The sequence below is a fragment of the Ranitomeya imitator genome, chromosome 1 (genome assembly GCF_032444005.1).
Source record: "Ranitomeya imitator isolate aRanImi1 chromosome 1, aRanImi1.pri, whole genome shotgun sequence".
NCBI lineage: Eukaryota > Metazoa > Chordata > Amphibia > Anura > Dendrobatidae > Ranitomeya > Ranitomeya imitator.
Window position 1 is genome coordinate 22,757,741 of NC_091282.1, and position 144,179 is coordinate 22,901,919.

Consider the following 144,179-nt stretch of genomic DNA (forward strand, 5'->3'; position numbering starts at 1 on the left):
GTAATTTTGACCAGGGGTGCACAATTTTTGCTGGCCACTGTAGTTCTGTTGCTCTCCAATTTGATTTTCTGTGTAGAACTTTAGTTCTCAGAACGCCTGACATATAGGGGGCCTGGCTTGCTAAGGGACTGGGAGCAGACCTGTGTCACAGGAGCTCCTGCTAAATCCCTTATTATAAGCGGCAATTTGCTTACTTTTTGGGAAGAAACTGCCCAATTCTCTATTTAAAGTGCCTAAAGGTACCTTCACACATAACGATATTGTTAACGATATCGTTGCTATTTGTGACGTAGCAACGATATCGTTAATGAAATCGTTATGTGTGACAGCGACCAACGATCAGGCCCCTGCTGGGAGATTGTTGGTCGCTGAATAAAGTCCAGAACTTTATTTCGTCGCTGGATCTCCCTGGAGACATCGCTGGATCGGCGTGTGTGACACCGATCCAGCGATGTCTTCACTGGTAACCAGGGTAAACATCGGGTAACTAAGCACAGGGCCGCGCTTAGTAACCCGATGTTTACCCTGGTTACCATGCTATAAGTAAAGAAAAACAAACACTAGATACTTACCTACAGCCGTCTGTCCTCCAGCGCTGCGCTCTGCACTCCTCCTGTACTGGCTGTGAGCCGGAAAGCAGAGCGGTGACGTCACTGCTCTGCTTTCCGGCTCACAGACAGTACAGGAGGAGAGCAGAGAAGCAGAGCGCAGCGCTGGAGGACAGACGGCGGTAGGTAAGTATGTAGTGTTTGTTTTTTTTACTTTTAGGATGGTAACCAGGGTAAACATCGGGTTACTAAGCGCGGCCCTGCGCTTAGTTACCCGATGTTTACCCTGGTTACCGGCATCGTTGGTCGCTGGAGAGCGGTCTGTGTGACCGCTCTCCAGCGACCAAACAGCGACGCTGCAGCGATCCGGATCGTTGTCGGTATCACTGCAGCGTCGCTTAATGTGAAGGGGCCTTAAGATTGGATTACTAGATGGAAAAATCGACTTTTGAGAAGGCACAGGCAACTTCAAGACATATGAACCCCAGCCGAGACCATGCTGCAGGCCTGTACACGAAGAGGCTGCACTCGTTGGTGCCATCAAGCCCCAGACCTATGTCATCTACTAGAGCAGGGGTCCCCAACTCCAGTCCTCAAGGCCCACCACCATGTCATGTTGTCAGGATTTCCTTAGTCTTGCCCAGGTAATAATTGCATCACCTGTGCAATGCAAAGGAAATCCTGAAAACATGACCTGTTGGTGGGCCTTGAGGACTGGAGTTGGGGACCCCTGTACTAGAGGACCCCTGGATAAGCTCCTGTCCTCAGCGTCCCTCGTGCTGAAGCCTGCAGGTCCCTACATAGCAGGTTCACGGACCGCTGCTAAATCCGGAGGTAGGCCCAAAGCCACGGCCTTGCCTGAGCTGGCAGGGCCGGGAAGAAGGAGAGACGCCGAAGCCCCGCCCATAACGTGCGGCAGCCCTGTTTCCAAATGGAGTAACCCAGACCCAGCTGCAGGAGAGACACCGGGTAAGCCATCAACACAAGCGGCCTCAGCCAGGAAGTCCCGGGTGCTCTCTGCTGCTGGCACGCAATCCGGAACCGCCGCCGGGAATAGACCCAGAGCCGCGACTTCGCTGGGAAGCAGAGGAGACGCCAAAGCCCCGCCCAAAGCTCCGCCCACGACGCTTACCCAATCCGGAGCTGCGGCCCGGGAATGGATCTCAAGCCGCGGTCTCGCCCGGACAGGCGAAGCAGAAGGAGCGCTGGAGCTCCGCCCACTGCCACGCCCACGGCTCGCAGCGGCATGGCTGCTAGAAACAAGGACGCTGACCCAGCTGCTGGAGAAATAGCAGGTGAGACTCTTCCACGGGCGGCTCCCGCTCAGCAATCTCTGGGTCCACCTGACCAAGCCCCTCAGACCGTCGCACCACCTAAGAATAAAGCGGTAGCTCTGTATTCACCGGCAGGGAAGGGGAGCAGGAGGGAGGATGAAACCCCGCCCTCGACCCCGCCCTCGACATCTAACAGTGGCTCTGCAGCAAGGGGCAACGCAAGACAGGCTGCTAGCCGCACGCTAAACTACAATGCTCCCTCTTCCATGCCCCAGCCCAGGCAGCAGATAACAGAGAGGCACAGGGCTGAGTCTATTAGAAGCATAGTCCCAAGCTCCGTTAATGCAAGCACTGATATTAAGAGGCACCATGAAACAGCAATCTGACACTGAGGACGCAGACTCCAGAGAGGCTATAGAGGAATCCCAGTGTTCTGCAGCTTTTCTAAACTTTCCACTGTCACAAATGACCCAGCAAACACAACTTGTCTCACCACCGACCTCGGACGACACTCCACTAATAAACCGCCACTCACAAGTGGCACCATTGAGGAAACCCAGTGACTGTCCCACTCCACTATAAAAACAACACGCTCTTTCTCCAATGCAGAGGAGATGAGAGCTATAGGAAGACATCCCACTGTATTATTTATAGACCACTTAATGAAAGATTTCTGTGTCCGTATCAACAAAACAATGAAGGAGCAATTTCTAATACAAGATAAAACCTTACTCTCATTTAATCCGCCAAGCACTGGGTCACCTTGTGCGGAGACCGCATCAGAGTCATATATTAAGGAAGCGTTGTCATCCATTGCGGAAAGCCTGGAGTCCTCCTCGTCCTTACCTTCCTCTAGATCTTCCCGCTGCGATCATTCTTCACCAACTCATGATTCAGGCGAGTTTTCTGTGCACTCTTCTTCAGACAGTAGTATGGAGGACTTTTCCTCTGGGTGCTGTGACTCTCCCCAGTCGGATTTTCTACCAACCCCTTCTGTGACCTCAGCCCTACTACAAAATCTGCAAAGAGACATAAACTCACTCAAATGTAACTTGGCGACTCTCGAGGATCATAGACGTAGATGCAACGTGAAGATTAGGGGCGTCCCGGAATTCGTTAAACCCCCTCAATTGAAAAATTACGTTCACAAAATGATCTCTAAATTCTTTCCTGACCTCAACGATCCCAATATTATAGAAAGAGTCTACAGAATTAAAAGACCCGTGTACCTCCCATCAGATGTGCCAAGAGACATTATTGTCTCCTTTTTTCCAGCCTGGGTTAGGGGTAAATTGTTTGACCTCTCCTCAGAAAAAAGTTTTCTACTCTCCTCATATGGCCACCTAACATTCTTCAGAGACTTGTCTAGGGACACCTTGAAAAAGCGACGGGATTTTTCATCTATCACACGGGAGCTACGGAGGTCCCATTTTGCGTATTCATGGTCGCCCTCCTCCACTATTTTGGTGAAATTCCTGTCTGGAACTGAACATATCACAACTCCGGAGGAGGGTATGATCTTTCTGCAGCGACATGGTCTGAATCCTCCTTGAGCCTCCACTGGTCCAACTTGACTCATAGTCCTGTTCCATATATAAACTCATCTACCATTAATACGCTTATAAGTCACAATTATTTTTCTTCCCAACATTTAGCTTTGAAACTGAGCCAGTCTTTTTTGCCCACATTGTTACGGGATCATCAGGAGATATTCCCGTACACGACAAGCTACTATCTACCATGTATCAAGCTTAGAGTTCATGACGGGCACTCATATTCATATTCTACTACTTACTGGTTTCTAATTGTTACTTAGTGACTCTATGCAAAGCTCTATGTCACTATGTCACTTTTATAGCCTACCTACAAACGTTTAGTTTAGTCAGCGAATTTATACATAGCACTACTTATATCAGTTTTAGAGTTTATTGCGTCATGTTTTACGACAATACTAGATGTTTATTTAGCGACCTCCTAAAAACTTTACTTAAGCTATCTTCATTATTCACTACGTTACGTTATGCTACTTAATTTTAACCTATTGTGCTATACTAACCGACTACTTGATTGATTGCCTGTCTCCCCTATTGCTATAGGGGTTTATTTTTCCCTACCCTCATATCCCACCCTTCCTTTCCATCCCTTCCTAACTTATCCTTCCTTGTTAAAAATTAAAATTCCCAATAAAAATTATTGGAAAAGAACGCCTGACATGAATTATACAGGACATGCTGTCACTTGCAGTTCTACAACAGAAGCAGTACAGAGTTAGTTGGGCTGTCCTGACCAAAGAAAACTCCACATTACCAGTTATGTCCTCCCTCTCCTTGTTGTGAGCTCTAATGTTGCATGTCTAGCAGGTTTATGATTAACTCCTTTAAAGCTAGACAATTGTAGGACTGAAGGAGAAAGTGTTAGAGCCCCCCGATCTGCTCCACAGTCGCCTCTTCAGATCAGGGTCGGTTCGTGCACAGACCCACATTTTAGTATCGGGACAATATGGCTCCGAGGAAAGGCCCTTGGGCAACTTTACAAAGCGATACAATGTAACAACGGAAAAAATCATTGTTTCTCGGTAGGTCAAAAAGTGCCGGTCTCTTGGAGTACGGTCATCACATCTGCCGGCTCGTCTGCACCTCTGTTATCAATCTAACATATTCTATCTCTATTACAGATCAATATAATAACTGTAACATGTTTTCTATACATTCAGTTCATACATCTTCCTCTTTGTGACTCTGATTGCTTTGTCTCTCAACTCTCATCCCTGTATGTGGTATTATTCGGTGACTGTGGTCCTGTCATGGTGTGGTTGTATTTGTCCCTTGTATGTGGTAATATTTGGTCTCTATGTGGTCTGGTCATGGTGTGGTGGTATTTCTTCCCTGTATGTGGTGGTATTGATCTTGGTATGGTGGATTGTGTTGTGTATGGCGGTCATTTGTTCTCTCTGATATTAATTAAGAGAAGATTCTTTATTTCCATTAGAGATTAAATGCTTAGTGCACACAGGATAAGCGATAACGTATTGATTGGTGGGGGTCTGACTACTTGGACCCAATCCGCAGAATGTGGAACTTTTTTCCCCATTAGTATGGAGTGGCATGTACAACTCAATCACTGATTCATTCATTGCCTCAGCGGCTGCACTTGTTTTTTTTCTGGAAGCCCCAAAGAGGCTGAATGGAGTTGCGGTCAGAAATCCCACCTGCAGCTCCATTTTAAAATGGGATAAGTGTCCTATCAACGATAAAACTTCCTCATTCTTCCGATCGGTGTAGTTCCTAATGGTCGGACCTAAGCAATCACCTATCCTATGGAGCCCATGGATGGGTGATTACTTGTTTTAATCAAAGAATCCCATTAATGTAAACTACCGTAATTATACATTCTAGTTATTGGGGGTGCACAGTAGATGTGCAGGAACCGCCTGTGTTTTACAGCCAATGCTCCACTATAATGGGGATAACGACTGACAGATATTTGCACATAGCTGTAGGGTGGGCTCCAAGAGTCCATTCCCCTAGTGGGCCCCAGACACCTCAGTCCGACCCTGCTACACATCCTCCAACACAGCAGAGTCCTTTAGACACTGAGCAGAGAAACCTGGAGCTCCGCCCCTGATCATGTGACTCCTCACATGTGACTGATCACATGACTATGATGTCACACAGGTCCTGTCTGGCTTCTGCACACGACCGGGCCGCTCTGCAGGTGGAGGTATGTGTGTGTTGTGTCTCCTCACCCTGATCTACAGGGAGTCGCCCTATTTATAGCTACATGACACCGCACTGTATATGGAGGAGAGAGAGTGACAGACCCCGCACTACACATGGGGAGAGAGAGTGACAGACCCCGCACTACACATGGGGAGAGAGAGTGACAGACCCCGCACTACACATGGGGAGAGAGAGTGACAGACCCTGCACTACACATGGGGAGAGAGAGTGACAGACCCCGCACTACACATGGAGGAGAGAGAGTGACAGACCCTGCACTACACATGGAGGAGAGAGTGACAGACCCCGCACTACACATGGGGAGAGAGAGTGACAGACCCTGCACTACACATGGGGGAGAGAGAGTGACAGACCCCGCACTACACATGAAGGAGAGAGAGTGACAGACCCCGCACTACACATGGGGGAGAGAGAGTGACAGACCCCGCACTACACATGGAGGAGAGAGAGTGACAGACCCCGCACTACACATGGAGGAGAGAGAGTGACAGACCCTGCACTACACATGGAGGAGAGAGAGTGACAGACCCCGCACTACACATGGAGGAGAGAGAGTGACAGACCCTGCACTACACATGGAGGAGAGAGTGACAGACCCCGCACTACACATGAAGGAGAGAGAGTGACAGACCCTGCACTACACATGGAGGAGAGAGTGACAGACCCCGCACTACACATGGAGGAGAGAGAGAGACAGACCCCGCACTACACATGGGGGAGAGAGAGTGACAGACCCTGCACTACACATGGGGGAGAGAGAGTGACAGACCCTGCACTACACATGGGGGAGAGAGTGACAGATCCTGCACTACACATGGGGAGAGAGAGTGACAGACCCCGCACTACACATGGGGAGAGAAAGTGACAGACCCCGCACTACACATGGGGGAGAGAGTGACAGACCCCGCACTACACATGGGGAGAGAGAGTGACAGACCCCGCACTACACATGGGGAGAGAGAGTGACAGACCCTGCACTACACATGGAGGAGAGAGAGTGACAGACCCTGCACTACACATGGAGGAGAGAGTGACAGACCCCGCACTACACATGGGGAGAGAGAGTGACAGACCCTGCACTACACATGGAGGAGAGAGAGTGACAGACCCCGCACTACACATGAAGGAGAGAGAGTGACAGACCCCGCACTACACATGGGGGAGAGAGAGTGACAGACCCCGCACTACACATGGAGGAGAGAGAGTGACAGACCCCGCACTACACATGGAGGAGAGAGAGTGACAGACCCTGCACTACACATGGAGGAGAGAGAGTGACAGACCCCGCACTACACATGGAGGAGAGAGAGTGACAGACCCTGCACTACACATGGAGGAGAGAGTGACAGACCCCGCACTACACATGAAGGAGAGAGAGTGACAGACCCTGCACTACACATGGAGGAGAGAGTGACAGACCCCGCACTACACATGGAGGAGAGAGAGAGACAGACCCCGCACTACACATGGGGGAGAGAGAGTGACAGACCCTGCACTACACATGGGGGAGAGAGAGTGACAGACCCTGCACTACACATGGAGGAGAGAGAGTGACAGACCCCGCACTACACATGGAGGAGAGAGAGAGACAGACCCTGCACTACACATGGAGGAGAGAGAGTGACAGACCCTGCACTACACATGGAGGAGAGAGAGTGACAGACCCTGCACTACACATGGAGGAGAGAGAGTGACAGACCCTGCACTACACATGGAGGAGAGAGAGTGACAGACCCCGCACTACACATGGAGGAGAGAGAGAGACAGACCCTGCACTACACATGGGGGAGAGAGAGTGACAGACCCTGCACTACACATGGAGGAGAGAGAGTGACAGACCCCGCACTACACATGGGGGAGAGAGAGTGACAGACCCTGCACTACACATGGAGGAGAGAGAGTGACAGACCCCGCACTACACATGGAGGAGAGAGAGTGACAGACCCTGCACTGTATATGGGGGAGAGAGCGACAGACCCTGCACTACACATGGGGAGAGAGAGTGACAGACCCTGCACTACACATGGAGGAGAGAGAGTGACAGACCCCGCACTACACATGGGGGAGAGAGTGACAGACCCCGCACTACACATGGGGAGAGAGAGTGACAGACCCCGCACTACACATGGAGGAGAGAGTGACAGACCCCGCACTACACATGGAGGAGAGAGTGACAGACCCTGCACTACACATGGGGAGAGAGAGTGACAGACCCCGCACTACACATGGGGAGAGAGAGTGACAGACCCCGCACTACACATGGAGGAGAGAGAGTGACAGACCCTGCACTACACATGGGGAGAGAGAGTGACAGACCCCGCACTACACATGGAGGAGAGAGAGTGACAGACCCCGCACTACACATGGAGGAGAGAGAGTGACAGACCCCGCACTACACATGGGGAGAGAGAGTGACAGACCCCGCACTACACATGGGGAGAGAGAGTGACAGACCCTGCACTACACATGGAGGAGAGAGAGTGACAGACCCTGCACTACACATGGGGAGAGAGAGTGACAGACCCCGCACTACACATGGAGGAGAGAGAGTGACAGACCCCGCACTACACATGGGGAGAGAGAGTGACAGACCCTGCACTACACATGGAGGACAGAGAGTGACAGACCCTGCACTACACATGGAGGAAAGAGAGTGACAGACCCTGCACTACACATGGGGAGAGAGAGTGACAGACCCTGCACTACACATGGAGGAGAGAGAGTGACAGACCCTGCACTACACATGGAGGAGAGAGAGTGACAGACCCCGCACTACACATGGGGGAGAGAGAGTGACAGACCCTGCACTACACATGGGGGAGAGAGAGTGACAGACCCTGCACTACACATGGAGGAGAGAGTGACAGACCCTGCACTACACATGGAGGAGAGAGAGTGACAGACCCTGCACTACACATGGAGGAGAGAGAGTGACAGACCCCGCACTACACATGGGGGAGAGAGAGTGACAGACCCTGCACTACACATGGGGGAGAGAGAGTGACAGACCCTGCACTGTATATGGGGGAGAGAGCGACAGACCCTGCACTACACATGGGGGAGAGAGAGCGACAGACCCTGCACTACACATGGAGGAGAGAGAGTGACAGACCCCGCACTACACATGGGGGAGAGAGAGTGACAGATCCTGCACTACACATGGAGGAGAGAGAGTGACAGACCCCGCACTACACATGGAGGAGAGAGAGCGACAGACCCTGCACTACACATGGGGGAGAGAGAGCGACAGACCCTGCACTACACATGGAGGAGAGAGAGTGACAGACCCCGCACTACACATGGAGGAGAGAGAGTGACAGACCCTGCACTACACATGGAGGAGAGAGAGTGACAGACCCTGCACTACACATGGAGGAGAGAGAGCGACAGACCCTGCACTACACATGGGGGAGAGAGAGTGACAGACCCTGCATTACACATGGAGGAGAGAGAGTGACAGACCCTGCACTACACATGGAGGAGAGAGTGACAGACCCTGCACTACACATGGAGGAGAGAGAGTGACAGACCCTGCACTACACATGGAGGAGAGAGAGCGACAGACCCTGCACTACACATGGAGGAGAGAGAGTGACAGACCCTGCACTACACATGGGGGAGAGAGAGTGACAGACCCCGCACTACACATGGGGGAGAGAGAGCGACAGACCCTGCACTACACATGGGGGAGAGAGAGCGACAGACCCTGCACTATTCATGGAGGAGAGAGAGTGACAGACCCTGCACTACACATGGAGGAGAGAGAGCGACAGACCCTGCACTACACATGGGGGAGAGAGAGCGACAGACCCTGCACTACACATGGAGGAGAGAGAGTGACAGACCCTGCACTACACATGGGGGAGAGAGAGCGACAGACCCTGCACTACACATGGAGGAGAGAGAGTGACAGACCCCGCACTACACATGGGGGAGAGAGAGTGACAGACCCCGCACTACACATGGGGAGAGAGAGTGACAGACCCTGCACTACACATGGAGGAGAGAGAGTGACAGACTCTGCACTACACATGGAGGAGAGAGAGTGACAGACCCTGCACTACACATGGAGGAGAGAGAGTGACAGACCCCGCACTACACATGGAGGAGAGAGAGTGACAGACCCTGCACTACACATGGAGGAGAGAGAGTGACAGACCCTGCACTACACATGGAGGAGAGAGAGTGACAAACCCTGCACTACACATGGAGGAGAGAGAGTGACAGACCCCGCACTACACATGGAGGAGAGAGAGTGACAGACCCCGCACTACACATGGAGGAGAGAGAGTGACAAACCCTGCACTACACATGGAGGAGAGAGAGTGACAGACCCCGCACTACACATGGAGGAGAGAGTGACAGACCCTGCACTACACATGGGGGAGAGAGAGTGACAGACCCCGCACTACACATGGAGGAGAGAGAGCGACAGACCCTGCACTACACATGGAGGAGAGAGAGTGACAGACCCCGCACTACACATGGGGAGAGAGAGTGACAGACCCTGCACTACACATGGAGGAGAGAGAGTGACAGACTCTGCACTACACATGGAGGAGAGAGAGTGACAGACCCTGCACTACACATGGAGGAGAGAGAGTGACAGACCCCGCACTACACATGGAGGAGAGAGAGTGACAGACCCTGCACTACACATGGAGGAGAGAGAGTGACAGACCCTGCACTACACATGGAGGAGAGAGAGTGACAAACCCTGCACTACACATGGAGGAGAGAGAGTGACAGACCCCGCACTACACATGGAGGAGAGAGAGTGACAGACCCTGCACTACACATGGAGGAGAGAGAGTGACAAACCCTGCACTACACATGGAGGAGAGAGAGTGACAGACCCCGCACTACACATGGAGGAGAGAGAGTGACAGACCCTGCACTACACATGGAGGAGAGAGAGTGACAGACCCCGCACTACACATGGGGAGAGAGAGTGACAGACCCTGCACTACACATGGAGGAGAGAGAGTGACAGACTCTGCACTACACATGGAGGAGAGAGAGTGACAAACCCCGCACTACACATGGAGGAGAGAGAGTGACAGACCCCGCACTACACATGGAGGAGAGAGAGTGACAGACCCCGCACTACACATGGGGAGAGAGAGTGACAGACCCTGCACTACACATGGAGGAGAGAGAGTGACAGACTCTGCACTACACATGGAGGAGAGAGAGTGACAGACCCCGCACTACACATGGAGGAGAGAGAGTGACAGACCCTGCACTACACATGGAGGAGAGAGAGTGACAGACCCCGCACTACACATGGAGGAGAGAGTGACAGACCCCGCACTACACATGGGGAGAGAGAGTGACAGACCCTGCACTACACATGGAGGAGAGAGAGTGACAGACCCTGCACTACACATGGAGGAGAGAGAGTGACAGACTCTGCACTACACATGGAGGAGAGAGAGTGACAGACCCCGCACTACACATGGGGGAGAGAGAGTGACAGACCCTGCACTACACATGGAGGAGAGAGAGTGACAGACCCCGCACTACACATGGAGGAGAGAGAGTGACAGACCCCGCACTACACATGGGGGAGAGAGAGTGACAGACCCTGCACTACACATGGAGGAGAGAGAGTGACAGACCCCGCACTACACATGGAGGAGAGAGAGTGACAGACCCCGCACTACACATGGGGGAGAGAGAGTGACAGACCCTGCACTACACATGGAGGAGAGAGAGTGACAGACCCTGCACTACACATGGGGAGAGAGAGTGACAGACCCTGCACTACACATGGAGGAGAGAGTGAGTGACAGACCCTGCACTACACATGGAGGAGAGAGAGTGACAGACCCCGCACTACACATGGAGGAGAGAGAGTGACAGACCCCGCACTACACATGGGGAGAGAGAGTGACAGACCCCGCACTACACATGGGGAGAGAGTGACAGACCCTGCACTACACATGGGGGAGAGAGAGTGACAGACCCTGCACTACACATGGAGGAGAGAGAGTGACAGACCCCGCACTACACATGGGGAGAGAGAGTGACAGACCCCGCACTACACATGGGGAGAGAGTGACAGACCCTGCACTACACATGGAGGAGAGAGAGTGACAGACCCTGCACTACACATGGGGAGAGAGAGTGACAGACCCCGCACTACACATGGAGGAGAGAGAGTGACAGACCCTGCACTACACATGGAGGAGAGAGAGTGACAGACCCTGCACTACACATGGGGGAGAGAGAGTGACAGACCCTGCACTACACATGGAGGAGAGAGAGTGACAGACCCCGCACTACACATGGGGAGAGAGAGTGACAGACCCTGCACTACACATGGAGGAGAGAGAGTGACAGACCCTGCACTACACATGGGGGAGAGAGAGTGACAGACCCTGCACTACACATGGGGAGAGAGAGTGACAGACCCTGCACTACACATGGAGGAGAGAGAGTGACAGACCCCGCACTACACATGGAGGAGAGAGAGTGACAGACCCTGCACTACACATGGAGGAGAGAGAGTGACAGACCCTGCACTACACATGGGGGAGAGAGTGACAGACCCTGCACTACACATGGAGGAGAGAGAGTGACAGACCCTGCACTACACATGGGGGAGAGAGTGACAGACCCTGCACTACACATGGGGGAGAGAGAGTGACAGACCCCGCACTACACATGGGGGAGAGAGTGACAGACCCCGCACTACACATGGAGGAGAGAGTGACAGACCCCGCACTACACATGGGGGAGAGAGAGTGACAGACCCCGCACTACACATGGGGAGAGAGAGTGACAGACCCCGCACTACACATGGAGGAGAGAGAGTGACAGACCCTGCACTACACATGGAGGAGAGAGAGTGACAGACCCCGCACTACACATGGAGGAGAGAGAGTGACAGACCCTGCACTACACATGGGGGAGAGAGAGTGACAGACCCCGCACTACACATGGGGGAGAGAGAGTGACAGACCCTGCACTACACATGGAGGAGAGAGAGTGACAGACCCCGCACTACACATGGAGGAGAGAGAGTGACAGACCCTGCACTACACATGGAGGAGAGAGAGTGACAGACCCCGCACTACACATGGAGGAGAGAGAGTGACAGACCCCGCACTACACATGGAGGAGAGAGAGTGACAGACCCTGCACTACACATGGGGGAGAGAGAGTGACAGACCCTGCACTACACATGGAGGAGAGAGAGTGACAGACCCTGCACTACACATGGGGGAGAGAGAGTGACAGACCCTGCACTACACATGGAGGAGAGAGTGAGTGACAGACCCCGCACTACACATGGAGGAGAGAGAGTGACAGACCCCGCACTACACATGGAGGAGAGAGAGTGACAGACCCCGCACTACACATGGAGGAGAGAGAGTGACAGACCCCGCACTACACATGGAGGAGAGAGAGTGGCAGACCCTGCACTACACATGGAGGAGAGAGAGTGACAGACCCCGCACTACACATGGGGGAGAGAGAGTGACAGACCCCGCACTACACATGGGGGAGAGAGAGTGACAGACCCCGCACTACACATGGGGGAGAGAGAGTGACAGACCCCGCACTACACATGGGGGAGAGAGTGACAGACCCCGCACTACACATGGAGGAGAGAGTGACAGACCCCGCACTACACATGGGGGAGAGAGAGTGACAGACCCCGCACTACACATGGAGGAGAGAGAGTGACAGACCCCGCACTACACATGGAGGAGAGAGAGTGACAGACCCTGCACTACACATGGAGGAGAGAGAGTGACAGACCCTGCACTACACATGGAGGAGAGAGAGTGACAGACCCTGCACTACACATGGAGGAGAGAGAGTGACAGACCCTGCACTACACATGGAGGAGAGAGAGTGACAGACCCTGCACTACACATGGGGGAGAGAGAGTGACAGACCCTGCACTACACATGGGGGAGAGAGAGTGACAGACCCCGCACTACACATGGAGGAGAGAGTGACAGACCCCGCACTACACATGGGGGAGAGAGAGTGACAGACCCCGCACTACACATGGAGGAGAGAGAGTGACAGACCCCGCACTACACATGGGGGAGAGAGAGTGACAGACCCCGCACTACACATGGAGGAGAGAGAGTGACAGACCCCGCACTACACATGGAGGAGAGAGTGACAGACCCCGCACTACACATGGAGGAGAGAGAGTGACAGACCCCGCACTACACATGGGGGAGAGAGAGTGACAGACCCTGCACTACACATGGAGGAGAGAGAGTGACAGACCCCGCACTACACATGGAGGAGAGAGAGTGACAGATCCCGCACTACACATGGAGGAGAGAGTGACAGACCCTGCACTACACATGGAGGAGAGAGAGTGACAGACCCCGCACTACACATGGAGGAGAGTGACAGACCCTGCACTACACATGGAGGAGAGAGAGTGACAGACCCTGCACTACACATGGAGGAGAGAGAGTGACAGACCCCGCACTACACATGGGGGGGAGAGAGTGACAGACCCTGCACTACACATGGAGGAGAGAGAGTGACAGACCCCGCACTACACATGGAGGAGAGAGAGTGACAGACCCTGCACTACACATGGAGGAGAGAGAGTGACAGACCCCGCACTACACATGGAGGAGAGAGTGACAGACCCTGCACTACACATGGGGGAGAGAGAGTGACAGACCCTGCACTACACATGGAGGAGAGAGAGTGACAGACCCTGCACTACACATGGGGGAGAGAGAGTGACAGACCCTGCACTACACATGGAGGAGAGAGAGTGACAGACCCTGCACTACACATGGAGGAGAGAGAGTGACAGACCCTGCACTACACATGGAGGAGAGAGTGACAGACCCTGCACTATACATGGGGGAGAGAGTGACAGACCCCGCACTACACATGGAGGAGAGAGAGTGACAGACCCTGCACTACACATGGAGGAGAGAGAGTGACAGACCCCGCACTACACATGGAGGAGAGTGACAGACCCCGCACTACACATGGAGGAGAGAGAGTGACAGACCCTGCACTACACATGGAGGAGAGAGAGTGACAGACCCCGCACTACACATGGAGGAGAGTGACAGACCCTGCACTACACATGGAGGAGAGAGAGTGACAGACCCTGCACTACACATGGAGGAGAGAGAGTGACAGACCCTGCACTACACATGGAGGAGAGAGAGTGACAGACCCCGCACTACACATGGAGGAGAGAGAGTGACAGACCCCGCACTACACATGGGGGAGAGAGAGTGACAGACCCCGCACTACACATGGATGAGAGAGAGTGACAGACCCCGCACTACACATGGAGGAGAGAGAGTGACAGACCCTGCACTACACATGGAGGAGAGAGAGTGACAGACCCCGCACTACACATGGAGGAGAGAGAGTGACAGACCCCGCACTACACATGGGGGAGAGAGAGTGACAGACCCCGCACTACACATGGAGGAGAGAGAGTGACAGACCCCGCACTACACATGGAGGAGAGAGAGTGACAGACCCTGCACTACACATGGAGGAGAGAGTGACAGACCCCGCACTACACATGGGGGAGAGAGTGACAGACCCTGCACTACACATGGGGGGGAGAGAGTGACAGACCCTGCACTACACATGGAGGAGAGAGAGTGACAGACCCTGCACTACACATGGAGGAGAGAGAGTGACAGACCCCGCACTACACATGGAGGAGAGAGTGACAGACCCCGCACTACACATGGGGGAGAGAGTGACAGACCCTGCACTACACATGGGGGGGAGAGAGTGACAGACCCTGCACTACACATGGAGGAGAGAGAGTGACAGACCCCGCACTACACATGGAGGAGAGAGAGTGACAGACCCCGCACTACACATGGGGGAGAGAGAGTGACAGACCCCGCACTACACATGGAGGAGAGAGAGTGACAGACCCCGCACTACACATGGAGGAGAGAGAGTGACAGACCCCGCACTACACATGGGGGAGAGAGAGCGACAGACCCCGCACTACACATGGAGGAGAGAGAGCGACAGACCCTGCACTACACATGGGGGAGAGAGAGCGACAGACCCTGCACTACACATGGAGGAGAGAGAGTGACAGACCCTGCACTACACATGGGGGAGAGAGAGTGACAGACCCTGCACTACACATGGAGGAGAGAGAGTGACAGACCCCGCACTACACATGGAGGAGAGAGAGTGACAGACCCCGCACTACACATGGAGGAGAGAGTGACAGACCCCGCACTACACATGGAGGAGAGAGAGTGACAGACCCCGCACTACACATGGAGGAGAGAGTGACAGACCCCGCACTACACATGGAGGAGAGAGTGACAGACCCCGCACTACACATGGGGGAGAGAGAGTGACAGACCCTGCACTACACAAGGAGGAGAGAGAGTGACAGACCCTGCACTACACATGGGGGAGAGAGAGTGACAGACCCTGCACTACACATGGGGGAGAGAGAGTGACAGACCCTGCACTACACATGGAGGAGAGAGAGTGACAGACCCTGCACTACACATGGGGGAGAGAGAGTGACAGACCCTGCACTACACATGGAGGAGAGAGAGTGACAGACCCTGCACTACACATGGAGGAGAGAGAGTGACAGACCCTGCACTACACATGGGGGAGAGAGAGTGACAGACCCCGCACTACACATGGGGGAGAGAGAGAGACAGACCCCGCACTACACATGGAGGAGAGAGAGTGACAGACCCTGCACTACACATGGAGGAGAGAGAGTGACAGACCCCGCACTACACATGGGGGAGAGAGAGTGACAGACCCCGCACTACACATGGGGGAGAGAGAGAGACAGACCCCGCACTACACATGGGGGAGAGAGAGAGACAGACCCCGCACTACACATGGAGGAGAGAGAGTGACAGACCCTGCACTACACATGGAGGAGAGAGTGACAGACCCTGCACTACACATGGAGGAGAGAGAGTGACAGACCCCGCACTACACATGGAGGAGAGAGAGCGACAGATCCTGCACTACACATGGAGGAGAGAGAGCGACAGACCCCGCACTACACATGGAGGAGAGAGAGTGACAGACCCTGCACTACACATGGAGGAGAGAGAGTGACAGACCCTGCACTACACATGGAGGAGAGAGAGTGACAGACCCCGCACTACACATGGAGGAGAGAGAGCGACAGATCCTGCACTACACATGGAGGAGAGAGAGTGACAGACCCTGCACTACACATGGAGGAGAGAGAGTGACAGACCCTGCACTACACATGGAGGAGAGAGAGTGACAGACCCTGCACTACACATGGAGGAGAGAGAGTGACAGACCCTGCACTACACATGGAGGAGAGAGAGCGACAGACCCTGCACTACACATGGGGGAGAGAGAGCGACAGACCCTGCACTACACAAGGGGGAGAGAGAGCGACAGACCCTGCACTACACAAGGGGGAGAGAGAGCGACAGACCCTGCACTACACAAGGGGGAGAGAGAGCGACAGACCCTGCACTACACATGGAGGAGAGAGTGACAGACCCTGCACTACACATGGAGGAGAGAGAGTGACAGACCCTGCACTACACATGGAGGAGAGAGAGTGACAGAACCTGCACTACACATGGGGGAGAGAGTGACAGATCCTGCACTACACATGGAGGAGAGAGAGTGACAGACCCTGCACTACACATGGAGGAGAGAGAGTGACAGACCCTGCACTACACATGGAGGAGAGAGAGTGACAGACCCTGCACTACACATGGAGGAGAGAGAGTGACAGACCCTGCACTACACATGGAGGAGAGAGAGTGACAGACCCTGCACTACACATGGAGGAGAGAGAGTGACAGACCCTGCACTACACATGGAGGAGAGAGAGTGACAGACCCTGCACTACACATGGAGGAGAGAGAGTGACAGACCCTGCACTACACATGGAGGAGAGAGAGTGACAGACCCTGCACTACACATGGAGGAGAGAGAGTGACAGACCCCGCACTACACAAGGAGGAGAGAGAGTGACAGACCCTGCACTACACATGGAGGAGAGAGAGTGACAGACCCCGCACTACACATGGGGGAGAGAGAGTGACAGACCCTGCACTACACATGGAGGAGAGAGAGTGACAGACCCTGCACTACACATGGAGGAGAGAGAGTGACAGACCCCGCACTACACATGGAGGAGAGAGAGTGACAGACCCTGCACTACACATGGGGGAGAGAGAGTGACAGACCCTGCACTACACATGGAGGAGAGAGAGTGACAGACCCCGCACTACACATGGAGGAGAGAGAGTGACAGACCCCGCACTACACATGGAGGAGAGAGAGTGACAGACCCTGCACTACACAAGGAGGAGAGAGTGACAGACCCTGCACTACACATGGAGGAGAGAGAGTGACAGACCCCGCACTACACATGGTAGAGAGAGAGTGACAGACCCTGCACTACACATGGAGGAGAGAGAGTGACAGACCCTGCACTACACATGGAGGAGAGAGAGTGACAGACCCCCGCACTACACATGGGGGAGAGAGAGTGACAGACCCCGCACTACACATGGAGGAGAGAGAGTGACAGACCCTGCACTACACATGGAGGAGAGAGTGACAGACCCTGCACTACACATGGAGGAGAGAGAGTGACAGACCCCGCACTACACATGGAGGAGAGAGAGTGACAGACCCTGCACTACACATGGAGGAGAGAGAGTGACAGACCCTGCACTACACATGGAGGAGAGAGAGTGACAGACCCCGCACTACACATGGAGGAGAGAGAGCGACAGATCCTGCACTACACATGGAGGAGAGAGAGCGACAGACCCCGCACTACACATGGAGGAGAGAGAGTGACAGACCCTGCACTACACATGGAGGAGAGAGTGACAGACCCTGCACTACACATGGAGGAGAGAGAGTGACAGACCCTGCACTACACATGGGGGAGAGAGAGTGACAGACCCTGCACTATACATGGAGGAGAGAGAGTGACAGACCCTGCACTACACATGGAGGAGAGAGTGACAGACCCTGCACTACACATGGGGGAGAGAGAGTGACAGACCCTGCACTACACATGGAGGAGAGAGAGTGACAGAACCTGCACTACACATGGAGGAGAGAGAGTGACAGACCCTGCACTACACATGGGGGAGAGAGAGTGACAGACCCTGCACTGTATATGAGGGAGAGCGACTGACCCTGCACTACACATGGAGGAGAGAGAGTGACAGACCCTGCACTACACATGGAGGAGAGAGTGACAGACCCTGCACTACACATGGAGGAGAGAGAGTGACAGACCCTGCACTACACATGGAGGAGAGAGAGTGACAGACCCTGCACTACACATGGGGGAGAGAGAGTGACAGACCCTGCACTATACATGGAGGAGAGAGAGTGACAGACCCTGCACTACACATGGAGGAGAGAGTGACAGACCCTGCACTACACATGGGGGAGAGAGAGTGACAGACCCTGCACTACACATGGAGGAGAGAGAGTGACAGAACCTGCACTACACATGGAGGAGAGAGAGTGACAGACCCTGCACTACACATGGGGGAGAGAGAGTGACAGACCCTGCACTGTATATGAGGGAGAGCGACTGACCCTGCACTACACATGGAGGAGAGAGAGTGACAGACCCTGCACTACACATGGAGGAGAGAGTGACAGACCCTGCACTACACATGGAGGAGAGAGTGACTGACCCTGCACTGTATATGAGGGAGAGCGACTGACCCTGCAATAGACAGGGCTATAGGAAAACAGTGAACTCGTCTTCTACACTCGACTTATTTTATCACACATTACAGATTAGCAGATAATATAATTACCGGAACAAAACTCACAGTTTTCCTGTTTCTCTCTTCCATACATCTTTTGCTCTGTTAATAAAAATAAATAAAAATACATAAGACAAATGTTTTTATTTTACATATTAGGATTTACGGCTGTATAATAGCGATGTGTATCTGTCTCCAGCAGTAATGTTATATTGCCAGTAAAGCTCTGTTAAATTAAAAACAGCAAGTTCCTGCTCACTCGCTGTGTGTGTAGCCGGAGCACAGTTTTACTTTCACTTTGCAAGCTGGCAGACAAGATGCTAAGATCCAAAGCTATAAGACAAACCAGTTGTAAGCTGTTATCTTTGTTCCTGAATAAACATATATTCACTGTTGAGCGGTTGGAATGTACAATCCACTGCCAACAAAAATTACTTGGTAAATCCTCAGCACTCCAACTCTGATGTTTCTGCGATCCTTTTCAACCTCAGTTAATTTTTGTGTTTCTCCCTTTTGTTGATTTTTTTTAACAACATCTCATCCTCTTTACAATAAAGGATCTTCTTTTGTTTTGTTTTTTTTATAGATTTTCCCTTATTGACCTATGAGAAATGAATAAGGACAAAGATAAGTTTGTGGAAAAGATATTAAGCCTCACCCTAAAGATAATCTTCCATCTTACTGGAGAGGTGAGAGGTTCTGATGTCATCACATGACGTCATTATCTATGGGATTAACGGGATATGACCGGAGAGGTGAGAGGTTTTGATGTCATCACATAACCTAATTATCTATGTGAATAACAGGAGATATGACCAGAGAGGTGAGAGGCTCTGATGTCATCACGTGACATCATTATGGGAATAGCAGGGGATATGACCAGAGAGGTGAGAGGTTCTGATGTGATCACATGACCTCATTATCTATGGGAATAACGGGATATGACCAGAGAGGTGAGAGGTTTTGATGTCATCACATAACCTAATTATCTATGTGAATAACAGGAGATATGACCAGAGAGGTGAGAGGCTCTGATGTCATCACGTGACATCATTATGGGAATAGCAGGGGATATGACCAGAGAGGTGAGAGGTTCTGATGTGATCACATGACCTCATTATCTATGGGAATAACGGGATATGACCAGAGAGGTGAGAGGTTCTGATGTCATCACATGATCTCATTATCTTTGGGGATAATGGCATATGAATGAAGAGGTGAGAGGCTCTGATATCATCACATGACCTCATTATCTATGGGAATAACAGGGGATATGACCGGAGAGGTGATGGACTCTGGAGATGTCTGTAGTGATTATATTAATGTCTCTACACTCAGGATTACACAGTAGTGAAGACCTCTAGTGATCGCTGTCAGGATCCTATGTCTGAAGTACGAGGAGGAACCCTGAGCCCAATCCTGGAGCCTCCACCTCACCCCCGGATACATGAGGACATCAATGACCAGAAGATCCTAGAACTCACCAACAAGATGATTGAGTTGCTGACTGGAGAGGTGACGCTGCTGGGAATGCTGGGACATTACACAGGACAGCACTGGAGGATTCTGGGTGATGACGGTATCATTGTGTGTGTCAGGTTCCTATAAGGTGTCAGGACGTCACCGTCTATTTCTCCATGGAGGAGTGGGAGTATCTAGAAGGACACAAGGATCGGTACCAGGAGGTGATGATGGAGGAGCACCGGCCCCGCACATCACCAGGTAATAGACAGGACTAAATACACACGACCTATAGTTCTCTGTATGTAATAATGATGTCAGTCCTGTCTGTGTCTCCTCAGTTCTCTCCAGTAAGAGGACAACCCCAGAGAGATGTCCTCCTCCTCCTCCTCCTCCACAGGACCATCAGGTAGATGGAGATCTCCCTATGATGTGTAGACGGCTGTGACGTCCTTGTGTTCAGTCTTGTTTTCTCCTCCAGTATTACATGTTTTATACTTGTGTAATGAGAGCGGTGGAGACGGCAGGATCACAGCTGACCACAGACATCACATGTCCGGATCTTCTCACCATTATGCCCGGGGACGTCTCCGATCGTCCGTGACTTTTACAATATTTGTTTTGCAGCTTTTGGATCCGGATGAATATCTGAACAATATTAATGGTCCAGAGAGAAATGTGAGGGGCGATCAGCGGTGTAAAGAGGGGACCCCTAATGTGAGGAGAGATCAGCGGTGTAAAGAGGAGATCCCTAATGTGAGGGGCAATCAACGGTGTAAAGAGGAGAACCCTAATGTGAGGGGCAATCAGCGGTGTAAAGAGGAGACCCCTAATGTGAGGGACGATCAGCAGTGTAAAGAGGAGACTCCTAATGTGAGGGGTGATCAGCGGTTTAAAGAGGAGACTCCTAATGTGAGGGGTGATCAGCGGTGTAAAGAGGAGATCCCTAATGTGAGGGGCAATCAACGGTGTAAAGAGGAGACCCCTAATGTGAGGGGCGATCAGCAGTGTAAGGAACAGACCCCTAATGTGAGGGACGATCAGCAGTGTAAAGAGGAGACTCCTAATGTGAGGGGTGATCAGCGGTGTAAAGAGGAGACCCCTAATGTGCGGGGCGATCAGCGGTGTAAAGAGGAGACCCCTAATGTGCGGGGCAATCAGCGGTGTAAAGAGGAGACTCCTAATGTGAGGGGCGATCAGCGGTGTAAAGAGGAGACCCCTAATGTGAGGGACGATCAGCGGTGTAAAGAGGAGACTCCTAATGTGAGGGGTGATCAGCGGTGTAAAGAGGAGACCCCTAATGTGCGGGGCGATCAGCGGTGTAAAGAGGAGACCCCTACAGATAACCACCTAGGTGAGTAGTGACCGTGGAATAAGAAGAGAAGTCACAGATTCCTTTGAGTCAAGAACACAATTTTTTTTATGCTCTTCACACTATCAGTTATTCAGCAGTATAATAACCCCTTCATCCTTCATAAAACAAATAAACAGGTATGTAAAATTTGAGTTTAGGAAAATCTTTTCAAAGCCAAAGACTGATTAATATGTTGTCTTAGCTCTGAATAAAAAAAAACTTCTATTTTTAACCATGATTTATGGATTTTGTGCAAAACGCACGTGAAATTACGTTCAAACAAGATAAACAAGAAAAACCTTTATTGTAGCCCAAAATTTACACAATATTATATTTAAATAATTATATATTGAACATTAATTTGGCTTCTCTTGGTTCCTCTTCTCTTATAGAAGGCTGCGGATCTTCTCTGTGAAGCATCCAGCAGTAGTCCCCCATCATGTTCACGTTCCATCTACCTTGGTATCGTCCCTCCATCTCCTTGTAAAATCTTTCTCCTTGCTCTTCTCTAACACCACCAAGGTTTCAGGAATGTATTCTAAATGAGACTACTTCAGATTCATCAGACAACCCAAGGCTTTGAATCGTTTCACCATGTTCTTCACATTGGACTTACATTTCGAACATTTGTTGTTACCAAGAAATTTCTTCACGAATTCTTTAAAAGATTCCCAAGCCCTTTTCTCAACAGCTTTCATTTTGGTTTTGAACATATCGTCCTTCATTAGTTTCCTAATATTCTGACTCACAAAAAAGCCTTCCTTCAGTTTTGCTTTTGACCGTCCCTCAAATCTGGTACGCCGGTACTTAAAGGGAACCTGTCACTCCCAAAATCGAAGATGAGAAAAGCCCACCAGCATCAGGGGCTTATCTACAGCATTCTGTAATGCATTCTGTAATGCTGTAGATAAGCCCCCGATGTATGCTGAAAGATGAGAAAAAGAGGTTAGACTATACTCACCTGGGGGGCGGTCCGGTCCGATAGGCATCGCAGTCCGGGGTCTCCCATCTTCTGACGATGACGTTCTCTTGTATTCACGCTGTGGCTCCGGCGCAGGCATACTTTGTCTGCCCTGTTGAGGGCAGAGCTAAGTACTGCAGTACTTTGCTCGGCCCTCAACAGGGCAGACAAAGTATGCCTGCGCCGGAGCCATAGCGTGAAGACAAGAAGAGGATGTCATCCTATGAAGATAGGAGGCCCCGGACTGCGACGCCCATCGGATCGGACCGCCCCCCAGGTGAGTATAATCTACCGTAACCTCTTTTTCTCATCCTTCAGGATACATCGGGGGCTTATCTACAGCATTACAGAATGCATTACAGAATGCTGTAGATAAGCCCCTGATGCCGGTGGGCTTAGCTCATCTTCGATTTTCGGGGTGACAGGTTCCCTTTAAAAGTCTCTCCTTCTTTTACAAACTACTTCATCAGTCCAAGCCTAATGTGGAGTGGTGGCAGGAGAACTGTAGTGGGATCAACTAAACTTTCCACAACTTCCGTTGTGCTCAAAAGTTTACATACCCCGGCAGAATTTTTGCTTTCTAGGCCTTTTTTTCCAGAGAATATAAATAACACCAAAACTTTGTCTCCACTCATGGTTAGTGGTCGGGTGAAGCCATTTATCGTTACACTAATGTGTTTTCTCTTTTTACATCATAATGACAACCCAAAACATCCAAATGTCCCTGATCAAAAGTTCACACACCCTGGTGATTTTGGCCTGATAACATGCACAGAAGTTGACACAAATGGGTGTGAATGGCTATATACTGTAGGTAACATCCTCACCCGTGACCTGTTTGCTTGTAATCAGTGTGTGTGCACTCCACGTTGCATATACAGAGGTAACAGTCATTTATATTATTTTCCTTCTCCCTCCAGGTCATAGGCACGCCAATACGAAAGCTCTCTTTCTTCCCTTTAGACCTCTGTTGTAGTTCTTCTACAGAAACAGAACACACGACATGTGGAGCCCATGACGTGTCCTGATCACCTAGTTTTACACCAAAGTACACATAATACACTTTTCTAACCTAGTCAGTCATGTTCCTTCGTGGTTTCTTCACTACAAAACAACTGCAAATTTAGAAAAAGTTGTCAGGTGAATGAATTGCAATACCGCTTTGCAGCCATTTTGATCACGTTGTTAGAAACAGAAGCTTAAAGGGAACCTGTCACCCCAAAATTCGTGGGTGAGGTAAGCCCACCGGCATCAGGGGCTTATCTACAGCATTCTGTAATGCTGTAGATAAGCCCCCGATGTTACCTGAAAGAGGAGAAAAAGACGTTATATTATACTCACCCAGGGGCGGTCCCGCTGCTGGTCAGGTCGGTTGGGTGTCTCCGGTCCGCTGCGGCGCCTCCCATCTTCATTACAAGACGTCCTCTTCTGATCTTCAGCCACGGCTCCGGCGCAGGCGTACTTTGCTCTGCCCTGTTGAGGGCAGAGGATAGTACTGCAGTGCGCAGGCGCCGGAAAGGTCAGAGGCCCGGCGCCTGCGCACTGCAGTACTATCCTCTGCCCTCAACAGGGCAGAGCAAAGTACGCCTGCGCCGGACCCGTGGCTGAAGATCAGAAGAGGACGTCTTGTAATGAAGATGGGAGGCGCCGCAGCGGACCGGAGACACCCAACCGACCTGACCAGCAGCGGGACCGCCCCTGGGTGAGTATAATATAACGTCTTTTTCTCCTCTTTCAGGTAACATCGGGGGCTTATCTACAGCATTACAGAATGCTGTAGATAAGCCCCTGATGCCGGTGGGCTTACCTCACCCGCGAATTTCGGGGTGACAGGTTCCCTTTAATTCACCACAACCACTAAATACTGAGAGAAATCGTGGTAAGCAGCACCGCCACACTCTTATCAACTCTGTCTACAAGAAAATCTGCCTTTGCTTCCCATAGCAACCAATCACAGTTCAATTTTCAGTTGTTATATTGCTGAGGTAAAATGAAAGCTATGCCCTGATTGGTTGCTATGGACACCATCTCCCCTGTTGTGAATTCTGTGGCTGAATTCACTCCTGTGGTCACAAGTGGTACTGCAGCTTCTGAGCTTCCTCCCTCAGGTGTTCTGGTGAGCTCGTTAACTGCTTCATTACTTAACTCCGCCTCATGCTGCTATCCTTGCTCCTTGTCAATGTTTCAGTGTTGGATCTGAGCTTCTCCTGATTGTTCCTGTGACCTGCTGCTCTGTATAGCTAAGTGCTTTTTGCTTTTTTTTTGTTTTTTTTCTGTCCAGCTTGTCTTTTGTTTTGCTGGTAGCTCTGAGACGCAAAGGGTGTACCGCCGTGCCGTTAGTTCGGCACGGTGGGTTTTTTTTTTGCCCCCTTTGCGTGGTTTTGCTTTAGGGTTTTTTGTAGACTGCAAAGTTCGCTTTACTATCCTCGCTCTGTCCTAGAATATCGGGCCCCACTTTGCTGAATCTATTTCATCCCTACGTTTTGTCTTTTCATCTTACTCACAGTCATTATATGTGGGGGGCTGCCTTTTCCTTTGGGGAATTTCTCTGGGGCAAGTCAGGCCTATTTTTCTATCTTCAGGCTAGCTAGTTTCTTAGGCTGTGCCGAGTTGCCTAGGTAGTTGTTAGGCGCAATCCACAGCCGCTTTTAGTTGTGTTTAGGATAGGATCAGGTGTGCAGTCTACAGAGTTTCCACGTCTCAGAGCTCGTTCTTGTATTTTTGGGTATTTGTCAGATCACTGTGTGCGCTCTGATCGCTAAGCACACTGTGTTTCTGGATTGCCTTCATAACACCTGTCATTAGCAAACATAACAGTACAAGGAGCCTAACTAATGATTCTCAATAGAGGGAAAGAAAAAGTTCTGACATCATTTTTTTTTTCCCCTAGACATTTGGGTGATTCTGGACACAGGTGTGGACATGGATATTCAGGGTCTGTGCTCTTCAATGGATAATCTCGTTATAAATGTACAAAAAATTCAAGATACTATTGATCAGAAATCTATGTTAGAACCAAGAATTCCTATTCCTGATTTGTTTTTTGGAGATAGAACCAAGTTTCTAAGTTTCAAAAATAATTGTAAGCTATTTCTGGCCTTGCAACCTCATTCTTCTGGTAATCCTATTCAACAGGTTTTGATTATTATTTCTTTTTTGCGCGGCGACCCTCAAGACTGGGCATTTTCTCTTGCGCCAGGAGACCCTGCATTGAGTAGTGTCGATGCGTTTTTCCTGGCGCTCGGATTGCTGTACGATGAGCCTAATTCAGTGGATCAGGCTGAGAAAAATTTGCTGGCTTTGTGCCAGGGTCAGGATGATATAGAAGTATATTGTCAGAAATTTAGGAAATGGTCAGTACTCACTCAGTGGAATGAATCTGCGCTGGCAGCTTTGTTCAGAAAGGGTCTCTCTGAGGCTCTTAAGGATGTCATGGTGGGATTTCCTATGCCTGCTGGTTTGAATGAGTCTTTGTCTTTGGCCATTCAGATCGGTCGACGCTTGCGCGAGCGTAAATCTGTGCACCATTTGGCGGTACTGCCTGAGGTTAAACCTGAGCCTATGCAGTGCGATAGGACTATGACTAGAGTTGAACGGCAGGAATACAGACGTCTGAATGGTCTGTGTTTCTACTGTGGTGATTCCACTCATGCTATTTCTGATTGTCCTAAGCGCACTAGGCGGTCCGCTAGGTCTGCCGTCATTGGTACTGTACAGTCCAAATTCCTTCTGTCCATTACCTTGATATGCTCTTTGTCGTCGTTTTCTGTCATGGCGTTTGTGGATTCGGGCGCTGCCCTGAATCTGATGGATTTGGATTATGCTAAACGTTGTGGGTTTTTCTTGGAGCCTTTGCGGTGTCCTATTCCATTGAGAGGAATTGATGCTACACCTTTGGCCAAGAATAAACCTCAATACTGGGCCCAGCTGACCATGTGCATGGCTCCTGCACATCAGGAAGTTATTCGCTTTCTGGTGTTGCATAATCTGCATGATGTGGTCGTGTTGGGGTTGCCATGGCTACAAACCCATAATCCAGTATTGGATTGGAATTCCATGTCGGTATCCAGCTGGGGTTGTCAGGGGGTACATGGTGATGTTCCATTTTTGTCGATTTCGTCATCCACCCCTTCTGAGGTCCCAGAGTTCTTGTCTGATTATCAGGATGTATTTGAAGAGCCCAAGTCCGATGCTCTACCTCCGCATAGGGATTGTGATTGTGCTATCAATTTGATTCCTGGTAGTAAATTCCCTAAAGGTCGATTATTTAATTTATCCGTGCCCGAACACGCCGCTATGCGCAGTTATGTGAAGGAATCCCTGGAGAAGGGACATATTCGCCCATCGTCATCACCACTGGGAGCAGGGTTCTTCTTTGTAGCCAAGAAGGATGGTTCGCTGAGACCGTGTATTGATTACCGCCTTCTTAATAAGATCACTGTTAAATTTCAGTATCCCTTGCCATTGTTATCTGACTTGTTTGCTCGGGTTAAGGGGGATGGTTGGTTCACTAAGATAGATCTTCGTGGTGCGTATAATCTGGTGAGAATCAGGCAAGGAGATGAATGGAAAACTGCATTCAATACGCCCGAGGGTCATTTTGAGTATCTAGTGATGCCGTTCGGACTTGCCAATGCTCCATCTGTGTTTCAGTCTTTTATGCATGACATCTTCCGTGAGTATCTGGATAAATTCCTGATTGTTTACTTGGATGACATTTTGATCTTCTCAGATGATTGGGAGTCTCATGTGAAGCAGGTTAGAATGGTTTTTCAGGTCCTGCGTGCTAACTCTTTGTTTGTGAAGGGATCAAAGTGTCTCTTCGGTGTGCAGAAAGTTTCATTTTTGGGGTTCATCTTTACCCCTTCTACTATTGAGATGGATCCAGTTAAGGTCCAAGCCATCCAGGATTGGATTCAGCCGACATCTCTGAAAAGTCTGCAAAAGTTCCTGGGCTTTGCTAATTTTTATCGTCGCTTCATCTGTAATTTTTCTAGCATTGCCAAACCATTGACCGATTTGACCAAGAAGGGTGCTGATTTGGTTAATTGGTCTTCTGCTGCTGTGGAAGCTTTTCAGGAGTTGAAGCGTCGTTTTTGTTCTGCCCCTGTGTTGTGTCAGCCAGATGTTTCTCTTCCGTTCCAGGTCGAGGTTGATGCTTCTGAGATTGGAGCAGGGGCGGTTTTGTCACAGAGAGGTTCTGATTGCTCAGTGATGAAACCATGTGCTTTCTTTTCCAGGAAGTTTTCGCCCGCTGAGCGTAATTATGATGTGGGCAATCGAGAGTTGCTGGCCATGAAGTGGGCATTCGAGGAGTGGCGTCATTGGCTTGAAGGAGCTAAGCATCGCGTGGTGGTATTGACTGATCATAAGAACTTGACTTATCTCGAGTCTGCCAAGCGCTTGAATCCTAGACAGGCCCGTTGGTCGTTATTTTTTGCCCACTTCGACTTTGTGATTTCGTACCTTCCGGGCTCTAAAAATGTGAAGGCGGATGCTCTGTCTAGGAGTTTTGTGCCCGACTCTCCGGGTTTATCTGAGCCAGCGGGTATCCTAAAGGAAGGAGTCATTGTGTCTGCCATCTCCCCTGATTTGCGGCGGGTGCTGCAAAAATTTCAGGCGAATAAACCTGATCGTTGTCCAGCAGAGAAACTGTTCGTCCCTGATAGGTGGACTAATAAACTTATCTCTGAACTTCATTGTTCGGTGTTGGCTGGTCATCCTGGAATCTTTGGTACCAGAGAGTTAGTGGCTAGATCCTTCTGGTGGCCATCTCTGTCACGGGATGTACGTACTTTTGTGCAGTCCTGTGGGATTTGTGCTAGGGCTAAGCCCTGCTGTTCTCGTGCCAGTGGGTTGCTTTTGCCCTTGCCGGTCCCAAAGAGGCCTTGGACACATATTTCGATGGATTTCATTTCTGACCTTCCCGTTTCTCAAAAGATGTCAGTCATTTGGGTGGTCTGTGATCGCTTTTCTAAAATGGTCCATCTGGTGCCCTTGGCTAAATTGCCTTCCTCCTCTGATTTGGTACCTTTGTTCTTTCAGCATGTGGTTCGGTTGCATGGCATTCCTGAGAATATTGTTTCTGACAGAGGTTCCCAGTTTGTTTCAAGGTTTTGGCGAGCCTTTTGTGGTAGGATGGGCATTGACCTATCCTTTTCCTCGGCTTTCCATCCTCAGACTAATGGCCAGACCGAACGAACCAATCAGACCTTGGAAACATATCTGAGATGTTTTGTTTCTGCAGACCAGGATGATTGGGTGTCCTTTTTGCCGTTGGCTGAGTTCGCCCTTAATAATCGGGCCAGCTCGGCTACCTTGGTTTCTCCATTTTTTTGCAATTCTGGGTTCCATCCTCGTTTCTCTTCAGGACAGGTTGAGTCTTCGGACTGTCCTGGTGTGGATTCTGTGGTGGATAGGTTGCAGCAGATCTGGACTCAGGTAGTGGACAATTTGATCTTGTCCCAGGAGAAAGCTCAACTTTTCACTAATCGCAGACGCCGTGTGGGTCCCCGACTTCGTGTTGGGGATCTGGTTTGGTTATCTTCTCGTCATATTCCTATGAAGGTTTCCTCTCCTAAATTTAAACCTCGTTTTATTGGTCCGTATAGGATTTCTGAGGTTCTCAATCCTGTGTCTTTTCGTTTGACCCTCCCAGACTCCTTTTCCATACATAATGTATTCCATAGGTCGTTGTTGCGGAGATACGTGGCACCTATGGTTCCATCTGTTGAGCCTCCTGCCCCGGTTTTGGTGGAGGGGGAATTGGAGTATATTGTGGAGAAGATTTTGGATTCTCGTGTTTCTAGACGGAAACTCCAGTATCTGGTTAAATGGAAGGGTTATGCTCAGGAAGATAATTCCTGGGTTTTTGCCTCTGATGTTCATGCTTCCGATCTTGTTCGTGCCTTTCATGCGGCTCATCCTGGTCGGCCTGGGGGCTCTGGTGAGGGTTCGGTGACCCCTCCTCAAGGGGGGGGTACTGTTGTGAATTCTGTGGCTGAATTCACTCCTGTGGTCACAAGTGGTACTGCAGCTTCTGAGCTTCCTCCCTCAGGTGTTCTGGTGAGCTCGTTAACTGCTTCATTACTTAACTCCGCCTGATGCTGCTATCCTTGCTCCTTGTCAATGTTTCAGTGTTGGATCTGAGCTTCTCCTGATTGTTCCTGTGACCTGCTGCTCTGTATAGCTAAGTGCTTTTTGCTTTTTTTTTGTTTTTTTTCTGTCCAGCTTGTCTTTTGTTTTGCTGGTAGCTCTGAGACGCAAAGGGTGTACCGCCGTGCCGTTAGTTCGGCACGGTGGGTTTTTTTTTTGCCCCCTTTGCGTGGTTTTGCTTTAGGGTTTTTTGTAGACTGCAAAGTTCGCTTTACTGTCCTCGCTCTGTCCTAGAATATCGGGCCCCACTTTGCTGAATCTATTTCATCCCTACGTTTTGTCTTTTCATCTTACTCACAGTCATTATATGTGGGGGGCTGCCTTTTCCTTTGGGGAATTTCTCTGGGGCAAGTCAGGCCTATTTTTCTATCTTCAGGCTAGCTAGTTTCTTAGGCTGTGCCGAGTTGCCTAGGTAGTTGTTAGGCGCAATCCACAGCCGCTTTTAGTTGTGTTTAGGATAGGATCAGGTGTGCAGTCTACAGAGTTTCCACGTCTCAGAGCTCGTTCTTGTATTTTTGGGTATTTGTCAGATCACTGTGTGCGCTCTGATCGCTAAGCACACTGTGTTTCTGGATTGCCTTCATAACACCTGTCATTAGCAAACATAACACTCCCCGTTATCAACTGTGACTAAAAATAAGTCTGTCTTTACCTCCCCTACCAACCAATCACAGTGCAGCGTTCATTTCTTATACTGCTGAGGTAAAATGAAAGATGTGCTATGCTTGGATACTATGGACACCACTACGCTCTTTACCCTTCACGCCACAGCTTGTTTTTGCGTGTGTTTTTTGCTCCCCTTCTTCCCAGAGCCATAGCTTTTTAATTTTTCCGTCAATATGGCCATGAGAGGGCTTGTTTTTTTGCAGGACGGGTTGTATTTTTGAACAACACCAATGTTTTTACCATATAGTGTACCTGAAAACGGGAAAAAAATTCCAATTGTGGTGAAATTGCAAAAAAAAAATGCAATTTCACAATTGTAGATTTCTTTGTTTACCATGTTCGCTAAATGCTTAAACTGACCTGCCACTGATTTTCCAAGTCATTACGAGTTCGTAGATATAACATGTCTAGGTTCTTTTTTATTTTAGTGATGAAAAAAAATCCAAAGTTTGTTAAAATAAAAAAATTGGGTCATTTTCCGAGACAAGTAGCATCTCATTTTCGGGATCTGGGGTCGGGTAAGGGCTTATTTTTTGTGTGGCGATCTGACGTTTTTATTGATACCATTTTGGTACAGATACGATGTTTTGATCACCAATTATTGCATTTTAACGCAATGTTGTGGCGACCAAACAAACTTCATTCTGGCGTTTTTACTTTTTTTTTTCTTTACGCCATTTACCGATCTGATTTATTATTTTTAAATTTTGATAGACATGGCGATTCTGAACGCGATGATACCAAATATGTGTATGTTTTTTTAACTTTTATTTTGAATGGGGGGGCGATTTAAACTTTTATATATTTTTTTTTATATTTTTAAAAACATTTTTCTTTTACTTTTCACTTGCTTCAATAGTCTCCATTGGAGACTTGAAGCTGCGATCATCCGACCACTTGTGCTTTACATAGGCCTTCAGCCATTCTCTGTGTAGCAGAAATGATCACTTGCTATGAGCGCCGACTGCTAGTCAGCGCTCATAGCAATCTAGCAATGAAAACAGGGGTCTCCTGCAGGTCCTAGGTTGTCATGCCAACTCATGGGCGACCCGCAGTCATGTGACATGGGTACTGGTGGGCTTGATTAGTGATGCCCACAGGAGCCCACATCAAAGAGGGAGACCCGATATACGCTGTACATGTACGAGCATGTCGTGAAGAGGTTAAAAGCTGGCTTAAGAAAATCTCTGCCCTAAGCAGCCAATCACAGCACAGTGTTCATTAATTTCTAACCAATCTTATAACACCAATATCATACACCAAAGATCACGCTAAGGGGTCAAAGTATGGTACAAGAAAGATCCTAAGGAGATCAATGAATCTGTGACACTGGTGCAGGTGATAACGCAGGATGGGCAGTCATATAGATGTAAATACAGCTGGAGATGAAAATACAGCTGGAGATGAATTCTGCCCATGTGAGCTAGGCAGAGTTCTGTTTCCTATTATTTGCTGTCAGTATTAATGAGATGAAGGTATTTGCCAAATTTAGGGACCAAGAAACAAATCAGCTTCTATTAATCTCATGTCAGTGTGTGGCAGAATACAGAACATGGAGACATCGTCTACCCAAATAACAGGAGAGGATGGGAGATTACTGCTCTGAGTGTCATTAACGCTGCTCAGCAGGGACTCAGAGGAGTCAAAGACTGTAGATCGTCATTATAATGTAACAAACCTTATGGTTACATGGAAGATGAGTATCATCTAGTAGATATAGCCCATTGTGTCCTGATAGGATGTGTGGGTCTCAACAATTTAATCATGAAATTCTTGAACGATTGTTCCACCAAAGTAATTTCATCAGGGAAATGTGCAGGATACGAGTTTAAAAAATTGGAAAAGGGATAAATATTTCTACATTCTAAATATTTTCTAGGAGAAAAAATGTAACATAGTAACATAGTAACATAGTTAGTAAGGCCGAAAAAAGACATTTGTCCATCCAGTTCAGCCTATATTCCATCATAATAAATACCCAGATCTACGTCCTTCTACAGAACCTAATAATTGTATGATACAATATTGTTCTGCTCCAGGAAGACATCCAGGCCTCTCTTGAACCCCTCGACTGAGTTCGCCATCACCACCTCCTCAGGCAAGCAATTCCAGATTCTCACTGCCCTAACAGTAAAGAATCCTCTTCTATGTTGGTGGAAAAACCTTCTCTCCTCCAGACGCAAAGAATGCCCCCTTGTGCCCGTCACCTTCCTTGGTATAAACAGATCCTCAGCGAGATATTTGTATTGTCCCCTTATATACTTATACATGGTTATTAGATCGCCCCTCAGTCGTCTTTTTTCTAGACTAAATAATCCTAATTTCGCTAATCTATCTGGGTATTGTAGTTCTCCCATCCCCTTTATTAATTTTGTTGCCCTCCTTTGTACTCTCTCTAGTTCCATTATATCCTTCCTGAGCACCGGTGCCCAAAACTGGACACAGTACTCCATGTGCGGTCTAACTAGGGATTTGTACAGAGGCAGTATAATGCTCTCATCATGTGTATCCAGACCTCTTTTAATGCACCCCATGATCCTGTTTGCCTTGGCAGCTGCTGCCTGGCACTGGCTGCTCCAGGTAAGTTTATCATTAACTAGGATCCCCAAGTCCTTCTCCCTGTCAGATTTACCCAGTGGTTTCCCGTTCAGTGTGTAATGGTGATATTGATTCCTTCTTCCCATGTGTATAACCTTACATTTATCATTGTTAAACCTCATCTGCCACCTTTCAGCCCAAGTTTCCAACTTATCCAGATCCATCTGTAGCAGAATACTATCTTCTCTTGTATTAACTGCTTTACATAGTTTTGTATCATCTGCAAATATCGATATTTTACTGTGTAAACCTTCTACCAGATCATTAATGAATATGTTGAAGAGAACAGGTCCCAATACTGACCCCTGCGGTACCCCACTGGCCACAGCGACCCAGTTAGAGACTATACCATTTATAACCACCCTCTGCTTTCTATCACTAAGCCAGTTACTAACCCATTTACACACATTTTCCCCCAGACCAAGCATTCTCATTTTGTGTACCAACCTCTTGTGCGGCACGGTATCAAACGCTTTTGAAAAATCGAGATATACCACGTCCAATGACTCACCGTGGTCCAGTCTATAGCTTACCTCTTCATAAAAACTGATTAGATTGGTTTGACAGGAGCGATTTCTCATAAACCCATGCTGATATGGAGTTAAACAGTTATTCTCATTGAGATAATCCAGAATAACATCCCTCAGAAACCCTTCAAATATTTTACCAACAATAGAGGTTAGACTTACTGGCCTATAATTTCCAGGTTCACTTTTAGAGCCCTTTTTGAATATTGGCACCACATTTGCTATGCGCCAGTCCTGCGGAACAGACCCTGTCGCTATAGAGTCCCTAAAAATAAGAAATAATGGTTTATCTATTACATTACTTAGTTCTCTTAGTACTCGTGGGTGTATGCCATCCGGACCCGGAGATTTATCTATTTTAATCTTATTTAGCCGGTTTCGCACCTCTTCTTGGGTTAGATTGGTGACCCTTAATATAGGGTTTTCATTGTTTCTTGGGATTTCACCTAGCATTTCATTTTCCACCGTGAATATCGTGGAGAAGAAGGTGTTTAATATGTTAGCTTTTTCCTCGTCATCTACAACCATTCTTTCCTCACTATTTTTTAAGGGGCCTACATTTTCAGTTTTTATTCTTTTACTATTGATATAGTTGAAGAACAGTTTGGGATTAGTTTTACTCTCCTTAGCAATGTGCTTCTCTGTTTCCTTTTTGGCAGCTTTAATTAGTTTTTTAGATAAAGTATTTTTCTCCCTATAGTTTTTTAGAGCTTCAATGGTGCCATCCTGCTTTAGTAGTGCAAATGCTTTCTTTTTACTGTTAATTGCCTGTCTTACTTCTTTGTTTAGCCACATTGGGTTTTTCCTATTTCTAGTCCTTTTATTCCCACAAGGTATAAACCGCTTACACTGCCTATTTAGGATGTTCTTAAACATTTCCCATTTATTATCTGTATTCTCATTTCTGAGGATATTGTCCCAGTCTACCAGATTAAGGGCATCTCTAAGCTGTTCAAACTTTGCCTTCCTAAAGTTCAATGTTTTTGTGACTCCCTGACAAGTCCCCCTAGTGAAAGACAGGTGAAACTGTACAATATTGTGGTCGCTGTTTCCTAGATGCCCAACCACCTGCAGATTTGTTATTCTGTCAGGTCTATTAGATAGTATTAGGTCTAAAAGTGCTGCTCCTCTGGTTGGATTCTGCACCAATTGTGAAAGATAATTTTTCTTGGTTATTAGCAGAAACCTGTTGCCTTTATGGGTTTCACAGGTTTCTGTTTCCCAGTTAATATCCGGGTAGTTAAAGTCCCCCATAACCAGGACCTCATTATGGGTTGCAGCTTCATCTATCTGCTTTAGAAGTAGACTTTCCATGGTTTCTGTTATATTTGGGGGTTTGTAACAGACCCCAATGAGAATTTTGTTACCATTTTTCCCTCCATGAATTTCAACCCATATGGACTCGACATCCTCATTCCCTTCGCTAATATCCTCCCTTAAAGTGGACTTTAGACAAGACTTTACATAGAGACAAACCCCTCCTCCTCTCCGATTTTTACGATCCTTTCTAAACAGACTGTAACCCTGTAAGTTAACTGCCCAGTCATAGCTTTCATCTAACCATGTCTCGGTTATTCCCACTATGTCAAAGTTACCTGTAGATATTTCTGCTTCTAGTTCTTCCATCTTGTTTGTCAGGCTTCTGGCGTTTGCGAGCATGCAGTTTAGAGGATTTTGTTTTGTTCCAATCTCCTCACTGTGGATTGTTTTAGAAATGTTCTTACCTCCCTTCTGAGTATGTTTTCCTGGGTCGTCTTTGTTCGAGTCTAATGTTTTTCTTCCCGTCCCCTCTTCTTCTAGTTTAACGCCCTCCTGATGAGTGTAGCGAGTCTTCTGGCGAATGTGTGTTTCCCAGGTTTGTTGAGGTGTAGTCCGTCTCTGGCGAGGAGTCCATCATACCAGTAATTCACACCGTGGTCCAGGAATCCAAATCCTTGTTGTCTGCACCATCGTCTTAGCCAGTTGTTTGCATCAAGGATCCTGTTCCATCTCCTGGTGCCATGCCCGTCTACTGGAAGGATAGAAGAAAAAACTACCTGTGCATCCAGTTCTTTTACTTTCTTCCCCAACTCTTCAAAGTCCTTGCAGATTGTCGGTAGGTCCTTCCTTGCCGTGTCATTGGTGCCAACATGTATCAGAAGAAATGGGTGGACGTCCTTGGAGCTGAAGAGCTTTGGTATCCTATCGGTCACATCCTTGATCATCGCACCTGGAAGGCAGCATACTTCTCTTGCAGTTATGTCCGGTCTGCAGATGGCTGCTTCGGTGCCTCTCAGTAGTGAGTCTCCCACCACCACCACTCTTCGTTGCTTCTTGGCTGTACTTTTTGCTGTCACTTGTTGCTGTGTGCCCTTTTCTTTTTTGCTTGCTGGTATTGCTTCATTCTTACAGATGTACAGATTTTTTCTTAATCACAAGGTGCTTGGTTGTAGATTTCTGTTGCTGACTCCTTCTTCCTTATACGAGAGTCTATAAACAGTCGTTTTATGGCATCATAAAGTCTTATTCCCCTAATGTCACCTTATGTAAGGTAGCAATGGATATTATTCTTGTGGTACCGGGTGTGAGATTCTGGATATAATCACTATTATTAACTAATTGTTTATGTGATTTCACATTTGTATTGCAGAAGAGTCGTTTTGGTAATAAAGGTACCTTCACACTGATCAACTTTCCAACGATCACGACCAGCGATACGACCTGGCCGTGATCGTTGGAAAGTCCTTGTGTGGTCGCTGGGGAGCTGTCACACAGACAGCTCTCCAGCGACCAATGATGCCGAAGTCCCCGGGTAACCAGGGTAAACATCGGGTTACTAAGCGCAGGGCCGCGCTTAGTAACCCGATGTTTACCCTCGTTACCATTGTAAAAGTAAAAAAAAAACACTACATACTCACATTCAGGTGTCTGTCACGTCCCTCGCCATCAGCTTCCCGCACTGACTGTGTGAGCACTGGCCGTAAAGCAGAGCACAGCGGTGATGTCACCGCTGTGCTATACGGCCGGTGCTCACAGTCAGTGCGGGAAGCTGACGGCGAGGGACGTGACAGACACCGGAATGTGAGTATGTAGTGTTTTTTTTTTTACTTTTACAATGGTAACCAGGGTAAACATCGGGTTACTAAGCGCGGGCCTGCGCTTAGTAACCCGATGTTTACCCTGGTTACCCAGGGACTCATCGCTGGATCGGCGTCACACACGCCGATCCAGAGATGACAGCGGGTGACCTGACGACAAAATAAAGTTCTGGCCTTCTAGCTCCGACCAACGATGTCACAGCAGGATCCTGATCGCTGCTGCGTGTCAAACACAACGAGATCGCTATCCAGGACGCTGCAACGTCACGGATCGCTATCGTTATCGTTCAAAAGTTGCTCAGTGTGACGGTACCTTAAGACCATCGTTATCTGGGCAGTGCAACTGATCCTGCAGTCAGGGGCCCGAATTTACCAGTGAAAAACAGGTTTTAATTTTACATGGATCAAAATTTACAAAATTGGTTTTATTCTTTTGGTAGGTGATTCTGGTGTTACACAGAACATGTATGATGACCATCCTGTTGTCCCAGATATACCCTCAGTCCTTTACATCCAAGATCTGTCATCTGATGCATTTAAACAAGCCCTGTCTGCTGATTCACCAGAGAATGTTGAACAAAATGAAAGCCACATGAGAGTTGTTCAGCACCAAAGAGCTGACAAAGTCGAGAAGCCATATTCATGTCCAGAATGTAAGAAATGTTTTACCCGGAAATCATATCTTGATAACCATGTACGAACTCACAGAGAGGAGAAGCCATTTTCTTGTACCATATGTGGAAAGTGTTTTAAACAAAATTCAATTCTAACTGTACATCAGATAACTCACACCAGAAAACTGTTTTCATGTCCAGAATGTGGAAAACATTTTATCCAGAAATCAAATCTTTTTAAACATCAAAGAACTCACACAGGAGAGAAGCCATTTTCATGTTCGGAATGTGAGAAATGTTTTGCCCAGAAATCAGATCTTCTTAGACATCAAATAATTCACACAGGGGAGAAGCCATTTTCATGCACCGTATGTGGGAAGTGTTTTAACCAAAAGTCAGCTGTGATTGTACACCAGAGAATTCACACAGGAAAACCATTTTCATGTCCAGAATGTGGAAAAAGCTTTAGCAACAAATCAAATCTTCTTAACCATCAAAAAGTTCACACCGGGGAGAAGCCATTTTCATGTTCAGAATGTGAGAAATGTTTTATTCGGAAATCACAGCTTACTGAACATCTAAAATCTCACACGGGGGAGAAGCCATTTTCTTGTTCACAATGTGGGAAATGCTTTGTTCACAAAAACACTTTTGTTAGACATGTGAGAATTCACACAGGGTAGAATCCATTTTCATGTACTCTATGTGGAAAGTGTTTTAAGCAAAAGTTACTTCTGATTACACATCAAAGAACTCACTTCAAAAAGACATATCAACCTGTTAAATCTCTTTAAGACGTAATGGACCTAGTACACAGAAAAGTAGACATTTTTTAATTGTTTCAGTCAAATCCCATGAAGGACAACATCTGCAAGAAGTCTGTAAGTTCTCCTCGTGTTTGCATGGGTTTCAACACACATTTTAAAAAAAAATACTAATAGCGAGTGTAGATTGTGACCCCCGATTGGGACAGTGATGTATGATTGTTACTCATCAGCATAGGTAAGGAATCTGTTTTGTGCTTCTAACACTTCACTGTTTACGTATGTTTTGGAAATAAGGGATTCATGGGATTAAGAGCTAATAACATGCACTCAACTGTTGATAACATTATTGGGTAGTAAAGGAGCTCTTACAGTGGGTACAGAAAGTTTTCAGACCCCTTTAAAATTTTTCGCTCTTTGTTTCATTGCAGGCATTTGGTAAATTTAAATAAAGTTATTTTTTTTCTCAGTAATGAACACTCTCCGCCCCATCTTGACTGGAAAAAAAAACAGAAATGTAGAATTTTTGCAAATTTATTAAAAAAGAAAAACTGAAATTTTACATGGTCATAAGTATTCAGAAGCTTTGCCCAGACACTCATATTTAAGTCACATGCAGTTCATTTCCTTGTGATCCTCCTTGAGATGGTTCTACTCCTTCATTGGAGTCCAGCTGTTTAATTAAACTGATAGAATTTGATTTGGAAAGATGCACACCTGTCTATATAAGACCTCACAGCTCACAGTGCATGTCAGACCAAATGAGAATCATGAGGTCAAAGGAACTGGCCAAGGAGCTCAGAGACAGAATTGTGGAAGGCACAGATCTCACCAAGGTTACAAAAGAATTTATGCAGTACTCAAGTTTCCTAAGAGCACAGTGGCCTCCATAATCCTTAAATGGAAGACGTTTGGGACCATCAGAAGTCTTCCTAGACCTGGCCGTCCAGCCAAAACTTAGCAATCGTGGGAGAAGAGCCTTGGTGAGAGAGAGATAAGGACCCCAAGATCACTCTGACTGAGTGTAAGGGTTGGCATATCGAACTAAATATAAATAAAGATTAGGTGTGATCGCAACCCAGGGTCCACCATATGGAGATGTAAAACCGCAGCTAGTGAACAATGGCGGAAGCATGCAGCGAGCGATCTTGAAAGCACACGGGGTTAAATGTCACCCTGTGTGAAACAGATAGTAATTACCCAGCTCTGTTAGCTTCACAGAGGGGTAGAAACAGTATGGCGCAGCTAGATCCCACGCTAGTGGAAATGGCGCTATGTGAAATCCCCTGTTACTTCACAGGTGAGCGCTACCCTCTCTGGGGCAAGGGAACAGGTAATGGACACAGTCACAGCATTTGCACTCACACAAACTCCTCTCCGGAAGTGCCTGAATTCTAATGGCTGAATGCCTGCCCTGAGCACACGCAAACAAGTCCACACTACCATAGTGTTCCACACAGGCACGTAACATAAATGATCTTAGTGCACTGACGGGCGCGCCAAAGATCCTTTTATAGATTGTGCCAATCAGACATGACCTTGCTCATGGGCCAATCCGGAGCCAGCACAGGACCTGAGCAGCTGACAGCTGACCACCAATAAGAGGTCACCTCACGAGCATGTTCAGTGGAGTGATTTCTGGATTTAGACCCAGGAACGTCTGTTTGCTGACGCCTATTGCTAGTTACTATAGCTGTAACTGGAGAACCAGCAGTAACTAGACGAACAGCACGAGTCTCAGCCAGACACTGAGACCAATGTCTCTGCTGAGCAGACTCCACTGCGGTCGAAGAAGAATGGGAGACCGCAGAGGAAGACAAGGCTTGGGATCCACGTGCAATAGGAGAATCCCAGCGCCTAACACTGAGATCCAGAGATGCAGTAGGGAGATGGGAGAAAGTTCCACAAAGTCAACTATCAATGCAGCCCTCCACCAGTCGGGTCTTTATGGCAGAGTGACCTGACGGAAGCTTTTCCTCAGTGCAAAACAGAGATGAGAGGTCTTCCCTTGGGCATGCTCAGAAGGAAAAAAGCAGGACTCAATCACAGGAGCGCCAGCTCGCCGCTGAACAGTACTGCTTATAATGGCTGAACCTGGAAGGCCAGCACTAACCAAACGCGCAGTATCTGTCCGAGCCAGGCGCTGGGACCGACATCTCTGCCGAGCAGGCTCCACTGCGGCTGGAGGAGAATGAGAGACTGCAGCGGAGGTGGTTCGAGGTTCCCACTTTGCAGTGGCAGGAAATCGACACCTAACATTACCCCCCCTCCTTGGACTTTGCTACGCTCAAAGGCATCAATAAGCTGCGGAGCCCGAATGTGCTCAGCAGGCTCCCAGGACCTGTCCTCTGGGCCATAATCCTTTCAATCCACCAAATAGAATTTTTTGCCACGTACCACCTTACACCCCATGATAGCGTTCACCTCATAATCATCCATAGATGAACTCGATGTCCCGGCAGATGACTCAGAAAACAGGGACATGTGAACGGGCTTTAGAAGTGACACATGAAACGTGTCGGTGATACTTAAGTGTGGAGGAAGGTCCAGACGGTAGACCACAGGGTTAACCTGTTCCAGAAGCTTGAAGGGACCCAAGTAGTGAGGTGCAAACTTAGTGGACTCAACTCGCAGCCTGATATTACGGGCGGAGAGCCACACTAAGTCACCAGGAGCAAAGGTTGGAGCAGGGCACCAATGTGCATCGGCGGAGACCCTCATTCTCTCCTTGGAGGCCCGGATGGCATCCTGAGTGCAGTCCCAAATGTCACGTGCCTCCACAGCCCAGTCTGCCACCATGGAGTCGGCAGAAGACACGGGCATGGGTACAGGAACCAGCGGATGCTGGCCATAGTTAAGGAGGAATGGGGTCTGCCCGGTGGAGTCGGCTACGGCGTTGTTCAGCTCAAACTCGGTACATGGTAGCAAGGATGCCCAGTCATCCTGCCTGGCTGAAATAAAATGTCGCAGATATGTGACCAGGGTCTGGTTGGCCCTCTCCACCAACCCATTCGTCTCGGGATGGTATGCTGAAGAAAGATTCAGCTCGATGCTGAGTAGACGACAAAGCTCTCTCCAGAACTGAGACGCAAACTGGGGACTCTGGTTTCTGACAATTTTGTCTGGCATACCGTGTAGGCGGAAAATGTGTTTAATAAACAACGCTGCAAAGGCCCATGCAGAAGGTAGCCGTGGAAGAGGCACCAAGTGCACCATTTTGGAAAAATGGTCGGTGATTACCCAAATAATGGTACAGCTACGGGACTTGGGTAAGCCCACCACAAAGTCCATCCCGACCATCTCCCAGGGCCTGTCCGCCACCGGAAGGGGGTAAAGTAACCCAGCTGGCTGTTGTTGAGTAGACATTCTTGGTGCAGGAGACACACGCCCGAATATAGTCTCCGACGTCACGGGCCATATGCGGCCACCAGTACGTCCTCGCCAGCAGCTCAGATGTCCTCTTGGCCCCAAAATGTCCACCCACCCTGCACGAGTGAGCCCAAGAGAAAACCACCGGTTGCAAATTAGATGGTGTAAAAATCTTGCCTTGGGGCACAGACTCTAGTGAAACCGGGGCCACGGTCCTCAGGCTCTCTAAAGGGACATTTAGCCGAGGCTCCTCCTCCTCTACTGAAGACACTATGGAGCGGGAGAGAGCATTGGCATGGATGTTCTTCTCCCCGGAGAGATAATGGAGGGTGAAGTGGAAACTGGAGAAGAACAAGGACCATCTAGCCTGGCGAGAGTTTAACCGCTGGGCAGTCTGCAAATAAACCAAATTTTTGTGGTCAGTATACACTTGGAAAGCAAAACGATCCCCCTCCAGAAGGTGTCTCCTCTCCGAGAAGGCCAACTTCATAGCTAGCAACTCCCTGTCTCCGATGGAATAATTCCTCTCCGCTGGTGTGAAGGTCTTGGAGAAAAAGAAGCAAGGATGCTTCCGACCTTGAGCATCCTTTTGGAAGAGGACTGCTCCAGCACTGACGGATGAGGCATCCACCTCCATTATAAATGGTTTATCTACATTGGGGCGATGTAAGATGGGAGCGCTAGCAAAATGAGTCTTAATAGAGAGGAAGGCCTTGGAGACCTCCGATCACAATTTGGGATTTGCTCCCTTCTTGGTGAGGGCTACCAAGGGAGCTACCAAAGTTGAGAAGTGAGAAATGAACTAGCGATAACCCCATAAAGCGCTGCATCCTTTGAGAGAGTGGGGTTCCTGCCAGTCCATCACAGCCTGTAGCGTGGCAAGATCCATAGCCAATCCCTGGGCGGAGATGATATAGCCAAGAAAAAGGCAAGGCCTCCTGCTAAAACACACTTCTCCAAATTGGCATAGAGGGAGTTTGCCCGTAGGAGGTAAAAGACTTTGCAAACATCTCTCCGGTGGGAATCCAAATCTGAAGAGTAGATGAGAATATCATCCAGATAGACTACCACTGAGGAGGAGAGCATATCTCGGAAGATATTGTTCACAAAGTCTTGGAAACTGGCTGGGGCATTACAGGGCCCGAAGGGCATCACCAGGTATTCATAGTGCCCATCCCTGGTGTTAAAAGTCATCTTCCATTCATCCCACTCACGGATGCGAATCAGGTTGTAAGCACCCGCAGATCTAGTTTAGTAAATACCCTTGCTCCCCGTAGCCTATCGAAGAGCTCAGATATCAGGGGCAAAGGGTACTTATTCTTAATGGTGATGGCGTTAAGACCCCTGTAGTTTATGCATGGATGTAGTTCTTCTGCACAAAGAAGAACCCCACCCCTGCAGGTGATACTGACTTCCTAATGAACCCTCTTGCTAAATTCTCCTGGATGTATTGAGTCACTGCCTCCGTCTCCAGGAGAGACAGGGGGTAGAATGACCCTGGGGAGGCTGTGCCCCAGGCAAGAGATCAATAGGACAGTCATAGGGGCGGTGAGGCGGAAGGGTCTCCGCAGCCCTCTTGAAGAACACGTCCGCATAGGACCAATAGCGTTTGGGGAGAGAAGAAAGATCTGCGGGCACCTCTGTAGTGGCAACCTGAATGCACTCCCTCAGACATGTGCCCTCACATGATTCACTCCATCCCAATATTCTCCCTGAGGACCACCCTATATCAGGGGAGTGGTATCGTAACCAGGGTGTCCCTAGCAGGATCTTGTCTATTCCCTCGGGAATGACAAGAAGAGAAATAATCTTCTGATGGGATGGAGACATAGATAACGTAAATGGGATGGTCCGGTGTGCTATTTGTGAGGGCAGTGTCGACCCATTCAACACTCGTACAGTCACCGGCATGGTGAGCATTACCAGGGGTATTGCGTGGTGTTGGGCAAAGGCAGAGGACATAAAATTCCCCTCCGCCCCTGTATCCACACAAAGCTCGACTGTAAGAGTGGATGAGCCTAAAGTGATTGTCCCTTTAAAGGACAGTTTGGAGGAAAATGCCGCTGTGTCTAGTGAACCTCCTACGGTTACTAGATGCGGTCGTTTCCCAACCGCTGGGGATATTTCTTGGCATAATGTCCTAACTGCTGGCAGACATTACAGACCACGGGTATACGAGCGGCCCGGGACTTAGGTCCCATTCGAGAAACCTCCATGGCCTCATGGGACTCGGATGCCTGAACAGGAGATTCCAGAGGCCTGGCAAATGTAGGAGCCAACCGGAACCTCTGCCTACACTGGGTTCGCTCCAACCTTCGTTCGTTAAAACGAAGGTCGATGCAGGTGGATATAGTTATAAGCTCTTCCAGTGTGGCGGGAATCTCCCTGGTGGCCAAGGTGTCCTTCACATGGTCAGCCAGTCCCTTCCAGAACACTGGGATAAGGACTTTATCCGGCCACTCCAGCTCAGATACCAAAGTCTGGAAGTGGACGGCGAATTGACTGACCATGGATGAGCATGGTGTCAATGCCAGCAGTTGGAGCGCCGTATCATGGGTGACACAAGGTCCCATAAAGACTTGTTTCAGAGAGTCCAAGAAGCGAGAAGCACTCTGCACCACATGATCATCACGCTCCCACAGCGGCGTCGCCCACTCCAACGCCCTGCCCGACAGAAGGGATATAAGAAATCCCACTTTAGCCAGTTCCGTGGGAAAACGTGCAGCCAGGAGCTCTAGATGAATGGAACACTGGCTCATGAATCCCCGACACAGCTTACTGTCACCTGCAAACTTGTCAGGTAGCGGGAGAGGGGATAATGTCGGAGCAGGGGTGGCAGTGGACAAGCTGGCTGCAGCTACGCTAGAAGCCTGAACAGCGACTGCGGTGACATCCACTGCCGAGTTTGTGCGCTCAAGAGCCGCCAACCTACCCTCCAGCTGCTGGATGTACCGTTGTAGACGCTGATCGTCCGCCATTATGTATATTAAATTATGTCTTATATTCTAGGTTCTTCAAGGTAGCCACCTTTTGCTTTGATGACTGCTTTGCACACATTTGGCATTCTCTTGATGAGCTTCAAGAGGTAGTCACCAGGAATGGTCTTCCAACAATCTTGAAGGAGTTCCCAGAGATGCTTAGCACTTGTTGGCCCTTTTACCTTCACTCTGCAGTCCAGCTCACCCCAAACCATCTCGATTGAGTTCAGGTCTGGTGAATGTGGAGGCCAGGTCATCTGGCGTAGCACCCATCACTCTCCTTCTTGGTCAAATAGCCCTTGCACAGCCTGGAGGTGTGTTTGGGGTCATTGTCCTGTTGAAAAATAAATGATGGTACAACTAAACGCAAACCGGATGGAATAGCATGCCGCTGCAAGATGCTGTGGTAGCCATGCTGGTTCAGTATGCCTTCAATTTTGAATAAGTCCCCAACAGTGTCACCAGCAAAGCACCCCCACACCATCACACCCCCTCCTCCATGCTTCACGGTGGGAACCAGGCATGTAGAGTCCATCCGTTAACCTTTTCTGCATCGCACAAAGACACGGTGGTTGTAACCAAAGATCTCAAATTTGAACTCATTGGACCAAAGCGCAGATTTCCACTGGTCTAATGTCCATTCCTTGTGTTCTTTAGCCCAAACAAGTCTCTTCTGCTTGTTGCCTGTCCTTTGTAGTGGTTTCCTAGCAGCGATTTTACCATGAAGGCCTGCTGCACAAAGTCTCCTCTTAACAGTTGTTGTAGAGATGTGTCTGCTGCTAGAACTTTGTGTGGCATTGACCTGGTCTCTAATCTGAGCTGCTGTTAACCTGCGATTTCTGAGGCTGCTGACTCGAATAAACTTATCCTCAGAAGCAGAGGTGAATCTTGGTCTTCCTTTCCTGTGGCGGTCCTCATGTGAGCCAGTTTCTTTGTAGCGCTTGATGGTTTTTGCCACTGCACTTGGGGACACTTTCAAAGTTTTCCCAATTTGTCGGACTGACCTTAATTTCTTAAAGTAATGATGGCCACTCGTTTTTCTTAGCTGATTTTTTTCTTGCCATAAGGGCTTGTTTTCACTTGCGAGGAACACGTCCGTGTCTCGCATGTGGAAACGAAGCTCTGGCGCCGGCACTGTGGAGCGGAGCTGCAACACATGGAGCCGCACGCTCCGCTCCGGAGTGCCGGCGCAAGAGCTTTGTTTCCACATGCGAGACACGGACGTGTTCCTCGCAAGTGAAAACAAGCCCTAATACAAATTCTAAGTCTGTTCAGTAGGACTATCAGCTGTGTATCCACCAGACTTCTGCACAACACAACTGATGGTCCCAACACCATTTTTAAGGCAAGAAATGCCACTTATTAAACCTGACAGGGCACACCTGTGAAGCAAAAACCATTCCCAGTGACTACCTCTTGAATCTCATCAAGAGAATGCCAAGAGTGTGCAAAGCAGCCATCAAAGCCAAAGGTGGCTACTTTGAAGAACCTAGAATATAAGACATATTATCAGTTGTTTCACACTTTTTTGTTAAGTATATAATTCCACATGTGTTAGTTCATAGTTTTGATGCCTTCAGTGTGAATGTACAATTTTCATAGTCATGAAAATATGGAGAAATCTTTAAACGAGAAGGTGTGTAGGTGTGTCCAAACTTTTGGTCTGTACTATATATATATATATATATATATATACATATACACACACACTGTGTATAGGGGCTGTGGTGATATATTTTATATATTGGGGGCTGTGGGGACATCATACTGTATATAGGGGCTGTGGGGATATTATACTATATATTGAGGGCTGTGGGGATATTATACTGTATATAGGGGCTGTGGGGATGTTATCCTATTTATTGCGGGTTGTTGGGATATTATACTTTTTATAGGGGCTGTGAGGATGTTATACTATATATTGAGGGCTGTGGGGACATCATACTGTATATAGGGGGTTGTAGGGTTATTATACTATATATTGAGGGCTGTGGGGGCATCATACTGTATATAGGGGCAGTGGGGATATACTATATATTGAGGGCTTCGGGGACATCATACTGTATATAGGGGCTGTGGGGTTGTACTATATATTGAGGGCTGTGGGGGCATCATACTGTATATAGGGGGCCGTGGGATATTATTCTATATATTGAGGGCTGTGGGGACATCATACTGTATATAGGGGCTGTGGGGTTATTATAGTATATATTGAGGGCTGTGGGGACATCATACTGTATATAGGGGCTGTGGGGTTATTATAGTATATATTGAGGGCTGTGGGGACATCATACTGTATATAGGGGCTGTGGGGTTATTATAGTATATATTGAGGGCTGTGGGGACATCATACTGTATATAGGGGCTGTAGGGTTATTATAGTATATATTGAGGGCTGTGGGGACATCATACTGTATATAGGGGCTGTGGGGTTATTATAGTATATATTGAGGGCTGTGGGGACATCATACTGTATATAGGGGCTGTGGGGATGTTATACTATTTATTGAGGGTTGTTGGGACATCATACTGTATATAGAGGCTGTGGGGATCATTAACTCTCCATTAGAAATTTTTAGGAGGTTGTAATATTAGGTCCAAGGATCCCAGGACTGGGGCGTGATCAGACCACCAAAAAAGATCCAGTGGAACAGGTGGGAGAGGCATCTATGAGGGATCGTGATATGAATATATAGTCTAAATGGCTATATGTGTTGTGTATGGAAGAATGATGGCTGTAGTCTTTTTGGCCTGGATAGAGTACACGCCATAAATCTACCAGGTGACTACCAGGTGAAGCTGTTCTAATTTTCTTTTGATCTTGCGGACTGCCGAATGACTTACCTGATGAGGAATCAATTGAGGGGTCCATAGGAGTGTTGAGATCCCCACCCAAAATGATACAGGACCAATTATTTAAAAAGGAAATTTGACCCTTGTTGGGGAGCATATATTAACTATTGTATGCGTCACAAATTAAAATGTGGAAGCTTCTCTTGGGATCATTAATTTCATTTACCGTATTTTTTGGGCTATAAGATGCACTTTTTTCCTCCAATAATATGGAGCAAAATGGGGGGTGCGTCTTATAGTCCGGATGTACCGGCTCTGGCTGTGGTGGAGAGGTGGGAAAACGGCATCGGTGGAGCAGCGGGTCACAAGAGGCTGGAGCCGGTGGCTGCCACTGACTCCTGTTCCCGCTGCTAAAGAGAAATTAATATTCACTGCATTCCACACGCATGGGTGTGGAGGGCAATGAATATTCATTTCTCTTTAATAATAGTATCTTGGTATGATTTTCTCCAACCCCCATCCTGGTATGTATGGCCCCATCAGAAAACATAAAAAAAAAAAAAAACATTACACTCACCTACTCTGCGCTCCCTCGCAGCATCCTGCTTTGGTGCCAGCAGCTGCTTTATGCTTGTAAGCAGCGCATAGCATGGACGTCATGCGCTACTCACAACCAGAGCACAGCTTCCGGAATACTCTCCGGGACTGCATGCAGAGAGCATTGAGTATTCATTGCTCTTCGGTAGCGCGCAGTGTCAACTGCTGCCGGCGGTCACGTGTGCCGCTACTTAAGAGAAATTAATATTATCTGATGATGGTGTCTCTGATAGCTGTTAAAACACCAGCTTTTTTTTTTTTTTTTTTTTTACAGATGAAGACAATCTAAAGGAGTATGGAAAAGATTTATGTACGAATTTTGATGGATTTTTATCCTTGAATTTGGTTTCCTGGAAAGTGATGATATCGGCTTTGGACTGAACAGCATCCCGCCATGCAGAGAACCTTTTCAATAGACTGTAAGTCCCTTGACGTTTAAAGAACTAAATTTTAAAGACATAATGGCTAGCAAATAAAATTAGAATCTTAGCCAGTAGAAACAAGAAACCATCAAATGCACCTAAAAATATAATATAACCCGTGTTGTACCAGAAAACAAAAGGTGCAAAACAATTTAAACTTACTACAAAAAGAAAAAACAAAAACAAACAGTAATAGAAAAATAAAAAAAACTCAGTCCTTGATACATCTCAGACTAAGAGGATGGGAAGGTGATAATTCTCCCAAACCAAACCTTAAAATGGGGGAAAAAGTTCAGCAATGGTCTGCAGATGAAACCTGGAAAAAACTATGAATGATTTATAATAAGCCGTACTCTTGAACCTTCCCATGACTGATCCGGATCTATGGAGTAGCTTGGATTCTGGACACACTCTTCATCAAAGAGGTTAAATTTCTTCAAAAAGTCCCATCCTTGATTTGTGTAGGTGATTATATGTGTTTTCTCACTAAAGAAAATAATGATCTTGACTGGGAAACCCCATTTATATTGAATGTTATTTTGCCTGAGTATGGTGGTGATAGCTGAAAATGAATTTCTGAGGTTCAAAGTCTCCTTGGAAAAGTCAGGAAAGATCTTTATATGATCATATGGGGATGGGAGGGATTTTCCTTTAAATATCTGAGAAGTCGTTACTTAGTTTCGAAAAATTGAAAACGGGTAATCGTGTCTCTGGGAATGTCCTTGAGAAGGGACTTGGGTCTTTGTAGTCTGCGAGATCTGTCCAGTGTAAGCTCAAGGTTTGAGGTTGAGGGGAGGGTTTTTTAATTGAATATTGGGAAGCCCTTTTCTGAAAAATCCGTACTTGTAAAAATTTTAATTTGGCAAGTAATGGGTAAAAGGGTTGTTTGTTAGGGTTAGAAAATGACTTCTTTTTAAAGGGGATCTAGATTTTTGGGGAGTTATTAGACTAGGAAAGTCCTCAGGTGATTTTGATTGAGAATGAAATGAGTGTCTGTCTCTCTGATTTATATTTTTGCCACTGTTTGAATCAGCCAATTTGCTAGCAGTGGGAACAGTAGTTTTTAATTTCGTTCCCCCTCTTTCCATCCTAATATATTGAGATGAGGTAATAAACAAGATTAAAAAAAATGTAGAGAAGTAATAGAAGTAAAATTAAACCAAAAAGAAATACACCCAAATATCTATCTTAACCCCTTCGCGCCATGCGCCGTACTAGTACTGCGCTGCCGGCACTGCATTAGTGCCAGCAGCAGTACTAGTACGGCGCACCGATCACCGCGGTCTCGCGCTGAGCGCCGCGGTGATCGGGTGCGGGTGTCAGCTGTATATGACAGCTGACACCCCGCAGCAATGCCCACGATCGGCGCTATCGCCGATCGCGGGCATTTAACCCCTCTGATGCCGCTGTCAGTAGTGACAGCTGCATAGAGGGGGATCGCGCAGGGACGGGGGCTCCCTGCGCTCTCCCACCGGAGCAACGCAATGAGATCGCGTTGCTCCGGTGACCCGGAAGGAGTCCCCGGATCCAAGATGGCCGCCGGACTCCTTCCGGGTCATGAAATGACCTGGCTAGCCGGCGCCTGCTGAGAGCAGGCGCTGGAAAGCCAGCTAAACTGCCTGTCAGATCGTTGATCTGACAGTGTGCTATGCACAGTGTCAGATCAACGATCTGATCTAATACAGAGATGTCCCACCCTGGGACAAAGTTAGAAAGTTAAAAAAAAAAAAAAAATAGAATGTGTAAAAAAAAAATAAAAAAATCCCCAAATAAAAAAAAACATTTCCCAATAAATCCATTTATTTATGTAAAAAAACAAACAAACAATAAATGTACACATATTTGGTATCGCCGCGTCCGTAATGACCCGCTCTATAAAACTATCCCACTAGTTAACCCCTTCAGTGAACACCGCAAAAAATAAAAATAAAAAACAAGGCAAAAAACATTGCTTTATTATCATACAGGCGAACAAAAAGTGGAATAACACACGATCAAAACGACGGATATAAATAACCATGGTACCGCTGAAAACGTCATCTTGTCTCGCAAAAAAAAAGCCGCCATGTAGCATCATCAGCAGAAAAATAAAAAAGTTATAGCTCTCAGAATAATGCAATGCAAAAACAATTATTTTTTTATATAAAATAGTTTTTATTGTGTAAAAGCGCCAAAACATAAAAAAAATTACATAAATGAGGTATCGCTGTAATCGTACTGACCTGAAGAATAAAACTGCTTTATCCATTTTACCACACGTGGAACGGTATAAACGCCCCCCCTAAAAGAAATTCAGGAATTGCTGGTTTTTGTTCATTCCGCCTCCCAAAAATCGGAATAAAAAGCGATCAAAAAATGTCATCTGCCCGAAAATGTTACCAATAAAAACGTCAACTCGTCCCGCAAAAAACAAGACCTCATATGACTCTGTGGGCCAAAATATGGATAAATTATAGCTCTCAAAATGTGGTGATGCAAAAACTATTTTTTGCAATAAAAAGCGTCTTTTAGTGTGTGACAGCTGCCAGTCATAAAAATCCGCCAAAAAAAAACGCTATAAAAGTAAATCAAACCCCCCTTCATCACCCCCTTAGTTAGGGAAAAATAATAAAATGTAAAAAAATGTATTTATTTCCATTTTCCCATTAGGGCTAGGGTTAGGGCTAGGGTTAGGGCTAGGGTTAGGGCTAGGGTTAGGGCTAGGGTTAGGGTTGGGGTTAGGGTTTCAGTTATAATTGGGGGTTTCCACTGTTTAGGCACATCAGGGGCTCTCCAAACGCGACATGGCGTCCGATATCAATTCCAGCCAATTCTGCTTTGAAAAAGTAAAACAGGGCTCCTTCCCTTCCGAGTTCTCCTGTGTGCCCAAACAGTGGTTCCCCCCAACATATGGGGTATCAGCGTTCTCAGGACAAGTTGGACAACAACTTTTGGGGTCCAATTTGTCCTGTTACCCTTGGGAAAATAAAAACATAGGGGATAAAATATCATTTTCGTTGAAAAAAAAAAATTTTTTATTTTCACGGCTCTGCGTTATAAACTGTAGTGAAACACTTGTTGGTTCAAAGCTCTCACAACACATCTAGATAAGTTCCTTGGGGGGTCTAGTTTCCAATATGGGGTCACTTGTGGTGGGTTTCTACTGTTTAGGTACATCAGGGGCTCTGCAAATGCAACATGACACCTGCAGTCCATTCCATCTAAGTCTGCATTTCAAACGGTGCTCTTTTCCTTCCGAGCTCTGCCATGCACTCAAACGGTGGTTCCCCCCCACATGTGGGGTATCAGCGTACTCAGGACAAATTGGACAATAACATTTGTGGTTCAATTTCTCCTGTTACCTTTAGGGAAAAAAATTGCGGGCTAAAACATCATTTTGTGGAAAGAAAAAATGATTTTTTAATTTTCACAATGCTACATTCTAAACTTTAGTGAAACAATTGGGGGTTAAAAGTGCTCACCACACATCTAGATAAGTTCCTTAGGGGGTCTTCTTTCCAAAATGGGGTCACTTGTGGGGGGTTTCCACTGTTAAGGCACGTCAGGGGCTCTCCAAATGCGACATGGCGTCCGATCTCAATTCCAGCCAATTTTGCATTGAAAAGTCAAATGGCACTCCTTCCCTTCCGAGCTCTGCCATGCGCTCAAACAGTGGTTTATCCCCATATATGAAGTATCGACGTACTCAGGACAAATTGCACAACAACTTTTGGGGTCCAATTTATCCTGTTACCCTTGGGAAAATAAAAAATTTGGGGCAAAAAGATCATTTTTTGTGAAAATTAATATAAATTTTTTTTTACGGCTCTACATTATAAACTTCTGTGAAGCACTTGGAGGTTTTACCCTTGGTAAAATGAAACAAATTGGACCTGAAGTAAAAATTTTGTGAAAAAAAAAGTTAAATGTTCAATTTTTTTAAACATTCAAAAAATTCCTGTGAAGCACCTGAAGGTTTAATAAACTTTTTGAATGTGGTTTTGAGTACCTTGAGGGGTGCAGTTTTTAGAATGGTGTCACTTTTGGGCATTTTCTGTCATATAGACCCCTCAAAGTCACTTCAAGTGTGAGGTGGTCCGTAAAAAAATGGTTTTGCAAATTTTGTTGCAAAAATGAGAAATCGCTGGTCAACTTTTAACCCTTATAACGTCCTAACAAAAAAAAATTATGTTTCCAAAATTGTGCTGATGTAAAGCAGACATGTGGGAAATGTTGTTTATTAACTATATTATGTGATATAACTCTCTAATTTAAGGGCATAAAAACTAAGAGTTTGAAAATTGCTAAATTTTCATAATTTCCGACAAATTTTTGTTTTTTTTCACAAATAAATGCAAGTCATATCGAAGAACTTTACCACTATCATGAAGTACAATATGTCACGAGAAAACAGTGTCCGAATCACCAGGATCCGTTGAAGCGTTTCAGAGTTATGACCTTATAAAGTGACAGTGGTCAGAATTGTAAAAATTGGCCCTGTCACTTAGGTGAAAACAGGCTTTGGGGTGAAGAGGTTAAAAAAATATATATATATATATATATATATATATATATATATATATATATATATATATATATATATATATATATATATATATATCTAATTGTCTAAGGGTTTTTCCGTCTGTCTGTCTGTCTGTCTTTCTCTCTGTCTGTCCTGGAAATCCCGCGTCTCTGATTGGTTGAGGCCGCCAGGCCTCGACCAATCAGCGATGGGCACAGTGACGATGATGTCATAAAGGACGTAGACATCCCGCGTCTCTGATTGGTCGAGGCCGCCAGGCCTCGACCAATCAGCAACGGGCACAGCGACGATGATGTCATAATGGTTGCCATGGCGACGATGATGTCATAAAGGTTGCCTCAACCAATCAGCGACGGGCATAGCGACGATGATGTCATAATGGTTGCCATGGCGATGATGATGTCATAAAGGTTGCCTCAACCAATCAGCAACGGGCACAGCGACGATGATGTCATAATGGTTGCCATGGCGATGATGATGTCATAAAGGTTGCCTCGGCCAATCAGCGAAGGACACAGTCTGCCGCGAATTCTGGAATCATCATTGTCCATATACTACGGGGACCTGCCTGGCGGCCTCGACCAATCAGCGACGAGCACAGCGACGATGATGTCATAAAGGACGTAGACATCCCGCGTCTGATTTGTCGAGGCCGCCAGGCCTCGACCAATCAGCAACGGGCACAGCGACGATGATGTCATAAAGGATGTAGAAATCCCACGTTTCTGATTCAGCGACGGGCACAGTATCGACGTAGATGTCATAATGGTTGCCATGGCGACGATGATGTCATAAAGGTTGCCTCGACCAATCAGCGACGGGCACAGTCTGCCGCGAATTCTGGAATCATCATTGTCCATATACTACGGGGACATGCATATTCTAGAATACCCGATGCGTTAGGCCTCGACCAATCAGCAACGGGCACAGCGATGATGATGTCATAAAGGACGTAGACATCTCACGTTTCTGATTCAGCGACGGTCACAGTATCGACGTAGATGTCATAATGGTTGCCATGGCGACGATGATGTCATAAAGGTTGCCTCGACCAATCAGCGACGGGCACAGTCTGCCGCGAATTCTGGAATCATCGTTGTCCATATACTACGGGGACATGCATATTCTAGAATACCCGATGCTTTAGAATCGGGCCACAATCTAGTATATATATATACAGTGGGGCAAAAAAGTATTTAGTCAGTCAGCAATAGTGCAAGTTCCACCACTTAAAAAGATGAGAGGCGTCTGTAATTTACATCATAGGTAGACCTCAACTATGGGAGACAAACTGAGAAAAAAAAATCCAGAAAATCACATTGTCTGTTTTCTTAACATTTTATTTGCATATTATGGTGAAAAATAAGTATTTGGTCAGAATCAAACAATCAACATTTCTGGCTCTCACAGACCTGTAACTTCTTCTTTAAGAGTCTCCTCTTTCCTCCACTCATTACCTGTAGTAATGGCACCTGTTTAAACTTGTTATCAGTATAAAAAGACACCTGTGCACACCCTCAAACAGTCTGACTCCAAACTCTACTATGGTGAAGACCAAAGAGCTGTGAAAGGACACCAGAAACAAAATTGTAGCCCTGCACCAGGCTGGGAAGACTGAATCTGCAATAGCCAACCAGCTTGGAGTGAAGAAATCAACAGTGGGAGCAATAATTAGAAAATGGAAGACATACAAGACCACTGATAATCTCCCTCGATCTGGGGCTCCACGAAAAATCCCACCCCGTGGGGTCAGAATGATCACAAGAACGGTGAGCAAAAATCCCAGAACCACGCGGGGGGACCTAGTGAATGAACTGCAGAGAGCTGGGACCAATGTAACAAGGCCTACCATAAGTAACACACTACGCCACCATGGACTCAGATCCTACAGTGCCAGACGTGTCCCACTGCTTAAGCCAGTACATGTCCGGGCCCGTCTGAAGTTTGCTAGAGAGCATTTGGATGATCCAGAGGAGTTTTGGGAGAATGTCCTATGGTCTGATGAAACCAAACTGGGACTGTTTGGTAGAAACACAACTTGTCGTGTTTGGAAGAAAAAGAATACTGAGTTGCATCCATCAAACACCATACCTACTGTAAAGCATGGTGGTGGAAACATCATGCTTTGGGGCTGTTTCTCTGCAAAGGGGCGAGGACGACTGATCCGGGTACATGAAAGAATGAATGGGGCCATGTATCGTGAGATTTTGAGTGCAAACCTCCTTCCATCAGCAAGGGCATTGAAGATGAAACGTGGCTGGGTCTTTCAACATGACAATGATCCAAAGCACACCGCCAGGGCAACGAAGGAGTGGCTTCGTAAGAAGCATTTCAAGGTCCTGGAGTGGCCTAGCCAGTCTCCAGATCTCAACCCTATAGAAAACCTTTGGAGGGAGTTGAAAGTCCGTGTTGCCAAGCAAAAAGCCAAAAACATCACTGCTCTAGAGGAGATCTGCATGGAGGAATGGGCCAACATACCAACAACAGTGTGTGGCAACCTTGTGAAGACTTACAGAAAACGTTTGACCTCTGTCATTGCCAACAAAGGATATATTACAAAGTATTGAGATGAAATTTTGTTTCTGACCAAATACTTATTTTCCACCATAATATGCAAATAAAATGTTAAAAAAACAGACAATGTGATTTTCTGGATTTTTTTTTCTCATTTTGTCTCCCATAGTTGAGGTCTACCTATGATGTAAATTACAGACGCCTCTCATCTTTTTAAGTGGTGGAACTTGCACTATTGCTGACTGACTAAATACTTTTTTGCCCCACTGTATATATATATATATATATATATATATATAATGTTCTATATAAATTTATATTTATCTTCAGATCACAGAACTCTATCTATATATATAATTGCCTAAGGGTTTTTCCGTCTGTCTGTCTGTCCTGGAAATCCCACGTCCCTGATTGGTCGAGGCTGCCAGGCCTCGACCAATCAGCGACGGGCACAGCATCGACGTAGAAATCCCGCGTCTCTGATTGGTCGAGGCCGCCAGGCCTCGACCAATCAGCAACGGGCACAGCGACGATGATGTCATAAAGGACGTAGACATCCCGTGTCTCTGATTGGTCGAGGCCGCCAGGCCTCGACCAATCAGCAACGGCCACAGTATCGACGTAGATGTCATAATGGTTGCCATGGCGACGATGATGTCCTAAAGGTTGCCTCGACCAATCAGCGACGGGCACAGTCTGCCGCGAATTCTGGAATCATCATTGTCCATATGCTACGGGGACATGCATATTCTAGAATACCCGATGCGTTAGAATCGGGCCACAATCTAGTATGTATATATTTATATTATAAAATGCTACAGAACACGGTAGCCTCCAATCTTCCCCAACTCACAATAAACAGTGACATTAGCTTTATATCTCTTTATCATTCAAAATTACAAAAGACAAGCAATCATTAGGTAACATCATAGAGACTACCACGATACTTCTGCTTCTCCTGAGGATGGCGAGGAGTTAATAGTATCAGCAAAGGGAGAGTTAGATAAAGGGGTCAATGAGAGGGAGAAATCCACTCACAAATCCTTTATTAATCCCCAGAATTGCTTCTTGTGTCCCCTATTACTTTAAATCCCAACGTTCAGCTCTGCTATATCTTAATTTTATGTAATTGCCAGTCGCTATTTAGCAACTGTGGCTTTTGTCTCTGGGGATCATGTGATTATTGGTGGGGAGCCTCCACGAGTGAGACTTCCACGTCAATGCTGGGTTGTAAGGCTATGTGCCCACGTAGCAGAAATGCTGCGGAAATGTCCGCATTTCCACAACTTCCTGCCGCGGGTAAAATGCATGTGGAATTCGCATGCGTTTTCCTACAAAACACAAGCGTTTTTAGCTTGCAGAATGCTTGCGCTTTTCCAAGCGATTTGCAGCGTCGCTTGGAAACGTGATTGACAGGTTGGTCACACTTGTCAAGTATAGTGCTTGACAAGTGTGACCAACTTTTTACTATTGATGCTGCCTATGCAACATCAATCGTAAAAGATAGAATGCTAAAAATAAAAAATATGGTTATTCTCACCTTTCGACGGCCCCCGATCTCCTCAGCGGGCTCTCCCGATACGTTCCGTTCCCAGAGATGCTTTGCGCAAAGGACCTTTGTGACATCACGGTCTGTCAGGATATGGTATGACATAACATATAAGTAGCTCTCTTGCTCAAGGCTGTGGGCTAACAAGCCCCCCTTCCCTTTCACTCAGCCAAGAGCTGCTTTGCCAATGTACTGGGGGGAGTTTTATGGCCGAAAGGTATTTACAACCGGCATTTCCTGCCGTGTAAGCTCTTGTCCGGCTATAAGTGAACTAGAAACTTCTAGGATTCATGAAAGTTCTTTGTTTTGTTTTTGTAAGATATTATGCACAATGGTTACGTTACGAACACGAAAATATATATCCTTGGTCGCACTCGGTGGACCTACCCATCCCGCGAAACACGGGCTTCTAACTCCATCTGGTAAAGAAGTAGGGATTTCTCTGTAAATATGTATCCCAGATAGGACATATTTGATCTCGTTAGAATGCCCACGTTAATCCGAGATGAATGATGGGTTTGTTATGACTATGACATGTTTTGTAGCGAAGTTATAGAAATTAGAGAGAATAGTTTAAAGTTTAGTCAGAATGTAGAGAGAGGAGGGTCTGGATAAGCCAGCCTTTCTGTGATGTCACTAGCTGCAGGTCTTAAGTTTGTGGCAGGCTCTCAGCTCAGTCTTCTTCTTCTTCCTGCTTGCTTGCTTGCTTCTTCTCCTGGAAGAGCCCTGCGCACGTCCAATGAGCTGGGACGTATGGTTGCCTGCCATGCTTTGAACATGTGAGTGTTACCTTTTCTCATTTAATCCCTGTTTATTTCATAATGACCCTTGCACATATTTGCAATTGTCTCATTTGTAACATCTTTAGAAAATATTTTTGATAAAGCACTGCCTAATTTTTATGGGATATAATATTGTATGTTAGTTCATTCTCCATGCTCTAAAAACCGTACCCTAAGTCTTCTGAAGGGAAATACGCTAATGTTGTGTTGGGTTAGCTTCGGACCCGTTTAATCGAAACTGGTGGCAGCGATTGTGTGCTGACTTTTGGATTATGTTGTAGCGACTGCGGCGTTGATAATTATTGTTCCTGCCTGAGTGGGAGTAGTTTATCGCGTCGCTGCAGCATGCCCAATAGCCAGTACATAGCAGGCAGCCTGTCGGGCGACCAATTACCCAGGGTGCAGTACCTAATCTGACCTGAGAGTAAGGGGGGCGCCAGAGAGCTGCAAGTGTTAAGTGGAACTGTAAGTGGGATATACATAAATCCCTGCGGTTTGTGGTATATTGAAAAGCAGTGGGATACCTAAAATAAGCCCCTGCTGGAAACTAAGAGGTCAATAGCCTTGTGGGTGTTTTTCATCACATTGTTAGCAGTGGAGGGATAACTAAGATAAGTCCCCCTGCACATGTGATAGCCGTCTGTTGGCCTAAAGTCTCCCCCACCTGTGACGTAGGGGTGACGGTCACGGTGTGAATCGTGACAAATTGGGGGCAGCGGTCAGGGGAATCCTGACAAATTGGTGGCAAGGCGGTGGGATATTAGAGCATTAGTGATTTGGTTTGAGCAATCATTCCTCTCACTAAAAACTTGCAGAAAGTTCTTGCGAGGACTCTGCGCAAATAAGTTTGGAGAACGAACTCAGTGTTTTTTAGTTGTGAGACAATTGTGTACTGGTAATTATCCCCTCCCTTTCTCTTCGTTTTTCTATCCTATCTTTTATTTAGCAACCATGGTTGTGCGGGGAGAAACCTTCTATGAGCAGCAGACGAGAGACACCCTTATTGCCTTATGCAAGTCACAGCACATTGACCTTGCGGGCAAAAACAAAGCCCAACTGGTCGAGGTTCTGGTGCAATGGGAAGCCGACCAAGCCAGGCCACAGAGCCCAGAGGCCGCAGAAGCCAGCACAAGCGAACATGGTGCTGCAGCAGAGGTCCAACCACTGAATACGGACCCTACTGGCAACCAGGGGGGCGCAGACCTCCTCCTGCAGCTGGCTCTGCATCAAGGCTCCACAGATGACCTAGAGAGACGTCTGCAGCTGATCCAGCAATACCAGGAGTGAGCCGAGCGAGAGGCCCAGGCCCAGCGAGCCGAGCAGGAGGCTGAGAGAGCCGAGCGCCAAGCCCAGCGAGAACATGAACTGGAGATGTTCCGGCAGGGGGGGATGCCCTCCACCGCCCAGAGACGTGAGCCCAGCAGCGCTCAGATACCTAAGCCCCGGCCCAATCACTTTCCTGTTATGGAGAAGGACGGGGACTTGGACACTTTTCTGCGGGCCTTTGAGAAAGCCTGCAGACAGTACCGGCTGCCTACAGATGAATGGTCCCGATACCTGATACCAGGGCTGAGAGGTAAAGCTCTGCAGTCATTTGCTGCCCTCCCTCAAGAACAAGATGGAGACTATGAGGCCATCAAGCAGGCCCTGATAGCAAAGTACCAGCTTACTCCCGAGGTGTACCGTAGAAAGTTCCGGACCCTCCAACGTGGCCCACACGACAGTTACAGTGATGTGGTGCATGGACTGGGGACCCACTTTGACCAGTGGACCCAAGGACTGTCAGTGACCACCTTTGCACAGCTGCGAGACCTGATGATCAAAGACCAGTTCTTTCATCTTTGCCCAGCTGAGGTGCGGCAGTTCGTGATGGACAGAGAACCCAAAGACGTGACGAAAGCAGCGCAGATTGCCGATGCCTATGAGGCCAACCGTAGATCGGAAGCGCGGAAGCCAGTCACCACCAGCTGTAGAGGGGGTAAGCCTGCACCTAACGCCAGTACCCCTGCTGTTGTGAATTCTGTGGCAGAGCTCCCTCCTGTGGTCACAAGTGGTACTTCGGCTGATTCTCTCTGGGAGCTTCCGTTTGTGGAGGAAAGTGGTACTGCGGCTTTTGAGTTTCCTCCCTCAGGTGATCTGGTGAGGTCGTTAGGTGCTTCTCTACTTAACTCCACCTAATGCTTTGATCCTGGCTTCCTGTCAATGTTCCTGTGTTGGACTTGTTTTTCCCTGGATCATTCCTGTGGCCTGCTGCTCTGCATAGCTAAGTTCTTCTTTGCTATTTGTTTGCTATTTTTTCTGTCCAGCTTGTCTAATTGTTTTGCTGGAAGCTCTGGGACGCAAAGGGTGTACCTCCGTGCCGTTAGTTCGGTACAGAGGGTCTTTTTGCCCCCTTTGTGTGGTTTTCTTTAGGGTTTTGTGTAGACCGCAAAGTTATCTTTCCTATCCTCGCTCTGTTAAGAAAGTCGGGCCTCACTTTGCTGAATCTATTTCATCCCTATGTTTGTCTTTTCATCTTTACTCACAGTCATTATATGTGGGGGGCTGCCTTTTCCTTTGGGGTATTTCTCTGAGGCAAGGTAGGCTTATTTTCTATCTTCAGGCTAGTTAGTTTCTCAGGCTGTGCCGAGTTGCATAGGCAGAGTTAGGCGCAATCCACGGCTGCCTCTAGTGTTGTTTGGAGAGGATTATGGATTGCGGTCTGCAGAGTTACCACGTCTCAGAGCTCGTTCTATGATTTTGGGTTATTGTCAGATCACTGTATGTGCTCTGACCTCCATGTCCATTGTGATACTGAATTGCCTTTCATAACAGTACAGGAAGCCAAAAGTGCTAATGATTCTCAATAGAGGGAAAAAAGAAGTTCTGAGACCATTTTTTTTTCTTTGCACTGTGTTTTGCCTTTTTTTTCCCCTAGACATTTGGGTGGTTCAGGACACAGGTGTAGCAATGGACATTAAAGGTCTGTCTTCATGTGTGGATCAGCTCACGGCAAGAGTTCAAAATATTCAAGATTTTGTGGTTCAGAATTCTTTGCTAGAACCGAGAATTCCTATTCCAGATTTGTTTTTTGGAGATAGAACTAAATTTCTGAGTTTCAAAAATAATTGTAAACTATTTCTGGCTTTGAAACCTCGCTCCTCTGGTGACCCAGTTCAACAGGTTAGGATCGTCATTTCTTTTTTGCGTGGCGACCCTCAGGACTGGGCGTTTTCTCTTGCGTCAGGAGATCCTGCATTGAGTAATATTTATGCGTTTTTCCTGGCACTTGGGTTGCTGTACGATGAGCCTAATTCAGTGGATCAGGCAGAAAAAAATTTGCTGGCTCTTTGTCAGGCTCAGGATGAGATAGAGGTATATTGTCAGAAATTTAGAAAGTGGTCTGTACTCACTCAATGGAATGAATCTGCGCTTGCAGCTATATTCAGAAAGGGTCTCTCTGAAGCCCTTAAGGATGTCATGGTGGGATTTCCTATGCCTGCTGGTTTGAATGAGTCTATGTCTTTGGCCATTCAGATCGGTCGACGCTTGCGTGAGCGTAAATCTGTGCACCATTTGGCGGTATTACCTTAGCTTAAACCTGAGCCTATGCAGTGTGATAGGACTTTGACCAGAGTTGAACGGCAAGAACACAGACGTCTGAATGGTCTGTGTTTCTACTGTGGTGATTCCACTCATGCTATCTCTGATTGTCCTAAGCGCACTAAGCGGTTCGCTAGGTCTGCCACCATTGGTACAGTACAGTCAAAATTTCTTCTGTCCGTTACCTTGATCTGCTCTTTGTCATCGTGTTCTGTCATGGCATTTGTGGATTCAGGCGCTGCCCTAAATTTGATGGACTTGGAATATGCTAAGCGTTGTGGGTTTTTCTTGGAGCCCTTGCAGTGTCCTATTCCCTTGAGAGGAATTGATGCTACGCCTTTGGCCAAGAATAAGCCTCAATACTGGACCCAGCTGACCATGTGCATGGCTCCTGCACATCAGGAGGTTATTCGCTTTCTGGTATTGCATAATCTGCATGATGTGGTCGTGTTGGGGTTGCCATGGCTACAAGCCCATAATCCAGTATTAGATTGGAAATCCATGTCGGTGTCCAGCTGGGGTTGTCAGGGGGTACATGGTGATGTTCCATTTCTGACTATTTCGTCATCCACCCCTTCTGAGGTTCCAGAGTTCTTGTCTGATTACCGGGATGTATTTGATGAGCCCAAGTCCGATACCCTACCTCCGCATAGGGATTGTGATTGTGCTATCAATTTGATTCCTGGTAGTAAATTCCCAAAAGGTCGACTGTTTAATTTATCCGTGCCTGAGCACGCCGCTATGCGCAGTTATGTGAAGGAATCCCTGGAGAAGGGGCATATTCGCCCGTCATCGTCGCCATTAGGAGCAGGGTTCTTGTTTGTAGCCAAGAAGGATGGTGTGCTGAGACCTTGTATAGATTACCGCCTTCTAAATAAGATCACGGTTAAATTTCAGTACCCCTTGCCATTGTTATCTGATTTGTTTGCTCGGATTAAGGGGGCTAGTTGGTTCACCAAGATCGATCTTCGTGGTGCGTATAATCTGGTGCGAATCAGGCGAGGCGATGAATGGAAAACTGCATTTAATACGCCCGAGGGTCATTTTGAGTATCTAGTGATGCCATTCGGACTTGCCAATGCTCCATCAGTGTTTCAGTCCTTTATGCATGACATCTTCCGAGAGTACCTGGATAAATTCCTGATTGTGTACTTGGATGACATTTTGATCTTCTCGGATGATTGGGAGTCTCATGTGAAGCAGGTCAGAACGGTGTTTCAGGTCCTGCGTGCTAATTCTTTGTTTGTGAAGGGATCAAAGTGTCTCTTTGGTGTTCAGAAGGTTTCATTTTTGGGGTTCATCTTTTCCCCTTCTACTATCGAGATGGATCCTGTTAAGGTCCAAGCCATCCATGATTGGACTCAGCCGACATCTCTGAAAAGTCTGCAAAAGTTCCTGGGCTTTGCTAATTTTTATCGTCGCTTCATCTGCAATTTTTCTAGTATTGCCAAACCATTGACCGATTTGACCAAGAAGGGTGCTGATGTGGTCAATTGGTCTTCTGCTGCTGTGGAGGCTTTTCAGGAGTTAAAGCGTCGTTTTTCTTCTGCCCCTGTGTTGTGTCAGCCAGATGTTTCTCTTCCGTTCCAGGTCGAGGTTGATGCTTCTGAGATTGGAGCAGGGGCTGTTTTGTCGCAGAGAGGTTCTGATTGCTCAGTGATGAAACCATGCGCTTTTTTTTCCAGGAAGTTTTCGCCTGCTGAGCGAAATTATGATGTGGGCAACCGAGAGTTGCTGGCCATGAAGTGGGCATTCGAGGAGTGGCGTCATTGGCTTCAAGGAGCTAAGCATCGCGTGGTGGTATTGACTGATCATAAGAACTTGACTTATCTCGAGTCTGCTAAGCGTTTGAATCCTAGACAGGCTCGTTGATCGCTGTTTTTTGCCCGTTTTGACTTTGTGATTTTGTACCTCCCGGGCTCTAAAAATGTGAAGGCTGACGCCCTGTCTAGGAGTTTTGTGCCCGACTCTCCGGGTTTGTCTGAGCCGGCGGGTATCCTCAAGGAAGGAGTAATTGTGTCTGCCATCTCCCCTGATTTGCGGCGGGTGCTGCAAAAATTTCAGGCTAACAAACCTGATCGTTGTCCAGCGGAGAAACTGTTTGTCCCTGATAGGTGGACGAATAAAGTTATCTCTGAGGTTCATTGTTCGGTGTTGGCTGGTCATCCTGGAATCTTTGGTACCAGAGAGTTAGTGGCTAGATCCTTTTGGTGGCCATCTCTGTCGCGGGATGTGCGTACTTTTGTGCAGTCCTGTGGGATTTGTGCTCGGGCTAAGCCCTGCTGTTCTCGTGCCAGTGGGTTGCTTTTGCCCTTGCCGGTTCCGATGAGGCCTTGGACACATATCTCTATGGATTTTATTTCAGATCTTCCCGTTTCTCAAAAGATGTCAGTCATTTTGGTGGTCTGTGATCGCTTTTCTAAGATGGTCCATCTGGTACCCTTGTCTAAATTGCCTTCCTCCTCTGATTTGGTGCCATTGTTCTTCCAGCATGTGGTTCGTCTACATGGCATTCCAGAGAATATCGTTTCTGATAGGTTCCCAGTTTGTTTCGAGGTTTTGGCGAGCCTTTTGTGGTAGGATGGGCATTGACTTGTCTTTTTCCTCGGCTTTCCATCCTCAGACTAATGGCCAGACCGAACGAACCAATCAGACCTTGGAAACTTATCTGAGATGCTTTGTTTCTGCCGATCAGGATGACTGGGTGTCCTTTTTGCCTTTGGCTGAGTTCACCCTTAATAATCGGGCCAGCTCGTCTACCTTGGTTTCGCCATTTTTCTGCAATTCTGGGTTCCATCCTCGTTTCTCTTCAGGACAGGTTGAGTCTTCGGACTGTCCTGGTGTGGACACTGTGGTGGACAGGTTGCAGCAGATTTGGACTCATGTAGTGGACAATTTGACCTTGTCCCAGGAGAAGGCTCAACGTTTCGCTAATCGCAGACGCCAGGTGGGTCCCCGACTTCGTGTTGGGGATCTGGTTTGGTTATCTTCTCGTCATATTCCTATGAAGGTTTCCTCTCCTAAGTTTAAACCTCATTTCATTGGTCCGTATAGGATTTCTGAGGTTCTTAATCCTGTGTCTTTTCGTCTGACCCTCCCAGATTCTTTTTCCATACATAACGTATTCCATAGGTCAATGTTGCGGAGATACGTGGCACCTATGGTTCCATCTGTTGACCCTCCTGCCCCGGTTTTGGTGGAGGGGGAATTGGAGTATATTGTGGAGAAGATTTTGGATTCTCGTGTTTCAAGACGGAAACTCCAGTATCTGGTTAAATGGAAGGGTTATGCTCAGGAAGATAATTCCTGGGTTTTTGCCTCTGACGTCCATGCTCCCGATCTTGTTCGTGCCTTTCATGTGGCTCATCCTGGTCGGCCTGGGGGCTCTGGTGAGGGTTCGGTGACCCCTCCTCAAGGGGGGGATACTGTTGTGAATTCTGTGGCAGAGCTCCCTCCTGTGGTCACAAGTGGTACTTCGGCTGATTCTCTCTGGGAGCTTCCGTTTGTGGAGGAAAGTGGTACTGCGGCTTTTGAGTTTCCTCCCTCAGGTGATCTGGTGAGGTCGTTAGGTGCTTCTCTACTTAACTCCACCTAATGCTTTGATCCTGGCTTCCTGTCAATGTTCCTGTGTTGGACTTGTTTTTCCCTGGATCATTCCTGTGGCCTGCTGCTCTGCATAGCTAAGTTCTTCTTTGCTATTTGTTTGCTATTTTTTCTGTCCAGCTTGTCTAATTGTTTTGCTGGAAGCTCTGGGACGCAAAGGGTGTACCTCCGTGCCGTTAGTTCGGTACAGAGGGTCTTTTTGCCCCCTTTGCGTGGTTTTCTTTAGGGTTTTGTGTAGACCGCAAAGTTATCTTTCCTATCCTCGCTCTGTTAAGAAAGTCGGGCCTCACTTTGCTGAATCTATTTCATCCCTACGTTTGTCTTTTCATCTTTACTCACAGTCATTATATGTGGGGGGCTGCCTTTTCCTTTGGGGTGTTTCTCTGAGGCAAGGTAGGCTTATTTTCTATCTTCAGGCTAGTTAGTTTCTCAGGCTGTGCCGAGTTGCATAGGCAGAGTTAGGCGCAATCCACGGCTGCCTCTAGTGTTGTTTGGAGAGGATTAGGGATTGCGGTCTGCAGAGATCCCACGTCTCAGAGCTCGTTCTATGATTTTGGGTTATTGTCAGATCACTGTATGTGCTCTGACCTCCATGTCCATTGTGATACTGAATTGCCTTTCATAACACCCTGCCAGCCAACACACCAGAGGTCCTGGCCCTGTGGCCAACAACACCAGACCTACCACCGAACCTCGCCAATGTTACTACTGCAAGCGGCCTGGGCATATCAGTACCTTCTGTCCAGACAGGCCGAAGAACCCCCCAGCCAAGGCCCCAGGGCCTAATGCAGCAGTCCTTTTGGTGGGTGGTGTGGTTGGGAGGGTGTGTGACAACGTACAGCACGTCACTGTGGGAGGCCATGTCGCTACAGGCCTCAAGGACACTGGGGCTGAAGGAACCCTCATCCGACCCGAACTGGCGGCCCCTGGAGAAATCATTCTGGGGAAAACCCTAACTGTCACTGGGATTGGGGGCATCAGCTGTCCCTTACCAATGGCCCGGGTTTATATTGATTGGAGTGCCGGGAGCGGGGTGAAGGAAGTGAGGCTGTCTGATAATTTGCCCACTGATGTTTTGTTGGGGACTGATTTGGGGAGGATGGTTGCATACTACGTTCCTGACACCCCTCCCCAATCTACTAATGAGAGTAACGTTAACCCTGATGATGATGATGATGGGAAATCGCATGCGTTACCTGACCATGCTTTATCTTGTAATGATGCATCTAATAACCATTTTTTTCCTAGGATTGATGGTGAAAATGTTGTACCTGTGCCAGCTGAACCTGATAATGATTTTTCTGTGAAGGTTAATGTGTCCATAGGTACAGGCGTGCAAAGCCATGTCGCTCTGCGGAGTGAGACGGCTGAGGAACCCCTAACAGGGGCAAGTGTCGGTGCTACAGGAAATGGGGAGATGCATGGGAACCGTGAGGAAGGTGATGCCATGAAAGTGACCAGTGCCACCGAGGAAGGTAACTGGCCCATAAGTAGCACTGCCCCTGGAGTGTTGGGGGTGGATGGGTAGGTAGAGCCCATAGCAGCGCCGGCTGATGGGTCTTTAGAAATCCCCGGGGAGACAGCCTACGTAGCTGCTGTCACCCGCAGTCAGAGTGCCCGGAACGCAGATAACTGTCAGCCTTCCGGACCCTCCTCAGTCACCACTGTGACTGAACCAGAGGTGGACCCAGAGCAGGTCCAAGAGGGTTCCCGTGGGGAAGGGACCCTGATGTCGCTTCTGGCTTCCCCTAGCCAGGAGTTTCAGACCGCTCTGCACACAGATGCGAGCCTAGAGAGTTTGAGACAACTTGCCGGGACGCACTTCTCCGAGGCTGATAAGGAGAAGGTGTTCTGGGAACGAGGAAGGTTATACCGGGAGACCGTACCCGGAGAATCACAAAAGGAGTGGTTGAGGGAAAGACAGCTGGTCGTCCCGCAGCAATTCCGGAGTGAGTTGTTGCAGATTGCCCATGAGATCCCGCTAGCTGGACACTTGGGGATCAGCAAAACTAAGGCCCAGCTGTCTCAACACTTCTGTTGGCCTAAGATGGGGACAGATGTGTCAAACTACTGCCGCTCCTGTATCACTTGTCAAAGAGTGGGGAAGGCGGGGCCTGCTCTTAAGGCTCCCCTGATCCCTTTGCCAGTGATAGAGGAGCCTTTCCAGAGGATCACGGTGGACATTGTGGGCCCGCTGGCTGTCCCCAGCAGCTCTGGAAAGCAATACATCCTTACTGTGGTAGACTACGCTACCCGGTACCCAGAGGCAGTAGCTCTGTCGTCAACTAGGGCAGATAAGGTGGCGGATGCCCTGTTGGCCATCTTTTCACGTGTAGGATTTCCCAGGGAAATGCTTACTGATCAAGGGACCCAATTTATGTCTCGCCTAATGGAGGCTCTCTGTAAGAGAATGCAGGTGAAGCACCTGGTATCGAGTGCGTATCACCCACAGACCAATGGCTTGTGTGAACGCTTCAATGGTACCCTTAAACAGATGCTATGCATGCTGGTTGAGACTCAAGGGTGCGACTGGGAGTGGTATCTCCCACACCTGCTGTTCGCTTACCGAGAGGTTCCGCAGGCCTCGACGGGGTTCTCCCCCTTCGAGCTCCTGTACGGCAGGCGAGTCCGGGGACCCCTTGGGTTGGTAAGAGAATCCTGGGAAGAGGAGCCGAACCCTTCTGAAGTGTCCATAGTGGAGTATTTCATGCGCTTCCGTGACAAGATGCAGACCTTGACGCAGTTGGTGCATGACAACATGACGCAGGCTCAGGCTGACCAGAAGCACTGGTACGACCAGAACGCCCGGGAGTGGACCTACCACGGGGGTCAAAAGGTGTGGGTGCTGGTCCCCGTACCAACGGATAAGCTTCAGGCAGCCTGGGAGGGCCCGTACGTCGTCCACCAACAGCTCAACCCGGTCACGTACGTGGTCACGCTTGACCACGCTCGGTGTAAGCGACAGGCCTTTCACGTCAACATGATGAAGGCTCATCATGAACGTGAACCTTTCGTCCTACCGGTCTGCAGCTTGCCCGAAGACGGGGAGGAAGACACCCTCCTGGACATGCTGGCCCAAGCCAAGGCCAATGGGTCCATCGAGGACGTGGAGGTAAGCGCCTCGTTAACTGAACCCCAGCGGTTGCAGTTGCAAACCACACTGGAACCCTTCCGGGTCATGTTCTCCAACCGACCTGGGAGGACTCAGTTAGCAGTCCACGAGGTGGACACCGGGAATCACGCCCCACTACGGCGAACACCCTATCGAATCTCTGACCAGGTGCAACAGATTATGCGCCAAGAGATCGATGAGATGTTACAGCTGGGGGTGATTCGACGGTTAAAGAGCGCGTGGGCATCACCTGTAGTTCTCGTGCCAAAGAAGGACCGGACCACCCGGTTCTGCATGGACTACAGGGGGCTCAACGCCATCACAGCCTCCGACGCGCACCCAATGCCACGCATCGAGGAGCTGCTGGATAAGTTAGCTGGTGCAGATTACCTAACAATAATGGATCTGAGTCGAGGATACTGGCAGATTCCCCTGAGCCCCGAGGCGCAGGAGAAGTCCACCTTTATCACACCTTTTGGACTGTACGAGTCCACGGTCATGCCCTTCGGCATGAAGAATGCCCCTGCCACTTTCCAGCGGATGGTCAACCTCCTGCTTCAAGGACTGGAGAAGTACGCCGTGGCGTACTTGGATGACATTGCCATCTTCAGTTCCTCCTGGGAGGAACACCTGCAGCATCTCGGGAGGTGCTCAGGCATATTCACCAAGCAGGACTGACTATCAAGCCAGGAAAGTGCCAGATGGGCATAAGGGAGGTTCACTACCTGGGCACCAGGTAGGCGGGAACACCCTGAAGCCAGAGCCGGAGAAAGTGGGCGCGATCGTGAACTGGCCTACTCCCATGACCAAGAAACAGGTGATGTCCTTCCTGGGCACTGCAGGGTACTATAGGCGCTTCGTACAGCACTATAGTAGCCTGGCAAAACCTTTGACGGACCTCACCAGGAAGAAGCTACCCCACATTGTCAACTGGACAGATGGCTGTGAGGGGGCCTTCCAGGCGTTGAGAACCGCACTGTGCAACGCCCCTGTGTTGAAAGCAGTCGACAGCAGTCGACCGTTCTTGGTGCAGACCGACGCCAGCGAGTTTGGCCTTGGTGCTGTGCTCAGCCAGGTTGACTCGGAGGACCAAGAGCACCCCGTGTTATATCTGAGCTGGAAACTTTTGCCGAGGGAAGTGGCCTACTCCACCATTGAGAAGGAGTGCCTGGCCATAGTCTGGGCCTTGCAGCGCTTGCAGCCCTACTTGTACGGTCGCCCCTTCACTGTGGTGACCGACCACAACCCTCTGCGCTGGCTAAACGCCATGTGTGGAACCAACGGCAGGTTGCTACGCTGGAGCCTTGCCCTTCAGCAGTTTGACTTCACCATTGAACACAAAACGGGCAAAGAGCATGGGAATGCAGATGGACTGTCTTCCAGGGTGAACCTACTGAGGTGCCCATGGAGGCATACCATAGGGTTCTGCCTCCCTAGCGCACACCAAAAGGGGGAGGTGTCACGATATGGTATGAAATATCATATAAGTAGCTCTCTTGCTCAAGGCTGTGGGCTAACAAGCCCCCCTTCCCTTTTACTCAGCCAAGAGCTGCTTTGCCAATGTACTGGGGGGAGTTTTATGGCCGAAAGGTATTTACGACCGGCATTTCCTGCCGTGTAAGCTCTTGTCCAGCTGTAAGTGAACTAGAAACTTCTAGGATTCATGAAAGTTCTTTGTTTTGTTTTTGTAAGATATTATGCACAATGGTTACGTTACGAACACGAAAATATATATCCTTGGTCGCACTCGGTGGACCTACCCATCCCGCGAAACACGGGCTTCTAACTCCATCTGGTAAAGAAGTAGGGATTTCTCTGTAAATATGTATCCCAGATAGGACATATTTGATCTCATTAGAATGCCAACGTTAATCCGAGATGAATGATGGGTTTGTTATGACTAGACATGTTTTGTAGCGAAGTTATAGAAATTAGAGAGAATAGTTTAAAGTTTAGTCAGAATGTAGAGAGAGGAGGGTCTGGATAAGCCAGCCTTTCTGTGATGTCACTAGCTGCAGGTCTTAAGTTTGTGGCAGGCTCTCAGCTCAGTTTTCTTCTTCCTGCTTGCTTGCTTCTTCTCCTGGAAGAGCCCTGCGCACGTCCAATGAGCTGGGACGTATGGTTGCCTGCCATGCTTTGAACATGTGAGTGTTACCTTTTCTCATTTAATCCCTGTTTATTTCATAATGACCCTTGCACATATTTGCAATTGTCTCATTTGTAACATCTTTAGAAAATATTTTTGATAAAGCACTGCCTAATTTTTATGGGATATAATATTATATGTTAGTTCATTCTCCATGCTCTAAAAACCGTACCCTAAGTCTTCTGAAGGGAAATACACTACTGTTGTGTTGGGTTAGCTTCGGACCCGTTTAATCGAAGCTGGTGGCAGCGATTGTGTGCTGACTTTTGGATTATGTTGTAGCGACTGCGGCGTTGATAATTATTGTTCCTGCCTGAGTGGGAGTAGTTTATCGCGTCACTGCAGCGTGCCCAATAGCCAGTACATAGCAGGCAGCCTGTCGGGCGACCAATTACCCGGGGTGCAGTACCTAATCTGACCTGAGAGTAAGGGGGGCGCCAGAGAGCTGCAAGTGTTAAGTGGAACTGTAAGCGGGATATACATAAATCCCTGCGGTTTGTGGTATATTGAAAAGCAGTGGGATACCTAAAATAAGCCCCTGCTGGAAACTAAGAGGTCAATAGCCTTGTGGGTGTTTTTCATCACATTGTTAGCAGTGGAGGGATAACTAAGATAAGCCCCCCTGCACATGTGATAGCCATCTGTTGGCCTAAAGTCACCTCCACCCGTGACGTAGGGGTGACGGTAACGGTGTGAATCGTGACAAATTGGGGGCAGCGGTCAGGGGAATCTTGACACGGTCGTGTTACCGCGACGTCATCTCAGGTGATTCGCGCAATGCATCCCTGGGAACGGAAGCTGCCGCGTGCACCGCTGAGGAGATTGGGGACCATCAGGAGGTTAGTATATCCCTATTTTTTATTTTAATTATTTTTTTTTTTACAGGAATATGGTACCAAAGGCTTGGAGGAGAGTCTCCTCTCCTCCAGACCCTGGGTACCATCCGCACATGAAGTTCTCACTTTACACTAGTGGGCATAGCCACATACGTAAAGTGAGCATTTTAATGAAAACCTATGGCGGTAGAATCGCCGCGATTTCGCAGACATAATGAACATGCTGCGGATTTTCCCGCTATGCGATTCCGCAGCGGGAAAATCCGCAGCATGGGCATAGCAACTGCGGAATCCCATAGGATTGCATGGAAATGCGATTTTTAAGTGTTTCTGCTGCGGCAAAAATGCAGCAGAAACGCATAACAAACGCAACGTGGGCACACAGCCTAACAGCATGTCCCTTCCCCGGCCTGTGTTCCTGGACTGTAATGTAACCAGGCCTAGGTCCACCTCACTTGTACTACATCTGGTGTGGGATTTTTTCTTTGTTCTTCTCAGCGTGGGACTCATCCAAAACACAAACCTGTAAGACAGAATGGAGCCGGTAGCTTCTGGAAACCTCTCAATGTAGCCACATGTTAAAAGTTGGTGTGAACCTCCCCCATCGATGGGCTGATCCCAGGACACAGGACAATAGACTCATATGTTGGCTGAGTCAGTTATGTGGTCACCTGCAAAGGGCTGGGATCTTAAAGGGAACCTGTCACCCCGAAAATCGCGGGTGAGGTAATCCCACCGGCATCAGGGGCTTATCTACAGCATTCTGTAATGCTGTAGATAAGCCCCCGATGTAACCTGAAAAGGGAGAAAAAGACGTTAGATTATACTCACCCGGGGGCGGTCCCGCTGCTGGTCAGGTCGGATGGGCGTCTCCGGTCCGCTGCGGCGCCTCTTATCTTCTTTCCATGACGTCCTCTTCTGATCTTCAGCCACGGCTCCGGCGCAGGCGTACTTTGCTCTGCCCTGTTGAGGGCAGAGGATAGTACTGCAGTGCGCAGGCGCCGGAAAGGTCAGAGGCCCGGCGCCTGCGCACTGCAGTACTTTGTCTGCCCTCAACAGGGCAGAGCAAAGAACGCCTGCGCCGGAGCCGTGGCTGAAGATCAGAAGAGGACGTCTTGTAATGAAGATGGGAGGCGCCGGAGCGGACCAGAGACGCCCATCCGACCTGACCAGCAGCGGGACCGCCCCTGGGTGAGTATAATCTAACGTCTTTTTCTCCCTTTTCAGGTTACATCGGGGGCTTATCTACAGCATTACAGAATGCTGTAGATAAGCCCCTGATGCCGGTGGGATTACCTCACCCGGGATTTTCGGGGTGACAGGTTCCCTTTAAGCTGAGGTGAGATCCTGGTGCCGTGCGTATTGTTCGAAGCTGCCACGTAGGACTGCGTCGTATCCCTCATCTGCTGGATCTATTGAACTCTTCTAAAGAGTATTTATATCTTTCCCTGGCATCAGATTACCGGGTGGCACCCCCAGATCTTCTCCCTTTGTGTGGACTCATTATGGATGCTGCAGTATTACCCTCATTTGTGCTGCCCCTGTTCCAATAAATCTCGTTGGATTGTTTATCAGCCCTTCCTGCTTTGTCGCATACCCCATAATAATAATAATAATTTTTATTTATATAGCGCCAACATATTCCGCAGCGCTTTACAAATTATAGAGGGGACTTGTACATACAATAGACATTACAGCATAACAGAAATACAGTTCAAAACAGATACCAAGAGGAGTGAGGGCCCTGCTCGTAAGCTTACAAACTATGAGGAAAAGGGGAGACACGAGAGGTGGATGGTAACAATTGCTATAGTTATTCGGACCAGCCATAGTGTAAGGCTTGGGTGTTCATGTAAAGCTGCATGAACCAGTTAATTAATTTTTTTTTTTTTTTTTTAATATAGGCCACACAGGGATCGTTAGGTTAATGCATTGAGGCGGTAGGCCAGTCTGAACAAATGAGTTTTTAGGGCACGCTTAAAACTGTGGGGATTGGGGATTAATCGTATTATCCTAGGTAGTGCATTCCAAAGAATCGGCGCAGCACGTGTAAAGTCTTGGAGACGGGAGTGGGAGGTTCTGATTATTGAGGATGCTAACCTGAGGTCATCAGCGGAGCGGAGGGCACGGGTAGGGTGGTAGACTGAGACCAGAGAGGAGATGTAGGGTGGTGCTGAGCCATGGAGTGCTTTGTGGATGAGGGTAGTAGTTTTGTACTGGATTCTTGAGTGGATGGGTAACCAGTGTAATGACTGGCACAACCCCATCACACCGGGTGATAACCGCCGTCTTGTCCTCGGCTTCTTCTTCTCTCGGTGGGTATATTTCTTGTGGCAGAGTGGCAGCAACACAAACGGACAAGTACGCCAACAGCAGACACAAGGTGGGAAGGCAGCATTGCGCAAACAAACCATGAGTCGCCAATTTCGGACACCCCTCTCAGCAGTCCCACCGCAGCAGCACCAATATAAGAATAATTATTATTTCTCTTTTTCCCTATGTGGCAGAGATGACCACAATAATGCAGCTCTGCACCGGGTATTAGCCACTCCTGAAGCTGCGCTCCATGTCATTCAGGTCAGGGCCTTGTGGGCCTCAGCATAGCTTCAAACCTTGCCAGTTTTTCTGAGGTAAAATTTCTGCAGTCCAGGTCCCAAAATCACGATTTTGGTCTCAGCAAGGTCAGCAAGAAGCCCATGTTAAAAAAAAAACAAAACAAAAAAAAAAAACGGTGAAAATTCTCTTTTTTCACTTGAAAGTAGCTTCAGAAGGGTAGCTTGCAGGGAGCTCTAGACTCCAGCGTCCTCACATTGCGAGTCCAAGCCACGCCCCTCTTTCTACACTAAAGTCACCTTCCTCAATAACTCTTCAGGGCTATCTCTGCTTTCCCCTACACACAGCTCTGCAACACGTCCATTACACACACAGCTCTGCTCCATGTACCTAACACACACAACTCTGCTCCGCGTACCTCACACACAGTTCTGCTCCACGTACCTAACACACACAGCTCTGCCCCATGTATATCACACACAGCTCTGCCCCATGTACCTCACACACAGCTCTGCCCCATGTACCTCACACACAGCTCTGCTCCACGTACCTCACACACAGCTCTGTTCCCTGTACCTAACACACACAGCTCTGCTCCATGTACCTCACACACAGCTCTGCTCCATGTACCTAACACACACAACTCTGCTCCGCGTACCTCACACACAGCTCTGTTCCACGTACCTAACACACACAGCTCTGCCCCATGTACCTCACACACAGCTCTGCTCCACGTAACTCACACACAGCTCTGCTCCACGTACCTCACACACAGCTCTGCTCCATGTACCTCACACACAGCTCTGCTCCACGTACCTCACACACAGCTCTGCTTCATGTACCTCACACACACAGCTCTGCTTCATGTACCTCACACACACAGGTATCTCCCAAGTTCTGAAAACAGAAAGAGAGACAAATCATGGGGGGCGCTAAGTACGCTGAAGCTATTTTGACCCTGTCCCTGGCCACACCACAGTCCACCCCCATTTACCATTTCTTTCTAACCCAGCAGATGTCAGAGGAGAGGTGTAAGTGAGAGACATTCAGCAGATGCCAGAGATTTCAGGGCATAGACCCAAATCCAGGACTGTCCTCTGTATCTGAGACAGTTCGGACTAGATATGAGTAGATTGATTCATTAGACTCGGATTGGTGGACAGCAGCACAAGACCTTCCAGTGTCCCAGGTGTGGATTTTGATCACCTACATGCACATTAAACACATGGCTCCGCGCACATTACACACACGGCTCCGCGCACATTACGCACACGGCTACGCTTTGCACACATTAAACACACGGCTCCGCACTGCACACATTACACACACGGCTCCGCTCCGCACACATTACACACACGGCTCCGCACACATTACACACACGGCTCCGCACACATTACACACACGGCTCCGCTCTGCAGACATTACACACACGGCTCCGCTCCGCACACATTACACACACGGCTCCGCTCTGCACACATTACACACACGGCTCCGCACACATTACACACACGGCTCCGCTCCGCACACAATACACACACGGCTCCGCTCCGCACACATTACACACACGGCTCCGCTCCGCACACAATACACACAAGGCTCCGCTCTGCAGATATTACACACATGGCTTCGCTCCGCACACATTACACACACGGCTCCGCTCTGCACACATTACACACACGGCTCCGCACTGCACACATTACACACACGGCTCCGCTCTGCACACATTACACACACGACTCCACTCTGCACACGCGGCTCCGCACACATTACACACACGGCTCCGCTCACAATACACACACGGCTCCGCTCCGCACACATTACACACACGGCTCCGCTCCGCACACAATACACACAAGGCTCCGCTCTGCAGACATTACACACATGGCTTCGCTCCGCACACATTACACACACGGCTCCGCACTGCACACATTACACACACGACTCCACTCTGCACACGCGGCTCCGCACACATTACACACACGGTTCCGCTCTGCACACATTACACACACGACTCCACTCTGCACACGCGGCTCCGCACACATTACACACACGGTTCCGCACACATTACACACACTGCTCCGCTCTGCACACATTACACACACCACTCCGCACACATTATACACACCGCTCCGCACACATTACACACACGGCTCCGCTCCGCACACATTACACACACGGCTCCGCTCCGCACACATTACACACACAGCTCCGCTCCGCACACATTACACACACGGCTCCGCTCCGCACACATTACACACACGGCTCCGCTCCGCACACATTACACACACGGCTCTGCTCCGCACACATTAGACACACAGCTCCGCTCCGCACACATTACACACGGCTCCGCACACATTACACACACGGCTCCGCTCCGCACACATTACACACACAGTTCCGCTCTGCACACATTACACACACGGCTCCGCTCTGCACACATTACACACACCGCTTGGCTCTGCACACATTACAGACACCGCTCCGCACACATTATACACACCGCTCCGCTCCGCACACATTACACACGGCTCCGCTCCGCACACAATACACACACCGCTCCGCACACATTACACACACGGCTTAGCTCCGCACACATTACACACACGGCTCCGCTCCGCACACAATACACACACGGCTCCGCTCCGCACACATTACACACACGGCTCTGCACACATTACACACACGGCTCCGCTCCGCACACATTACACACACGGCTCCGCTCCGCACACATTACACACACGGCTCCGCTCCGCACACATTACACACACGGCTCCGCTCCGCACACATTACACACACGGCTCCGCACACATTACACACACGGCTCCGCTCCGCACACATTACACACACGGCTCCGCACACATTACACACACGGCTCCGCTCCGCACACATTACACACACGGCTCCGCTCCGCACACATTACACACACGGCTCCGCTCCGCACACATTACACACACGGCTCCGCACACATTACACACACGGCTCCGCTCCGCACACATTACACACACGGCTCCGCACACATTACACACACGGCTCCGCTCCGCACACATTACACACACGGCTCCGCTCCGCACACATTACACACACGGCTCCGCTCCGCACACATTACACACACGGCTCCGCTCCGCACACATTACACACACGGCTCCGCACACATTACACACACGGCTCCGCTCCGCACACATTACACACACGGCTCCGCACACATTACACACACGGCTCCGCTCCGCACACATTACACACACGGCTCCGCTCCGCACACATTACACACACGGCTCCGCTCCGCACACATTACACACACGGCTCCGCTCCGCACACATTACACACACGGCTCCGCTCCGCACACATTACACACACGGCTCTGCTCCATCCTTCTCTATGACACTAGACATCATCCAGCACAGCAGAGTCCTGCAGACACTGAGAACCCTGGAGCTCCGCCCCTGATCATGTGACTCCTCCCCATGTGACTGATCACATGACGGTGACGTCACACAGGTCCTGTCCGCTCTGCAGGTGGAGGTAGGTGCTGGGTCCTCACCCCGATCTACAGGGAGTCGCCCTATTTGCATTACACATGGAGGAGAGAGTGACAGACCCCGCACTACACATGGAGGAGAGAGAGTGACAGACCCCGCACTACACATGGAGGAGAGAGAGTGACAGACCCCGCACTACACATGGGGGAGAGAGAGTGACAGACCCCGCACTACACATGGAGGAGAGAGAGTGACAGACCCCGCACTACACATGGGGGAGAGAGAGTGACAGACCCTGCACTACACATGGAGGAGAGAGAGTGACAGACCCTGCACTACACATGGAGGAGAGAGAGTGACAGACCCCGCACTACACATGGGGGAGAGAGTGACAGACCCCGCACTACACATGGGGGAGAGAGAGTGACAGACCCCGCACTACACATGGAGGAGAGAGAGTGACAGACCCCGCACTACACATGGGGGAGAGAGTGACAGACCCCGCACTACACATGGAGGAGAGAGAGTGACAGACCCTGCACTACACATGGAGGAGAGAGAGTGACAGACCCTGCACTACACATGGAGGAGAGAGAGTGACAGACCCTGCACTACACATGGAGGAGAGAGAGTGACAGACCCTGCACTACACATGGAGGAGAGAGAGTGACAGACCCCGCACTACACATGGGGGAGAGAGAGTGACAGACCCTGCACTACACATGGAGGAGAGAGAGTGACAGACCCTGCACTACACATGGAGGAGAGAGAGTGACAGACCCCGCACTACACATGGAGGAGAGAGAGTGACAGACCCTGCACTACACATGGAGGAGAGAGAGTGACAGACCCCGCACTACACATGGAGGAGAGAGAGTGACAGACCCTGCACTACACATGGGGGAGAGAGAGTGACAGACCCCGCACTACACATGGAGGAGAGAGAGTGACAGACCCCGCACTACACATGGAGGAGAGAGAGTGACAGACCCCGCACTACACATGGGGGAGAGAGAGTGACAGACCCTGCACTACACATGGGGGAGAGAGAGTGACAGACCCCGCACTACACATGGAGGAGAGAGAGTGACAGACCCCGCACTACACATGGAGGAGAGAGAGTGACAGACCCCGCACTACACATGGAGGAGAGAGAGTGACAGACCCTGCACTACACATGGAGGAGAGAGAGTGACAGACCCTGCACTACACATGGGGGAGAGAGAGTGACAGACCCCGCACTACACATGGAGGAGAGAGAGTGACAGACCCCGCACTACACATGGAGGAGAGAGAGTGACAGACCCTGCACTACACATGGGGGAGAGAGAGTGACAGACCCTGCACTACACATGGGGGAGAGAGAGTGACAGACCCCGCACTACACATGGAGGAGAGAGAGTGACAGACCCCGCACTACACATGGAGGAGAGAGAGTGACAGACCCCGCACTACACATGGGGGAGAGAGAGTGACAGACCCTGCACTACACATGGAGGAGAGAGAGTGACAGACCCTGCACTACACATGGGGGAGAGAGAGTGACAGACCCCGCACTACACATGGAGGAGAGAGAGTGACAGACCCCGCACTACACATGGAGGAGAGAGAGTGACAGACCCTGCACTACACATGGGGGAGAGAGAGCGACAGACCCTGCACTACACATGGGGGAGAGAGAGTGACAGAACCTGCACTACACATGGAGGAGAGAGAGCGACAGACCCTGCACTACACATGGAGGAGAGAGAGTGACAGACCCCGCATTACACATGGGGGAGAGAGAGTGACAGACCCTGCACTACACATGGAGGAGAGAGAGTGACAGACCCTGCACTACACATGGAGGAGAGAGAGTGACAGACCCTGCACTACACATGGGGGAGAGAGAGTGACAGACCCTGCACTACACATGGAGGAGAGAGAGTGACAGACCCTGCACTACACATGGAGGAGAGAGAGTGACAGACCCTGCACTACACATGGAGGAGAGAGAGTGACAGACCCCGCACTACACATGGTGGAGAGAGAGTGACAGACCCCGCACTACACATGGTGGAGAGAGAGTGACAGACCCCGCACTACACATGGTGGAGAGAGAGTGACAGACCCTGCATTACACATGGAGGAGAGAGAGTGACAGACCCTGCACTACACATGGGGGAGAGAGAGTGACAGACCCTGCACTACACATGGAGGAGAGAGAGTGACAGACCCTGCACTACACATGGAGGAGAGAGAGTGACAGACCCTGCACTACACATGGAGGAGAGAGAGTGACAGACCCCGCACTACACATGGTGGAGAGAGAGTGACAGACCCCGCACTACACATGGAGGAGAGAGAGTGACAGACCCCGCACTACACATGGGGGAGAGAGAGTGACAGACCCCGCACTACACATGGAGGAGAGAGAGTGACAGACCCCGCACTACACATGGTGGAGAGAGAGTGACAGACCCCGCACTACACATGGAGGAGAGAGAGTGACAGACCCTGCACTACACATGGAGGAGAGAGAGTGACAGACCCTGCACTACACATGGAGGAGAGAGAGTGACAGACCCCGCACTACACATGGAGGAGAGAGAGTGACAGACCCCGCACTACACATGGGGGAGAGAGAGTGACAGACCCCGCACTACACATGGAGGAGAGAGAGTGACAGACCCCGCACTACACATGGAGGAGAGAGAGTGACAGACCCTGCACTACACATGGGGGAGAGAGAGTGACAGACCCCGCACTACACATGGAGGAGAGAGAGTGACAGACCCCGCACTACACATGGTGGAGAGAGAGTGACAGACCCCGCACTACACATGGAGGAGAGAGAGTGACAGACCCCGCACTACACATGGGGGAGAGAGAGTGACAGACCCCGCACTACACATGGAGGAGAGAGAGTGACAGACCCCGCACTACACATGGGGGAGAGAGAGTGACAGACCCCGCACTACACATGGAGGAGAGAGAGTGACAGACCCCGCACTACACATGGAGGAGAGAGAGTGACAGACCCTGCACTACACATGGGGGAGAGAGAGTGACAGACCCCGCACTACACATGGGGGAGAGAGAGTGACAGACCCCGCACTACACATGGAGGAGAGAGAGTGACAGACCCTGCACTACACATGGGGGAGAGAGAGTGACAGACCCCGCACTACACATGGAGGAGAGAGAGTGACAGACCCCGCACTACACATGGAGGAGAGAGAGTGACAGACCCCGCACTACACATGGAGGAGAGAGAGTGACAGACCCCGCACTACACATGGAGGAGAGAGAGTGACAGACCCTGCACTACACATGGGGGAGAGAGAGTGACAGACCCCGCACTACACATGGAGGAGAGAGAGTGACAGACCCTGCACTACACATGGGGGAGAGAGAGTGACAGACCCCGCACTACACATGGGGGAGAGAGAGTGACAGACCCCGCACTACACATGGAGGAGAGAGAGTGACAGACCCCGCACTACACATGGAGGAGAGAGAGTGACAGACCCTGCACTACACATGGGGGAGAGAGAGTGACAGACCCCGCACTACACATGGGGGAGAGAGAGTGACAGACCCTGCACTACACATGGAGGAGAGAGAGTGACAGACCCCGCACTACACATGGAGGAGAGAGAGTGACAGACCCCGCACTACACATGGAGGAGAGAGAGTGACAGACCCCGCACTACACATGGAGGAGAGAGAGTGACAGACCCCGCACTACACATGGGGGAGAGAGAGTGACAGACCCTGCACTACACATGGAGGAGAGAGAGTGACAGACCCTGCACTACACATGGGGGAGAGAGAGTGACAGACCCCGCACTACACATGGAGGAGAGAGAGTGACAGACCCCGCACTACACATGGAGGAGAGAGAGTGACAGACCCTGCACTACACATGGGGGAGAGAGAGCGACAGACCCTGCACTACACATGGGGGAGAGAGAGTGACAGACCCTGCACTACACATGGAGGAGAGAGAGTGACAGACCCTGCATTACACATGGAGGAGAGAGAGTGACAGACCCTGCACTACACATGGGGGAGAGAGAGTGACAGACCCTGCACTACACATGGAGGAGAGAGAGTGACAGACCCTGCACTACACATGGAGGAGAGAGAGTGACAGACCCTGCACTACACATGGAGGAGAGAGAGTGACAGACCCCGCACTACACATGGTGGAGAGAGAGTGACAGACCCCGCACTACACATGGAGGAGAGAGAGTGACAGACCCCGCACTACACATGGGGGAGAGAGAGTGACAGACCCCGCACTACACATGGAGGAGAGAGAGTGACAGACCCCGCACTACACATGGTGGAGAGAGAGTGACAGACCCCGCACTACACATGGAGGAGAGAGAGTGACAGACCCTGCACTACACATGGAGGAGAGAGAGTGACAGACCCTGCACTACACATGGAGGAGAGAGAGTGACAGACCCCGCACTACACATGGTGGAGAGAGAGTGACAGACCCCGCACTACACATGGAGGAGAGAGAGTGACAGACCCCGCACTACACATGGGGGAGAGAGAGTGACAGACCCTGCACTACACATGGAGGAGAGAGAGTGACAGACCCCGCACTACACATGGAGGAGAGAGAGTGACAGACCCTGCACTACACATGGAGGAGAGAGAGTGACAGACCCTGCACTACACATGGAGGAGAGAGAGTGACAGACCCTGCACTACACATGGAGGAGAGAGAGCGACAGACCCTGCACTACACATGGGGGAGAGAGAGTGACAGACCCTGCACTACACATGGAGGAGAGAGAGTGACAGACCCTGCACTACACATGGAGGAGAGAGAGTGACAGACCCTGCACTACACATGGAGGAGAGAGAGTGACAGACCCCGCACTACACATGGAGGAGAGAGAGCGACAGACCCTGCACTACACATGGGGGAGAGAGAGTGACAGACCCTGCACTACACATGGGGGAGAGAGTGACAGATCCCGACGATGCTGAAGTTGGTTTCTTATTCAGCAGTTTCTTATTCGGCTATTTTTTATTTTCTGTTTTTTTCAGGTTTTGGTATAAAAATAAACCATTCTGAGTATATAATAATATTCGGTCATGTGTCCTTTTGTGAATACACTTAAAAACAGATACAAAATTTAGAAGGCTGGCACAAAAATGGGCATCAAAGTGGGCACTGAGGTATGGTATTGAAGGGGTTAAATGCCTTTGTGCCACTGATTTAACACCTGATTTACATATTTACTGATGCCCCACATGAAATCCATGTCACTCCAGCCTGGCACAAATGGGTTCTGGGCATCAAAACTGGCATCAAAGAGGGCAGAGAACCAATTTTCACACATGCGAATAAGTAACAGCTATTTTTAAGGGGTTAAATGCCTTTGTGCCACTGATATAACACCTGATTTACATACCTACTGATGCCCCACATGAAATCCATGTCACTCCAGCCTGGCACAAATGGGTTCTGGGCATCAGAACTGGCATCAAAGTGGGCAAATCGCCCATTTTCACAGATTTGAATAAGTAACAGCTATTTTTAAGGGGTTAAATAGCTTTGTGCCACTGATCTAACACCTGATTTACATACCTACTGATGCCCCACATGAAATCCATGTCACTCCAGCCTGGCACAAATGGGTTCTGGGCATCAGAACTGGCATCAAAGTGGGCAAATCGCCCATTTTCACAGATTTGAATAAGTAACAGCTATTTTTAAGGGGTTAAATGCCTTTGTGCCACTAATCTAACACCTGATTTACATACCTAATGATGCCCTACATGAAATGCATGTCAATACAGCCTGGCACAAATGGGTTCTGGGCATCAAAACTGGCATCAAAGTACTCAAATCACCCATTTTCACAGATTTGAAAAAGTAACAGCTATTTTTAAGGGGTTAAATAGCTTTGTGCCACTGATCTAACACCTGATTTACATACCTACTGATGCCCCACATGAAATCCATGTCACTGCAGCCTGGCACAAATGGGTTCTGGGCATCTAAACTGGCATCAAAGCGGACAAATCACCCATTTTCACAGATTTGAATAAGTAACAGCTATTTTGAGGGGGTTAAATAGCTTTGTGCCACTGATCTAACACCTGATTTACATACCTACTGATGCCCCACATAAAATCCATGTCACTCCAGCCTGGCACAAATGGGTTCTGGGCATCAGAACTGGCATCAAAGTGGGCAAATCACCCATTTTCACAGATTTGAATAAGTAACAGCTATTTTTAAGGGGTTAAATAGCTTTGTGCCACTGATCTAACACCTGATTTACATACCTACTGATGCCCCACATGAAATCCATGTCACTCCAGCCTGGCACAAATGGGTTCTGGGCATCAGAACTGGCATCAAAGTGGGCAAATTGCACATTTTCACAGATTTGAATAAGTAACAGCTATTTTTAAGGGGTTAAATGCCTTTGTGCCACTGATCTAACACCTGATTTACATACCTACTGATGCCTCACATGAAATCCATGTCACTCCAGCCTGGCACAAATGGGTTCTGGGCATCAGAACTGGCATCAAAGTGGGGAAATCGTACATTTTCACAGATTTGAATAAGTAACAGCAATTTTTAAGGGGTTAAATGCCTTTGTGCCACTAATCTAACACCTGATTTACATACCTAGTGATGCCCCACATCAAAGTCAAATCACTTCAGCCTGGCACAAATGGGTTCTGGGCATCAAAACTGGCATCAAAGTGGGGAAATCGTACATTTTCACAGATTTGAATAAGTAACAGCAATTTTTAAGGGGTTAAATGCCTTTGTGCCACTAATCTAACACCTGATTTACATACCTAATGATGCCCTACATGAAATGCATGTCAATACAGCCTGGCACAAATGGGTTCTGGGCATCAAAACTGGCATCAAAGTACTCAAATCACCCATTTTCACAGATTTGAAAAAGTAACAGCTATTTTTAAGGGGTTAAATAGCTTTGTGCCACTAATCTAACACCTGATTTACATACCTACTGATGCCGCACATGAAATCCATGTCACTCCAGCCTGGCACAAATGGGTTCTGGGCATCAAAACTGGCATCAAAGTACTCAAATCACCCATTTTCACAGATTTGAATAAGTAACAGCTATTTTTAAGGGGTTAAATGCCTTTGTGCCACTGATCTAACACCTGATTTACATACCTACTGATGCCCCACAAGAAATCCATGTCACTCCAGCCTGGCACAAATGGGTTCTGGGCATCAGAACTGGCATCAAAGTGGGCAAATCGTACATTTTCACAGATTTGAATAAGTAACAGCAACTTTTAAGGGGTTAAATGCCTTTGTGCCACTGATCTAACACCTGATTTACATACCTACTGATGCCCCACAAGAAATCCATGTCACTCCAGCCTGGCACAAATGGGTTCTGGGCATCAGAACTGGCATCAAAATGGTCAAATCGCCCATTTTCACAGATTTGAATAAGTAACAGCTATTTTTGAGGGGTTAAATACCTTTGTGCCACTGATCTAACACCTGATTTACATACCTACTGATGCCCCACATGAAATCCATGTCACTGCAGCCTGGCACAAATGGGTTCTGGGCATCAGAACTGGCATCAAAGTGGGCAAATCGTACATTTTCACAGATTTGAATAAGTAACAGCTATTTTTAAGGGGTTAAATGCCTTTGTGCCACTGATCTAACACCTGATTTACATACCTAGTGATGCCCCACATCAAAGTCAAATCACTTCAGCCTGGCACAAATGGGTTCTGGGCATCAAAACTGGCATCAAAGTACTCAAATCACCAATTTTCATAGATTTGAATAAGTAACAGCTATTTTTGAGGGGTTAAATGCCTTTGTGCCACTGATATAACACCTGATTTACATACCTACTGATGCCCCACATGAAATCCATGTCACTGCAGCCTGGCACAAATGGGTTCTGGGCATCAAAACTGGCATCAAAGAGGGCAAATCGCCCATTTTCACAGATTTGAATAAGTAACAGCTATTTTTAAGGGGTTAAATAGCTTTGTGCCACTGATCTAACACCTGATTTACATACCTACTGATGCCCCACATGAAATCCATGTCACTCCAGCCTGGCACAAATGGGTTCTGGGCATCAGAACTGGCATCAAAGTGGGCAAATCACCCATTTTCACAGATTTGAATAAGTAACAGCTATTTTTAAGGGGTTAAATAGCTTTGTGCCACTGATCTAACACCTGATTTACATACCTACTGATGCCCCACATGAAATCCATATCACTCCAGCCTGGCACAAATGGGTTCTGGGCATCAGAACTGGCATCAAAGTGGGCAAATTGCACATTTTCACAGATTTGAATAAGTAACAGCTATTTTTAAGGGGTTAAATGCCTTTGTGCCACTGATCTAACACCTGATTTACATACCTACTGATGCCCCTCATTAAATGCATGTCAATCCAGCCTGGCACAAATGGGTTCTGGGCATCAGAACTGGCATCAAAATGGTCGAATCGCCCATTTTCACAGATTTGAATAAGTAACAGCTATTTTTGAGGGGTTAAATACCTTTGTGCCACTGATCTAACACCTGATTTACATACCTACTGATGCCCCACATGAAATCCATGTCACTGCAGCCTGGCACAAATGGGTTCTGGGCATCAGAACTGGCATCAAAGTGGGCAAATCGTACATTTTCACAGATTTGAATAAGTAACAGCTATTTTTAAGGGGTTAAATGCCTTTGTGCCACTGATCTAACACCTGATTTACATACCTAGTGATGCCCCACATCAAAGTCAAATCACTTCAGCCTGGCACAAATGGGTTCTGGGCATCAAAACTGGCATCAAAGTACTCAAATCACCAATTTTCATAGATTTGAATAAGTAACAGCTATTTTTGAGGGGTTAAATGCCTTTGTGCCACTGATATAACACCTGATTTACATACCTACTGATGCCCCACATGAAATCCATGTCACTGCAGCCTGGCACAAATGGGTTCTGGGCATCAAAACTGGCATCAAAGAGGGCAAATCGCCCATTTTCACAGATTTGAATAAGTAACAGCTATTTTTAAGGGGTTAAATAGCTTTGTGCCACTGATCTAACACCTGATTTACATACCTACTGATGCCCCACATGAAATCCATGTCACTCCAGCCTGGCACAAATGGGTTCTGGGCATCAGAACTGGCATCAAAGTGGGCAAATCACCCATTTTCACAGATTTGAATAAGTAACAGCTATTTTTAAGGGGTTAAATAGCTTTGTGCCACTGATCTAACACCTGATTTACATACCTACTGATGCCCCACATGAAATCCATATCACTCCAGCCTGGCACAAATGGGTTCTGGGCATCAGAACTGGCATCAAAGTGGGCAAATTGCACATTTTCACAGATTTGAATAAGTAACAGCTATTTTTAAGGGGTTAAATGCCTTTGTGCCACTGATCTAACACCTGATTTACATACCTACTGATGCCTCACATGAAATCCATGTCACTGCAGCCTGGCACAAATGGGTTCTGGGCATCAGAACTGGCATCAAAGTGGGGAAATCGTACATTTTCACAGATTTGAATAAGTAACAGCAATTTTTAAGGGGTTAAATACCTTTGTGCCACTAATCTAACACCTGATTTACATACCTAGTGATGCCCCACATCAAAGTCAAATCACTCCAGCCTGGCACAAATGGGTTCTGGGCATCAAAACTGGCATCAAAGTACTCAAATCACCAATTTTCATAGATTTGAATAAGTAACAGCTATTTTTGAGGGGTTAAATGCCTTTGTGCCACTGATATAACACCTGATTTACATACCTACTGATGCCCGACATGAAATCCATGTCACTACAGCCTGGCACAAATGGGTTCTGGGCATCTAAACTGGCATCAAAGCGGACAAATCACCCATTTTCACAGATTTGAATAAGTAACAGCTATTTTTAAGGAGTTAAATGCCTTTGTGCCACTGATATAACACCTGATTTACATACCTACTGATGCCCCACATGAAATCCATGTCACTCCAGCCTGGCACAAATGGGTTCTGGGCATCTAAACTGGCATCAATGTGGGCAAATCACCCATTTTCACAGATTTGAATAAGTAACAGCTATTTTTAAGGGGTTAAATGCCTTTGTGCCACTGATATAACACCTGATTTACATACCTACTGATGCCCCACATGAAATCCATGTCACTCCAGCCTGGCACAAATGGGTTCTGGGCATCAGAACTGGCATCAATGTGGGCAAATTGCACATTTTCACAGATTTGAATAAGTAACAGCTATTTTTGAGGGGTTAAATGCCTTTGTGCCACTGATCTAACACCTGATTTACATACCTACTGATGCCCCACATGAAATCCATGTCACTCCAGCCTGGCACAAATGGGTTCTGGGCATCAGAACTGGCATCAAAGTGGGCAAATCACCCATTTTCACAGATTTGAATAAGTAACAGCTATTTTTAAGGGGTTAAATGCCTTTGTGCCACTGATATAACACCTGATTTACATACCTACTGATGCCCCACATGAAATCCATGTCACTCCAGCCTGGCACAAATGGGTTCTGGGCATCAGAACTGGCATCAAAGTGGGCAAATTGCACATTTTCACAGATTTGAATAAGTAACAGCTATTTTTAAGGGGTTAAATGCCTTTGTGCCACTGATCTAACACCTGATTTACATACCTACTGATGCCCCACATGAAATCCATGTCACTCCAGCCTGGCACAAATGGGTTCTGGGCATCAGAACTGGCATCAAAGTGGGCAAATCACCCATTTTCACAGATTTGAATAAGTAACAGCTATTTTTAAGGGGTTAAATGCCTTTGTGCCACTGATATAACACCTGATTTACATACCTACTGATGCCCCACATGAAATCCATGTCACTCCAGCCTGGCACAAATGGGTTCTGGGCATCAGAACTGGCATCAAAGGGGGCAAATCGCCCATTTTCACAGATTTGAATAAGTAACAGCTATTTTTAAGGGGTTAAATGCCTTTGTGCCACTGATTTAACACCTGATTTACATACCTACTGATGCCCCTCATTAAATGCATGTCAATCCAGCCTGGCACAAATGGGGTTTGGGCATGAAAACTGGCATCAAAGTACTCAAATCACCCATTTTCATAGATTTGAATAAGTAACAGCTATTTTTAAGGGGTTAAATGCCTTTGTGCCACTGATATAACACCTGATTTACATACCTACTGATGCCCCACATGAAATCCATGTCACTGCAGCCTGGCACAAATGGGTTCTGGGCATCAGAACTGGCATCAAAGTACTCAAATCACCCATTTTCATAGATTTGAATAAGTAACAGCTATTTTTAAGGGGTTAAATAGCTTTGTGCCACTAATCTAACACCTGATTTACATACCTATTGATGCCCCACATGAAATCCATGTCACTCGAGCCTGGCACAAATGGGTTCTGGGCATCAGAACTGGCATCAAAGTGGGCAAATCGCACATTTTCACAGATTTGAATAAGTAACTGATGTTTTTAAGAGGTTAAGTGCTTTTGGGCCACTGATAAGACACATAAAATACACAGATATTGATGTCCTGCATCAAACCCAGGTCCTTTCAGCCTGGCAGAAATGGGTTCTGGGCACCAGAACTGGCATCAAAGTGGGCAAACAGACCATTTTCACAGATTTGAATAAGTAACTGATGTTTTTAAGGGGTTAAATGCCTTTGGGCCACTGATATGACACTTACAATACACATAAAGTGATGCCCTGCATCAAACCCAGGTCCAATCAGCCTGGCCCAAATGGGTTCTGGGCACCAGACCTGGCATCAAAGTGGGCAAACAGCCCATTTTCACAGATTTGAATAAGTAACTGATGCTTTTAAGGGGTTAAATGCCTTTGGGCCACTGATACGACACTTAAAATACATAGACAGTGTTGCCCTGCATCAAACCCAGGTCCCTTCAGCCTGGCCCAAATGGGTTCTGGGCACCAGAACTGGCATCAAAGTGGGCAAACAGCCCATTGTCACAGATTTGAATAAGTAACTGATGTTTTTAAGGGGTTAAATGCCTTTGGTCCACTGATACAACACGTAAAATTCACAGACAGTGATACCCTGCATCAAACCCAGGTCCCTTCAGCCTGGCCCAAATGGGTTCTGGGCACCAGAACTGGCATCAAAGTGGGCAAACAGCCCATTGTCACAGATTTGAATAAGTAACTGATGTTTTTATGGGGTTAAATGCCTTTGGGCCACTGATATGACACTTACAATACACAGAAAGTGATGCCCTGCATCAAACCCAGATCCCTTTAGCCTGGCCCAAATGGGTTCTGGGCACCAGAACTGGCATCAAAGTGGGCAAACAGCCAATTTTCACAGATTTGAATAAGTAACTGATGTTTTTAAGGGGTTAAATGCCTTTGGGCCACTGATACGACACTTAAAATACACACATAGTGATGCCCTGCATCAAACCCAGGTCCTTTCAGCCTGGCCCAAATGAGTTCTGGGCACCAGAACTGTCATCAAAGTGGGCAAACAGCCCATTTTCACAGATTTGAATAAGTAACTGATATTTTTAAGGGGGTTAAATGCCTTTGAGCCACTGATACCACAGTGCATATGTCAGGAAATAGGAAGAAGTCCTGATTACTTCAATTACACATACAGCGCTCTGAGCTGCAATTTCCTCTGCCTGCCCACACAAGGCTGGAATTCTAAGCCACTCTTTCTCCCTCCCCCCGCTATACAGCCGTAATGTACGACGAGCCTGCCAGCGTCATTGAAGAATTTATATGGCCCTGTGCTGCTGTCACGATGATGCCAAAAAATGTCTTATTGTGAGTGTAGTTTCAGAAGGACATGGCTAACTACACACACACACTCACAATGCAGCTGCGACCCCTTTCAATTCCCCCCACCCCTCAGCTTCACTCCTACCCGAAACAAAGCCTATGATAGAGACTGGGCAACCTGATACTAATGGTGGGCAGGGTGTGGCTTTAAACTGCAGGTGACCAATCCGGCAAAGCCACCCGTTGTCCCTCCCCTCTCACTCAGGAATGCCTTTGTCTGAGACCTTGGAATAAGGTAAAGAACTGTCCGATCAGTGCATATCATTAACCAGCCCTTTAGTGATGTCACAAGCTCAGAAGTATAAGTCACTATACTCTTAGACCAGCCATCAGTCTTGGTCGGGAAGCGATCTACCACAGCTTGGCAAAGCTGTTCCATGCATCTGGATGTATTTATCCTCCTAAGGCTCCTTTCACACTAGCGTCGTTTTGGAGAAAAAACGCATTTTGCAAAGTTGTCTGCAGGATGCGTTTTTTCCCCATAAACTAACATTACCGACGTATTGCCACACGTCGCAACCGTCGTGCGACGGTTGTGCCGTGTTGTGGCGGATCGCCGGCACAAAAAAAGTTCAAAGTAACTTTTTTTGTGCGTTGTGTCCGCCATTTTCGGCCGCGCATTCGTGGCCGAAGCCACGCTCCTCCTCGCCGCAACTCACAATGGGGCAGCGGATGCGTGGAAAAAATGCATCCGCTGCCCCCGTTGTGCGGCGCTTCCACAGCATGCGTCGGTACCTGGGCCCGACGATCTGCGACGGGCCGAGCCCGACGCTAATGTGAAAGTAGCCTAAGCCACAGGCCAGCCAAGATGATACCATGACATAACCTGTAAGTTCTCTTTTCAACGTTAATCCTTTTTTATTTTGTAATCTGTAATGTACCGTATTTTCCGGCGTATAAGACGACTTTTTAACCCCTGCAAAGCATCTCAAAAGTCGGGGGTCGTCTTCTATGCCGGGTCCGGCATGTGCAGGGATCGGTCCTGTATGGTTCCCAGAATCTAAAGGAGAGTAGACTCTCCTTCAGGCCCTGGGATCCATATTCATGTTAAAAAAAAAGAATAAAAATAAAAAATATGGGATACACTTACCCATCGACGGCCCGCGGCTCTCATCGGTGCAAGGGCCGGCCTCCAATCCTAAGGATGCATTGATCGAAGGACCTTCGGTGACGTCACGGTCACCCGACCGGTCACGCGACCGCGACGTCATCAAAGGTCCTTCGTTCAATGCATCCTTAGGAACGGAGGCAGCCTCTTGCGCCGCTGAGAGCCGCGGGCCGTCAGAGGGTAAGTATATCCCATATTTTTTATTTTTATTCTTTTTTTTTTACATGAATATGGATCCCAGGGCCTGAAGGAGAGTCTACTCTCCTTTAGATCCTGGGAACCATACAGGACCGCTCCCTGCACATGCCGTACCCGGCATATAAGACGACCCCCGACTTTTGAGATGCTTTGCAGGGGTTAAAAATTCGTCTTATACACCGGAAAATACGGTACATTACAGATTACAAAATAAAAAAGGATTAACGTTGAAAAGAGAACTTACAGGTTATGTTATGGTATCATCTTGGCTGGCCTGTGGCTTAGGCTACTTTCACATTAGCGTCGGGCTCGGCCCGTCGCAGATCGTCGGGCCCAGGTACCGACGCATGCTGTGGAAGCGCCGCACAACGGGGGCAGCGGATGCATTTTTTCCACGCATCCGCTGCCCCATTGTGAGTTGCGGCGAGGAGGGGCGTGGCTTCGGCCACGAATGCGCGGCCGAAAATGGCGGACACAACGCACAAAAAAAGTTACTTTGAACGTTTTTTTGTGCCGGCGATCCGCCAAAACACGGCACAACCGTCGCACGACGGTTGCGACGTGTGGCAATACGTCGGTAATGTTAGTTTATGGGGAAAAAACGCATCCTGCAGACAACTTTGCAGAATGCGTTTTTTCTCCAAAACGACGCTAGTGTGAAAGGAGCCTTAGGAGGATAAATACATCCAGATGCATGGAACAGCTTTGCCAAGCTGTGTTAGATCGCTTCCCGACCAAGACTGATGGCTGGTCTAAGAGTATAGTGACTTATACTTCTGAGCTTGTGACATCACTAAAGGGCTGGTTAATGATATGCACTGATCGGACAGTTCTTTACCTTATTCCAAGGTCTCAGACAAAGGCATTCCTGAGTGAGAGGGGAGGGACAACGGGTGGCTTTGCCGGATTGGTCACCTGCAGTTTAAAGCCACACCCTGCCCACCATTAGTATCAGGTTGCCCAGTCTCTATCATAGGCTTTGTTTCGGGTAGGAGTGAAGCTGAGGGGTGGGGGGAAGAGAAAGGGGTCGCAGCTGCATTGTGAGTGTGTGTGTGTAGTTAGCCATGTCCTTCTGAAACTACACTCACAATAAGACATTTTTTGGCATCATCGTGACAGCAGCACAGGGCCATATAAATTCTTCAATGACGCTGGCAGGCTCGTCGTACATTACGGCTGTATAGCGGGGGTAAGGAGAAAGAGTGGCTTAGAATTCCAGCCTTGTGTGGGCAGGCAGAGGAAATTGCAGCTCAGAGCGCTGTATGTGTAATTGAAGTAATCAGGACTTCTTCCTATTTCCTGACATATGCACTGTGGTATCAGTGGCTCAAAGGCATTTAACCCCCTTAAAAATATCAGTTATTTATTCAAATCTGTGAAAATGGGCTGTTTGCCCACTTTGATGACAGTTCTGGTGCCCAGAACTCATTTGGGCCAGGCTGAAAGGACCTGGGTTTGATGCAGGGCATCACTATGTGTGTATTTTAAGTGTCGTATCAGTGGCCCAAAGGCATTTAACCCCTTAAAAACATCAGTTACTTATTCAAATCTGTGAAAATTGGCTGTTTGCCCACTTTGATGCCAGTTCTGGTGCCCAGAACCCATTTGGGCCAGGCTAAAGGGATCTGGGTTTGATGCAGGGCATCACTTTCTGTGTATTGTAAGTGTCATATCAGTGGCCCAAAGGCATTTAACCCCATAAAAACATCAGTTACTTATTCAAATCTGTGAAAATGGGCTGTTTGCCCACTTTGATGCCAGGTCTGGTGCCCAGAACCCATTTGGGCCAGGCTGATTGGACCTGGGTTTGATGCAAGGCATCAATATCTGTGTATTTTATGTGTCTTATCAGTGGCCCAAAAGCATTTAACCCCTTAAAAACATCAGTTACTTATTCAAATCTGTGAAAATGTGCGATTTGCCCACTTTGATGCCAGTTCTGATGCCCAGAACCCATTTGTGCCAGGCTCGAGTGACATGGATTTCATGTGGGGCATCAATAGGTATGTAAATCAGGTGTTATATCAGTGGCACAAAGGCATTTAACCATTCAAAAATAGCTGTTACTTATTCAAATCTATGAAAATGGGTGATTTGAGTACTTTGATGCCAGTTTTCATGCCCAAACCCCATTTGTGCCAGGCTGGAGTGACATGGATTTCATGTGGGGCATCAGTAGGTATGTTAATCAGGTGTTAGATTAGTGGCACAAAGGCATTTAACCCCTTAAAAATAGCTGTTACTTATTCAAATCTGTGAAAATGTACGATTTGCCCACTTTGATGCCAGTTCTGATGCCCAGAACCCATTTGTGCCAGGCTGGAGTGACATGGATTTCATGTGGGGCATCAGTAGGTATGTAAATCAGGTGTTAAATCAGTGGCACAAAGGCATTTAACCCCTTAAAAATAGCTGTTACTTATTCAAATCTGTGAAAATGGGCGATTTGCCCACTTTGATGCCAGTTCTGATGCCCAGAAACCATTTGTGCCAGGCTGGAGTGACATGGATTTCATGTGGGGCATCAGTAGGTATGTAAATCAGGTGTTAGATCAGTGGCACAAAGCTATTTAACCCCTTAAAAATAGCTGTTACTTATTCAAATCTGTGAAAATGGGCGCTTTGCCCCCTTTGATGCCAGTTTTGATGCCCAGAACCCATTTGTGCCAGGCTGGAGTGACATGGATTTCATGTGCGGCATCAGTAGGTATGTAAATCAGGTGTTAGATTAGTGGCACAAAGCTATTTAACCCCTTAAAAATAGCTGTTACTTTTTCAAATCTGTGAAAATGGGTGATTTGAGTACTTTGATGCCAGTTTTGATGCCCAGAACCCATTTGTGCCAGGCTGAAGTGATTTGACTTTGATGTGGGGCATCACTAGGTATGTAAATCAGGTGTTAGATTAGTGGCACAAAGGCATTTAACCCCTTAAAAATTGCTGTTACTTATTCAAATCTGTGAAAATGTACGATTTGCCCACTTTGATGCCAGTTCTGATGCCCAGAACCCATTTGTGCCAGGCTGGAGTGCCATGGATTTCATGTGGGGCATCAGTAGGTATGTAAATCAGGTGTTATATCAGTGGCACAAAGGCATTTAACCCCTTAAAAATAGCTGTTACTTATTCAAATCTGTGAAAATGGGTGATTTGTCCGCTTTGATGCCAGTTTAGATGCCCAGAACCCATTTGTGCCAGGCTGGAGTGACATGGATTTCATGTGCGGCATCAGTAGGTATGTAAATCAGGTGTTATATCAGTGGCACAAAGGCATTTAACTCCTTAAAAATAGCTGTTACTTATTCAAATCTGTGAAAATGGGTGATTTGTCCGCTTTGATGCCAGTTTAGATGCCCAGAACCCATTTGTGCCAGGCTGTAGTGACATGGATTTCATGTCGGGCATCAGTAGGTATGTAAATCAGGTGTTATATCAGTGGCACAAAGGCATTTAACCCCTTAAAAATAGCTGTTACTTATTCAAATCTGTGAAAATGGGTGATTTGCCCACTTTGATGCCAGTTCTGATGCCCAGAAACCATTTGTGCCAGGCTGGAGTGACATGGATTTCATGTGGGGCATCAGTAGGTATGTAAATCAGGTGTTAGATTAGTGGCACAAAGGCATTTAACCCCTTAAAAATAGCTGTTACTTATTCGCATGTGTGAAAATTGGTTCTCTGCCCACTTTGGTGCCAGTTTTGATGCCCAGAACCCATTTGTGCCAGGCTGGAGTGACATGGATTTCATGTGGGGCATCAGTAGGTATGTAAATCAGGTGTTATATCAGTGGCACAAAGGCATTTAACCCCTTAAAAATAGCTGTTACTTATTCAAATCTGTGAAAATGGGTGATTTGCCCACTTTGATGCCAGTTCTGATGCCCAGAACCCATTTGTGCCAGGCTTGAGTGACATGGATTTCATGTGGGGCATCAGTAGGTATGTAAATCAGGTGTTATATCAGTGGCACAAAGGCATTTAACCCCTTAAAAATAGCTGTTACTTATTCGCATGTGTGAAAATTGGTTCTCTGCCCACTTTGATGCCAGTTTTGATGCCCATAACCCATTTGTGCCAGGCTGGAGTGACATGCATTTCATGTGGGGCATCAGTAAATATGTAAATCAGGTGTTAAATCAGTGGCACAAAGGCATTTAACCCCTTCAATACCATACCTCAGTGCCCACTTTGATGCCCATTTTTGTGCCAGCCTTCTAAATTTTGTATCTGTTTTTAAGTGTATTCACAAAAGGACACATGACCGAATATTATTATATACTCAGAATGGTTTATTTTTATACCAAAACCTGAAAAAAACAGAAAATAAAAAATAGCCGAATAAGAAACTGAACGAATAAGAAACCAACTTCAGCATCGTCAGACCCCGCACTACACATGGAGGAGAGAGAGTGACAGATCCCGCACTACACATGGGGGAGAGAGAGTGACAGACCCTGCACTACACATGGAGGAGAGAGAGTGACAGACCCCGCACTACACATGGGGGAGAGAGCGTGACAGACCCCGCACTACACATGGGGGAGAGAGAGTGACTGACCCTGCACTACACATGGAGGAGAGAGAGTGACAGACCCTGCACTACACATGGGGGAGAGAGTGACAGATCCTGCACTACACATGGAGGAGAGAGAGTGACAGATCCCGCACTACACATGGAGGAGAGAGAGTGACAGACCCCGCACTACACATGGAGGAGAGAGAGTGACAGACCCTGCACTACACATGGAGGAGAGAGTGACAGACCCTGCACTACACATGGAGGAGAGAGAGTGACAGACCCTGCACTACACATGGAGGAGAGAGTGACAGACCCTGCACTACACATGGAGGAGAGAGTGACAGACCCTGCACTACACATGGAGGAGAGAGAGTGACAGATCCCGCACTACACATGGGGGAGAGAGTGACAGACCCCGCACTACACATGGAGGAGAGAGAGTGACAGACCCTGCACTACACATGGAGGAGAGAGAGTGACAGACCCCGCACTACACATGGAGGAGAGAGAGTGACAGATCCCGCACTACACATGGGGGAGAGAGTGACAGACCCCGCACTACACATGGAGGAGAGAGAGTGACAGATCCCGCACTACACATGGAGGAGAGAGTGACAGACCCCGCACTACACATGGGGGAGAGAGAGTGACAGACCCCGCACTACACATGGGGGAGAGAGTGACAGACCCCGCACTACACATGGAGGAGAGAGAGTGACAGACCCTGCACTACACATGGGGGAGAGAGAGTGACAGACCCCGCACTACACATGGGGGAGAGAGAGTGACAGACCCTGCACTACACATGGAGGAGAGAGAGTGACAGATCCCGCACTACACATGGGGGAGAGAGAGTGACAGACCCTGCACTACACATGGGGGAGAGAGTGACAGACCCCGCACTACACATGGAGGAGAGAGAGTGACAGATCCCGCACTACACATGGGGGAGAGAGTGACAGACCCCGCACTACACATGGAGGAGAGAGAGTGACAGATCCCGCACTACACATGGAGGAGAGAGTGACAGACCCCGCACTACACATGGAGGAGAGAGAGTGACAGACCCTGCACTACACATGGGGGAGAGAGAGTGACAGACCCCGCACTACACATGGAGGAGAGAGAGTGACAGACCCTGCACTACACATGGAGGAGAGAGAGTGACAGATCCCGCACTACACATGGAGGAGAGAGAGTGACAGACCCTGCACTACACATGGGGGAGAGAGAGTGACAGACCCCGCACTACACATGGAGGAGAGAGAGTGACAGACCCTGCACTACACATGGAGGAGAGAGAGTGACAGATCCCGCACTACACATGGGGGAGAGAGTGACAGACCCTGCACTACACATGGGGGGGAGAGAGTGACAGACCCCGCACTACACATGGGGGAGAGAGAGTGACAGACCCTGCACTACACATGGAGGAGAGAGAGTGACAGACCCTGCACTACACATGGAGGAGAGAGAGTGACAGACCCTGCACTACACATGGGGGAGAGAGAGTGACAGACCCCGCACTACACATGGGGAGAGAGAGTGACAGACCCTGCACTACACATGGAGGAGAGAGAGTGACAGACCCCGCACTACACATGGAGGAGAGTGACAGACCCCGCACTACACATGGAGGAGAGAGAGTGACAGACCCTGCACTACACATGGGGGAGAGAGAGTGACAGACCCTGCACTACACATGGAGGAGAGAGAGTGACAGACCCTGCACTACACATGGAGGAGAGAGAGTGACAGATCCCGCACTACACATGGGGGAGAGAGAGTGACAGATCCCGCACTACACATGGGGGAGAGAGAGTGACAGACCCTGCACTACACATGGGGGAGAGAGAGTGACAGACCCTGCACTACACATGGAGGAGAGAGAGTGACAGACCCCGCACTACACATGGAGGAGAGAGAGTGACAGATCCCGCACTACACATGGGGGAGAGAGAGTGACAGATCCCGCACTACACATGGGGGAGAGAGAGTGACAGACCCCGCACTACACATGGAGGAGAGAGAGTGACAGATCCCGCACTACACATGGAGGAGAGAGAGTGACAGACCCTGCACTACACATGGGGGAGAGTGACAGACCCTGCACTACACATGGAGGAGAGAGAGTGACAGACCCTGCACTACACATGGAGGAGAGAGTGACAGATCCCGCACTACACATGGAGGAGAGAGAGTGACAGATCCCGCACTACACATGGAGGAGAGAGTGACAGACCCTGCACTACACATGGAGGAGAGAGTGACAGACCCCGCACTACACATGGAGGAGAGAGTGACAGATCCCGCACTACACATGGAGGAGAGAGAGTGACAGATCCCGCACTACACATGGGGGAGAGAGAGTGACAGACCCTGCACTACACATGGGGGAGAGAGAGTGACAGACCCTGCACTACACATGGGGGAGAGAGAGTGACAGACCCTGCACTACACATGGAGGAGAGAGAGTGACAGACCCTGCACTACACATGGAGGAGAGAGTGACAGATCCTGCACTACACATGGGGGAGAGAGAGTGACAGACCCTGCACTACACATGGGGGAGAGAGAGTGACAGACCCTGCACTACACATGGGGGAGAGAGAGTGACAGACCCTGCACTACACATGGAGGAGAGAGAGTGACAGACCCTGCACTACACATGGAGGAGAGAGAGTGACAGATCCCGCACTACACATGGGGGAGAGAGAGTGACAGACCCTGCACTACACATGGAGGAGAGAGAGTGACAGATCCCGCACTACACATGGAGGAGAGAGAGTGACAGACCCCGCACTACACATGGGGGAGAGAGAGTGACAGACCCCGCACTACACATGGAGGAGAGAGAGTGACAGACCCCGCACTACACATGGAGGAGAGAGAGTGACAGACCCCGCACTACACATGGAGGAGAGAGAGTGACAGACCCTGCACTACACATGGAGGAGAGAGAGTGACAGACCCCGCACTACACATGGAGGAGAGAGAGTGACAGACCCTGTACTACACATGGGGGAGAGAGCGACAGACCCCGCACTACACATGGAGGAGAGAGAGTGACAGACCCTGCACTACACATGGAGGAGAGAGAGTGACAGACCCCGCACTACACATGGAGGAGAGAGAGTGACAGACCCTGCACTACACATGGGGGAGAGAGAGTGACTGACCCCGCACTACACATGGGGGAGAGAGCGACAGACCCCGCACTACACATGGAGGAGAGAGAGTGACAGACCCCGCACTACACATGGGGGAGAGAGTGACAGACCCCGCACTACACATGGAGGAGAGAGAGTGACAGACCCTGCACTACACATGGAGGAGAGAGAGTGACAGATCCTGCACTACACATGGAGGAGAGAGAGTGACAGACCCCGCACTACACATGGAGGAGAGAGAGTGACAGACCCCGCACTACACATGGAGGAGAGAGAGTGACAGACCCTGCACTACACATGGAGGAGAGAGAGTGACAGACCCCGCACTACACATGGAGGAGAGAGAGCGACAGACCCCGCACTACACATGGAGGAGAGAGAGCGACAGACCCCGCACTACACATGGAGGAGAGAGAGTGACAGACCCCGCACTACACATGGAGGAGAGAGAGTGACAGACCCTGCACTACACATGGAGGAGAGTGACAGACCCTGCACTACACATGGAGGAGAGAGAGTGACAGACCCTGCACTACACATGGGGGAGAGAGAGTGACAGACCCTGCACTACACATGGAGGAGAGAGAGTGACAGACCCCGCACTACACATGGGGGAGAGAGAGTGACAGACCCCGCACTACACATGGAGGAGAGAGAGTGACAGACCCTGCACTACACATGGAGGAGAGAGAGTGACAGACCCTGTACTACACATGGGGGAGAGAGAGTGACAGACCCCGCACTACACATGGGGGAGAGAGAGTGACAGACCCTGCACTACACATGGGGGAGAGAGTGACAGACCCCGCACTACACATGGAGGAGAGAGAGTGACAGACCCCGCACTACACATGGAGGAGAGAGAGTGACAGACCCCGCACTACACATGGAGGAGAGAGAGTGACAGACCCTGCACTACACATGGAGGAGAGAGAGTGACAGACCCTGCACTACACATGGAGGAGAGAGAGTGACAGACCCCGCACTACACATGGAGGAGAGAGAGTGACAGACCCTGCACTACACATGGAGGAGAGAGAGTGACAGACCCCGCACTACACATGGGGGAGAGAGAGTGACAGACCCTGCACTACACATGGAGGAGAGAGAGTGACAGACCCTGCACTACACATGGAGGAGAGAGAGTGACAGACCCTGCACTACACATGGAGGAGAGAGAGTGACAGACCCCGCACTACACATGGAGGAGAGAGAGTGACAGACCCTGCACTACACATGGAGGAGAGAGAGTGACAGACCCCGCACTACACATGGGGGAGAGAGTGACAGACCCCGCACTACACATGGAGGAGAGAGAGTGACAGACCCTGCACTACACATGGAGGAGAGAGAGTGACAGACCCCGCACTACACATGGAGGAGAGAGAGTGACAGACCCTGCACTACACATGGAGGAGAGAGAGTGACAGACCCCGCACTACACATGGGGGAGAGAGAGTGACAGACCCTGCACTACACATGGAGGAGAGAGAGTGACAGACCCTGCACTACACATGGAGGAGAGAGAGTGACAGACCCCGCACTACACATGGAGGAGAGAGAGTGACAGACCCTGCACTACACATGGAGGAGAGAGAGTGACAGACCCCGCACTACACATGGGGGAGAGAGTGACAGACCCCGCACTACACATGGAGGAGAGAGAGTGACAGACCCTGCACTACACATGGAGGAGAGAGAGTGACAGACCCCGCACTACACATGGAGGAGAGAGAGTGACAGACCCTGCACTACACGTGGAGGAGAGAGAGTGACAGACCCCGCACTACACATGGGGGAGAGAGAGTGACAGACCCTGCACTACACGTGGAGGAGAGAGAGTGACAGACCCTGCACTACACATGGAGGAGAGAGAGTGACAGACCCCGCACTACACATGGAGGAGAGAGAGCGACAGACCCTGCACTACACATGGGGGAGAGAGAGTGACAGACCCTGCACTACACATGGAGGAGAGAGAGTGACAGACCCCGCACTACACATGGAGGAGAGAGAGTGACAGACCCCGCACTACACATGGAGGACAGAGAGCGACAGACCCTGCACTACACATGGGGGAGAGAGAGTGACAGACCCTGCACTACACATGGAGGAGAGAGAGTGACAGACCCCGCACTACACATGGAGGAGAGAGAGTGACAGACCCCACACTACACATGGGGGAGAGAGAGTGACAGACCCCGCACTACACATGGAGGAGAGAGAGTGACAGACCCCGCACTACACATGGAGGAGAGAGAGTGACAGACCCTGCACTACACATGGAGGAGAGAGAGTGACAGACCCCGCACTACACATGGAGGAGAGAGAGTGACAGACCCCGCACTACACATGGAGGAGAGAGAGTGACAGACCCTGCACTACACATGGGGGAGAGAGAGTGACAGACCCTGCACTACACGTGGAGGAGAGAGAGTGACAGACCCTGCACTACACATGGGGGAGAGAGAGTGACAGACCCTGCACTACACATGGAGGAGAGAGAGTGACAGACCCTGCACTACACATGGAGGAGAGAGAGTGACAGACCCCGCACTACACATGGAGGAGAGAGAGTGACAGACCCTGCACTACACATGGAGGAGAGAGTGACAGACCCTGCACTACACATGGGGGGGAGAGAGTGACAGACCCTGCACTACACATGGGGGAGAGAGTGACAGACCCCGCACTACACATGGAGGAGAGAGAGTGACAGACCCCACACTACACATGGAGGAGAGAGAGTGACAGACCCTGCACTACACATGGGGGAGAGAGAGTGACAGACCCCGCACTACACATGGAGGAGAGAGAGTGACAGACCCTGCACTACACATGGAGGAGAGAGAGTGACAGACCCCACACTACACATGGAGGAGAGAGAGTGACAGACCCTGCACTACACATGGGGGAGAGAGAGTGACAGACCCCGCACTACACATGGAGGAGAGAGAGTGACAGACCCTGCACTACACATGGAGGAGAGAGAGTGACAGACCCTGCACTACACATGGAGGAGAGAGAGTGACAGACCCTGCACTACACATGGAGGAGAGAGAGTGACAGACCCTGCACTACACATGGGGGAGAGAGAGTGACAGATCCTGCACTACACATGGGGGAGAGAGAGTGACAGACCCTGCACTACACATGGAGGAGAGAGTGACAGACCCTGCACTACACATGGGGGGGAGAGAGTGACAGACCCTGCACTACACATGGAGGAGAGAGAGTGACAGACCCCGCACTACACATGGAGGAGAGAGAGTGACAGACCCTGCACTACACATGGAGGAGAGAGAGTGACAGACCCCGCACTACACATGGAGGAGAGAGAGTGACAGACCCTGCACTACACATGGGGGAGAGAGTGACAGACCCCGCACTACACATGGAGGAGAGAGAGTGACAGACCCTGCACTACACATGGAGGAGAGAGAGTGACAGACCCTGCACTACACATGGAGGAGAGAGAGTGACAGACCCCGCACTACACATGGAGGAGAGAGAGTGACAGACCCCGCACTACACATGGAGGAGAGAGAGTGACAGACCCCGCACTACACATGGAGGAGAGAGAGTGACAGACCCCACACTACACATGGGGGAGAGAGTGACAGACCCCACACTACAGATGGGGGAGAGAGTGACAGACCCCGCACTACACATGGAGGAGAGAGAGTGACAGACCCTGCACTACACATGGGTGGGAGAGAGTGACAGACCCTGCACTACACATGGGGGGGAGAGAGTGACAGACCCTGCACTACACATGGAGGAGAGAGAGTGACAGACCCCACACTACACATGGGGGAGAGAGTGACAGACCCCACACTACAGATGGGGGAGAGAGTGACAGACCCCGCACTACACATGGAGGAGAGAGAGTGACAGACCCTGCACTACACATGGAGGAGAGAGAGTGACAGACCCTGCACTACACATGGGTGGGAGAGAGTGACAGACCCTGCACTACACATGGGGGAGAGAGTGACAGACCCTGCACTACACATGGAGGAGAGAGAGTGACAGACCCTGCACTACACATGGAGGAGAGAGAGTGACAGACCCTGCACTACACATGGAGGAGAGAGAGTGACAGACCCCGCACTACACATGGAGGAGAGAGAGTGACAGACCCTGCACTACACATGGGGGAGAGAGTGACAGACCCCGCACTACACATGGAGGAGAGAGAGTGACAGACCCTGCACTACACATGGAGGAGAGAGAGTGACAGACCCTGCACTACACATGGAGGAGAGAGAGTGACAGACCCTGCACTACACATGGAGGAGAGAGAGTGACAGACCCCGCACTACACATGGAGGAGAGAGAGTGACAGACCCCGCACTACACATGGAGGAGAGAGAGTGACAGACCCCGCACTACACATGGAGGAGAGAGAGTGACAGACCCCACACTACACATGGGGGAGAGAGTGACAGACCCCGCACTACACATGGAGGAGAGAGAGTGACAGACCCTGCACTACACATGGGTGGGAGAGAGTGACAGACCCTGCACTACACATGGGGGGGAGAGAGTGACAGACCCCGCACTACACATGGAGGAGAGAGAGTGACAGACCCCACACTACACATGGGGGAGAGAGTGACAGACCCCACACTACAGATGGGGGAGAGAGTGACAGACCCCGCACTACACATGGAGGAGAGAGAGTGACAGACCCTGCACTACACATGGGTGGGAGAGAGTGACAGACCCTGCACTACACATGGGGGGAGAGAGTGACAGACCCTGTGAAGAAACGGGGTCAGTGGGTGCTCTCGTCCGCTGGCCCGGCTGTCTTTAGCAAGACTGCATGGACCACAGCTCATACCACTGAACGCCCGCTCTCTCTCCCAGTGGGCAATACACTACACAGACAACACAGGGTTAAGGTAAAACAATGTGGCAATACTTTATTGAACTACAGCACACAATAGCAAACAGAACAATCCCAACATGGCTGTAATTGCTTGATTACATGGGCACATTTCAATTCAATTCAATTCAAATGAGCTTTATTGGCAGGACTAAGTACATGTTAGCATTGCCAAAGCATATGGTAAAAAGAACGCATATAAAAGATCACTGCGTCTCCATGTATTTCCAGTATGACATGATGTCAGAGCTCCCAGGGTCGCTACTCCATCTGTGGATGAACGCACAGAGAAGGGGCAGCGAAAAGCATAGGGAGATGACCAAGAACTGTCCATAGAGTCCATACAAGGTTCAGAGCCAGTTGACATGTCAGAGCTCCCAGGGTCGCTACTCCATCTGTGGATGCACGCACAGAGAAGAGGTAACGACAAGCATAGGGAGATGACCAAGAACTGTCCATAGAGTCCATACAAGGTCCAAAGCCAGTTGCCACGAGAGTCACCACCTGGCTTATCTGACCATCCCCATGGAACCAGGTGACCAGCGGGTCCCAAACCTGGCATGGTTCAGAGATGGTCACTGGATCAGATCTGTGTCCTTCCAACCGGAGCCGAAAACCCCTAGGTTGTTACCTATAGAATCATAGATCAGTGTCCCTCGTGATGGTGCCATGATGAATTGGGTGCAGTGCGTTCTCTTGTCTGTTGGGGTGGTTTGCAAAATGTCTGGCTGGTAGCTCTGTGTTACTTCACTCTCCCAGGATGTGATCTCTGAGTCTTTTTATACCCAAGGCATGTAAGGTATTTTTAGAATTACATAGCACTACTTGACCATTCAATCTATTTGCACAGTCTTTCCATCTCTGGTTTAGAAGTCACCAAGCTAGTTCTGGAATTCAATGCACAATTAGCATATCAGCACACATCAATAAACAAAGATAAACCCACACTATGTACAAGTCACTATTACAGACTTACACTGTATGTTAAATGGTATCAGTTTGCAAGTCTGTCTTCTTGAACCACCAGACAGACCCCGCACTACACATGGAGGAGAGAGAGTGACAGACCCCAAGTTATTCTTCTGTTCAATAGAAGGGAGAATACATCATCTACACTTTTATATCCTCTTCAATGATTTCCCCTTATTATCTCCAGGTAATTGTTTTGGGTTTTTTTTAAATAGGAGATTTTTTCTAATTGACCTATGAAAGATGAATAAGGACAGAGGCAAATTAGCGGAGAAGATATTAAAACTCACCCTAGAGATAATCTTCCATCTTACTGGAGAGGTGAGAGGCTCTGATGTCATCACATGAACTCATTCTCTATGGGAATAACAGGGGATATGACCGGAGAGATGATGGACTCTGGAGATGTCTGTAGTGATATTATTGATGTCTCCACACTCAGGATTACACAGTAGTGAAGATCTCTAGTGATCGCTGTCAGGCCCCTGTATCTGAAGGATGGGGAGGAACCCTGGGCCCAATCCTGGAGCCTCTACCTCACCCCCTAATACATGAGGACATCAATAACCAGAAGATTCTAGAACTCACCAACAAGATGATTGAGCTGCTGACTGGACAGGTGACGCTGCTGGGAATGCTGGGACATTATACAGGACAGCACTGGAGGATTCTGGGTGATTATGGTATCATTGTGTGTGTCAGGTTCCTATAAGGTGTCAGGACGTCACCGTCTATTTCTCCATGGAGGAGTGGGAGTATCTAGAAGGACACAAGGATCGGTACCAGGAGGTGATGATGGAGGAGCATCGGCCCCGCACATCACCAGGTAATAGACAGGACTAAATACACACGGCCTATAATTCTCTGTATGTAATAATGGTGTCAGTCCTGTCTGTGTCTCCTCAGTTCTCTCCAGTAAGAGGACAACCCCAGAGAGATGTCCCACTCCTCCTCCTCCTCCACAGGACCATCAGGTAGATGGAGATCTCCCAATGATGTGTAGACGGCTGTGACGTCCTTGTGTTCCGTCTTGTTTTCTCCTCCAGAATTATATGTTTTACTAGATAGTGGCCCGATTCTAACGCATCAGGTATTCTAGAATATCTATGACAGAACTTCTTCAGTAAACGTAGCATATAACAGCCCACGTAGCATATAGCACAGCCAGGTAGCATATAACACAGCCCACGTAGCATATAACACAGCCCACGTAGCATATAACACAGCCTACGTAGCATATAACACATCCCACGTAGCATATAACACAGCCCACGTAGCATGTAGCACAGCTACGTAGCATATAACATAACCACGTAGTATATAGCACAGCCACGTAGCATATAACAGCCCACATAGTATATAACACAGCCACTTTGCACAGCCGCGTAACATATAACAGCCCACGTAGTATATAGCACAGCCATGTAGCATATAGCACAGCCATGTAGTTTCTAACACAGCCCACGTAGCATATAACACAGCCACATAGCATATAGCACAGCCACGTAGCGTATAACAGCCCACATCGTATATAGCACACCCACGTAGCATATAACAGAGCCACGTAGTATATAGGACAGACACGTAGCATATAACACAACCACATAGTATATATCACAGCCACGTAGCAGATATCACAGCCACGTAGCATATAGCACAGCCACGTAGCATATAATACAGCCCACGTAGCATATAACAGCCCACGTAGTATATAGCACAGCCACGTAGCTTATAGCTCAGCCATGTAGTATCTAACATAGCCCACTTAGAATATAGCTGTCACGTAGCATATAACACAGCCCATATTGTATATAGCACAGACACGTAGTATATAACAAAACCACGTAGCATATAGCACAGCCACGTAGCATATAGCACAGCCACGTAGCATATAGCACAGCCACGTAGTATATAGCACAGCCACGTAGCATATAGCACAGCCCACGTAGCATATAACAGCCCACGTAGTATATAGCACAGCCACGTAGCGTATAGCACAGACGCAGCATATAACAGCCCATGTAGTATATAGCACAGCCATGTAGTCAGAGGCGTATCTAGGGTTTCTGGCACCCAGGGCAAGAATACATTTTGGCGCCCCCCCTCCCCCTTCCCAGGACATATGCGATTTGCACACTTAGTCATGTGCCCACGAGCCGCTCTCCTTAATGCTCTCAATAGTCAGTGAAAAACTGAGAGAAGCAGAAGAGAAGCTCGATGTCACAGGACCACAAGTATGAAAATCACATATGAGTGAAGTGTCCATGTGACGACTACTGGAACCTGCAGAGCTGAATCCTGAAATCGCAGCTTCTGAATTGTTACAACTAATGCACTGCACACTACTAGGATTCTCCCTTGCCGGTGGACGGTCATGTCAGCACAAGCATGTGATTTGTATACTTCTGACCACATTCCGACTAGACTCTCTCAGTTCATTTTCATTGACTGAGGTCACACATATCTAGTCAGCATGTGACCGCATTAATGTAAATCGCCAGCACGAGAGAATCCTGACAGTGTTCAGGGCGCATTGTGAGAAGTCAGAAGTCTGCAGTCATAAAGAATAACTGCAGACTCATTACAAACCTGGACATCCCCTTTAATGCTCCTAACATAAATAAAAACAAGAGAGTTAGTCAGTATCACAAATAACATTTACATCCAGGTACCTTATAGAGGACGTCATCTCTGGGGCCGTTCTCCTTCTTTTCTTCATCTTGTCCAGACCCCATGATGAGTTTTCTCACCCACAGCCGTCTCTGCAGACTTCCATCTTCTCCGCTCTTTTGCAGAAAATCTCCACATGATGCCCTTAAAGATACAAGTGTCATTATAATGCTCCTGAATAAAAAATTGCCCCTCACTATATTGTCTGCGCAAAATATGACCCCCACACTGTCCCTCTTATGGTACATGCTCTTCACACTGACCTCTCCTTTCCATACCGGCCCCCCTCTTCACACTGTCCTCTCACACTGTGTCCCCCTCTATAGGGCCCAGTATTTATACTGTACTCTCTCATCACACTCCCCCTCCTTGGTATACTGTCACCTCCTGGCTGTGCCCTTACACTGTCCCCCCTTGCTACGCCCCCATTACTCAGTTTCTATTCTGTGCCCACTCACTTTTCTCCCCCATACTGTCTCCTCACACTATTCCCCTCCCTCCTCATACTGTCTCCTCTCACATCCCTCCTGTTCACCATACTGTCTCCTCATATATTTTCCCCCTCACTTTCTATACTGCCTGCTCACCTGACTCCCCATACTGTGTCTGCACACATCCCAATTCCCTCACTCCCAGTACTCTGTTCACATACATTTTTCACATCGCTACTCATACTGTGTCCACATACATTCCCCCGTTCGCTCCTCATACTGTCTGCACCCATCCCCCATACTGTTTCCTCAGATATGCCCCCCATTCTCCTGTACTGTTTCCTCATATATGCCCATTATTTTCCTCTATGCCACCCCATCATTGCTCTCTTCACCAACTCCATCTTTGCCTTCTCCACCACCACTATCATTGCTTTCTCCCCCACCACCCCATAATTTCCCATTCCACCACCTCCATCATTTCCTCCTTTGCCTTTTCCACCATATCCATCACCTTCTCTTCCCTCACCATCCCCATCATTGCCCTTTCCACCACCATCACCATTGTCCTTTTCGCCACCATCACCATACTTGCCCATTCCACCACCTCCATCATTTTCTCTTCCTCCAATATCATCAGTGTGCTTTCCACCACCACCATCCTTGTCCATTCTACCACCACCATCATTTCTTCCCCCCTTCATTATTGCCCTTTCCACCACCTCCATGATTTCCTTCTCCCCACCATTCATTCTCCCCCACCACCATCATTGCTCATTCCAATTTCCACCTCCATCATTGCCTCCCCCCACCCCCATCATTGGCCATTCCACCTCCATCATTGCCCATTCCACCACATCCATCATTTCCTCCTCCCTCTCCATCTCAATTATTGCACTCTCCCTGTCAGCCCCATCATTGCCCTCGCCTCTCCTCCCCATACACACACACACAAAACATTTACGTTTCTGCACATTCACCCACAGCGCCAAGCATGCACGCACAAACACACACACACACACACACATATTGCGTACAGTATAATGGCCACACCTAGTTACTCCTACACATGCAGCTGAGCTCCGTACACCTTGCACACACGGCTCCGCTCCGTACACCTCGTACACACGCGGCTCCACTCCATACACCTCATAGACACACATGACTCCGCTCTATACACCTTGCACACACGGCTCCACTCCGTACACCTCGTACACACCCAGCTCAGCTCCGTACACCTCATACACACACGGCTCCGCTCCGTACACCTCGTACACACACGGCTCAGCTCCATACACCTTGCACACACCCAGTTCCGCTCTGTATACCTCGTACACACACGACACTGCTCTGTACACCTCGTACACACACGGCTCAGCTCCATACACCTTGCACACACCCAGTTCCGCTCTGTACACCTCATACACACCCAGCTACGCTCCATACACCTTGCACACACGGCTTCTGCTTTGTACACCTCGTACACGCACGGCTCTGCTACATCCACACAAACCACTCCTGACCCCACACAAAAGCTTACCCTCGTCCAGCACCATGAGAACCATCAGAGTCCTGCACTACACGGAGGCCCTTGATCATGTGACTCCTGACTCCTCCCCTCATGTGACCTCATCACAGGTCCTGTGCGCACAGAGCAGCGGCAGCAACAGCTGTGGTGTGCGGCTCTCTGCAGTGGAGGGGCTCTGCTGTGGGGTAGTTACGCCGCTGACACTTGGGATTCAACATGCAGCACTTTCTCTGAGCTGGCTGTCAATTTGACAGCCGGCTCAGAGAACGGGACTATCTCAGTGTGGGGGCGGCAGAATGCCGGCGACGAGGAGCCTCCTTGGACCGCCGCATCATCAGACGGCCTGCTGACGCCCCCCCTGTCAGCTGCGCCCGGGGCACATGCCCCGGCTGCCCCTCCCCTAGATACGCAACTGCATGTAGTATCTAACACAGCCTACGTAGCATATAGCACAGCCATGTAGCATATAACACAGCCACGTAGTATATAGCACAGCCAGGTAGCATATAACACAGCCCACGTAGTATATAGCACAGCCACGTAGTATATAGCACAGCCACGTAGCATATAACACAACCACATAGTATATAGCACAGCCACGTAGCATATAACAGCCCACGTAGTATATAGCACAATCCACGTATATAGTACATTCCACGTAGTATATAACACAGCCCACGTACTATATAGCACAGTGCACGTAGTATATAGTACAGTCCACGTACTATATAGCACAGCCACGTAGTATATAACACAGCCACGTAGTATATAGCACAGGTACAGCCGACGTAGTGTATAGCACAGCCACGTAGGATATAGCAGCCACTTACTATATAACACAGTCCACGTAGTATATAGCACAATTCACGTAGTATATAGTACAGTCCACGTAGTATATAGCACAGTCCACCTAGTAAATAGCACAGTGCACATAGTATATAGCACAGGCACAGCCCACGTAGTGTATAGCACAGCCACGTAGTATATAGCAGCTACGTAGTATATAGCACAGCCATGGAGTATATAACAGCCCACGTAGTATATAGAACAGCCCACGTAGTATATAGTAGTGTGGGCATCATATCCCTGTTAAAAAAATAATTAAAATAAAAAATAGTTATATACTCACCTTACGGCGGCCCCCGGATCCAGCCCAGGAGTTAGCAATGCTCTTGCCAGGTCCATTCCCAGTGATGCTTTGCTGCAATAACCTGTGAAGACATAGCGGTCTCGCATAATCCTACGTCATCTGGGGTCATTTCGCACGCATTACTGGGAACGGAGCTGCCGAGAGCATCGCGAGGATGGGAAAGGCTTTGGGGGCCGCCGGAAGGTGAGAATAGTAAGATTTTTTATTATTTTTAACATTATATATTTTCACTATTGATGCTGCATAGGCAGCATCAATAGTACAACCTGTCGCTGATTGGTCTGATCCCAGCGACGCGGGATTTCCGTTACAGACAAACAGATGGAAATGGACCTTAGACATTAGAATTATATATATAGATACTTGTGTAATGAGAGCGGTGGAGGCGGCAGGATCACAGCTGACCACAGACATCCCATGTCCGGTTCTTCTCACCATTATTCCCGGGGACTTCTCCCATCATCGGGGACTTTTACAATATTTGTTTTGCAGCTTTTGGATCCGGTTGAAGAACTGAACAATATTAATGGTCCAGAGAGAAATGTGAGGGGCGATCAGCGGTGTAAAGAGGAGACCCCTAATGTGAGGGGTGATCAGCGGTGTAAAGAGGAGACCCCTAATGTGAGGGGTGATGAGCAGTGTAAAGAAGAGACCCCTAATGTGAGGGGCAATCAGTGGTGTAAAGAGGAGACCCCTAATGTGAGGGGTGATGAGCAGTGTAAAGAGGAGACCCCTAATGTGAGGGGTGATGAGCAGTGTAAAGAGGAGACCCCTAATGTGAGGGGCGATCAGCGGTGTAAAGAGGAGACCCCTAATGTGAGGGGTGATCAGTGGTGTAAAGAGGAGACCCCTAATGTGAGGAGCGAACAGCTGTGTATAGAGGAGACCCCTAATGTGAGGAGCGATCAGCGGTGTAAAGAAGAGACCCCTAATGTGAGGGGCGGTCAGCGGTGTAAAGAGGAGACCCCTAATGTGAGGAGAGATCAGTGGTGTAAAGAGGAGATCCCTAATGTGAGGGGCGATCAGTGGTGTAAAGAGGAGACCCCTAATGTGAGGGGCAATCAGTGGTGTATAGAAGAGAACCCTAATGTGAGGGGCGGTCAGCGGTGTAAAGAGGAGACCCCTAATGTGAGGAGAGATCAGTGGTGTAAAGAGGAGATCCCTAATGTGAGGGGCGATCAGTGGTGTAAAGAGGAGATCCCTAATGTGAGGGGCGATCAGTGGTGTAAAGAGGAGACCCCTAATGTGAGGAGAGATCAGTGGTGTATAGAAGAGACCCCTAATGTGAGGGGCGATCAGTGGTGTAAAGAGGAGACCCCTAATGTGAGGGGCGATCAGTGGTGTAAAGAGGAGACCCCTAATGTGAGGGGCGATCAGCGGTGTATAGAGGAGACCCCTAATGTGAGGAGCGATCAGCGGTGTAAAGAAGAGACCCCTAATGTGAGGGGCGATCAGCGGTGTAAAGAGGAGACCCCTAATGTGAGGAGAGATCAGCGGTGTAAAGAGGAGACCCCTAATATGAGGGGCGATCAGCGGTGTAAAGAAGAGACCCCTACAGATCACCGCCCAGGTGAGTTGTGAATAAGAAGAGTAGTCACAGATTCCTCTCAGTCACCGAATACGAATTTTTTTAATGGTCTTTGATCTATCAGTTTTTCAGCAGTATATTCATCCCTTCACCCTTCATAAAAAAAATTAAATATCAATGTGTCTGAAGCTGTGATATCGGTGCAGGTGATAACACAGGATGTGCAGTCACATTATAGATGAAAAATACAGCTGGAGATGAATTCTGCCTATGTGAACGAGGCTGAGTCCTGTTTCCTATTATCTGCTGTCAGTACTGATGAGGTAAAGGTATTTGCTGCCAAATTTAGGGACTAAGAAACCATTAGCTTTTATTAAACTTATGTCATTGTGTGACAGAACATGGAGAAATCTGTTATGATTGTGTAGTAACTACTTATGGAAAAACTGCAACTGAACCAGCCAGCTCTTGCACAGGCTAGAGATCCTGTCCCCGCACTCTATAGTGGTTACTGCATGAGTTGAGTTAGCCCCAACCACAGACTAGACGATGGCAATTCGGACCAATGCTGCCCGAAAGGCCGTCAAGCGTGTCACGTTCCTCCTAAGGAACCGGAAGGCAGAGCAGAGTGCAAATTACCTACAGAAGGTAAAATGCGCTGAAAAAAATCCCAAAGTGAGTAAAATAAACCACGAAATACAAAATAAAGCAGTAAATAAATTAATTTACTGTTAGAAAATTAACCACCTACTTCCTAACTAGAAACAGAATATAGGTGAAGGATAAATAATGAAGAGAGAAACCCTAGATGGTCTTTCACTGACCAGCTTAAACAACAGCAATATGGATGGACTTCAAAATGAGACCATCACCAGCAGGAAATAGCAGCTGGGGTAAAGTATAGAAAGCTGCACCCGAAAGGTGATAGGGCAGACAAATGAGCAAATGAAAACACCTGGTACCCTAAAATCACTGTAGCAAGGATAACAGAAACTAAACTCCCGGAGAAAAAATGTATCTGCTGTGGCTCGGCGGACAGAGAAGCCAACCACAAAGCACAAACTCAGATGTGGAGATCGATATTATCACACACCCAAATTTCATGGTTACATGGAAAATGAGTATCATCTCTTAGAACCCATTGAGTCCTGATAGGATGTCTGGGGCCCAACAATTTAATCGTGAAACTCTTGAACAATTGTTCTACTGAAGTAATTTCATCAGGGAAATGTGCAGGATACAAGTTTAAAAATAGGAAAAAGGATATTCCTAGAGTCTGACTTTTTTCTAGGAGAAAAATATACAGATTTTAATTTTTTTAGTAATCACAAGGTGTTAAAAAGTGACAAATCTGCTTGGTTGTACATTTCTGTTGATGACTTCTTCTTTCTTATACAGTCTTTAGACACTTGTTTTATGGTATCATAAAGTCTTATTCCTCTTATGTCACCTTACATAAGGTAGCCATGGATATGGGTCTTGTGGTATAGGATTCTCAATATAATCAATATTATTAAGTAACTGTCTATGTGATTTGACTTTGTATTGTAGAAGGGTCGTTTTGGTAGTAAGACTTGTCACGGGGTCCTTCTCCGATAACACGCAATCAACAGAGCGAGGGAAGTGTGAACAATCCCAAGACCTATATTATAGGCAAAACTAAAAGGTCCATAAACAATCCACCACACTGAGGATATAATAGTCCAGAACACGAATGCAGTTCAGTGACAGGAAAAATGTCCAAGGAGATGAGAGTCCAATAATCCAGCAGACAGAGGATAAAAATGGTCCATATGCTTCCCCTTCTCCCTGACGTGCTGTCTTCACACCATCCTCACCACACAGAAACTGACTTTCAGCTCCTGTCCTCCCCAGCCCCCTCCTAATGTCCAGGGGTAGTCAGACAGGTTGGGGAGGTTTTCAGGCCTCCCAGACCTGACAAAGGTGCCTCGGGGATTAAGGCACTACACGGGGGTTCATCAAGAGGCATATATACAGTCAGGCTGCAGACAGTTAATTCAATTATCAGCCTTTTGGAAGGTAATTGAGACTCTAGACAATATGGGGAATACAAGGAGTGATACAGGGCAACAAGAGAACAATTTAAAAATCAGTAAAATATAAAGACATAAAATGATACCCACATAACATATCACACCATCATAAGACCATTGTTATCTGAGCAGTGCAACCGATCCTGCAGTCAGAGATTTGAGTTTACCAGTGGAAACCAAGTTTTAATGTTATGGTTTAACATTTTCAACATCTGTTTTATCCTTTTGACAGATTCTGGTATACAGAATACATATGATGACTATCCTGTTGTCCTAGATATACCCTCAGCCCTTCACACCCAAGATTTGTCATCTAATGCATTTAAACAATTCCTGTCTTCTGATTCACCCCAGAATGTTGGGCAAAATAAAAGCAACACGAAGGGTGATCAAGACCAAAAAGCTGACAAAGGGGAGAAGCCATATTCATGTCCAGAATGTAAGAAATGTTTTACCTGGAAATCATATCTTGATAACCATGTAAGAATTCACACGGAGGAGAAGCCATTTTCTTGTACCATATGTGGAAAGTGTTTTAAACAAAATTCAACTCTATTTGTACATCAGAGAATTCACAGTGGAAAACCATTTTCATGTCCAGAATGTGGAAAACGTTTTATCCACAAATCAAATCTTCTTAACCATCAACATACTCACACAGGGGAGAAGCCGTTTTCATGTTCAGAATGTGAGAAATGTTTTAATCGGAAATCACAGCTTGTTACACATCTAAAAACTCACACCGGGGAGAAGCCATTTTCTTGTTCAGAATGTGGAAAATATTTTCTTCACAAATTTGCTTTTGTTAGACACATGAGAATCCACACAAGTGCTAAATCATTTTTATGTTTACAATGTGGCAAATGTTATAACAGTAAATCACTTCTTGCTGAACATCTAAGAACTCACACAGGGGAGAAGCCGTATTCATGTCCAGAATGTTCAAATTGTTATAGCAATAACTCACAGCTTGCTGATCATATTAAAAATCATACAGGGGAGAAGCCGTTTTCATGTTCAGAATGTACGAAATGTTTTAATCGGAAATCACAGCTTACTGTACATCTAAAAACTCACACAGGGGAGAAGCCATTTTCATGTTCAGAATGTGATAAATGCTTTACTCAGAAATCAGATCTTCTTAGACATAAAATAATTCACACAGGGGAGAAACCATTTTCATGTACAATATGTGGTAAGTGTTTTAACCAAAAGTCAGCTGTGATTGTGCATCAGAGAATTCACACAGGAAAACCATTTTCATGCCCAGAATGTGGAAAAAGCTTTATCAATAAATCAAATCTTCTTAACCATCAAAATACTCACACCGGGGAGAAGCCATTTTGTTGTACCGTATGTGGGAAATGTTTTAACCAAAAGGTAACTCTAATTGTACATCAGAGAACTCACACAGGAAAACCATTTTCTTGCCCAGATTGTGCAAAATGCTTTATCAACAAATCTAATCTTCTTAGCCATCAAAAAATTCACACCAGGGAGAAGCCATATTCATGTTCAGAATGTGAGAAATGTTTTAATCGGAAATCACAGCTTAAGGTACATCTAAAATCTCACACCAAGGAGAAGCCATTTTCTTGTTCAGAATGTGGGAAATGTTTTGTTCACAAATTTGCTTTCGTTAGACATCTGAAAATTCACACTGGGTAGAATCCTTTTTCATGTACTCTATGTGGAAAGTGTTTTAAAAGAAAGTCACTTCAGTAAAATCTCTTTAGATGTCATGGAACTCACACACAGGGAAGCAGACCTTTTTTGTTTTTTTTTTAATCCCACAAAGGACAACATCTGCAAGGAGTTTGAATGTTCTCTCAGTGTTTGCATGGGTTTTCTCCCACACTCCAAAGACATACCATTAGGTTGTGTAGTTTGTGAGTCCCTATGGGGGTTACCCTCTTTCCCTTGTTTTTAAATGTTTTTTTATCATGTGTTTTGGTGTCAATAAAAAGGAATGTTTTTTGACTTTTTAAATTTCTTAAATTTTCCTATTTTTCTTATATTACCGTATATACTCGAGTATAAGCCGAGATTTTCAGCCCATTTTTTTGGGCTGAAAGTCCCCCTCTCGGCTTATACTCGAGTCATATACCCGGGTGTCAGCAGGGGAGGGAGAGCGGGGGCCGTGTAATCATACTTACCTGCTGCGGCGCGGTCCCTGCAGTCCCTGGCTTCTCCGGCGCTGCAGATTCTTCCTGTACTGAGCGGTCACATGGCACTGCTCATTACAGAAATGAATAGGCGGCTCCACCCCCATAGGGGAGGAGCCGCATATTCATTGCTGTAAATGATCGGTGCCATGTGACCGCTCAATTACAGGAAGAAGCTGCAGCGCCGGAGAAGCCAGGGACTGCAGGGACCGCGCCGCAGCAGGTAAGGGGAGCGCAGCGCTATAATTACCTGCTCCTCGCTCCGGTACGGCTCCGTCTGCAGCGTCCTCTAGCAGTGACGCTCAGGTTAGAGGGCGCTGTGACGTAGTCAGTGCGCGCCCTCTGCTGAGCGTCAGTGCTGGAGACGGAGCCGCACGAGGAGCAGGTAATTATTGAAAGCGCCGGCGTCCTGAGAAGAGAGGTGAGTATGTGATTTTTTATTTTTTTTTTTATGGCAGCACCAGCAGCATTCTAAGGAGCATCTATGGGGCCATAATCAAAGGTGCAGAGCATATATGGGGCACAGCATTCTAAGGGGCACCTATGGGGCCATAAAGGTGCAGAGCATATAAGGGGCACAGCATTATAAGGAGCACCTATGGGGCCATAAAGGTGCAGAGCATATATGGGGCACAGCATTCTAAGGAGCATCTATGGGGCCATAATCAAAGGTGCAGAGCATATATGGGGCAGCATTCTAAGGAGCACCTATGGGGCCATAAAGGTGCAGAGCATATAAGGGGCACAGCATTATAAGGAGCACCTATGGGGCCATAAAGGTGCAGAGCATATATGGGGCACAGCATTCTAAGGAGCATCTATGGGGCCATAATCAAAGGTGCAGAGCATATATGGGGCACAGCATTCTAAGGGGCACCTATGGGGCCATAAAGGTGCAGAGCATATATGGGGCACAGCATTCTAAGGAGCATCTATGGGGCCATAATCAAAGGTGCAGAGCATATATGGCACAACATTATAAGGAGCATTTATGGGGCCATAATCAAAGGTGCAGAGCATATATGGCACAACATTATAAGGAGCATCTATGGGGCCATAATCAACGGTGCAGAGTATTATATATGGCACAGCATTATAAGGAGCATCTATGGGGCCATAATCAAAGGTGCAGAGCATTATATATGGCACAGCATTATAAGGAGCATCTATGGGGCCACAATCAAAGGTGCAGAGCATATATGGCACAACATTATAAGGAGCATTTATGGGGCCATAATCAAAGGTGCAGAGCATTATATATGGCACAGCATTATAAGGAGCATCTATGGGGCCATAATCAACGGTGCAGAGCATTCTATATAGCACAGTTGTATATGGATCATCTATGGGGCAATAATGAACGGTATGGAGCATTTATTTTTGAAATTCACCGGTAGCTACTGCATTTTCTACCCTAGGCTTAGGCTGGGTTCCCATTGCGTTATGGGACCGCGTTAAACGGACAGCGTTGCACGGCGAAATTAACGCCGTGCAACGCGGCCGTTAACGCGCCCATTGAAGGCAATGGGAACGCGCTTCACTAGCGCGTGCCATGTTCGGCACGCGCTAGCGATGCGCCGGTGATTCCTGGCGCGCCGCGGACGCTGCTTGCAGCGTCCGAGGCGCGCCCGCGGTCCGTTCCCCGCTCTCGCAGATCGGGGATCTGCGAGAGCGGGGACGTTACCGCGAACCCGACCGCAGCCCAATAAAAAACATTGCGTTAGCGCAATCCGCTAGCGCTAGCGCTAAACGGATTGCACTAACGCAATGTGACCCTAGCCTTATACTCGAGTCAATAAGTTTTCCCAGTTTTTTGTGGCAAAATTAGGGGGGTCGGCTTATACTCGGGTCGGCTTATACTCGAGTATATACGGTAAATATTTGGGATATTTTAGTGACTTACAGCATGAGGGTGTAATCTTTCATTGCACTTATCACAGTGTTTAATAATGAAGTAAGAGCAAGAAGACATTAAAGGGAACTTGTCACCCCGTTTTTTGAGATTGAGCTATAAATACTGTTAAATAGGGCCTGCGCTGTGTGTTCCTATAGTGTATGTAGTGTACCCCGATTCCCCACCTATGCTGAGAAATAACTTACCAAAGTCGCCGTTTTCGCCTGTCAATCAGGCTGGTCAGGTCGGGAGGGCGTGGTGACATCGCTGGTTCTTCCTCAGCTTTACGTTGGTGGCGTAGTGGTGAACAAGCAGCGCGCGATCTGCGCTGTCATCCCTTTCGTCGGTGGGGGCGGCCATCTTCCTGGGGCCGCGCGTGCGCAGATCGAGTGCTCTGCTGCACGGGGCTTCAGGAAAATGGCCGCGGGATGCCGCGCGTGCGCATTAGAGATCGCGGCGGCCATTTTCCCAAAGCCGAGTTTGCATCTCGGCTTTGGGAAAATGGCCGCCGCGATCTCTAATGCGCACGCGCGGCATCCCGCGGCCATTTTCCTGAAGCCCCGTGCAGCAGAGCACTCGATCTGCGCACGCGCGGCCCCAGGAAGATGGCCGCCCCCACCGACGAAAGGGATGACAGCGCAGATCGCGCGCTGCTTGTTCACCACTACGCCACCAACGTAAAGCTGAGGAAGAACCAGCGATGTCACCACGCCCTCCCGACCTGACCAGCCTGATTGACAGGCGAAAACGGCGACTTTGGTAAGTTATTTCTCAGCATAGGTGGGGAATCGGGGTATACTACATACACTATAGTAACACACAGCGCAGGCCCTATTTAACAGTATTTATAGCTCAATCTGAAAAAACGGGGTGACCGGTTCCCTTTAAAGGGCCAGCGGGCGTCAAAACGCAGATGATAGTCCGAGCACTGCAGACCCCAGGAATTTGCTAGAACAGGAGAAACTTGAGCTCTCCCACGCCTGATCTATTCCAAACCATAAAAAAATGAAGTAGGACAGTTGCTTTTTTCCTTTTGTAAGGTTTCTGTTTCATGTCAGCACTTTCCCTATAGATCTTTTGCCTATTACACTAGGCATGTTGTTCTGCTTGTGATAAGTTCAGATTACAGTGCTGTGAAGGACATATAACAATAAAATTGTAAAATTGCTATCTTAGTTAACGGAATTATACAGGGGCTAGCACACGGAGTGTAGAAAGATGGACTAGAATAGTAGTCTCTCTTGCTAGTCCAGGCCAGAGCTGTTGGGACTGTCACCATTGTTGCAGGGGGAAGCACTTTCTGACCGGAGTAGACCTTTGCTCCTGACTGCTGGGGGCAGGTGTGATATAAAAGGGACTGCTCGCGCAGGAACGGGGCTTTTGGCGGGTACCCAGCGTGCGCTACAGGAGGTTGACTCCCTTTCCGCTGATTGATGCCAATTGACAAGGCCGCTTTGCAGCGCTCCTTCCCCTGCGCATATAGACACTGCATTACCCAAGACTAGTTCTTTGTTACTCTCCGACCTTAACAGCACTAAATGGTTGGTACATTTGACACCGTCTGTCCCTCCTTGCAGCGCTGGTCTGGCGTTGCACACGGTTTGTAGCGGTGAGACTGCGGCCTCCAGACCGGGTCTGTGCACATTGTTAGCCGTTCAGCAGACCTTTCCCCGTTCTGCACCTCGTTCCAGGATCACAAGACTATAGGAAAGAAGAACCGGACGCTTCATCGCAGTACAGAGACAGTGCTACACTTTCCTTAAAGGGAACCTGTCACCCCCAAAATGGATGGTGAGGTAAGTTCACCATCATCAGGGGCTTATCTACAGTGTCCTGTAATGCTGTAGATAAGCCCCTGATGTTACCTAAAAGAGGAGAAAAAGAGGTTAGATTATACTCACCCAGGGGCGGTCCCGCTGCGGTCCGGGTCCGATGGGTGTCTCAGGTCCGGTCCGGAGCCTCCCATCTTCATTCCATGACGTCCTCTTCTGGTCTTCATGCCATGACGTCCTCTTCTGGTCTTCATGCCGTGGCGCAGGCGTACTTTGTCTGCCCTGTTGTGGGCAGAGCAAAGTACTGCAGACGCCGGGCGTCTTTGACCTTTTCCCTCTTTTAGGTAACATCAGGGGCTTATCTACAGCATTACAGAATGCAGCACCATCATGGGATTTTCCAGCCACCATTGTCCAGCAACCAGAGACTGATAAGGTAACCTATTTCACCAGTTGTAGTTACTCCATTGCTATATATCAGGGGTCCCCAACCTGTAGCTCAGGAGCCACATGTGGCTCGCGGTCCCATGAATTGTGGCTCGCGGCTGTTTGTCAGCTTGGTCATTAGCTCCAGTTCTTGCAAACCGGTATGAAAATCACATCTGAAAATGGTGAATTTTGTGAGCAGCTCTGCACAGAAGAGCAGATCTGGATGCACATATTCTGGTCTTAGGGGTTTTAAGTGGTACGCTGGAGACAAGATGACTCCACCTGTCAGAGGAAGTGTCTGAAGCTAAAAAAAACACCACAAAAGGAAAAACCTCCACTATTCTAAACAAAAAAACACCAGTACACAGCGCAGAGATGCTTACCTGTTCAAGGCCTCCAACAATTGCACTAACCAAGGTGCAGCGGACCCAAATTAAGATGGCAAATACACAGGTGCAATAATACCGATAATGCAGCCACCCTACAATGAGGAATTGGCCGCTTGGTGCACCTGTGAAAACAAATAGTCTGTATGTGGCGTGTTCACACAGGAATGCAAAGTATATGGCTGTAAGGACCCTTAACGTGGGTTGGCAGCTTAAATATTGTGGCCATAATATCGACCAATACCTTGCATACATTGTTATGTTTTTGGTGCACTGTATATTTTTCCGGGGTGCGGCTGGGCCCTGTACACTGTGGCCTCTGTTCACACATGATGCATTATGGTGAGCCCGCTACATGGCGTCATTAATAGGCTTTGAGCCATATACTTTGCATTCCTGTGTGAACACGCCACATACAGACTATTTGTTTGCACAGGTGCACCAAGCGGCCAATTCCTCATTGTAGGGTGGCTGCATTATCGGTATTATTGCACCTGTGTATTTGCCATCTTAATTTGGGTCCGCTGCACATTGGTTAGTGCAATTGTTTGAGGCCTTGAACAGGTAAGCATCTTTGCCTGTATACTGGTGTTTTTTTTTGAAGTGTCTGAAGCTGACTGAGTCAGTGTCTTGGGAGTGCTTTATAGGAGAATACTGAGTGGAGGGTATTGTAGGAACTCCTGGATCTTTGCACACTGCTTTGGAGTGATTGATTTTTGTGGAAAATCTTTGGTTATCATTATGCCTGCAATGGGGGCTTTGGTTGCCACTATTGTGAGTGGGTGGGAGCTGAATGTGGCTCGCGACCCTCTCTCAAGGCTTGATGTGGCTCGCGACCCTCTCTCGGATCTGAATGTGGCTCTCAAGGTCAGAAACGTTGGGGACCTCTGCTATATATTCATTGTGGGCCTGTGTATTTACACCCCCTTACTCCCTGCAAGGAGTGTTTACTGTTGAGATATATAACCAATCAGCGATGGGCACAGTCCGGCCGCAAATTGCCCCTTCCTACTCTCTGTCAGTGCCCCCTCCATAATCCCCTCCAGTCAGCGCTCACACAGGGTTAATGGCTGCGTTATGCCGCGGTGTAATGCAGTTCGTTAACACTGCTATTAACTATATACTATGTCCCTGTGCTATATACTACGTGGGCTGTGCTATATACTACGTGGCTGTGCAATATACTATGTGGCTCTTATATACTGCGTGGGCTGTGCTATATACTATGTGGCTGGGCAATATACTATGTTGCTGTGCTATATACTACGTGGCTCTGTTATATACTACGTGGCCTGTGTTATATACTATGTGGCCTGTGTTATATATTACTTGGGCTGTACTATATACTGCGTGGGCTGTGCTATATACTACATGGACTGTGCTATATACTACGTGGGCTGTGTTTTACACTGCGTGGGCTGTGCTATATACTACTTGGACTGTGCCATATACTACGTGGACTGTGCTATATACTATGTGGGCTGTGTTTTACACTGCTTGGGCTGTGCTATATACTACGTGGCCTGTGCTATATACTATGTGGCCTATGCTATAAACTACGTGGATGTGCAATATACTACGTGGCTGTGCTATATGCTACATGGGCTGTGTTATATGCTACGTGGGCTGTTATATTTCTCTGCTGTATCTGTGCATCATGAATCGTGGTATGTGTTAAAGAGGGGGGCTCACTGAGACTCTTTCGCCCGGGGCCCTCAAAAACCTGGAGCAGGCCCTGGCTTCACTGATTGGTCACGCCCGGCCGCGAACAATCAGCGACAGGCGCAATCCGGATGTGAATTAGCGCGGAATTTAAACCACGCTTCGCTAATTGGTGGCGCCCGGCCGGCTGAATCCTGTGTATAAATTGCATTATTCTGAAAACTTCATAAATATACTACATACATATTCTAGAATACTGGATGTGTTAGAATCGGGCCACAATCTAGTGTATATAATATACTAGATGGTGGCCCGATTCTAACGTATCGGGTATTCTAGAATATGTAGGTAGTATATAGCACAGGCTACGTACTATATTGCACAGTGACGTAGTATATAACACAACCGACGTAGTATATGACATAGCTACGTTTTATATAACAGAGCTATGTAGTATGTAACACAGCGTACGTAGTATATAACAGCTACGTAGTATATAACACAGCCACGTAGTAAATAACCTTTTTTTTATTAGTATTATTTGTAACATTAGATCTTTTTACTATTGATGCTGCATATGCAGCATCAATAGTAAAAAGTAAGTCACACAGGGTTAATAGCTGCGTTACCGGAGTGCGTTACACCGCACTCCAGTAACGCTGGCATTAACCCTGTGTGAGCGCTGACTGGAGGGGAGTACGGAGCAGGCACTGACTGCGGGAAGGAAAGAACGGCCATTTTGCAGCCGGACTGTGCCCGTCGCTGATTGGTCGTGGCAATTGTCGTGGGCGTTTTGCCACGACCAATCAGCGACTTGGATTTCCGTGACAGACAGAAGGACAGACAGACGGAAGTGACCCATAGACAATTATATAGTATATATATATATATATGTATAAAAAAAATCTGTTAACTCTTGCTCTGCCTCCTGCTCGTCACTGCATCCCATGTTCCTGCTAGTACCTTACATGAGCATTGAAAATGTAGCAGCCTTCCATCTTCTGCTTCTCTTTGAACATCTATCTCAAATCGATAACTTTCTTAGCTTTGATCCTGGCTCAAACGATCTTTTGTTGCACACAAAAATGTCACCCCTTAAAGTTTCTCCTCTAGAAGGAGCAATGTGGTACTGTCTGTCCTCTCTGCTGGTGTTGACAAAGTGTTTTAAAAAGGCACATCAGTATAAGCTTTTTACAAGCTACTGTAAGGCAGTCATACAAAATATACATTATATATATTTCTTGCAGCAAATTACAAAAGCACAACAGTTAAAAATGGATTTTATATCTTGCTTAAACCCATTTTTTAAATTCTTAAACTTCATATTGGTATAGTATTTAAATCTGAGTGAGGTGCATCAGAGGGCAGCGCTGCACTTTCTTACTATAGTTTTTTTTCTGCCTCCCTATTAAAGGGAACCTGTCACCTGAATTTGGCGGGACTGGTTTTGGGTCATATGGGTGGAGTTTTCGGGTTTTTGATTCACCCTTTCCTTACCCGCTGGCTGCATGCTGGCTGCAATATTGGATTGAAGTTCATTCTCTGTCCTCCGTAGTACACACCTGCGCAAAGTAATCTTACCTTGCGCAGGCGTGTACTATGGAGGACAGAGAATGAACTTCAATCCAATATTTCGGCCAGCATGCAGCCAGCAGGTAAGGAAAGGGTGAATCAAACTCCCGAAAACTCCGCCCATATGACCCAAAACCAGTCCCGCCAAATTCAGGTGACAGGTTCCCTTTAAGATTCTAGGGATCCATGGTAATAGAATCTGCTGGAGAGGTGAGCGCAGCGCCAGCACTCTGCTGCATCTTCTAACTGTGACACGACGTCAGAGAGAGGTGATAGAAGCAGTGACTGATATCAGCACTGCTCAACAGCTTCTAGCACTGACCTCAAACTAATCATTATAAAGCAGCAGCGCTCCTGTCAATCACTGCTTCTATCTCCGCCCCTTACAATGTCTTGTTTCACATTTAGAAGATGGAAGCAGAGTTCCACTGCAGTGCTCAGCTGTTCCGCAGCTTCTATCACCATGGATCCAGGACATCTTCAGTGGGTGGCAACACAACAAATTGTAGTAAGTAATTGCAACACTACCCCCAAAACATCCTGTTCCAGGAGGGTTGATAGATGCTGCAGGGTAGTGAGTGCAGCCCCAGCTTCCTGTGATGTCCTGTTTTAGACTCTTCTCAAAAGCATGGTACAATATCCCTATATAGTATTTGTGTTGTGCCAGTTCCTCCTAGGTCCTCCGAGGCAGAGCCTATGTCATACACTAAAAAGGTTGTCCAATACTGGTTTACCATAAATGCCAAAGTATAATGCCCCTAAAGATACCCCAAAACTGTTTCTGCCAGTTTCATGCTGTTTTATGCCATTTTGATTTGCTTCCTATTCCCTGCCATCAGCTCTGCTACATTTCTCCATAGCCTTTAGGCCGGTTTCACACGTCAGTGGCTTCGGTACGTGAGGTGACAGTTTCCCCACGTACCGGAGACACTGACACACGTAGACACATAAAAATCAATGCATCTGTTCAGATGTCATTGATTTTTTGCGGACCGTGTCTCCGTGTGCCAAACACGGAGACATGTCAGTGTTCATGGGAGCGCACGTATTACACGGACCCATTAAAGTCAATGGGTCTGTGTAAAACACGTACCGCACACGGACGTTGTCCGTGTGCAGTCCGTGTGCCGTGCAGGAGACAGCGCTACATTAAGCGCTGTCCCCCCACTGGTGCTGAAGCCGCGATTCATATCTTCCCTGCAGCAGCGTTTACTGTAGAGAAGATATGAATAAGTGTGTTTAAAATAAAGATCTATGTTTGAATGTCCTTTTCTTACCAATCCTTTCAAGCCTGCGATTATCCCGTTTGCTTGTGCACCTTTTTCTACCATACTTTTCCCTTCTATTCCACTTTCCATTAATATGCTTGGATGCAGCACTGTGTGAACAGCCGGCTTCTTTAGCAATGACCTTTTGTGGCTTCCCCTCCTTGTGGAGTGTGTCAGTGATGCCTTCTGGACATCTGTCAGGTCAGCAGTCTTCCCCATGATTGTGGAGCTACTGAAACAGACTAAGGGACCTTTATAAACACTTAGGAGTCTTTGTGGGTGTTTTTTGTTAATTACTCTAATTTTCTGACATAATGACATTTGGGTTTTCATTGCCTGTAAGCCATAATCATCAACATTAACAGAAATAAACACATGAAATAGATCACTCTGTGTGTAATGACTCTATTATGAGTTTCACTTTTTGTTTTGAAGAACTGAAATTAATTAACTTTTTGATGATATTCTAATTTTGTGAGAAGCACCTGTAGTTGTCATCTGTACCTTCTCTACTAATAGGATATCAATAGGGATGACACATTGTTTCAGGGCATTGCACCTTTCCAAGCACTAGGCAATTTATTTCTAATGACAGCTGAAATCTATTAACTTGCCTTGAAGTTATGCCCACTGAATTGGTTACCACCTTATTGTCCATCTGCCTCCCCTTTGTTTCTGTTACCCCACTTGTTCTGAGCGGTATAGCCTTTACGTTGGTTACATATACTCCTATAATTATGGATCTTAATCTATTGGAGGTTTAGGACGTCTCCCTTGTGAGGCGGTCTGCGTTTCTGCTTTTTTACTTATGTTTATGTATTTATTTTTTTTAAATTGATTAATAAAAAAATATATAGTTTACTTTAATGGATCTCTTCGTTCCCCTGGGTTTACTCCGACTGGGGTTTTAGATTTTACGAAAATCTATGCAGGGGCTTAACAAAGAAAAAACCTGCGGCAACGGGAGATGAGGAAGATCTGACATGCCCCTTAGCCAAACTTTCTGCGATATAGTCCTTCATGGCCTGCCTTTCCGGATCTGAAATATTATATAACCTGCTCTTGGGCAATTTGGCCCAGGCAATTAGATTAACGGTGCAGTCATAAGTACGATGAGGAGGGAGTTCTTGGCACCCTTATTTCGAAAACACATCCCCAAAGTCAGACAGGAATTCTGTCATAGATCAGGTATCAACCCTGGCAAACCGGGTGCCCAGCAGTGTCCGTGACAGTGTAGTCTCTCCACCTTACCACCTCCCGTGTCGGCCACGATAGAGCAGCGTAAGCAAAGGTAGCCCAAGACTCACAGGAGAGGACAAGCCTCCTAGCACATAACGATTGATTACAAGTATATGGCCCCTACCTGCAGATGTATCTCTGGAACAACCTGAGTAAAATACCCCTGGATTAAAGCTGCAGACTCTATAGCCCTCTTCCATACAGATCTTTCAGGTTTCGGGGCTGTCGCTGGGCAACATTGAGTTTCAGCTCCCTCCAAAGATTTACTATTGAGTTCAGCGCTGGAGACTGGCTAGGACACTCCTGGAAATGCTTCTTACGGAGCCACTCCTTAGTTACCCTGGCTCTGTGTTTTGGGTCATTTTCATGCTAGAAGACCCAGCCACGACCCATCTTCAAGGCTCTTACGGAGGAAAGAAGGTTGTTGACCAAAATCTCGAGATACATGACCCCATCCATCCTCCCTTCAATGCGGTTGCAGTCGTTCTGTCCCCTTTGCAGAAAAGCACCCCCAAAGTAAGATAGTTCCCCCACCATGCTTCACAGTTGGGACTGTGTTCTTGATATTGTTCCCATCCTTCTTCCTTCAAACACAGTAAGTAGAGTTGATACCAAAAAGTTGTATTTTGGTCTCATTTGACTTCATGACCTTCTCCCATGCCTCTTCTGGATCATCCAGATGGTCATTGGCAAACTTCAAACAGGCCTGGACAGGTGCTGGCATGAGCAGGAGGATCTTGTGTGCCCTGCAGTAATTTAGTCCATAATGGTGTAGTGAGTTACTAATGGTAATGTTGGAGACAGTCGTCCCAGCTCTTTTCAGGTCATTGACCAGGTCCTCCTGTGTTGTCCTTGGCTGATTCTTGACCTTTCTCATGACCACTCTTACCCCACGAGGTAAGATCTTGCTTGGAGACCCAGACCAAGGAAGATTAACACTCATCTTGTGTTTCTTCCATTTTCTAATAATTGCACCAACAGTTGTTATCTTCTCACCAAGATGCTTGTCTATTATCCTGTGGACCATCCCAGCCTTGTGCAGGTATACAATTTTGGCCCTGGTGTTCTTAGACAGCTCTTTGGTCTTAGCCGTGGCGGAGAGGTTTGAGTGTTATTGAGTGTGGGGACAGGTGTCTTTTCTACAGGTAACAAGGTCAAACAGGTGTAATTAATCCAGGTGATGAGTGCAGAGTATGAGGTTTCTTAAAGAAAAAAACAACAGGTCTGTGAGAGCCAGAATTCTTACTGGTTGGTCGGTGATCAAATACTTATTTCATGCAATAAAATGCAAATTATGTAAAAATCATACAATGTGATTTTCTATTTTTTTATTCTGTCTTTCACATTTGAAGTGTACCTAAAATAAAAATTACAGCCCTCTTCCATTCTGTGTAGGTGGGAAAACTTGTCAAATCGTCAGAGTATCAAATACTTATTTTCCCCTCTGCATACAAGAGGGGAGTGTCCAACACAGAACAGCTGAGACAATCCATGATGGAAAGCTCCACAAGAAAAACTGAACTAATTAACTCTAGCAAGTCCAGAGCAAAGAAAACCTGCACTGTTTAGTCTGATGGTGAAACAATTCAAACCAGAGCAGGAGTTTGGATAATCAAACTCAGAAACCATCTGGTCCCTTTCTGTCGCAGTATCCCCGTGACAACAGCAAAATATTTGGATCAAGCGGTCCTTTGAGCTAGTGGGTCCCTGTTCTGACACAAGGTTTTGTCATTGCCACGTAATAATAATAATAATCTTTATTTTTATATAGCGCTAACATATTCCGCAGCGCTTTACAGTTTTCACACATTATCATCGCTGTCCCCGATGGGGCTCACATTCTAAATTCCCTATGAGTATGTCTTTTGGAATGTGGGAGGAAACCGGAGTACCCGGAGGAAACCCACGCAAACACGGAGAGAACATACAAACTCTTTGCAGATGTTGTCCTTATTGGGGTTTGAACCCAGGACCCCAGCGCGGCAAGGCTGCTGTGCTAACCACTGCGCCACCGTGCTGGAATATTCTGAGACATTGCGCTTGCTTCAAATTAAATTGTAAAATCCAAGTATATGTACAAGGAGAGAGAACAACAATGACACTCAGTATCGGAACAGAACTCTATTACATCATCGGTCAGGGTTTACATAGGTGTTTACTGGACATATATTGTAGCACTATAATGGGCTCAGCTTATCTCTACATACAGTGGGTACAGAAAGTATTCAGGCCCCTTTAAATTTTTCACTCTTGTTTTAATTGCAGCCATTTGGTAAATTCAAAAAAGTTTGCATAGAGTTTGCTAAATAAACACATGAAGGCCTCCCGGATTATGAGAAATAAGATTCTCTGGTCTGATGAGACGAAGATAGACCTTTTTGGTGATAATTCTAAGCGGTATAAGTGGAGAAAACCAGGCCCTGCTCATCACCTGCCCGATACAATCCCAACAGTGAAACATGGTGGTGGCAGCATCATGCTATGGGGGTGTTTTTCAGCTGCAGGGACAGGACGACTGGTTGCCATTGAAGGAAACATGAATGCGGCCAAGTACAGAGATATCCTGGATGAAAACCTCTTCCAGAGTGCTCTGGACCTCAGACTTGGCCGAAGGTTCACCTTCCAACAAGACAATGACCCTAAGCACACAGCTAAAATAACAAAGGAGCGGCTACAGAACAACTCTGTGACCATTCCTGACCGGCCCAGCCAGAGCCCTGACCTAAACCCAACTGAGCATCTCTGGAGAGACCTGAAAATGGCGTCCACCAACGTTCACCATCCAACCTGATGGGACTGGAGAGGATCTGCAAGGAAGAATGGCTGAGGATCCCCAAATCCAGGGGTGAAAACTTGTTACATCATTTCCAAGAAGACTCCTGGCTGTACTAGGTCAAAAGGGGCTTCTACCCAATACTGAGCAAAGGGGCTGAAGACTTATGACCATGGGATAGTTCAGGTTTTCTTTTTTATTAAATTTGCAAAATTCTTACAGTTCTGTTTTTTTTCAGTCATGATGGGGTGCAGAGTGAACATTAATGAGAAAAAAAAAAGATTTTTTTTGAATTCACCAAATGGCTGCAATGAAACAAAGAGTGAAAAATTTAAAGGGGTCTGAATACTTTCCGTACACACTGTATGTGCTGGTATTAGCATTCATACATCTCATTCGCTAAAGTTAACACTATCCATTCCCAGGTTTAGGGTCCAGGCGCGGCTCTACTTCTTTCTTTCACTATTCTATGTGATCTCTAAGTCCGGTTACACAAAGAAATTCCAGAGACCCCAATCTAAACATAGTCAGACTCCATTTTGCAAGCAAGGGGGATGCACGTACAATAACCAAAATGGAGGTAGGATACATTATAATAATCTTTATTTTTCCTGCTCTCACATTACGCAGACATGGCTCCGCTACATGCACATTACACACACGGCTCCGCTACATGCACATTACTCACACGGCTCCGCTACATGCACATTGCTCACACGGCTCCGCTACATGCACATTACTCACACGGCTCCGCTACATGCACATTACTCACACGGCTCCGCTACATGCACATTACTCACACGGCTCCGCTACATGCACATTACTCACACGGCTCCGCTACATGCACATTACTCACACGGCTCCGCTACATGCACATTACTCACACGGCTCCGCTACATGCACATTACTCACACGGCTCCACTACATGCACATTGCTCACACGGCTCCGCTACATGCACATTACTCACACGGCTCCGCTACATGCACATTACTCACACGGCTCCGCTACATGCACATTACTCACACGGCTCCGCTACATGCACATTACTCACACGGCTCCGCTACATGCACATTACTCACACGGCTCTGCTACATGCACATTGCTCACACGGCTCCGCTACATGCACATTGCTCACACGGCTCCGCTACATGCACATTACTCACACGGCTCCGCTACATGCACATTACTCACACGGCTCCGCTACATGCACATTACTCACACGGCTCCGCTACATGCACATTACTCACACGGCTCCGCTACATGCACATTACTCACACGGCTCCGCTACATGCACATTACTCACACGGCTCCGCTACATGCACATTACTCACACGGCTCCGCTACATGCACATTGCTCACACGGCTCCGCTACATGCACATTACTCACACGGCTCCGCTACATGCACATTACTCACACGGCTCCGCTACATGCACATTACTCACACGGCTCCGCTACATGCACATTACACACACGGCTCCGCTACATGCACATTACTCACACGGCTCCGCTACATGCACATTGCTCACACGGCTCCGCTACATGCACATTGCTCACACAGCTCTGCTGTGTATATTACTCACACGGCTCCGCTACATGCACATTACTCACACGGCTCCGCTACATGCACATTACTCACACAGCTCTGCTACATGCACATTACTCACACAGCTCCGCTACATGCACATTACTCACACGGCTCCGCTACATGCACATTACTCACACGGCTCCGCTACATGCACATTACTCACACGGCTCCGCTACATGCACATTACTCACACGGCTCCGCTACATGCACATTACTCACACGGCTCCGCTACATGCACATTACTCACACGGCTCCGCTACATGCACATTACTCACACGGCTCCGCTACATGCACATTACTCACACGGCTCCGCTACATGCACATTACTCACACGGCTCCGCTACATGCACATTACTCACACAGCTCTGCTACATGCACATTACTCACACAGCTCTGCTGTGTATATTACTCACACGGCCTTGCTACAACGAGGCTGAAGTTGGTTTCTTATTCGTCAGTTTCTTATTCGGCAATTTTTTCTTTTCTGTTTTTTGTAGGTTTAACAACTAAAAATAATCATCACAATAATAAAAGACAATGCAGTGAGGAGCCCTGATGTGAATACGCTTAAAAACGGCTACAAAAACAATAAAACTGGCACAAAAATGGGCATCAAAGTGGGCACCAAAGAGCGCTGAAGAAAGGGTTAAATGCCTTTGGGCCACTGATCTCACACTGCAGACATATAGAACAGGGCGCCCCACATCCAAACCAGTTATTTCCAGCCTGGCCCAAATGGATTCTGGACATCAAAACTGGCATCAAAGTGGGCAGACAGTCAATTTTGGCCATTTGAATAAGTAACTGATGTTTTTAAGGGGTTAAATGACTTTGAGCCACTGATCTGACACTTAAAATACACAGACAGTGATGCCATGCATCAAACCCAGGTCTTTCCAGCCTGGCCCAAATGGGTTCTGGGCACCAGAACTGGCATCAAAGTGGGCAAACAGCCCATTTTCACAGATTTGAATAAGTAACTGATGTTTTTAAGGGGTTAAATGCTTTTGGGCCACGGCATCACTTTCTGTGTATTTTAAAGGGAACCTGTCACCCCGTTTTTTCAGATTGAGATAAAAATACTGTTAAATAGGGCCTGTGCTGTGCGTTACTATAGTGTATGTAGTGTACCCTGATTCCCCACCTATGCTGCGAAATACATTACCAAAGTCGCCGTTTTCGCCTGTCAATCAGGCTGGTCTGGTCAGGTGGGCGTGGTGACATCGCTTTTTGTTCCCCAGCTTTCCGTTGGTGGCGTAGTGGTGTGCGCATGTCCAAGTGCCGAATCCACTGCGCGCAGGTGAAGAAAAAGCGCGCGATCTGCGCTATTACCCTTGTCATCGGTGGGGGCGGCCATCATCCTGAGGCCGCGCGTGCGCAGATGGAGTGCTCTGCTGCACGGGGCTTCAGGAAAATGGCCGCGGGATGCCACGCGTGCGCAGATGGAGATCGCGGCGGCCATTTTCCTGAAGCCGAGATGCAAACTCGGCTTTGGGAAAATGGCCGCCGCGATCTCCATCTCCGAACGCGCGGCATCCCGCGGCCATTTTCCTGAAGCCCCGTGCAGCAGAGCACTCCATCTGCGCACGCGCGGCCTCAGGTAGATGGCCGCCCCCACCATTCACAAGGGTAATAACGCAGATCGCGCGCTTTTGCTTCACCTGCGCAGTGGATTCGTCACTTGGACATGCGCACACCACTACGCCACCAACGGAAAGCTGGGGAACAAAAAGCGATGTCACCACGCCCACCTGACCTGACCAGCCTGATTGACAGGCGAAAACGGCGACTTTGGTAATGTATTTCGCAGCATAGGTGGGGAATCGGGGTACACTACATACACTATTGTAACGCACAGCGCAGGCCCTATTTAACAGTATTTTTATCTCAATCTGAAAAAACGGGGGTGACAGGTTCCCTTTAAGTGTCAGACCAGTGGCCCAAAGGCATTTAACCCCTTAAAAACATCAGTTACTTAGTCAAATGGACAAAATTGACTGTCTGCCCATTTTGATGCCAGTTCTGATGCCCAGAACCCATTTGGGCCAGGCTGGAAATAACTGGTTTTGATTAGGGGCGCCCTGTTCTATATGTCTGCAGTGTGAGATCAGTGGCCCAAAGGCATTTAACCCTTTCTTCAGCGCTCTTTGGTGCCCACTTTGATGCCCATTTTTGTGCCAGTTTTATTGTTTTTGTAGCCTTTTTTAAGCGTATTCACATCAGGGCTCCTCGCTGCATTGTCTTTTATTATTGTGATGATTATTTTTTGTTGTTAAACCTATAAAAAACAAAAAAGAAAAAATTGCCGAATAAGAAACTGACGAATAAGAAACCAACTTCAGCCTCGTCCTGCTACATGCACATTACACACACGGCTCCGCTCCGCACACATTACACACACGGCTCCGCTCCGCACACATTACACACACGGCTCCGCTCCGCACACATTACACACACGGCTCCGCTCCGCACACATTACACACACGGCTCCGCTCCGCACACATTACACACACGGCTCCGCTCCGCACACATTACACACACGGCTCCGCTCCGCACACATTACACACACGGCTCCGCTCCGCACACATTACACACACGGCTCCGCTCCGCACACATTACACACACGGCTCCGCTCCGCACACATTACACACACGGCTCCGCTCCGCACACATTACACACACGGCTCCGCTCACATTACACACACGGCTCCGCTCCGCACACATTACACACACGGCTCCGCTCCGCACACACGGCTCCGCTCCGCACACATTACACACACGGCTCCGCTCCGCACACATTACACACACGGCTCCGCACACATTACACACACGGCTCCGCTCCGCGCACATTACACACACGGCTCCGCTCCGCGCACATTACACACACGGCTCCGCTCCGCTCACATTACACACACGGCTCCGCTCCGCACACATTACACACACGGCTCCGCTCCGCGCACATTACACACACGGCTCCGCTCCGCACACATTACACACACGGCTCCGCTCCGCACACATTACACACACGGCTCCGCTCCGCACACATTACACACACGGCTCCGCTCCGCACACATTACACACACGGCTCCGCTCCGCACACATTACACACACGGCTCCGCTCACATTACACACACGGCTCCGCTCCGCACACATTACACACACGGCTCCGCTCCGCACACATTACACACACGGCTCCGCTCCGCACACATTACACACACGGCTCCGCTCCGCACACATTACACACACGGCTCCGCTCCGCGCACATTACACACACGGCTCCGCTCCGCTCACATTACACACACGGCTCCGCTCCGCACACATTACACACACGGCTCCGCTCCGCACACATTACACACACGGCTCCGCTCCGCACACATTACACACACGGCTCCGCACACATTACACACACGGCTCCGCTCCATCCTCCTCTATGACACTAGACACCATCCAGCACAGCAGAGTCCTGCAGACACTGAGAACCCTGGAGCTCCGCCCCCTGATCATGTGACTTCTCCCCATGTGACTGATCACATGACGGTGACGTCACACAGGTCCTGTCCGCACACGGGGCCGCTCTGTAGGTGGAGGTAGGTGCTGTGTCCTCACCCCGATCTACAGGGAGTCGCCCTATTTATTGCCGCCTGATGCCGCGCTGCATATGGAGGAGAGAGAGTGACAGACCCTGCACTACACATGGGGGAGAGAGAGTGACAGACCCTGCACTACACATGGGGGAGAGAGAGTGACAGACCCTGCACTACACATGGAGGAGAGAGTGACAGACCCTGCACTACACATGGGGGAGAGAGAGTGACAGACCCTGCACTACACATGGAGGAGAGAGAGTGACAGACCCTGCACTACACATGGAGGAGAGTGACAGACCCTGCACTACACATGGGGGAGAGAGAGTGACAGACCCCGCACTACACATGGAGGAGAGAGAGTGACAGACCCCGCACTACACATGGGGGAGAGAGAGTGACAGACCCCGCACTACACATGGAGGAGAGAGAGTGACAGACCCTGCACTACACATGGAGGAGAGAGAGTGACAGACCCTGCACTACACATGGGGGAGAGAGAGTGACAGACCCTGCACTACACATGGAGGAGAGAGAGTGACAGACCCTGCACTACACATGGAGGAGAGAGAGTGACTGACCCTGCACTACACATGGGGGAGAGAGAGTGACAGACCCTGCACTACACATGGGGGAGAGAGAGTGACAGACCCTGCACTACACATGGAGGAGAGAGAGTGACAGACCCTGCACTACACATGGAGGAGAGAGTGACAGACCCTGCACTACACATGGGGGAGAGAGAGTGACAGACCCTGCACTACACATGGAGGAGAGAGAGTGACAGACCCTGCACTACACATGGAGGAGAGAGAGTGACAGACCCTGCACTACACATGGAGGAGAGTGACAGACCCTGCACTACACATGGGGGAGAGAGAGTGACAGACCCCGCACTACACATGGAGGAGAGAGAGTGACAGACCCCGCACTACACATGGGGGAGAGAGAGTGACAGACCCCGCACTACACATGGAGGAGAGAGAGTGACAGACCCTGCACTACACATGGAGGAGAGAGAGTGACAGACCCTGCACTACACATGGGGGAGAGAGAGTGACAGACCCTGCACTACACATGGAGGAGAGAGAGTGACAGACCCTGCACTACACATGGAGGAGAGAGAGTGACTGACCCTGCACTACACATGGGGGAGAGAGAGTGACAGACCCTGCACTACACATGGGGGAGAGAGAGTGACAGACCCTGCACTACACATGGAGGAGAGAGAGCGACAGACCCTGCACTACACATGGAGGAGAGAGAGTGACTGACCCTGCACTACACATGGGGGAGAGAGAGTGACAGACCCTGCACTACACATGGAGGAGAGTGACAGACCCTGCACTACACATGGGGGAGAGAGAGTGACAGACCCTGCACTACACATGGGGGAGAGAGAGTGACAGACCCTGCACTACACATGGAGGAGAGAGAGTGACAGACCCTGCACTACACATGGAGGAGAGTGACAGACCCTGCACTACACATGGGGGAGAGAGAGTGACAGACCCTGCACTACACATGGGGGAGAGAGAGTGACAGACCCCGCACTACACATGGGGGAGAGAGAGTGACTGACCCTGCACTACACATGGAGGAGAGAGAGTGACAGACCCCGCACTACACATGGAGGAGAGAGAGTGACAGACCCTGCACTACACATGGGGGAGAGAGAGTGACAGACCCTGCACTACACATGGAGGAGAGAGAGTGACTGACCCTGCACTACACATGGGGGAGAGAGAGTGACAGACCCTGCACTACACATGGAGGAGAGTGACAGACCCTGCACTACACATGGAGGAGAGAGAGTGACAGACCCTGCACTACACATGGGGGAGAGAGAGTGACAGACCCTGCACTACACATGGAGGAGAGTGACAGACCCCGCACTACACATGGAGGAGAGAGAGTGACAGACCCCGCACTACACATGGAGGAGAGAGAGTGACAGACCCCGCACTACACATGGGGGAGAGAGAGTGACAGACCCCGCACTACACATGGAGGAGAGAGAGTGACAGACCCCGCACTACACATGGAGGAGAGTGACAGACCCTGCACTACACATGGGGGAGAGAGAGTGACAGACCCTGCACTACACATGGAGGAGAGTGACAGACCCTGCACTACACATGGGGGAGAGAGAGTGACAGACCCTGCACTACACATGGGGGAGAGAGAGTGACAGACCCCGCACTACACATGGGGGAGAGAGAGTGACAGACCCCGCACTACACATGGAGGAGAGAGAGTGACAGACCCCGCACTACACATGGAGGAGAGAGTGACAGACCCCGCACTACACATGGGGGAGAGAGAGTGACAGACCCTGCACTACACATGGAGGAGAGAGAGTGACAGACCCTGCACTACACATGGAGGAGAGAGTGACAGACCCCGCATTACACATGGAGGAGAGAGAGTGACAGACCCCGCACTACACATGGAGGAGAGAGAGTGACAGACCCCGAACTACACATGGAGGAGAGAGAGTGACAGACCCTGCACTACACATGGAGGAGAGAGTGACAGACCCTGCACTACACATGGAGGAGAGAGAGTGACAGACCCCGCACTACACATGGAGGAGAGAGAGTGACAGACCCCGAACTACACATGGGGGAGAGAGAGTGACTGACCCTGCACTACACATGGAGGAGAGAGAGTGACAGACCCTGCACTACACATGGAGGAGAGTGACAGACCCTGCACTACACATGGGGGAGAGAGAGTGACAGACCCCGCACTACACATGGAGGAGAGAGAGTGACAGACCCCGCACTACACATGGGGGAGAGAGAGTGACAGACCCCGCACTACACATGGAGGAGAGAGAGTGACAGACCCTGCACTACACATGGAGGAGAGAGAGTGACAGACCCTGCACTACACATGGGGGAGAGAGAGTGACAGACCCTGCACTACACATGGAGGAGAGAGAGTGACAGACCCTGCACTACACATGGAGGAGAGAGAGTGACTGACCCTGCACTACACATGGGGGAGAGAGAGTGACAGACCCTGCACTACACATGGGGGAGAGAGAGTGACAGACCCTGCACTACACATGGAGGAGAGAGAGCGACAGACCCTGCACTACACATGGAGGAGAGAGAGTGACTGACCCTGCACTACACATGGGGGAGAGAGAGTGACAGACCCTGCACTACACATGGAGGAGAGTGACAGACCCTGCACTACACATGGGGGAGAGAGAGTGACAGACCCTGCACTACACATGGGGGAGAGAGAGTGACAGACCCTGCACTACACATGGAGGAGAGAGAGTGACAGACCCTGCACTACACATGGAGGAGAGTGACAGACCCTGCACTACACATGGGGGAGAGAGAGTGACAGACCCTGCACTACACATGGGGGAGAGAGAGTGACAGACCCCGCACTACACATGGGGGAGAGAGAGTGACTGACCCTGCACTACACATGGAGGAGAGAGAGTGACAGACCCCGCACTACACATGGAGGAGAGAGAGTGACAGACCCTGCACTACACATGGGGGAGAGAGAGTGACAGACCCTGCACTACACATGGAGGAGAGAGAGTGACTGACCCTGCACTACACATGGGGGAGAGAGAGTGACAGACCCTGCACTACACATGGAGGAGAGTGACAGACCCTGCACTACACATGGAGGAGAGAGAGTGACAGACCCTGCACTACACATGGGGGAGAGAGAGTGACAGACCCTGCACTACACATGGAGGAGAGTGACAGACCCCGCACTACACATGGAGGAGAGAGAGTGACAGACCCCGCACTACACATGGAGGAGAGAGAGTGACAGACCCCGCACTACACATGGGGGAGAGAGAGTGACAGACCCCGCACTACACATGGAGGAGAGAGAGTGACAGACCCCGCACTACACATGGAGGAGAGTGACAGACCCTGCACTACACATGGGGGAGAGAGAGTGACAGACCCTGCACTACACATGGAGGAGAGTGACAGACCCTGCACTACACATGGGGGAGAGAGAGTGACAGACCCTGCACTACACATGGGGGAGAGAGAGTGACAGACCCCGCACTACACATGGGGGAGAGAGAGTGACAGACCCCGCACTACACATGGAGGAGAGAGAGTGACAGACCCCGCACTACACATGGAGGAGAGAGTGACAGACCCCGCACTACACATGGGGGAGAGAGAGTGACAGACCCTGCACTACACATGGAGGAGAGAGAGTGACAGACCCTGCACTACACATGGAGGAGAGAGTGACAGACCCCGCATTACACATGGAGGAGAGAGAGTGACAGACCCCGCACTACACATGGAGGAGAGAGAGTGACAGACCCCGAACTACACATGGAGGAGAGAGAGTGACAGACCCTGCACTACACATGGAGGAGAGAGTGACAGACCCTGCACTACACATGGAGGAGAGAGAGTGACAGACCCCGCACTACACATGGAGGAGAGAGAGTGACAGACCCCGAACTACACATGGGGGAGAGAGAGTGACTGACCCTGCACTACACATGGAGGAGAGAGAGTGACAGACCCTGCACTACACATGGGGGAGAGAGAGTGACAGACCCTGCACTACACATGGAGGAGAGAGAGTGACTGACCCTGCACTACACATGGGGGAGAGAGAGTGACAGACCCCGCACTACACATGGAGGAGAGAGAGTGACTGACCCTGCATTACACATGGAGGAGAGAGAGTGACAGACCCCGCACTACACATGGAGGAGAGAGAGTGACAGACCCCGCACTACACATGGAGGAGAGAGAGTGACAGACCCCGCACTACACATGGAGGAGAGAGAGTGACAGACCCCGCACTACACATGGAGGGGAGAGAGTGACAGACCCCGCACTACACATGGAGGAGAGAGAGTGACAGACCCCGCACTACACATGGAGGAGAGAGTGACAGACCCCGCACTACACATGGAGGAGAGAGTGACAGACCCTGCACTACACATGGAGGAGAGAGTGACAGACCCTGCACTACACATGGAGGAGAGAGAGTGACAGACCCCGCACTACACATGGAGGAGAGAGTGACAGACCCCGCACTACACATGGAGGAGAGAGTGACAGACCCCGCACTACACATGGAGGAGAGAGTGACAGACCCTGCACTACACATGGAGGAGAGAGAGTGACAGACCCCGCACTACACATGGAGGAGAGAGTGACAGACCCCGCACTACACATGGAGGAGAGAGTGACAGACCCCGCACTACACATGGAGGAGAGAGAGTGACAGACCCTGCACTACACATGGAGGAGAGAGAGTGACAGACCCCGCACTACACATGGGGGAGAGAGAGTGACAGACCCTGCACTACACATGGAGGAGAGAGAGTGACAGACCCCGCACTACACATGGAGGAGAGAGTGACAGACCCCGCACTACACATGGAGGAGAGAGAGTGACAGACCCCGCACTACACATGGGGGAGAGAGAGTGACAGACCCTGCACTACACATGGGGGAGAGAGAGTGACAGACCCCGCACTACACATGGAGGAGAGAGAGTGACAGACCCCGCACTACACATGGAGGAGAGAGAGTGACAGACCCTGCACTACACATGGGGGAGAGAGAGTGACTGACCCTGCATTACACATGGGGGAGAGAGAGTGACAGACCCCGCACTACACATGGGGGAGAGAGAGTGACTGACCCTGCACTACACATGGGGGAGAGAGAGTGACTGACCCTGCACTACACATGGAGGAGAGAGAGTGACAGACCCTGCACTACACATGGGGGAGAGAGAGTGACAGACCCTGCACTACACATGGAGGAGAGAGAGTGACAGACCCCGCACTACACATGGAGGAGAGAGAGTGACTGACCCTGCATTACACATGGAGGAGAGAGAGTGACAGACCCCGCACTACACATGGAGGGGAGAGAGTGACAGACCCCGCACTACACATGGAGGAGAGAGAGTGACAGACCCCGCACTACACATGGAGGAGAGAGTGACAGACCCCGCACTACACATGGAGGAGAGAGTGACAGACCCTGCACTACACATGGAGGAGAGAGTGACAGACCCTGCACTACACATGGAGGAGAAAGAGTGACAGACCCCGCACTACACATGGAGGAGAGAGAGTGACAGACCCTGCATTACACATGGAGGAGAGAGAGTGACAGACCCCGCACTACACATGGAGGGGAGAGAGTGACAGACCCCGCACTACACATGGAGGAGAGAGAGTGACAGACCCCGCACTACACATGGAGGAGAGAGTGACAGACCCCGCACTACACATGGAGGAGAGAGTGACAGACCCCGCACTACACATGGAGGAGAGAGTGACAGACCCCGCACTACACATGGAGGAGAGAGAGTGACAGACCCCGCACTACACATGGAGGAGAGAGTGACAGACCCCGCACTACACATGGAGGAGAGAGTGACAGACCCCGCACTACACATGGAGGAGAGAGAGTGACAGACCCTGCACTACACATGGAGGAGAGAGAGTGACAGACCCCGCACTACACATGGAGGAGAGAGTGACAGACCCCGCACTACACATGGAGGAGAGAGAGTGACAGACCCCGCACTACACATGGGGGAGAGAGAGTGACAGACCCTGCACTACACATGGGGGAGAGAGAGTGACAGACCCTGCACTACACATGGGGGAGAGAGAGTGACAGACCCTGCACTACACATGGAGGAGAGACAGTGACAGACCCTGCACTACACATGGGGGAGAGAGAGTGACAGACCCTGCACTACACATGGGGGAGAGAGAGTGACAGACCCTGCACTACACATGGGGGAGAGAGAGTGACAGACCCTGCACTACACATGGAGGAGAGAGAGTGACTGACCCTGCACTACACATGGAGGAGAGAGAGTGACAGACCCCGCACTACACATGGAGGAGAGAGAGTGACAGACCCTGCACTACACATGGGGGAGAGAGAGTGACAGACCCCGCACTACACATGGGGGAGAGAGAGTGACAGACCCCGCACTACACATGGAGGAGAGAGAGTGACAGACCCTGCACTACACATGGGGGAGAGAGAGTGACAGACCCTGCACTACACATGGAGGAGAGAGAGTGACTGACCCTGCACTACACATGGAGGAGAGAGAGTGACAGACCCCGCACTACACATGGGGGAGAGAGAGTGACAGACCCCGCACTACACATGGGGGAGAGAGAGTGACAGACCCTGCACTACACATGGGGGAGAGAGAGTGACAGACCCCGCACTACACATGGGGGAGAGAGAGTGACAGACCCCGCACTACACATGGAGGAGAGAGAGTGACTGACCCTGCACTACACATGGGGGAGAGAGAGTGACTGACCCTGCACTACACATGGAGGAGAGAGAGTGACAGACCCTGCACTACACATGGGGGAGAGAGAGTGACAGACCCTGCACTACACATGGAGGAGAGAGAGTGACTGACCCTGCACTACACATGGGGGAGAGAGAGTGACAGACCCCGCACTACACATGGAGGAGAGAGAGTGACTGACCCTGCATTACACATGGAGGAGAGAGAGTGACAGACCCCGCACTACACATGGAGGAGAGAGAGTGACTGACCCCGCACTACACATGGAGGAGAGAGAGTGACAGACCCCGCACTACACATGGAGGAGAGAGAGTGACAGACCCCGCACTACACATGGAGGAGAGAGAGTGACAGACCCCGCACTACACATGGAGGGGAGAGAGTGACAGACCCCGCACTACACATGGAGGAGAGAGAGTGACAGACCCCGCACTACACATGGAGGAGAGAGTGACAGACCCCGCACTACACATGGAGGAGAGAGTGACAGACCCTGCACTACACATGGAGGAGAGAGTGACAGACCCTGCACTACACATGGAGGAGAGAGAGTGACAGACCCCGCACTACACATGGAGGAGAGAGAGTGACAGACCCTGCATTACACATGGAGGAGAGAGAGTGACAGACCCCGCACTACACATGGAGGGGAGAGAGTGACAGACCCCGCACTACACATGGAGGAGAGAGAGTGACAGACCCCGCACTACACATGGAGGAGAGAGTGACAGACCCCGCACTACACATGGAGGAGAGAGTGACAGACCCCGCACTACACATGGAGGAGAGAGTGACAGACCCTGCACTACACATGGAGGAGAGAGAGTGACAGACCCCGCACTACACATGGAGGAGAGAGTGACAGACCCCGCACTACACATGGAGGAGAGAGTGACAGACCCCGCACTACACATGGAGGAGAGAGAGTGACAGACCCTGCACTACACATGGAGGAGAGAGAGTGACAGACCCCGCACTACACATGGGGGAGAGAGAGTGACAGACCCTGCACTACACATGGAGGAGAGAGAGTGACAGACCCCGCACTACACATGGAGGAGAGAGTGACAGACCCCGCACTACACATGGAGGAGAGAGAGTGACAGACCCCGCACTACACATGGGGGAGAGAGAGTGACAGACCCTGCACTACACATGGGGGAGAGAGAGTGACAGACCCCGCACTACACATGGAGGAGAGAGAGTGACAGACCCCGCACTACACATGGAGGAGAGAGAGTGACAGACCCTGCACTACACATGGGGGAGAGAGAGTGACTGACCCTGCATTACACATGGGGGAGAGAGAGTGACAGACCCCGCACTACACATGGGGGAGAGAGAGTGACTGACCCTGCACTACACATGGGGGAGAGAGAGTGACTGACCCTGCACTACACATGGAGGAGAGAGAGTGACAGACCCTGCACTACACATGGGGGAGAGAGAGTGACAGACCCTGCACTACACATGGAGGAGAGAGAGTGACTGACCCTGCACTACACATGGGGGAGAGAGAGTGACAGACCCCGCACTACACATGGAGGAGAGAGAGTGACTGACCCTGCATTACACATGGAGGAGAGAGAGTGACAGACCCCGCACTACACATGGAGGGGAGAGAGTGACAGACCCCGCACTACACATGGAGGAGAGAGAGTGACAGACCCCGCACTACACATGGAGGAGAGAGTGACAGACCCCGCACTACACATGGAGGAGAGAGTGACAGACCCTGCACTACACATGGAGGAGAGAGTGACAGACCCTGCACTACACATGGAGGAGAGAGAGTGACAGACCCCGCACTACACATGGAGGAGAGAGAGTGACAGACCCTGCATTACACATGGAGGAGAGAGAGTGACAGACCCCGCACTACACATGGAGGGGAGAGAGTGACAGACCCCGCACTACACATGGAGGAGAGAGAGTGACAGACCCCGCACTACACATGGAGGAGAGAGTGACAGACCCCGCACTACACATGGAGGAGAGAGTGACAGACCCCGCACTACACATGGAGGAGAGAGTGACAGACCCTGCACTACACATGGAGGAGAGAGAGTGACAGACCCCGCACTACACATGGAGGAGAGAGTG

General features: G+C 48.8%; 3 protein-coding genes across 5 annotated transcripts in view; all 3 read left to right on the forward strand.

The window, feature by feature from the left end:
* Positions 1 to 1,776: 1,776 nt before the first annotated feature.
* Positions 1,777 to 38,566, forward strand: LOC138658941 (oocyte zinc finger protein XlCOF7.1-like). The gene is made up of 7 exons (XM_069745872.1): positions 1,777 to 1,843; positions 19,912 to 20,014; positions 20,664 to 20,840; positions 20,924 to 21,047; positions 21,128 to 21,195; positions 21,414 to 22,140; positions 37,565 to 38,566. The coding sequence occupies exons 2-7, from the start codon at positions 19,937 to 19,939 to the stop codon at positions 38,419 to 38,421; spliced, it is 2,031 nt and encodes a 676-aa protein (XP_069601973.1). The 5' UTR covers positions 1,777 to 1,843; positions 19,912 to 19,936; the 3' UTR covers positions 38,422 to 38,566.
* LOC138658905 (oocyte zinc finger protein XlCOF6-like) lies at positions 5,520 to 116,406 on the forward strand. 3 transcript variants are annotated; one of them, XM_069745869.1, is made up of 7 exons: positions 5,520 to 5,542; positions 105,272 to 105,377; positions 105,499 to 105,675; positions 105,759 to 105,882; positions 105,963 to 106,030; positions 111,328 to 112,405; positions 114,650 to 116,237. In XM_069745869.1, exons 2-7 carry the CDS (start codon positions 105,300 to 105,302, stop codon positions 116,083 to 116,085), a joined length of 2,961 nt encoding a protein of 986 aa, XP_069601970.1. In that variant the 5' UTR covers positions 5,520 to 5,542; positions 105,272 to 105,299; the 3' UTR covers positions 116,086 to 116,237. The 3 variants fall into 3 exon arrangements, with proteins under 3 accessions (XP_069601970.1, XP_069601971.1, XP_069601972.1); XM_069745870.1 differs by lacking the exon at positions 5,520 to 5,542 and adding an exon at positions 77,337 to 77,382 and having other exon boundaries at positions 114,650 to 116,406; XM_069745871.1 differs by lacking the exons at positions 5,520 to 5,542; positions 111,328 to 112,405 and adding an exon at positions 77,337 to 77,382 and having other exon boundaries at positions 114,650 to 116,406.
* Positions 116,407 to 134,724: 18,318 nt separating this feature from the next.
* The window catches only part of LOC138658168 (zinc finger protein 850-like), a 111,158-nt gene continuing 101,703 nt past the window's right edge, over positions 134,725 to 144,179 (forward strand). The window contains exon 1 of the mRNA XM_069745846.1: positions 134,725 to 134,750. The gene's annotated coding sequence lies outside the window, so the exon portion shown is untranslated. The remainder of the gene's footprint in view (positions 134,751 to 144,179) is intronic.

Coding starts and splice junctions, on each gene's coding strand:
- LOC138658941 (XM_069745872.1), top strand. CDS start 19,937: ATGAATAAGGACAAAGATAAGTTTGTGGAAAAGATATTAAGCCTCACC. Junction 20,841..20,923: donor TTGAGTTGCTGACTGGAGAG/GTGACGCTGCTG, acceptor TGTGTGTGTCAG/GTTCCTATAAGGTGTCAGGA. Junction 21,048..21,127: donor CCGGCCCCGCACATCACCAG/GTAATAGACAGG, acceptor GTGTCTCCTCAG/TTCTCTCCAGTAAGAGGACA.
- LOC138658905 (XM_069745869.1), top strand. CDS start 105,300: ATGAATAAGGACAGAGGCAAATTAGCGGAGAAGATATTAAAACTCACC. Junction 105,378..105,498: donor TCTTCCATCTTACTGGAGAG/GTGAGAGGCTCT, acceptor CTCCACACTCAG/GATTACACAGTAGTGAAGAT. Junction 112,406..114,649: donor CCCTACAGATCACCGCCCAG/GTGAGTTGTGAA, acceptor TCCTTTTGACAG/ATTCTGGTATACAGAATACA.